The sequence below is a fragment of the Hemicordylus capensis genome, chromosome 2 (genome assembly GCF_027244095.1).
Source record: "Hemicordylus capensis ecotype Gifberg chromosome 2, rHemCap1.1.pri, whole genome shotgun sequence".
Classification (NCBI taxonomy): Eukaryota; Metazoa; Chordata; class Lepidosauria; order Squamata; family Cordylidae; genus Hemicordylus; species Hemicordylus capensis.
Genome location: NC_069658.1, coordinates 256598968 through 256743146, shown reverse-complemented (window position 1 = coordinate 256743146; position 144179 = coordinate 256598968). Strand labels below are relative to the sequence as shown.

General features: G+C 45.1%; 2 protein-coding genes and 1 long non-coding RNA gene across 6 annotated transcripts; 1 reads left to right on the top strand and 2 right to left on the bottom strand.

The window, feature by feature from the left end:
* Positions 1-22190: 22190 nt before the first annotated feature.
* On the top strand, positions 22191-25703 carry LOC128346431 (uncharacterized). The gene is made up of 3 exons (XR_008316959.1): positions 22191-22329; positions 25135-25242; positions 25398-25703. It is a non-coding gene; the product is annotated as an uncharacterized LOC128346431 (long non-coding RNA).
* A 36224-nt stretch (positions 25704-61927) lies between these two features.
* LOC128341727 (zinc finger protein RFP-like) lies at positions 61928-103843 on the bottom strand. The gene is made up of 8 exons (XM_053288172.1): positions 103424-103843; positions 97504-97599; positions 90248-90478; positions 75072-75094; positions 73471-73586; positions 69619-69651; positions 68728-68760; positions 61928-63789 (listed from the first exon to the last, which is right to left on the bottom strand). Exons 1-8 carry the CDS (start codon positions 103841-103843, stop codon positions 63122-63124), a joined length of 1620 nt encoding a protein of 539 aa, XP_053144147.1. The 3' UTR covers positions 61928-63121.
* Positions 103844-115982: 12139 nt separating this feature from the next.
* Positions 115983-136250, bottom strand: LOC128341728 (zinc finger protein RFP-like). Of its 4 annotated transcripts, XM_053288173.1 has the most exons (8): positions 135726-136250; positions 132110-132205; positions 130309-130539; positions 125175-125197; positions 123646-123761; positions 121705-121734; positions 121382-121417; positions 115983-117888 (listed from the first exon to the last, which is right to left on the bottom strand). In XM_053288173.1, exons 1-8 carry the CDS (start codon positions 136143-136145, stop codon positions 117233-117235), a joined length of 1608 nt encoding a protein of 535 aa, XP_053144148.1. In that variant the 5' UTR covers positions 136146-136250; the 3' UTR covers positions 115983-117232. The 4 variants fall into 4 exon arrangements, with proteins under 4 accessions (XP_053144148.1, XP_053144149.1, XP_053144150.1 ...); XM_053288174.1 differs by lacking the exon at positions 121382-121417; XM_053288175.1 differs by lacking the exon at positions 121382-121417 and having other exon boundaries at positions 115983-117867.
* Positions 136251-144179: the final 7929 nt, after the last annotated feature.

Sequence of the window (144179 nt, the reverse complement as noted above, 5' to 3'; positions counted from 1 at the left end):
TGCTATTACCAAATGAGATTTTCAATGAGACACCATGAATCCACTCTAATTTGCTATCATAGAACCCACACTCAGAATACCTCAGAAACAACAGAACCCTGTATGCCATGGGTTAGCAACCCATGGGGGTGGTTGGCACCCTATGTGCACTACACCACCACTCGCTCTGGGCCACCCCAGCACCCCCCAAGTGCACTTATGGGGCTGCTGAAAGCTCCATTATAACTTATGAGGAAAAACCTTAAAGACGCGTAAACTTCAACAATTCACCAAAAATCAGCCCTCTGCCCAAATCCTTTGAAAAAATTCAGGTAGCTTCCTTGCCCCCACCCAGAACTACCACCAACCCCACACCACTCTAGGCCACCTCTTTCCCCCCGACGTGAAGTGATACACCCTCCATTATACATAATGGGGGGAAACCTTAAAAATGTGTAAACTTCAGAAATTCACCAAAAATCAGCCCTCTGCCCAATCACTCTGAAATTGGGGTGGTAGCCTCCACCCATTAGGCACTACCACCCCACCCCACTATTTTGGCCCAGATCCCACGTTATGTCCCCAAACTGCCCCAAAGACACTAAAACTTCAGAAATTCACCAGAAATCAGCCATTTGCCCAATCCCCCTGAAATTTGGGTGGTAGCCTCCACCCATTGGGCACTACCACCCCACCCCAATATTTTTCCCTTGGGACCCATTTTTTAATCTGAATCGATTCAGATTCAGATTCAGATTAATTCGGATCCAAATCGAATCAGGGGTGATTTGGATGGGCCATATTCGGATACAAAACAGAACAGGGGTGTTTCGGTTCGGAACCGAATAAAAACACCAGAAATCCAAATTGCACACCCCTAGTATCTATGCTGCTTAGCTAGATAGATTCAAAGATATCATCAGCTATATAGATGTAATTAAAACTCACTCATTTTATTCTCACCTTCAGCAGTCAAGTTCGGCGCACTGCCGTCTTTCACAAGTTCAGCAGTTTGTAACATCTCTGCAAGATTAACCCATAGATAAATCACTATCATGGTCCTGGAATATTATCATGTTTTCAACTGAACTTATTAGCTGCACTCTTCAAACAATTGACTCTTGAGTAAAAGCATAATCTGAAGCTCAGCTCATGAAATAAAGAAATATTTAATGAGGCTGAATAGTTTTGAGCAGAATTACAATTAAATAACTAGCTAACTAAATTAATTAAAATGGCTCCCTGTCCTCTCAGGGTTCACAATAAAGAAAAAAAATCATAGTAACACAGAAAGCTGCCTTGTACTGAATCAAGATGAGAAGTAAAGCATACTGGGATCTGAGAAATCAAACCAACAAGAATAAATAAGATCTCCCATCAAACTATGCACAACCACATGATGAAAAGCAAGCAACAACTTAAGTAGATCTCTAATCGAAAATATATGCAATCTAAGACAAGACCAATTAGAAATGATATCAATGAATCAAATATATAGCATTAGTGTGGAGATCAATGTAATACACAAATAAATGAGTCCACACATAAGATAAACACCAGCAACAGCCACAAAGCTGTACTGGGGATGGATAGGGCCAGTTGCTTTCCCCCTGCTTAATATAAAGTTGCTTTCCCCCTGCTTAATATAAAGGCACCACTCCAAAAAGGTGCCTGTTTGCTCAGTTAGCAGGGATTGACTGAGTCCCTGAGTCATGACTGATTATGGTTTAGTTTCTTTTGTTGTATCTCAAACATTTTGAAAGAAACCATGTAAACAAAGAAAGAGAAATATGACTTACTGGATCAGATCAAGTCCAGGGTTAAGCGGGGGGGGGGGGAGCAAATGGCCCTATCCATCCCCAGCACAGCATTCCTCCAGCGGCTGTTGCTGCTATTTATCTTATGTGTGGACTTGTATGTTTCAACCCCCAATCTTCCTTAATAAGTAGGCCAGTTCGGACAAAATATCTGACTGGCTGCACCGACCACACAAACACAATGCAGGATGGGAATACACAAATCCTGCTCCCCTTCCTGGTGCACAGTTCCAGTTTTCACAGTTTCACAGTTTTGTTTTTTTAGCTATCCCGCTTTTACCCTTTAGTATATCTAATATTAATTATTTTATACTTCTTAGACATGATTATATTCATGGATAGTTGTATACATTTATGAATCTGTGCTGTAGCAACTTTCAATATGGCTCGATTATCTATTTTACTGTATTATTATTATTACCCATGCTGGTCTTTGGCTGTAATAAAGTTGATTGATTGCAAGAGCACTGTTTTTGTTACCTCATTGGTTGTGGATGCATCTTTGGCAAGTAAATGAAGCTTTATTATTTCTATTTTCATTGACTTTTTTGGTAGGGGAAGCTTAAAGCCCTCCCTCACCCTGCCTTCTTTTTCCAAGCTCTTGCCGTTGCTCTGAACCTGCGGAAGGCCGGCCAAGCCACCCACCCACCCACCCCCCACTCCAGCACCCACCCTGACCGAAGCTGCAGGAGAGCCAAAGCATGAGCTGCTGTCAAGGGCTGTCGGAGAAGAGCAGGCGGGTGCCGGTAGGCCTCCTGCTCCCACTGCAGCTGGCCTGCCTGTCCCAGTCTTCGCACCTCCGGGGCGCACCGTGGACTCATTCCCGGCCAAGAAAGGAAAGGACAATGAAGTCGCCTCACTGAGGGAGGTTTCAAAAGGGAACTCGCTTCCCCCACCCCCATCCCCACCCACATAAGTACGAGGGTTCTCCTGCTTTATGTTCTGGACAATTTATCTAACTGACGGGCCGAATCTCCAGGGAAACGGGAAAAGGCAACAATCCAGCAGCACTCACCACTGGGCAACTTCTTGGAAGCGGAGAGGACAAGCGACACTTGTGCACCTCCCTTTCTGCCTTGGAAAGTGCCAGGGAGCAACTGCCGCCGCTGCCGCAATCAGGGTGTGGGCTGCGGCACCGCGTTTGTGTAACCACTTAGGGTTTGGGGTGGGAGGGAGAAGTGGGCCATCCATGCCCATTGCCCAGCCATATGATGCGGGCAGAGAAGCAGGCCACCATGCAGTTGTAGGGCGGGGAGGGACGAAGTGGGACATGCCCAGGACAGCAACATGGCTGGAGAAGCAGGCCACCATGAGGTTGGCCAGGGAGGGGGGGAAACGTGGGACAGACATGCCCAGCAACATGTCCATGCGGGCAGGGTGGGCGGAGAAGAGGGCCACCATGAGGTCGGGCAGGGAGGGGGGGAAATGTGGGAAAGTGTCGTAAATCTGTCAGGCTTAGCCAGACGAAGCCAGAAGCAGAAGCACAATAACAAACTCCCATGGGAATAAATTATCCAAACCAGTCCATCAGTCCAAAATTCAACAAAGTCCAAAGCAAAATCCAGAGGCAAGGTCGGTCAGTCAGTCCAGGTTCTAAACACAGTCAAGGAAACACAGAAGCAGAGCCAATTAGCACGGACGAAACTGTTGTTGCTATCAGCAGGGAAGTTCTGTTACAGGGATCTTAAATAGGCTGAGCGCCCCCCACCCCGGGCTGTTAATTAAGAGTTGCTGAGTCAGCAGCGTTGCCTGTTGTTTTACTTCTTAGCTCTTGTTGTCTCTTGGATCAGCACCTCTCCACAGCTGGGATTGGTTGTGCCTCCTGCACAAGAGCTGCCTCACCTGGCTGTAATTCTTCTTCGATTCCCTGTACGGCAGACCCACTCTCCTCTGCCATTTACTAATGTAGTATCGGTCACAGTGTGATCTTCTAGCACAGTATTCAGCTGCTGGGTGCACCTTTAAGGTGAAAGGTGAGTTGATGGAACAGCCCACTCAGCATTATGTGGCCTGGGGGGTGTCTGGGAATGGGCCTCCATTGGGGCACTGCTTGACTCACACACTCAGAGCTTTAGGGCTTAGGCACTTTCACCTCAACACAGGAAACTGTGTGGCAGGGAGGAAGCTATTGCAGTCAGACAACTGCTTGCCGCTTCCATGCCAGTTGCTTCGCCCAGCATTGAGTAAGTAGTCCTCATTAAGAGGCTGCCCCCTTGTGGAGAAGGAGTTGCCCACACTCTAGATATATATATTTGTAAAGAATTTTACTGTTGCAGATTCTTGAGAGTTAGTTAATAAAAGGTGGCCCTAGTTCATCTCATCAGCTGTGATCTATCTCTCTATTCCAGAAGGTTCGAAAAAGCCATTGACCAGAAAACCTCTGCAGTAAATAAGCAGTCAAGGTAAAAATGCTTTCTGTCTTAACAGACATCCAGAAAACAGAGTAGGGCAGGGTGTGTGTGTGTGTGTGTCTAATGAAGCAGAGCAGCCTGCAGAATAAGTGTGTGAAACCATGACTCTTTCTCCGCCTGGCTGCGGGAAGACAAAATATTGTTATGCTGCCTCACTTGGCCCACTTCCTCAAGTGCTGGGAAGTTCCAGAGGTTTGGATGCTGATTTCCCTTGGAAGGAGATTTACTGCAGACTTATGGATGGAGTCTGCTAGTTGCTTTATTCACACAAATATGCAGACAAAGTATTAGATGGTGTGACAGACCAGGGATTCAGTTTATGCTCTCTGGGGATCTACCCTCAGCAGAGAGATTGCTCCAATAATAAATTAGGAGCACACACTGCCTCTTTTAGGTTGACTGCCACCAGTTGAAGGCTGATCTAAAGCCACTGACCAAGCTCAGATACGGCTTCAACAGTATAGAATTGTCTGGCTTGGGACTTAACTGGCACTGTACAGCCAGAATACACCCAACCCAGCTGTAGACAACAATTTATTATTCTAAAAACAAACCACTAATAGTGCATGACCTTAAGAGGCACCTGAGGAAGAGCTTTGCAAGTAACCCTCCAGAACCTTTCAAAACCAGACTGGAGCCATTTCTATTTATTTATTTATTTATTTATTTATTTATACATTTTTATACCGCCTTTCGTTAAAAGAAAACCCCAAGGCGGTTTACAAAAATTAAAACATACAATAAAAGCAGTAAAAACTTCAAGCTAAAAACATACATAAAAACAAGACGGCAGATAAAAAACACACAAGAACAGCAGTAAAAAACGATCATGGAAAAGCCTGGGTAAAAAGCCAAGTCTTTAAAAGCTTTCTAAAAGCTGTGATGTTGTTGTTGCTGTTATTATTATAGACTGCTTGGCAGGCAGAAACGCATCTGCTAGGGCAGGCCTGCACAACCTAAGGCCCGGCGGCCGGATTCAGCCCGCAGGGACTATTTTACTGGCCCCCAGGTATCCTGCAGCAACAGAGGAGCTGGAAACTGCCTTATAGTGCCATCCTGTGCATGTTTTCTCATAAATATGTTCCATTGTGTTCCCAGCGAGGCTTACTCCCATGTATGCATGCCTTGGATTGCAGCCTGAAAGCAGTGACAGTTTAGGGAGAGGAGAGGACTTGGCATTTGTTTGGGGCTGACATGCACTCCAGGGGCCCCACTGATTGAGCAGGGACAGGACCTGATTTCTGGCCACTATCCTTGGTTGAAACGATAGGTCCATTGACAGGGGCAATGGATCCACAAGTACCGAATAATATTTTTAATTTTAATGTAATGTGCTACAAATCAACCTCGGTCCCTGCACATCAAGTTTTGGATGGTTCTGTCCCACTAGGGCATTTGATTTGTGCAGCCCTGTGCTAGGGGAAGGATCTGTGCTTTTAGGTCTATACACAAAACATTTTATGCCATTGGTTTCAACCACACTTTTGGGCAAAGGAGGGTAAGTGGTATTCCCGGGCCAAATTTTTCCACATACAATCAGTATTGTTCTAATACACATTCATGCAGATGCATGCCTCCCACCAGAAATGGGGCAGAACTACCAGCATTCCAAGGTGTCCTTGGAACATGAGCCCTTCCCCAGACACTCCTAATGGAGTGAGGAATGGGGCTGGAAGTAGAGACCCAGAGGGATGCAATAAGGTACCTTGAGAGGTTTTCTTTTCAACCCTCCACCTCCTATGCATTTATTGTTCAGCTTTAATAGAACTTTCATATAGAACCTAACATTACTTTGCCAGCAGTGTTGGCCTCTACTGTACGTTATGTCCTGATTTAATGTGTTAGACATTAAAATGACATGTTTCAAGGTATCATGGACTACATATATAACCAATTGCTGCTTTCTAAGTGTGGGGGTGAAAACAAAATAAGAGTACAGTGCAAAGTTAACATAGAAGACATGCTTTGAAAATGGATCATTGGACTTAGGAGTATTCTTTCTCTTTGGAGACAGGAAGAAGTCAACTCCTCTCAATGGACTCTGGAGGCAGGCTTTCAAAGCAGATTTCCTGTCCCGTGGTAGAGAGAGGCAGCTTGAGACGCTGTAGCTGGAAATACTAGCTGAAGAAGACATCACATCCAACAGACTACTGAACAGGCTAAAGAGAGGAAAGGAGGCAGGCAGATGAAGACATCCGATGCTCATCAGCTTCAGCTGAACTGCCTCCTCCCAGCACAAGACCAACTTACACCAGCTTTCCTATGAGGGAGCTGGTTTGGTTAAATGTTTAATGTATTCATTGCTTTTTTAAAAATACTGAAAGTCAGTTTGAGGACTCTGCTCAAGGAGTGGGAGAGAAGTCTACAAAATAAAAATAGGACTAAACCAATGAACTATAAAAAGAGAAACACAGTGACACACAAACTTTCATGGTAAATCCAATATTCCAGTCTCTTTCAGAATAAAAGGACATCTTGTAGAGCAAGGGTACCTACACAACTCAAATGCCCTGGGGGGCCCAAACCAGGACTTGGTATGTGGAGGCCAATTTCTAGTGCATTGATAATTAAAAATGTTTAAAAATATGTTAATATTAAAATATGTATAATTTAAGAACAAAAAGAAAATTAGTGCTGCTTATGCAGGACTGTCAGAAGAGTTCTCCCAGATCAGAATAAAAGTAAATCTAGTCCAGAACTCCTGCATCAAAGACCAAACCGTGACTACACAGCAGGAAGAAAGGGCAAGCAGGGAAGCACAAGGAAGAGTTGCCAGAACAAGAAAAGAGGTGCTGGTGGGGAGCACGGGCAAGAAGGCAGGTGGGGGTTAGGGAAAGGAAGAGCTGGCTCTGCCAAGTGGGGCACAGGAGGTGCACAGAAAGGGGTGCCCAGAGCGTAGGGATGGACAGTGAGCTTGGAGTGATGGCGAGGAGGCAGCAAGAGCTCTGAGGAAGAGGAAACTGGTGGGAGGGAACTTGATTTGCCCCAAATTTAGTCCAGATGTAGAGACAGTGAAAGGAAAGTAGGCTGATTAGTTCTTATGAGAACAACCTCTTAAAAATGTGTTTCTCCTTTACAAAATGAGTGATTGCACTGCAGTTTTTGATTACCTGTTTTGTCTTACAAACTTGGCCAGCTGATAATAGTAGACTGAAATCCAAATCAAGCAAGCACTAATTACATTGGAAGTTCTATTCTTGGGTGGAATGGTAAGTGGTGGGAAACTGTGCATGCATTAATTCCAAGATTAAAGTTATGAACCTGAATTTGGGGGCAGGGGGTGGAACTCAAGCTTTTTCCGAGTTAGAAAAAGTTTGGAAAGACCAAAGCAACTACAAATTAAGATGAGTGAATTTGTCAGTCTTTATGCAAGACTAAAGTTAAACAAAGTTGTGCCATCGAGTCGGTGTCAACTCCTGGTGAGGTACTCATTTATACAAGCCAGGTCGGCTCCTTCAACTGTGATTAAAGTATGGGTGGTTTTATTCTTATTTTGGAACAACCTGGCATTACAAAGGAGCATCTTTAAGTTCAGTGGGGAATTAGAACTAGGCCTGAAAGCTAACAGGGCAGCTGGAATGAAAACAACAACAATATTTATATACCGCTTTTCAACAAAGGTTTCCAAAGCAGTTTACTTAGAAAACAAACAAACAAACAAATAAGATGGTTCCCTGTCCCCATGGGCTCACAATCTAAAAAGAAACAGAAGACAGACACCAGCAACAGTAATGGAAGTACAGTGCGGGGGCAGATAGTGTTGGAAGTAAAGGACTTTGCGCTGTCTCTTTGCCTCAGACAGTGGAGGACAGACTAGTAAGTCAGAGGGCTAGAAGGTCAAAGACATTTGGTCATCACTTCCCGCTGCTCTGATGCTATCCCTTTGAAATGTAGATTGCTAATCTTAGGGGATTCAACTTCCTTCCTCCTTCTCTCTCTTGCTACCTGGCTGTTGACCTTGCAACATGGCAAGTCTCTTGCCCTGCACCATATGTGCAGAGAAGATGGTGAATCCATCTGCATCCATTTAGATAGATAGATTAGAGATCCTAAATCCTCACTTTCCTATCTAGAATGGAGTTCCTTAATAAATACCTTTTATATTGATTTGAAACTAGCAATTGGCTCCAAGTTACTTTACTCTTAGCACACATGCATGCCTAACTAAATCCGCTGTGTTTGTGCCTCTGTGCACTCTGCTATATTGAAAAAGGGATTCTCTCACCACAGAGAATTTCCAACAGATAGGGCCGGTTACTCTCCCCCTGCTAAATAAAGAGAATCACCATGTTAAAAAGGTGCCTCTTTGCCCAGTTAGCAGGGGCCAGTATTTAAATTACTGGACTCCCTCCACCTGTAATGGCATGTTAGTCTGCAAGTGCCTGATCCTCTACTGCCCACCACTACTGAAAGAGCTGCCCCAATCTCATTGAATGCACCCCTCCTCCATCCTTAACAAGAGAGCCTGGACACATCCCTGTGAGTAGCCTGGCACAAACACAACTTCCCCTCAGACCCACACTGAAGGCCTGGCACCAAAGGCCAGCACCTAGCAGCACCCACACCAGTGACTATGCCAGTGGCTGCACCTCTGGATTGCCTCTATCCTTTTCAGCCAAACTCCCCAGGCCCTAACTCTCATGGGGACTTTGGAGCCCGGCTGGTGAAACTGGCCCTCACACCTGCAGATCTTCAGCACAATCAGGACAGCAGTTCAGGCTGGCAGAAGGAATGCCAGCAGCATGTCTTCTCTGCTTGTCAAGATCAAAGGGAGGAGGCAGGGCTGGCTCAGCAAATTTCCCAGCTCAGGCCAGAGCCCCCAGTCTCTCATTTAGGATCCCCTTATATTATGTGTTGTAATGATCAGCCACTGACCAGCCCCTCCTCTCCCTTAGAGAGTTAACCAGAAGTGAACCCTGTCCTGACTGACAGGCTGGTGAATTCCAGGGATGTCAACCAGCACACCAGGTGGGTGGGACCTAGACAGGAGTTGGGAGGAAGAGAAGGCTCTTTGTTAGAAAAGAAGCTGGGCTGAAGTTGCAGCAAGATGTGTGGCCAGCAAAATGGCTGCAGAAAAGAGGACTGCTGTTCTTGGAAGATAGGACAGCAGGGGCTTGAATTATCAGTCCAGGGGTTGATGAGTTCCAGGCAAAGTAGCATAAATTTTAAAGAACATGAATTTTTAAACTCTGTTGATAATTGGGTATTGGTGGCAGCCTATAAAGATACAGGAAAGTTTTGGGGAGAAGCCTTTGCTTAGAAAGCCTGGAGGGGATGATTCAGCATTTTTCTTCCCCTCACATGGGCTTACTCTGAGAGAAAGTCTTGGTCATCTGCTACATGTGTACATAAGAATTGACAGCAGTTGATCGGGGCATCTCTAGGAGGTGACTGGGGAATCTACACATGCTGAATTTTTGCCTGGAGGTAACCCTCCTAAGCCAATGCCCAGCTAAAAAACCAAGGCAAGAAGGGTACATGCATGGAACGCCATTTCTAAAGTCATAATAGTGGCCATCACTACATACCGTGGCGGATAATTCCACAGATTAATTATGCACTGTGTGAAAAGTACTTCCCTTTGATGGTTGTGGCCACTAGCCAGGTAGATCTCATGGTGTAAGGAGTTCCAGACTGTGGGCAGTGTTTGGGGCTGTAATTTTTTTACTCCAGATTGAGTAGCAGAGCACTAAAGAAGCTACCCATTCCAGTTATAGAGTAGTTTGCAGAGTTTAGTTGTTGCCGCTATTTAGAGAAAACACATGGAGATCCTTGTAAAACTAAATACTAAGTATTTATTGGTGAAATACACTTTGGATAAGACAGATGCAAACCTAATCTAAAGAACTACATAATGAATGGATAGGGAGAGAGAGAGATTTCCATCTGCTCTCTAAGAAGAAAGGAAGAATTCTGAGTCCCAACAGGAAATACCTGAGGAGTCATATCAGGGGTCGTAGAGCAGAGCCTATCTCCAATAGGCAGTGCAACAGAGAATGCCCCCACAGAAGTCCCTGCTTACTATGCCACCACTAGAGGCAGGATATGCAAATCATTTCTATCCCCATTCATTCCAGTAGGACATGTGGAGGAAACCTTCCCACTGGATTGTGCTCCATGTTGGATGGCAGGTGTGTCGCATGACATTTGGATCTTTTGTATCAGGCAACAAAAGAATGGTTGGGTCCGTATTAGTGGTAGGTCATGAAGAGGAGCCCAAGACGGTGCCGTAGAAGCAGCTTGTTTAAAGTGTTCCCTAGATTGATGTTCTTTTGGTGGTACTTTGGTGATCTGTTTTAAGTGTGGTATCTGGAACTGTTTTATTTTGTACTAAGGCATTGTACTGCGTTATTAGTGTCATGGAATTGTTTTCTTTTGCCTTATGGGACAGCAAAGATTGGACTGCTGGACGCTGAGACAATAGCCTTGGGTCGGTGACCCTTCGCAGGCCTTCAGAATTGTAAGTCCAAACATCTTTAAAGGTACAAATGGGGTAAAAATGTGATTGCACACACGCACCATGGCCATGCAGAAGTCACATCAGGAAAGCATTTATTATAGTAGTAGTTCACTTCTCAGGATAGTCCCACCAGTGGGACTGATCCAGCAACAGATCCACAGTTCCCAGTCCCATTATTCTCTGTATTAGAGAGTTCAGCACTTGCTTATCCTTTCACATCAAAAGCAAGAGGGTATACAAGCGTTTAGGTTTCCAGGGTCTTCAAGCCTTTCCTGGGAATGCTCATGAAATCAACAGGACTGAAAAGTGCTCAGATTGAGGCATGCTCATTAGAATTAGAACCAGTCAATTACAGATGCAGGTAATTTCTCACCAAAAATATTTCTTTTTGGTCATCTGATCTGCATACGAATGCTCTATTATAGAAGGAAGAACTAGTTTTCCCCACCCTGTTTTAATCTACCGATAGAAATGTGTACATGTTATAGAAGTAACAAAGCAAAAAGGCACCGTGTGTCTCAGGATGTAGGTTTATTTTTGGTTCACCTTGTACATTTTCCACAGATGACGGAGGTACATTCGAACCCTTAAATCACATCTTGGCTGAAAGAGGGGGTAATAAGTAATGGATAGCCATAGATTATCTGGATTTCCCTTCAAGAGAAATAGGGCAGAGGAGCTTTGAGTAGAGTGAGCCACCTCGGAATCCTCCGTTAACTCCCATCCCCAAGGAAGGCTGGGTACACCAAGGAGGAGGAAAAGATGTACGATGTCCATTACATTTGTCAGTTTTGCAACAAGTGTAGACATATATAGGGCCCTCAGGCCCGTCGAATCTTTGAACAGTTTGACAGTCGGAGTTAAATCCATATTCGTCGCATCCATATTTCACTCCAGCAAACCTTCCATCTGCTATAAGAAAGAGAATAGTGTGACTCTTGATGTTCTTAATTTAAAGGAGGGTGGGATCTCACAAATAATCAAAAAGGAAACAGAAGGGAAGAGGAAGCAACTGTAGTTTAAGGCACAATAAATTTCCAAGCAGGGATGCAGGCAGCCAGGCCCAAGTGCTGTGCATCCTGAGCCTAACATATGCCCACCAAGAACAGCCGGTCTTCCATTTATTTATTTATTTATTTATTTACATTTATATCCTGCTCCTCCTCCAAGGAGCACAGAGTACATGGTCATTTTTATCCTCACAACAACCTTGTGAGGTAGGTTAAGCTGAGAGATACATGACTGGCCCAGAGTCACCCCGTGAGTTTCATGGCTGAATGGGGATTTGAACTGGGGTCTTCCCGGTCCTAGTCCAAGGTTGGAGTAGAAGAAGACTATGATGACCTTGTACTTCTTTGGCATTCCTGCCTCCCCATCTCATAGCTTGTCATCTGCCGAAATTAATCTGCCTGCCTTACTTTAGCTCCTCTGAACCACAAGCTTTAACTAGGTGGGACGTAGGATAGGAGGGAAGATGAACTCATCCGGTTAGCAGATGACAGCAATGAGGGGACATGCCCACAAATCTCCTAGTCAGTCTGACTTGTAGATCAGGCCCACTTCAAGCTCACTGGATTTTGGATCTGGACCTTACCTTCATAGACTGATATTGAGTAACATGTTGCATCTTCACCGTGAACTTCACATTCTCTTCCGTAAAGTCGACAGTTTTCAGCACCTTCATACACACATTCATTGCACCGGAGTGCCTGGGCTAAGAGGAGAAAAGGGAGTTGCAAAGAATATGTGCATTCATTTAGAGTCCACCCCGAATCCCAGTGCTTTCATTCCATCTTCAAATTGTAGATTTCAAATCTGAAATGCATATTAGCTCAACAATTGTAATGCAAATGCTTTAGCCCTTTTTCATGCTAGATCCAGGAACACCTTCAAAGGGCAAACTTATTTAAATGGGATCGTGATGGCTGATGCTTCCATGTTCTGCAAATTCATGCACATGCACACAAGCACACACAGACACATGTTCACAAGCACATGGGCAACATGCACACAAATACCCACACAAGGAGAAAACACATACATACCCAAACACATGCACACATGCATCTATATGTGCGTGCACACGCAAAGACACAGATGAAAAATACATACCATCAATCATCTTTATTACGGTCCAAGACCAGCATTAGATAGAACAGTAGAACATGATTCAAATACATACAACACATACATACACAAACACAAATGCATGCACATGCACCAACATATAAACACAAAAGCATGCACAAAGATGCACACATGTATACAACGCAAGCACACACATGCAAAACAAAGACAAACACACAGGCACAGAAACAGAAACAGACACAGACAACACAAACCCATATGTGCAGACACAGAAACAAAAATAGGCATACACACACCCGCAACCAGAGAAAGGCAGACACATATGCACACAAGTTAAGTGTATGCACACAGAAACACAAGCACATCCGAACTTTTGTATGGTGTCTCTCAGGGCTCCATATTGTCTCCGCTGTTCTTTAACATCTACATGAAAGCACTGGGAGAGATCATCAGGAGATTTGGTGCAGTGTGTTATCAGCATGCTGATGACACCTAAATCTATTTCTCCATGTCAGCATCATCGGGAGAGGGCTTAACCTTCCTGCCTGGAGTCGGTAATGGGCTGGATGAGGGATAACAAACTTAGACTGAATCCAAGTAAGCTGGAGGTACTCATTCTGTGGGGTTGAAACTTGGGAGACAATTTTGATCTGCCTGTTCTGGATGGGGTCACACTTCCCCAGAAGGAACAGGTATGCAGTCTGGGGGTACTTCTGGATCCAAGTGTCTCCCTGGTGTCCCAGGTTAAGGTAGTGGCCAGGGGTGCCTTCTATCAGCTTCGGCTGATACACCAGATACGTCCGTTTCTTGAGATGAACGACCTCAAAACAGTGGTACATCTGCTGGTAACCTCCAGATTGGATTACTGCAATGCGCTCTATTTGGGGCTGCCCTTGTATGTAGTCCAGAAACTACAGTTGGTTCAGAATGCGGCAGCCAGGCTGGTCTCTGGGGCATCTAGGAGAGACCATATTACTCCTGTATTGAAGGAGCTACACTGGTTGCTGATATGTTTCCGGGCAAAATACAAGGTGTTAGTTATAACCTATAAAGTTCTTAAGAGCTTGGGCCCTGGGTATTTAAGTTAACATCATCTTCATTATGAACCACACCGCCCATTTGGATCATCAGGAGAGGTCTGTCTGCATCTGCCACCGGCTTGTCTGGTGGCTACTCAGGGATGGGCCTTCTCCATTGCTGCCCCGAGGCTTTGGATTGTGCTCCCTAGTGAAATAAGAGCCTCCCCATCTCTGACAATTTTTAAAAAGTTTTTGAAGATGCACCTTTTCACCCAGGCTTTTAACTGTTACTGTTTTGATTGTTTTTAATGTTGTTTTAGAATATTGTTTTAAATATTTTAAATTGTCAAATTTTAAATTTATTGTTTTTGTTTTTAACATTTTAATATTGTTTTTATTTTATTGTAAACTGCCCAGCGATGTAAGTTTTGGGCAGTATAAAAATATGTTAAATAAATAAATAAATAAAACATAGAAACCCACATATTCACACATGTGCATGCACAGAGAAACAAAAGCACATGTGCAAAGACACAGACAAATACAAACACAGAAAAGCACACTAACATGCACACAGCACATACACACACGCACACACACACGGACACACACACACCACACAGGCAAGTGCAAACATAATTAACACAGGCACCATTAAGGTGAAAGGGAACTGAGTGGAACATCTCCCCCCACCCACTACCAAGATATACATCTTGGTGTGGCTTGGAATGGAACCCCTTGGTGAGTTGCTCAGCTCACCCACACAGAGTTGTGTGGCTTGGTGGGGCGGGGTAGTGGTGGCTCATGCAACCCTCCCTCAACACAGCTTGTGGTTTAGAGGAAGCCAGAAGATGTAGGATGGCTGGAAACCTGCTGGCCTGCTTGTTTTGCCCTGCAATGTTAAAATGGGCCTCCATAGGAGGCACTTTTCACAAAGGGAGGAGTTGCCTGCACTCCGAGTTGATTTGTCATTGCTCCATTGCATTTCCTGGAAAGAGTTAACCACGTGTGGCCTTAGTTAACCCATGCATATCTGTGCCACGTCTTCCTTGGGGATTGGGTGCAATCAAACTGCTGCTCAAAACTTCATCAGAACAAGAAAGAATTGCCTTCCTAGACAAGCCTGAATAAGTTACATCAAACATTTTCATTAACATTTGAAAGAAATAGATGAGATGCCTCTCTAAAAGTTGGATCACAATGGGTCAGTGTGTCCATTTACAACTTGCTGTACCTGTAGCATTTGTATCAGATTGTTTTGACACCAGGCACATTTGTAGACTTTGTCTAGTAGATGATGCACCCTACTTATCAAGTTATTAGCTCAGGTGTCATACTTAGAAGCAATGCAATTTTGTGACATATGATGGCAGAACCCTTTTAATGCTCTTGTGCCCCTGCAATGATTCCGACAAATAACAGCTGCTAATTGTTCACAGAACTGTTCTTGTGAAACTCTCATTCATTTGAAAGGGGATTGCTCAGGAAACCTTTCTAATGCCTTGCAGCACAACTGGGAGATCTCTCTGCCTCCCATTCTGCTGGACTGCACCAGAAAAGGTTTCATCTGGGACCAAGGTGTTTCTTCAGATCATGGGAGCTCCATGTCTGCCATTATGTCCAGCCAATATTCCTTAAGTATTTGAAAAGCTTATTAGTCTGAAACCTGTTTGAAGGTTGTTCAGCCATGGAACAAATAACATTTCCCCATAAAATGGATGGTGAAGTGTGTATGTGTGTCCCCATTTGTACCCACTTACTGATAGTGAAGAAGAGCAGGGCTGAGAAGGCGAGTAGAAGATTCATTCTTGGTCAGATTCTGCAAGTGGCCGAGGACAATCAGGCTGAAAGAGACTGCAGAATGCTTCTCCACTCTGGTGCTCCCCAAGTACCTGTAAACAAGACTGCACTTGCAATATATCTTCTACAGGACCCAGGAGCAGCCAATGGAAGGGAAGAAAAAAATGTGAGGCAACACCTTCTTTTGGGAAGAGTGGTGCAGATATTGTTCTTTTAATTAGAATGTCAGTATTTTGTAATAGATGTTCTGGAAATGGGATGATCATGATGGCCATTCTGTTAATGGTCCTTCTGTCCTCTGAAGAAAAACATCGACAAAAGCTGGCAATCCTCTTAGCTGCATGATTCCTATTGTGCAAAATGACATGTTACCACAGGTGTTCAGATGCAATATTCCATTTTGCATGGAATATTGCAAATATTTCAGAATGCAGGCTCCTCTGGAAAGTTGCTCTGTTTTGTTAATGTCATGCCACTTTTGGTATTTACCCAAGGATCATAGGCAATTCTGAACCGTATGCAACACCTTGGAAGACTGAAGGCACAGAGGTCATCTGCTACTACATCAAAGCACAGAATTACATTTCTGAGGCAGAACGTACCTTTCCCCCAATGTTTATCATTTTGCAAAGCAGAAAAGCAACTGTGCCATTTTAAGAAGTCATGAGCACACCCTGGTCTGAAACATTGCGGGCCTTACTTTAGCATGGCTAGTTCAGAACCATTCATGTTTCCTTCCATATCATGTCAGCCAGTGCTAGTATCCTTGCAACACCCTAACTGGATGGGCGCAGGCTCAGCTTTTCTTAGCTTAGTTTCATGACAAGAAAACAACAATAGAATAGGTTCAGGGATATGCAGAGCATGCACAAAAGAAACAGAGAAGTCTAACACGAATTCTGATTAAACAAACATTCCCTAGACTAAACTCTCCCTAAAAGCAAAAGCCCTGGCTTCCTCCTTGAACTCACCAAAACCATGGTAGAGGAGTCAGGTTTCCTTCCCTATGGGCTTCCCTGGATTTGTCGAGAGATTCTCCTGCAGCCAGACCTCATGGCCATATCTCCTGCGCTCCAGCCAGATCCTTCTCTGGAGAGAAATCTCCCGGCTAGCTTTTGACCATGAGGGAGAAAAATCCCATTGCTCCACACTCAGCCTTTCCTCTCATGCTTCCCTCACCTCCAACCTAGCTTCTTCTAGCCAAGGAACCTTATTTTCCTCCACATGGCCCTCTAGGTCCCACCCACCTGGTATGCTGAGTGGCTGAGCCCTGGAGGTGGGCAACAAAATGGCAGATGAGTTTCAATGTCAGCAAGTGTAAAGTGATGCATATTGTGGCAAAAAACCCCAACCTCATATATATGCTGATGGGGTCTGAACTTTCGTTGACTGACCAAGAGAGACATCTTGGGGTCATCAGCTGTGAAAAAGGTCAATTGCATGCTTGATATAACTAGGAAGGGGACTGAAAATAAAACTGATAGTATCATAACGCTCTTATACAAATCTATGGTGCAGCCACATTTGGAGGACTGTGTCCACTTCTATTCACCACACCCCCAAAAGGACATTATAGAATTGGAGAAGGTGCAGAAGAGGGCAACCAAGATGATCAGGGGCCTTGTACACCTTCCTTACAAGGAAAGGCTACAACATCTGGGGCTTTTTATTTTAGAAAAAAGATGTTTGAGAGGTGACATGATCACAGATGTCTATAAAATTATGCATGGTGTGGAGAGAAAGCAATATTTTCATTCACACAATCAACAACTGTGTTCTACCCAGGTTTGGAAACTTTGTGTGCTCCCAATTTTTGGTTGTGTGGAAGCAAGGTAGGAGCAAAACCTGGGTAGAAGTGATCATGTGGGAGCAAGGAAACCCTGGGTAGCTTTCCCTCCTACCTTGCTTCCACACAATCACTTCTACCTTTTCCTCTTCTAAGTTTTCCTCCTTTTGACAGTGTGAATGACCTCATTGCCTGTTTCAGACTGTGGACTGGGTGTTAGTGCACTTATTGTTCATTTCTTAGATTGATATGCCATTCCTTTCTTAGCTTTCCCTCTGACTTCTGAACCAAAAAGTCATGATGCCAAAAAGTGCTCACCATACCCATAATCATTCAGTTAAAATATCTATTTAAATGCAGTACAGAGTGGTCCTGATGGAAATGAGTTCTCAGCTGGTCTGAGTCCTGCCTTTTCTGGCCTCCATACAAAAATAAATGTCAAGAAGACCCCATCATTGCCAATTCCCACCATGATTGCTGTGAACCTTGGAATCTGTAAAATCTAGTGTTGTTCATTAGAAAACTGTCTTGCTTTCCCCTCTTCTCAGTCCAGTCCTCTTTGGCGGTCAGCCCTTGCTTGAAAGGTCTCCTTGTTACAAATGATTCCTCCCTCTCAGCATTCCCTCCTTTTATGCTTTCCACAACTGATTGCTATTTGTCCCATGGATGTGTCAAAGGATCCTTCACTTTCCAAAGGAGGTATGAAAACTGGACTAAATCCAGAACAGAAGAAGCTGTGCACCATCATGTTCCTTGAAGACCTCTACAGTAGATGCAGCTCAGACAAGGCATGAGGCAGATCAGGCCACAGCTCGCTCACAGATAGCCTTATTCAGGAATTGATGATGGATATAGTGATGTACATCAAAGACTCAGAGGGTGCACATGCTCATTCGTGCAAAGGCAAACTTGTGCATGTGCTCCTACTCAGCCGCCATTACACTAGAAGCAGGGGCATAGCAAGGTTGGAGTGGGCTGGGAGACGAGATTTTAAAATGGGCCCCTCACTGCCTTCCTCTCCTTCTCCCGGCCCAATGTCTCTGCATGATCCAGCCAATGTTAAGCACCGTTACATCTCAATTTCAAGAGAAGTTAAAGTAAGCCTTTAACAAATAGCTGAAATAAATGGATTCTGTATGTGCTTAATTTTGAAAAGCTCATGTTTTTTGTTTCAACAATGTGCGAGCAACATATTTCCTAGACAATTTCCTAGACATTATTTCCGAACACTAAATTACATCCCATATTTGGTTTTCTAATGGCTCTACTACTTTTTAATCAGACATTAACATTCCTACAATAGGATAAAAGAAGCTGAAATCAAAACAGTCAACCATGCCTAAGGCTGATCCAGGAAAGTAGGACCTATAGCAAAACTGTTTGTCAGGCTAGTGCGGAAAGTTACTCCTTGGTGTGGGGATTCTGCTTTACACAAGCATGATCTCCACACCAAGGAGTAACCTCTGTTGTGGGGAGGTCAGGGGTGGTCTGAAAAGCCAGTAACTCTTAACACCAGCTTGACAAACCTTTTGCCAGGCTGGCTCAGTCCCAAGCATTTTGAATTAGAAGACCTCAGGTGATGAGGCTGGAAAAGCTCTCTGCCCTGAAGCCTTGACTGCTGCCAGCAGTCAGGAGACAGACTGATGCAACAGCTAGATGGATAAAATTGTTCAACTCCAAATTATGCAATTACTCTTAAGTTTACCTGCCAGAATGTGGATTTACTAGTAGGACCAGTATAGGGGCTGGCTGAAACCCTACCCCTACTCTCTTCCCAATTAGCAACGTCTGGACAGCCACAACCCCAAGTGCCCTTACGACGGGTGGGCGTGCTGTGGGAGAAAAAAATTAGGGGGTGCATGTAAAACACAGCACCGTTACTCTAGCTCAAGGGAATAGCTTCCTCCCTTCTGTTTGCAGGACACTTAGCACCAGGAGAACCATCATGAAGCCAGCAAGATCAATTATGCCCTGATGTCCCTGAATTTCCCCCTAGCCTGCTAGAAACAGCAGCTGAGCAGACTGTCAGAAAAGGCAACAGGACTGGCTAAGTGAGCCTCCTCTGCACACCTTGTAATGTTGATGAGCATTGTGACATTTTAAATGGGTGCCCAGTCGGAGGGTGGTGGTGGTGGTTCTGCTCTGGCCAAATTCCGATGCCAGAGAAAAAAGACAGGCCAAATGGCTGGGGAGAACTGGGCGCACGATCACGTACGACAGCAACTTTACCACTTCAAGCATGCCGAAGTAGGAGGCCTTTTAGCAGCAATAGGGCTGGAGCTTTGCCCTTCATCGAAATGGCCGGGGCCATCCCATCGCTTACTTCAAAGAACAGAGTCACATTTCCTTCCTAGCTATGTTTCCTTAGAAGTAGGCTCCCCTGAATCCAATGGGCCTTGCTCCCAATGAAATGAGCGTGAGGGTTTTAGTCTCCAAGACTAACACATACATTGTGTTTTTGTCGGTAGCAGCGGTGCCTACTTGGTCAAATGCATTCCCCCAGTTTTTTGTTTTGTTTGCTGTGCCATCACTGCCATCCCAGGCCTTCTCCCACCCACACTGAAACACACACACACACACACACCCCTCTTGCAGGACGTAAGAAAGAAAGAAAGACATGGCCTAGCCAAAGATGCCATCTACTTTTGGTGTCTCCATTCTGCGGAGGAGGCAACTTTTTCACCATAAGAAGCCGCCGAGCAACATCAGAGCTGTTTAAGGTGCATTTATTATCAGATGCTGAGTAGGGGTGGGAAATCTTCCCAGGGTAGGAAGGGGGGGACACTAATTAATGGGGGTGGGTGGGGGACTATTCTGGTCATCACAATGGACGTCTGCAGCAGAAGAGCAGAGCCAGGTAGCTGCCTTTGCCTGGCTGCTACGAAAGAAAGCATGCGGTTGGACATGCAGAGAAACTTCTCCATGTTAAGAGGGCAGTGCAATAAGGGAACTGGCACTGGGTGGGGGAGTCCTCTCTCTCCCTCCCCCTCCCTCCTGATCTGCAAGCAGAAGCAGCTGGGCTGCAACCTGGTGGGGAGGAGGGAGGAGGCAGCTGCTCTGCTCTGAATGGCCTGCAGGACCCCTCTGACACGAGGATTCCTCCAGAGATGCAGAAAGCAGGTGGGAGTGGGAGGACGACGACCCACGCTGCCCAGCTCTTCTTCACAGTTTGGTGCCCAAGGAACAGGGAGGAGGAGGAGAGGCCCCTCAGAGGAACAGGGCTTTCGGCAGCTGCATGGCACACATTCTGGCGGGGAGGCGGCCGAGCAGCAGCAGCAGGGGTTCCGTGTGCCCCACCTCTCCCTTGGACGGAATGAACTCTGGGATTCCTCTGCACAGGGTTGTCTCTTACCTTGGTCCCCGCCCAACACCTGCCTTTCCTCGGCTCTCCCTCCAGCAGCGGCGCAGGACTGAGGCTGGACAGAGCAGAAGTTGGCAACAACAACGGAGAAAGTTCTTCTGGGGGCGGTGGTGGCTCTGTTCGGGTGGGCGGCTCAGTTAGCAAGCAGGTGAGCAGCTGGCTAGGGGTAGGGAGAGCGCGCAGGCATCCAATGGGAATGTTCGGCCCCCGTGCAGAGCACTGCAGCAGAAGGGAGAAGAACCTACCAGCTGCCGCAACTGCCCAGGAGCTCACAAGGAAGGAAGTGCCTCAGTCAGCAGAGAAAAAGCAGCCGGTGCACCAGAACCCCCAGCAGCGAGGATGTGGGGGCGGCAGTGGCACCCAGGACTGGTGGGCAGGTGGACTGCATGGGCAGGCCACCAGCCTCGGGCGCCATCGCGATTATTCTGTGGTGCAAGGGCAGACTTAGTCCCATCCCCGCCCCAATTTAGTATTGACCCCCAGGGGAGGATGGTTGGGGAGAGGGGTGCAACAAAGAGGGTGGTTCGGGCGGCTGGTTCACATTACTTATTTATAGGGATGCTGCAAGAACAGCCTGGAGAAGAACTGAGGCTGCAGAAAGGGAGGGGAAATGAAGAGAGAGAGAGAGAGAGAGACTGATTGAGGTGAGCCGACGCCAGCCAAGCCGTTGCTGAACTCAGCATTTTGCAGTGTTTGGTGCAGCAGCAGCTGCAGCCTGAGCAAGAGCCATGGCTTCATGGTGGGAGCAACGAGCCGCCCACCATGTGTCCACCCACCAGCCAATGGGAACCTCTGTGAGCCCTGACGCCAGAGAAGGCCGACTGGATGGGGCCAGGATGGGGAAAGAGGAGCCTTCAAGGCAAAAGGGAGATGAGGAAAGGAGGGAGGGAGACAAATACTCTGGAAGGGAGGAATACCAAAGGAAGCCCAGGGCGGGCAGTGGGTTGCAATCAGGCGGGCGCTGGCTGGAGAGTCGAGAGGGATCATGTGACTTGCCTCCGGGGGGGCTCTCGAGGCTGCGGGCCAGGAGACAACTGCCTCTCCTTGCCCAATGGAAGTTATGCCCCTGGCTACAAGAACTCTTTCCATAACTACAGTGGAGGGGTTTCTTTTTGGTGGGCTCTTGGGCAGATGGACTAAGACAGAGGTCTGACTTGGCCTTTCATTGAGCATGACCTCAGTACACTCTTTTCTGCTTCTTAGCACACATCACGTTAGAGTAATGCCCATCATCAAAAGCAAACCTGTTCTGGGAAACAATTTTGGAATAACTGGTTTGGCCAAACAAGCCTTCTGTTTCTCCATATTTCAGCACATGCATCCTTCTATTACCAGAAAAAGCTTTATTCCTGGACTGAGGGATCATTATTATGGAACACAGTGTCTCTATCCCAGGACTGAGGAATCATTATTATGGAACACTGTGTCTCTCTTCAAAAAAGGGCAGTACCCAATATCTGCTTGTTTTAGATGATAAATAGCAACTCCACAGCTTCTATCTGTAGCATAGATAGGCTTTGTTCTTTTGTTCAATCACCTCTTTGACATATATCAAAATGAGCAAGCTTCTCCTCCTTGTCTTGTCTCCTCTGCTCTTCTGTGCTGTGGGTGAGTAAGTAAAGTGGAGATGGGATATACAGAGATAAGATGGTCATGTCTGGGACTGGGAGAATGTGTTGGAGGTGCATCTACTAGATACTTCTACTTGGGAGGAATGCTGACATATCCATCAAAAATAAGTTTCTCCTTGGGAAGAATCCTGGAATTTCTCTTTGCATTTAAATTCTTCCTTCAAGGATCTCTGAAATTCTCCTTTCAGTTCCACTTTGGGCAAATGTAGGTTCCATCCCCAACCTAGATACAGAGATTCTTCAGAATATGGTACTTATCAGATAGGCTTCTGGTTCCAGATAAAAGCTTTTAGGTGGACTGTGAGGCCGGGCCAGAGCCTGCTGGACTCCGGAGCTGATTCCTGGTCTCTACTTGCAGCACAGCATGGTGGCTGAATACATTGCCTGCTTCAGACTGTAGGTTGGTTGTTAAAGAGCTTATTGTTCATTTCTTAATGTCTATGTCATTTCTTTCTTAGCTTTTCCTCAACCAGAGCCCGATACCCAAAAGTGCTCACCATACTTTTTAGTAATTCAGTTACAAGATCTGTTAAAATGCAGTAGTGAGTGGTGCTGTGGGAAAAGGGTTCACCACTGGTCTGAGCATGTGAATCATTAGCCTCCATGCCCACTGGTGACTGGAAAAGGCCTGGGCTAAGATGCTCTTTTTCTCCATTCTGTTAAAAATGCTCTGGAGAAATAAATCTGGAAGAAAAGGCAAACAGCTGGCTAGAACATTTCTCCCAAATTTACTCATTCCCAGGTTACAGGGAATATTTTCTCTGGATGACCATTCAAAATGGTGCTCCTCTCCACAGAGTCCTCTTTGTAAGTGGTCTTCTGCAAAGTCTTGGCTTCCATCCTTACTCCGCCTTTTTGCCTCACAGAGGCTGGCATGATGTCCAGTGGTAGGATGCCACAGTGCACTGCTTCAGGGCTTCTTTGGACTCAGAAAGCAGCCCTGATGCTGTTATGATGGGAGGTTGTGCAAGCAGTGTTGCTGCAGTTTCTCCCATTTGAGATCCATTGATTTAACGGAATACCCTCCATTCACTCAAATGGGAGGGGAATCAAGTTGCTCCAAGGGCACAATCTGAAGTAGGGGGAGGGAAGACACTGTGGAGGACCCTTGAGGCATAAGAGTCCACCATGGTGGGTGAGCTTTAACACCACCCTCAAATTTAGCCCAAGGAGCCTTTTGCAGCAGAAGCTGGGAGTGGTACTTAAATAGCCAGCTAGCTAGCTAGCTTAATAAATAAATAAAGAAATAAATGCTAGATGAAATAAATAGGAATCCCACAGGGGCTGTGGCTAAAAAAAAGCTTTTCAGAGGGATGAGATAGAGATATTCCGGGTGGGGAAAGCCTTTGACCACCAGGGAGGATAGCACTCTTGAAGCCCTCATTTGCCTGACTCTCAAGGGCTTTGAGCAGCCAGAAGGGAGATCCCTCCTGGCCTAGCAAATCCTTGGGGCTCTGCTGGTTTGGTCACATCAGAGAGCCCCCACGCTGCATCCTAAGATGTCTCTCTGCTCTCTCCTTGGCTCTTGAATCTTCTAGGCTCTTAAAATCCATTCAGAGTCTGCCTTTGCTAGAATTCATCTGCAATTTCATTCACTGACTCTCATATTGCTCCAGAGGAGTTTGAAAGGGAGAAATGGATTAATCTTACACTTCTTCATGGATCTCTCCCATTAGGCAGTGGTAGAGATGAGGTATATATAAGAACTGGATTGCTCACTTGTTAAGTTTGTATGGGGGAACTAACCACCTGCAGTACTGACTAGATGTAAATGGAGACAGCTGTATTTGTACATAGGATCTATTGTCTTAGGTAAGTAAAGAATTATTGCTTTAATTATCTATGACATTGCTATAGCATCTCATACCAATGTCTCATGGCAGTTTACATGATAAGCAATAAAACCAGAATTAAGCCAAATTAACACAGTTCCAAAAATTTAAAACAATTTAAAACCAGAGCAGAACCTAACCCAGCAAAACCCCACATACAGCTGATCAAAGGGCTGGGCGCTTTCCAGATTAACCCTCAGCACAGTGTCACTACGGATCTGCAAAGTGTGCTTCTGTCCTTCCTGTGTTGTGACACTGCCGTCCCTGCACTCACAGCAAGGTGCCGTTCACACTTCCGATGCTCGACTTCTGATTTTATCTTTGTGATTTAGTGCTACAATGTTGCAAATCCACTGCAGAAAAATAACTGTATTTTCCCATTGTAGGCATTTGAGATTCTGGGGATCATTTTCAATATGATCCTGCCAAGCCAAGACATTTTACTGCTGTTCTAGGGTATAATCTGGAAAGCGCCTTGGTAAAATAAATGAAAAGCAAATCAATAAGCTGTTGATTTGAGCATTTGAAGAATGTTCTTCAAAACCTGCTAGAGATGGGGAAGCACATAAAACCCCAGGAAGTTCGTTCCAAGCCTCAGGGCAGTTTCAAAAAAGTCCCAACCCGGAGTCACCACCAGTCGAGCAAGAGGCAGCTGCAGGTGGGCCTCTCCCCAAGATCCTACTATGCGGTGGTGGCCCTGAAGGGCAATGCACATTTGTATGTTTCCTGGGGAACAAACATAACAGGAGGAGAAATGTTTGATTTCTCATACTGGCTGCTTTCCAAGGCCACATACGGCAGCTATACAGGAACATCCCTGACGCCATCAGGCCATGATTAACTTGAGAAAGAATTTCCATCCAGCTAGTGATTCCACCAAACTGCGTTTGAAACAAGAACCTCACTCAGATGCTTAGATTTCAACTCAGTAACGACTCTCTCTTTCTCAGCCCAGGGTCTTTGGTGCTTTAAAGGAGACAAATGGAATCCAGGTGTTCCAGGTTCTGAGTGCTTTGCCTGTGGTGAAGAACAATGTTATGAATTTTCTACATATATCTGTAAGTTCCAACAGCCCTGAATCCTTTGCCTTAAGTGGGCTCTACTCCCCTGTCCCCTTCCACTGCCTTCCTCCCTACTCATAGTCTCCCATGATGTTGCTGTTCCTCTTTGAAAGAGATGCTCCAGTTTTACACTATTCTCTTCTCTCAATCAGGGAATAAGCTTTTCTATTGGGAATCTGGTTGCACCGGTATGCCTAATGAATATGATGACTTTCGTAAGCAATGCAACACGACAGAAACTGAAAAAGAGATAACAGAAAAAACCAAATGCTGCACTACTGATCGCTGTAATAGCGGAACACCACCCACTTACATTTAGCCATTGCTTTAGAAGGGGCAGTGATGGGAAGAGAAATCTGCCATCTGTGTCTCTCCACTCTGCCCTGCTGCACGCAACATGCCTTCCAGAGATCCCTTTCATCCTGTTGCTTAACGATATCTAACTACCCTCAATAAACCCTTACTCTGGTCAATGTAAGCAAATTCTGTAGTTGGCGTATTCTTGGTCTCGTTCCTAGTTTCTTCTCAGGATATCCTACTCTGGTGAGAAGGTGATGGGCAGGAAAAGAAACATCTACCCGGAAAATAAACATGTATCCCATGAGAAGCCCTAACTCAGCTTGGGCAGCCCTACTTGGGTAAGGCTGTTCGTGTGATGTGCTGGGATTGAGCCTGATCCTAGCACTGCCTCCCTGGGTACATAAGAACAGAGGAGCAGTCCTACTGGATCAGGCCCAAGGCCTATCTAATCCCGCATCCTGCTTCCCACATTGGCCCACCAGATGCCTCTGAGAAGCCCACAGGCAAAAACTGAGGGCATGCACTCTCTCCTGCTGTTGCTGCTGTGCAGGTTGCCCAGGATTTTTGCTTGGCTTTTACCCAGGTGCAGGGCCGTGTTGCTGCTCAGGCTGCAGGAATCCCGAGCAGAAACACAGCCGGGTGCCTTGAATGCCCATCTTGAGGAGAAATCCCTCAATGCACCATGGAACATAGGAAGCTGACATATACTGAGTCAGATCATTGGTCAGTCTCACTCAGTGTTGTTTACACAGAATGGCAGCGGCTTCTCCAGGGGTGCAGGCAGGAATCTCTCTCACCCCTATCTTGGAGAAGCCAGGGAGGGAACTTGGAACCTTCTGCTCTTCCCAGAGCCGCTCCCTCTCTTGAGGGGAATATCTTGCATTGCTCACATTGTCTCCCATTCATATGCAACCAGGGCAGACCCTGCTTAGCTAAGGGGACAAGTCATGCTTGCTACCACAAGACCAGCTCTCCACAATGTATCATGCTCCTTGTGCGGTGCATTGAGGGATATCCAGAGGCTGGGATGCATTTTCCTGGACTCCAGCTGGCCACATGACTCCCAGGAGAGCGCTCCTCTGAGCACCCAAGTCACACAACCAGGAAATGGCAGGGACACAAAGAAGATTGTCTGGGGTCTGGTTAGCTCAATGTAGCCTTCGCCCCCACCCCATGCCCTCCCCACTGGGCTTCAGTGGCTATGAGAATGACCTTGGTGTCTGTTCTCAAATGACTCCAACCATTCTTCAATGCTGCCCTCATGCCTGGAATGTCCTTTCTTAACCACCGATGGGCTACGGCCACATGTGGCTCTCAAACTTAAAAGACTCATTTAGCTATTGCAAGAATTACTTTGCTGCACCGGATCAACATCCCATTTAGCCCACCATTGTGTTTCGAAGGGTAGCAAGCAGACACTCCTCAACAGGGCTGGATGGAGAATGCCTTCCCCTGCCATTTGTCCTCAGCATCTTCTCTTCAGACATACAATCGGTGTGTTCCCATGACCACCAACAGGGTAGGAAAAGCAACCTACCTGGGAGGAGAGCCAGGCATGCTCCTCATTTTCAAGTGTATGGAGAACAAGCGTATACAAGGCCACAGCTGGGCAGGACTAGGCATGTGCAAACTGGTTCAGATCCGAACCAGTTCGGATCCGAACCGGTTCCGGTTCAGTGGTTCGGATCCGAACCGAACCACCCCCGGTTCGGTTCAGATTCGAACCGAACTGGGGGTGGTTCGGTTTGGACTGGTTCGAACCAGTTCAGATTGGTTTGGACACCCGAAAATTGGTGGGATGGTAGCTGGCACCCAGGGGTATCCCAAACCCCAAAGCAATCGGACACTTGAACAATTTTTTATGAATTTTTGAAAATTATTTTTCTAACCCATGGGGTACAGGGTTCTCTTGTTTCTGAGGTATTGAGTGTGGATTCTATGATAGCATATTAGAGTGGATTCATGGTGTCTCATGGGGGTGGTTGGCACCCTATGTGCACGACACCACCACTCGCTCTGGGCCACCCCAGCACCCCCCAAGTGCACTTATGGGGCTGCTGAAAGCTCCATTATAACTTATTATGAGAAAAAACCTTAAAGACGTGTAAACTACAACAAATAACCACAAATCAGCCCTCTGCCCAAATCCTTTGAAAAAATTCAGGTAGCTTCCTTGCCCCTACCTGACACTACCACCAACCCCACACTGCTCGAGGCCACCCCTTTGCCCCCGACATGAAGCTATACATTTGCTGACACCTCCATGGTTCTTTATGGAGAAAAACCTTAAAGACGCGTAAACTTCAAAAATCACTTAAAAATCACCCCTTTGCCCAATTCCTTTCAAATAATTCAGGTAGCTTCCTTGCCCACCCTAGGAACTACCACCCACCACACTGCACTCTACGACACCCCTTTCCCCCCGACGTGAAGCTATAAATTTCCTGCAATCCTAATTATTCTCTATGAGGAATTCAAAAATACTTTAAAATTCACCAATAATCAGAGGAGTGTCCAATTGCCTTGGGATTTTTTATGTGGCAGGCACCCCTGTCTGTCTACCATCCTTACCACTTTTGTGCCCCTAGGTCCTCCACAATAGGGGATATGGACTGGTTCATGTCCCATTATATTCTATGAGAAAAATAATTAAAAATATTTCAAATATTCATTAAAAATCATAGGGGTGTCTGATTGCTTCAGGGTTTGCATGGTTGTTGGCACCCATGGGTGCTACACAATAAGCAAGAATGGCCTGGTTCGAGTCCCATTATATCCTATGAGAAAAAATAAAAATAAATTTCAAAAATGCATAAAAAATCGTACGAGTCTCCGATTGCTTTGGGGTTTGGGTGACAGGTACCCCTGGGTGCCAGCTACCATCCTACCAATTTTATTGTGTCTAAACTGGTCCTAACTGGTTTGGATCTGAACCGAACCAGGGGTGGTTCGAACAAAACCAAAACCGAACCACCCCCTCCTGGTTCGGACCCGGTTCGGATCCGAACCTAACTGGGCGAACCAGTTTTGTGCACATCCCTAGGCAGGACAAGCACACCCTCCCCAGACTCCATGCCTAGCGTTTTACGAAGATAGGAGGAGAACCTGTCCCACTCAGCTGTCACTTTGCACACGATCATTCTCCTTCCCTCCTATATTAATGTTTGCAAGCACAAGACTGGAAATCAGCAATCTCTCTGATCTCGTCCAGGCTCCTTTAAGGTGGAGATTGGCGGGGGGCGGGGGGGCGGGAGAGAAGAAAGAAAGGAGGATTAATTGTTCTTTATGTTCTACTCCTTTCAACCCAGCAGGCACTGCTTTCAGGTCATTTACATGGCTGATTTAGTGCTAAGAATCAGCAAGGATCACAGTGTGGTCTGCTCCTTGTACGTATTTCAGAGAAAACCGTCCATGGAAGGGACTGTTCCACCAGTGCTGCACTTTCCCAGTGCTGGGAGTTATTCACACATGTCTTCATGCTGCGGGGTAAATCTTGAGTGAAGCCACTTTGAATTACACTTGTGGCATTGAGGGAAGCAGCCCCTCCCCTCTGCTCTTGGGTTTCCTTTTGGTGCAGGTTAACATGGCATGCCTCCATGTTTTCTTTCTAGCCAATGGGGGGAGGTGAGATTACTAAAGAGGTATATCTACATTTCTATAAAGAGTGTCCCTCTTATCATGCTAATGATTCTACCTCAGTGCCTCTCCCTATTTGCGTTGTTGTTTTCAGAAAAAGTAGCTTAAAACCAGCATTAAAAAAACCCTGAAATACCTTGAGATAAGCTAGAATTGGCAAGACAAAGCCTGGTTTGTGTGTGGAGACAACTGTGGGGAGACATTATGACCGCGAGGAGACATGATAGAGGACTATAAAATCATGCATGGAGTGGAGAAAGTGGATAGAGAGAAATTCTTCTCCCTCTCACATAATACTAGAACCAGGGGTCATCACATGAAATTGATTGCTGGGAAACCTAGAAATTGATTGCTAGGAAATCTGGAAGTATTTTTTTCACACAACACATAATCAACTTGTGGAACTCTCTGTGTCATGCCCTCGAGCTCGAACAGTGAGGAGGAAGGGGAAGCTGTCGACTTTCTAGCTGAGTCAGGAATGTCTGAAGGGCAGAGCCTGAATGTCAGCGTTTCTGAGACAGCTGCAGTAAATCCAGCTGATGATTTAGAACAGGCTCAGCAGCCTGAGACAACAGAAAGCGTGAGGAACCAATCAGGGGGTGAACTAGACATTGGAACACCACTGACACCGCAACAACGCAGGTGTTCTAAACGCAGGAAACAATTAGAAGCAGTTAGGAGGAGCAAACAGCTATTGTTGAAGGCTGGCAAGCTGTAAATTCCTACCAGCTGGGAGCTCTCAGCTTGCTCCATAAATTACAGCTCCAAACTCCGACTAATTGCTGAGATTCAACGTTCGTCATTCAGCCGACAGTGTGCAGCCGAGCCGTGAACTTCCCTGGCCTTGGGCCAGACCTTGACACTTTGCCATAAGATGTGGTGATAGCCAACAACTTGGAAGGTTTTAAGAGGGGTTTGGACAACTTCATGTAGGAGAGGTCTGTCATCGGCTAATAGTCGGAAGGCTACAGGCCACCTCCAGCCTCAAAGGCAAGATGCCTCTGAGTACCAGTTGCAGGGGAGTAACAGCAGGAGGGAGGGCATGCCCTTAACTTCTGCCTGTTGGCTTCCAGTAGCATCTGGTGGGCGACTGTGTGAAACAGGATGCTGGACTAGATAGGTCTTTGGCCTGATCCCGTAGGGCTTTTCTTATGTTCTAATGAATTTCAAATCGATTCTGGCCCAAACTATTGAGATTCGTTTCTGTGACAGAAATGTTTCTGGAGGTGTCAAGGCCTGAATGACTCAAATCTGTCAGATTAGAAGAGAATCAATTCAGCAATGAATCGATTCGCACATCTCTATATGACTGGTCAGTATCTTCGATATATTGTATTACTTGGTTAATTGGCTGTCACCTTATTAATTGATGTGTAATTAACATAGACAAGTCAAAGGAGTTGTCAGCAGTCATGGACTGGCAGGTGGATGCTTGCCTTTCCAGGGATCCAACCCTCCACTGAGGCTTTATGGTCACCAACAATGCAGCCAGTGTAGGTAAGGCAGCCTAGTAGAGTCAATTTATGCACGTCTGTTGTACAGCACACGCTTTGAATCTGGTTGTGCATGATGGGCTTGGACTTAAGAAGGCAAAATCCAAGCACGACAGGGCATCTCCCGACACAGGTCCTGCTGCTTCCAGGACCACTTTTGCCGAAGTTACTATTATTGTTAAAAGTTAATTTAAAAAATTGCAACGAGAAGTGCAGCATGTCATGATCGCCAACCATTTCCACCAGAGTGAAAAGGCAAGGTGCATGTTCGAGGAGAGGAAGCTTGAGCTGGCCAGTCAGATGTTGAGATCCCTCAGGATGTTCCTACCCAATAGAACTTCATCTTTCTCTTGCTCCAGCACCTGCAGGGGCAAGAGGGACCCATCCACAGCCTGGCAAGGCATAGTGGCTTGGATGTGTGCGACCTGAGCAACATGGACTGAACAACATGGACTATCCAGGCACGTCTTGGTCCTCAAGCCATTCTTTGTTCCCATGAACAGTTTGCATACTGAAGCAGCCACACAGTGGCCCACCTAGATATTTTGGGAGCCCAGAGATTTGGAGCCCCCCCCACAAAGCCCCCCCTTTAGAGAAAGCAGGGGTGGGGGGTGGGGAGGAAGAACCTGCATTTTACATGGCATGCACACACTGCTCCCGACTCCCTGGGGGCCTCTCCATAAGCCTCACCACTGTATTGACCTTTCCCAGTTTTACCACCATGTGCATGGCTGGGGGGTGGGAGCCGAGCGGGCCTCCCCCATGGTGGCACTGGCAGCGGTGGCTGGTGGGCCTGTCCAGGCCTGACTGAGCATAGGCAAGATGCTCCTATGTGCCTGTGCAGTGTGAGTCTCGAGTGTCTCAAGCCTGTGACAGCATTGCCAGAGGTCCCCTCAAACTCATGCTCCCACCAGTGGGCTGTCAGGGACATGAAGGCAGTGTGCAGCCTGCTGCAACTTGTCCAGAGATCTGCAGTGAAGTGCACCGTGGTGTTGGGCCTGGCTTCACGCAGCCAAGCCAACACAGCCTCCCTGCACACATGGTACAGAAAGGGCACCACCCCCCTTCTGAAGGTGGCGCATGTGGGAATCTTGTACTCTGGGGAAAGTAGTTGGAGGAGCCGACAGAAGCCAGCATTCTTCACAATCTGAAATGGCTGATCATCCAAAGGCATCATCTCCCCAAGGGTCTAGGTAATGTGATGTTCCTTTGGGTGATCAGACTGCTTCCCCAGAGGCTGCACCCACTGCATAGTCAGTTTTTCCTGCTTAGGAGATGGAACCACTGACTTGATGCCTCTACTCAAGGGCACATCCAGCCTCTTGCTGCCAACAGGGGCAAGGACCGCAGGTGCAGCAGCATATCGAATGTGTTGAAATGCTTAAGGTCCTTGCCCCTGCTCATCTCTACCCTGCAGTGCTTACAGGTGGCATGGGCTGGATCACAAGGACAAAGCACAAAGTGATCCCACACACCATGTTGCTACTCGATTCTCTGGCACGTGGCCACTTGGGTGGTGGTTCTGCTGGATCCTTATCAGGCGCACTGCCACCGCCACCCTCAGTGTGGGCCTGAGAAGGTCCATGGTCAGGAAGCATGATTACTTCCTTCTTGCCCTCCTCAGACACAGATTGGAGGCTGCCCCCCTCCCCGCAGGGGACATTGAGGAGGATGGCAAGATGGATCTGGCTGGACTGGCAGCCAGCTCCACCTGCACTTCCTCCATGGCTGACATGGGAAGAGTTTCTACCCTGGCTGGGGAGGTCCACGCCCTAATCCTTCCCAGCCACAAGCCGCAGCACAGGCTCAGGCTCACCCCAAAAATCAAGCCTGTGCACAGCCAAGGAAGCAAAGACTGGGGTCACTCTGGGAATAAGCCACTGTTGCCATACCCCATCATGACCAGCATTGCCCCCACTCCCTGGCACTCTACTCCACCCACCACTTACCCTCCCAGACATCTGGGGGCGGGGGTTAAGCCTTAGCTAACAAGGGGGAGGTGGAGTGTTGGGTATTTAGAAGGCCAAGAGGGCCTGACTTCAGCTGTGTATGTGCCACACATGCACAGTGGACAGTGGGCACACACACAAGCTGCAGGAATTTTCCTGCCTTGGAGCTGGTGCTTCCTGCTGAAATAAGAGCCTCCTCATCCCTGACAACTTTTAAGAAGTCTTTAAAGACATATTTTTCCACCCAGGATTTTAAAATAGACTTGTGGCTTTAAACCGTCTTAAGGTTTTTTAAATGTCTGTTTTTATTTGTTGTACACTGCCCAAAGATGGAAGTTTGGGGCGGTCTACAAATAAATAAATAAGTGGGGGCATGTTTCTGGAGGATGGGAAATTAAAAGAATGTCCTTCCTCTTTTTTAAAAAAATCCCTCTGAAATGGAGGACAGAGAATTTTTAAGCTCAGGCCACACATGTTTCCAATCCTAATCTCCCCACTCCAGGACATTAAGCTAATACATTTATCTGAGACTTGACCCCTTACATCATGATCTAGTATTATCTTTGTGCTATCCTGGGGGGAAAGGCAGTTGGACTGAGCCAGCCTCTAGTGACTGAGCCAGCCTCCAATGCTGCCCCCACCCCATCCTGCACAGGTGCAACATAAAATAGGTTAAAAGCAAAAAGATTTTAAAGACAACCCTGGTAGGTGCCACTAACCAAGAGTAAAGCACACACCAAAACTGTATCAATGTTGTGTTCTTACCTCTGCCCCCCAATTACTAGCATGATTAGCCTGAACTCGGACATTCATTCTGTTCCTTCAAGGAATTTGCTGTTTTGTATTTTGTCCTTGGTGTGCGATATCAATTCACTCTGGGAGCTATGCATCAGCTGAAAACTGGGGTGCAGAAATCTTCATGTGATAGTAAGTTCTCCATTGGAAGCAGTCAGACTAAGAAGAGGACTTCCCCCTCCTATATCTCTCATTTTACATGATACCATCCATTCCACCTCTTGAACATGCTGTCATCTTACTACTTTGCAACTATTTCCAGAAATCAGAATCTTCTCATAACCACCCCCTTCTGAAGTATATTTGCATCTAGAAATTTCTCATTGACAGTCTCCCACACAAATCATGATCCCCTCTTCTCTATACATCCCTTTATTCCTAACGTGATAGTAAGTTCTCCATTGGAAGCAGTCAGACTAAGAAGAGAAATTCCACTTTCCATATCTGTCATTTTACATGATCCCATCCATTCTACCACATGAACATGCCTTAATCTTACTACTTTGCAACTATTTCCAGAAATCAGAATTTTCTCTCATAATCACCCCCTTCTGAAGTATATTTGCATCTAGAAATTTCTCATTGACAGTCTCCCACACAAATCATGATCCCCTCTTCTCTATACATCCCTTTATTCCTTTCCTTACTCACCCAGACCACAGAAAAGCAGGGTAGCAAAACCAAGGAGAAGAATCTTAGCCATCTTTTTGCTTGCACAGGTGTGACTACCAAGAAGAGTATGGCAGAACTCTGGGCTAACTAGAGGTCTCAAATACATCTAGGCAGGTGCATGAGTCCAATTTATCCTCTCTGCAGACACGTATTGGCTAAATGACACAAGCAGAGTAATAATTGGTCTGGGAAGCAACAGATTATTCTGTAATCGTGCATTCTCAGCCGTGGAAGAAGGTGTTCCACCTAGCCCACCCCACCCAGGAGCAAGCAGTATGATTGCAATGTCACCTGATTATCATCCGGGAAGCCAAAGATGTTTTGCCAAACAAAAATACGTTTCCCAACAAGGAGTTCACTCTGTTGCCTTACCAGAAGTTGCAGTGTGCTGCTGACCAATGTTGAACATTACACTTTAGCTTTGCTCAGTAGGTGGCTGCTTCATACCTCTGTTATCACTCCATATGCTTATATCAGGGGTGGGCAAACTTGGCCCTCCAGCTGTTGTTGAACTAGGACTCCCAGCATTCCCGGCCACATTAAATTGCAACTGGGAATGTTGGGAATTGAAGTTCAACAACAGCTGGAAGGTGATGTTTGCCCACCCCACCCCTGGCCTATACGCTCACCACAATGAACTTCACCCACCAGAGGCATAACTACTATTAGGCAAGAGGAGGCAGCTGCTTGGGGCCCCCCATGCCTCGAGGGGGCCCCCAGAGGCAAGTCACATGTGAGGTGTGTGTGTGTGGGGGGGGGGGCCGTTTAAAAATTTTGTCTCTGGGCCCACTGCAGCCTTGTTACACCCCTGTCCCCCACCCTATATGGCTCTGTGGTTGCCAGGAGTTGACACTGACTTGACAGCACAACCTTTCCTTTCCTTTCCTTTCCTTTCCTTTCCTTTCTTTTCCTTTCCTTTCCTTTCCTTTCTTTTCCTTTCCTTTCCTTTCCAATATTTTTAACATTGATTAAAAAATTAAACTGTTGTAGTGTTTTAACTTTTTCTGTTATTTGTATTGGTTTATTGTAAACTGCTCAGAGATGCATGTTTTCGGCGATATAAAAATATGTTAAATACATAAACAACATGGCAATGTCATGAACAGAGACTGTGGTCTGGTTCACACAATCGTTTGAATCTAGGTTTAATGTGGGTTACCAACATTGATGTGAACCCACACCACAGTAGTTTATGGTTCAATATAAATCTGAGATTCCTGCCTAGGTGTGGAATCCACAATCATGCTCACGTCGGTAACCCACCCCTTACCCTTTGGGTGTCAAAGCCGGGCTGCAAAGGGATGTCGGCAGCAACCAGAAGCCAGCGGCCATTCCAAGGACCAACAACATGGTATTCATCCTGGCAATGGGCCTCATCAGGAACCCTCCAAAAACCAAAAGGCTGACCCAGCTCTGTAGCATTCTCTGGCTTTATAGTGGCTTCCCAAAATTTTCCAAGTGAATCCACCCAGGGGAAAGCTCACAATGAGACTAGGGTTATTTTTGGAGGAAGATTGGGTTATCTGGAACATGTACATCACTGTACACCGTGACCCACTGGCTTTAGATTCTCCTCTGCTTCGGAAGGATGTGGGTGGGAGTTTTATGGATTCGGCCGCCAAAGGCCACTCACAAGGCTTTGATGAGAGGTGTGGAGATCTCACTGTACTTCTGGGAAAGGGAACATCAATGTACTTTCCAAGGAGCAGATATCAATGTATGGCACAGCTTTTCTGCTGCTAGAGGTGGTGATGCCAGGAGGAACTTGAGTGTTGTCATACATAGGCATCTAGAAGTCTAGTATTGTGGGAAGCTGCCATATACTGAGTCAGACCCTTCATCTATCTAGCTCAGGACTGTTTACACTGACGGGCAGTGACTCCTCCAAGGTTGCAGGCAGGAGTATTTCTCAGCCCTATTTGGAGGTGTCGCCAGGATTGAACCTGGGACCTTCTGCATGCGAAGCAGGGGCTCTACACCAGGGATTCTCAACGCTGGGTACTCAGATGTTATTAGACTTCAACTCCCATAATCCCCAGCCCCATGGCCTTTGGTTGGGGATTATGGGAGTTGAAGTCCAATAACATCTGGGTACCCAACGTTGAGAATCCCTGCTCTATGCTACAACCCCGTCTCCTAAGGCAAATCTCTTACAGCAGGCAGCAGCACTCACATGTAGTCACCCACCTGAATGCAAACCAAGGCAAGAAACCCTGCTTGCAAAGCAGACAATTCATGCTTGCTCCCTCAAGACAAGCTCTCTTCCCTCCAGTTTTCCTTCCTTGTTTTGCCCAGGACTGAACTTCCTGTGCCCCTTTCAACAGGCCAACCCATGGACAGAAACCTTGCAAAGAATGCAGTGCTTAACTATGTGGGAAGCTCATTGGGGATGTCCAGAACAAACCCAGGAAGCTGGCTCCTCCTGAGCCAGACGCTTGGTCCATCTAAAATCCGACACTGTCTACCCCAATGGGCTGTGGCTATCTCAGGTCCTGGGAGGCGAGAGATGTCTCTGCCTGATCTGCTTGCTCCTTGGGGTATTTGAGCCAGAGATCCCAGAGGCTAACCCTTGGACCTGATGCTCTTCACATGCCCAGGAGCTTTTTCACACCCAGCTTTTAGTTTGCATCTCCTCCAGAATGGAAGGTGTGTGTTCACATATCGGCCAGATTTACCCTGAAGTCCCTGTGAGCTATCAGAGAGCACTTCACACACAATTGCATGTTAGAGTGTAGCCTGATTTATATCCAGGAGTGGGGGAACCCCTACTTTTTGTGTCGTTTTGGGGGGACAATTTCAAACTCACAGTTAAGCCTCGCAGTTAAGCCTCATGGTAAAGTCTGCTGTGTAAAAAAGCTCCCGGCCTTTTGGATATTTTAAGCCTCTTATCCACTTGTTGTGCTGAGATCCCTGCTCGCTTTTAGGATTTTGCAATTCCATTTAGGTCTGTTCTTACATTTTGTAAGTCGCTCCGGAAACCTTTGAACTGGAGAGTCCAGGGCAGAAAGTCCTTGGAAGATGCCTTTTGTAAATATGAACCACCTTTTAATGGGCTGTTGTCATCTGCTTGAGTGTTTTATTCTGTTTTGTGAGCCACCTTGGGTGTTATTTTTTATAGGGGAAAGGAGGAATATAACTATTTGTCCTGGATAGGACCCCTTCCTGGATTTCCCTTGGGGCCCTGAGCTTTTATAGTTGGAATCTTATGGTCCCTCCCACTTCTACACACACACACACACACGGAGGAAGGGTGCAATTTCTGAATCTATTTATTGAGAGTATGCAGAGGCTTCCAGCCCAGAAATTTAGCAAAGCTCCAAAGCCTGTGGCCAAGAAAGAAGGGACACTTCCAAGCTGCAACCAACATCATCTGATCTTTGGACAAATCACCTTCAGGAACCTACAAGAGGAGGAGGAGGATTTCTGGTGAATGTATGAAGCTTTGTTAGATCTCTGGGCCAGCCAGAAGCTCCATGTTCAAAAGCAGTCTATCTCCGTTTACCCTGACTTTGATCATCAGCTATTTTTGTATGGACCTGACAGGGCCCTCAGATCATCACAAATCCCGTTGACAGGGACCAGGGGCAAGGCCTTCTGAGGAGTGGCCCCCATCTTTGGAATGCCCCCCAGGAGAGCTTCAATAATCTTCCCTTTTATTTCGTTTCAAAAAGCACTTTAAAACCTTCCTTTTCAAAGAAGCTTCTAAAGACTGCCTGTGACTGTCATTCAGTTTTACTCCTGGCTGCTCTCTTTCCCTTATATATTCTCTGTTCTGTCTTTTATTTGTTTTAGGATGATTGGTTGTATATTTTATTCTTTTGCCAGGGATTGTATGTTTTTATGCTTTTATTGGAAGCCATCCCAAGCAGCAGCGTGCTGGAGAGGGCAGAACATAAATGTTTTAAACAAATAAATAAAAATTATTCTCCTCAGCTTGTTGACCCATTTTAACTGGAATTAAAATGCTACCAGGAATTGAACCCGAGACCCTCTGCACTCACTCTGCCAATGAACTATGAGCCCTCCCATATGGAAGATCACAGCACAATGGGCTATTTCTTTAGTTTCCCCACCAAAATTAAATATTAAAAAATCACACACATCTTAAAACAATAAAATTGGAAAAGTGCTTGGGGGACTGGATTTGGGGAAATGTGTTGGTGATGGCACAGCCACTAGCCAGGGCATTTTCCAGATTACACGCTGCCACAGATTTGCAATGTGTCACATAAGTATTGCCAGTGTTTTGACATTGTGCTTGCTGCGCTGTCCGCAGGGTGCCGTTTATATTTCTCATGCCCTGTTTCGGATTTGATTGCTGCGTTGCACCCTACAACATTGTAAATGGAAAGTAGCTGTATTTTTTTGTTGTACAAGGCTTGCCCCATTTTTATGCATTGCAATGAAGTGTTGTTTGGAAGGTTCAAAACACAGTGCGACATTTTGGTCACTTACTTAAGAGGAAGCCCATTGAATTTAAGCATTTACTTCAATCCCATTTGTTTACTGATTTGTGACCATGCACAATAACACCTGTCTGACTGTGTAAACAAGAAGAAATAACAATAATAATAATAATTATTATTATTATTTCTTATTTACACAGACAGGTGTTATTGACTGGTTTGTTTTATCCAGACATCGAGTCCTTCCCAAGGACCTGGGATGGCTGAATTTTATTGTCAATTGTTATAGATATCTTCGCAGAATATAGGCTGTTCCCAGTAAAGCTGCTTTTTGTAATTGGCTGGTGGTGATTTCTGTGGCCCCTATGGTGTTGAGGTGCTCTTCAAAGTCTTTTGGAACTGCACCCAGGGCGCCAATCACCACTGGGATTATTTTGGTCTTTTTCTGCCACAGCCTTTCAATTTCAATTTGTAGATCTTCGTATTTTGTGATTTTTTTTTCTATTTCTTTTTCTTCTATTCTGCTATCCCCTTGTATTGCTATGTTGATTATTTTGACTTGTTTTTCTTTCTTCTCTACTACAGTTATATCTAATAATAATAAAGATGTCAGGGACTGAATCAGGGGCCACCTGTGTGCAAAGGATGTGTACCCCCCAGTTGTGATACTGTCTTCATCCAATTCTGCCATCTCTCCCTCCCTGCCTCCTTCCCTTCACTTTTGTCCTGCCCCTTTTCATAAGGACATCCATCATGCAGCTTCTTCTCTGAGAAAACAACAAGAAGCTTTGGGTTTCAGCTCTGTGATCTGGAGCATTTTCATGCCCACCTCATGTGCTTCTGTACAGATGCATGTGTTCTTTTACTATGAACAGCTCACCTTGAGCAATATACATGCTGCCAAAGCCAAGCACACAGTCTCTCTTATTTAGCTGTGGTGAAATGACAAAGTGTCCCCAAAGTTCCAACCTGTAAATCCATGAGCAGATGAAGAAATCTCAATTTACCAGAATAAATCTTGTTTTTCCGTGGCTTACTGGAAGGCAAGTCACAGATGTTAAGCCAGTTTCCATGCACACCAGCATATTTACACTATTTACAGAATATTTACCAGAATAGGAACTTGTAATGCATGGTAGCAGGAATGCATGGCCGCATGAAGCTGCTTTCTTCTGCGTTGGCCCATTGGCCCATCCAGTATCGTTTCCAATAGTTTACAGGTTCTGCAGGATCACACAGGCAGTGCCAGGCTTGCCTGTGCCACTACAGGGCTCTAACATGTGCAGCAATGCTGCTAGGCAAGAGGGCAGTATCTTTACTGCTGACGCTTGTGTGATCACAGGTTGTGGAATAATGGAAATAATGGGAATAATTATTATTCTGAAAGTAATGGAATTAGCATACAACACGTAAGCAGTGCATGCCAGGACCAGTAGTTCTGGACTTGCCCATTATTATTATTATTGGGACTCCTAAAGATGTTTTCTTGGACGTTCCTCTTAAAACAAAAGGTGGAATAGGTGTCTTCCTAAGAGAGGAAATCTGGAGGGGGAATGAAGACTAGTTTTCTGCATGACTCACTTGATTGAATTGCATCACTGGGTGTGTTACAGCCTTTCAGTAGCACAGGTGGGTTTGGCACTGCCCGTGTTACCATTTAAGGCATTGACTGGCAGTGGCTCTCTGAAAGAAAGAAAGAAAGAAAGAAAGAAAGAAAGAAAGAGGAAGGGAGGAAGAAAAGTGTTTTGCAAACAGGAGAGTAAGGGATTCACAACAGCTGCCAGACATGATTTCTGATGAGGAGGAAGCTGGGATTTCACCTGTCTTGAGAAAGCATCTTAAGAGGGAAGCTCAGTGGGAGTCACGCAGGTGCAGGAGATCACAGGAGAGGAAGCCGAAGTGCTGACTCAGGGAAGCCTGATTGGCTGCTGGTTCTCTTGAGCCATATATATTTAGCAGTCTGTGAATTGCTCAGATGCTGTTTGCAACTCGCTGACAGCAGTCTGTGTGCTGATTGAGTTCCAAACTTTTCTGAGTTCCAGTTTGCCTTGTTTATGCTTTACTGCTTTGTTCTGTTAATTCCTTGTTCTGGTGTTCTTCGCTCTTTTCATTCCTTGCTTTGTCTTATCTTTTCAGTTATTACTCAGTTATTGTTAGAGGGGGGTACCTAGTTCAGGGGATTTAATTCATTTACTATTTTCTTTGTGAGCCTTTTATTTGTGCAGTTTCGCTTCCGCTTTCTGTTAACTCACAGAGGGAGTGCTGAAGGGGGTTGTAAATCCTGTTGGGTGAGCCGAGCTAATAGATTTACAATATGGACACTCCTATGATTTTTTAATGAATATCTGAAATATTTTTAATTATCTTTCTCATAGGGTTTAATAGGACTCGAACCAGCCCATTATCCCCTATTGTGGAGCACCTAGAGGCACAAAAGTGAAGTGGGTGGTAGGCACCCAGGGATGCCTACCACCCACCAAACCCAAAGGCAATCAATCGTACACTCCTCCAATTACTGGTGAATTTTTGAACAATTTTTAAATTTCTCATAGGGAATAATGAGGATTCCAGCAAATGTATCTCTTCATGTCGGGGAGGAAAGGGGTGGCATAGAGCGGAGTGTGGTGGGTGGTAGTTCCCAAGGGGGGCAAGGAAGCTACTAGAATTATTTGAAAGGAATTGGGCAAAGGGCTGATTTTTGAGTGATTTTTGAAGTTTAAACGTCTTTAAGGTTTTTCTCCATAAAGAAGCATGGAGGTGTCAGCAGCCGCACAACTGCACTTGTGGGGTGCTGGGGTGGCTCAGAGCAAGTGGTGGCGTAGTGAACAGAAGGTGCCAACCACCCCCATGGGTTGCTAACCCATGCGGCACAGGGTTTTGTTGTTTCTGAGGTGTTCTGAGTGTAGATTCTCTGGTAGCAAATGAGATTTTCAGTGACAAACCATTTTGTCATTGAGTTGAGCACAGTTTCAAAGCGGGTTGGAGAGGACGATTAGGAGCAATCGTGTCCACTGTCCTGGTGAGTTGATTATTCCAATTCTCCACCAGAGTGCTGACAGGGTCACCAGCAAAACCAACACTAAATCCCTCTAAGGCTTCTTGGAATCCTATTGGATCCAGTAACCTTCTCGGGCGGACCATCCTAATGGGCCCTCTGCCCCTGCAGAGGTGGGATGCATTCGTGAGTCCAACCTTAATCAGATGATGGTCCGTCCATGACATTGGGGAAATCACCAGAGTCTCCGCCCATGGAGCACCACCCTGATCAGAGTGAAAGACCAGATCAAGCGTGTGACCAGCAATATGCGTCAGACCTGGAACAGGCCCATAGTTGTCATGGTCTCTATGACCTCCTGAGCCACCCTGGACAAATTGGTCCCAAAGTGAACACTGAAGTCCCCCAGCACCACAAGCCTGGGAGACTCCTACGCCAAGCCCGAGACCAAGTCAATCAGCTTAGTTAGGGAATCCATCAGGCAGTGGGGCAATCAGTACAGCATAGAAGGCCCAATCTATCCTTGGTCCCCAAACTTAGGTACACACATTCCATATGGTCAGACACTTCCACAGAGATCCTGGTCAGGGAGAGGTTATTCTGATAGACCACAGCCACTCCACATCCCCACCCAATAAATGCATATTTATTTGTTCTTTCATCACTTTCTCACCAGAGCAGGAGGTTCTGAGATCAAATGGTAAACCACAGCACCATCATGACAGTCACAGAATAACTTAAGTGAGCAAGAGTAAGCATTTATTAGGGAAAGTTAAGAGTTGTTAAGCATCAGGGTTTCTCTAAAGGAATGTGGGGTGCTGCAGAGCAGAATGATGTTGGACACAGCTTGTAGTATTTCTCCTCCAGTTGGTGCCCCTTCTAAAGAACTGGTTCCCTTGGGAGATACGTGGCTGGCTCTTGAGAATTACAGCCCTTGGTGTTGCAGCACGTCATGATGTATGTGTATTGCAAATCCCATGCTGTTGTGCTGCATTCATGGCGATTGCTGTCATTGGTGCAACCAGCATCTGTTGATTTTATTTTATCATCTGGTTGAGAAAGAATACCAGTATAAAATTGAAGCATCCCTTTTCGGGAGAAACAACAAAATCATGTAACATTATGGGACTGGATAGGATATTTGAGGTGAAGAAGACAGAGGAAGGGAGCCCACATTAAGTTCCAGGTCAGCCCACTTTAAGCCAAGTGACTGAGGGTTATTGGATCTTACCAAAATGAGAATAAGATGCTGTGGGGAAAAATTCTTCCTTCCCACATGCATAGCACTCAGCAACCAATTCACATGTAATTGACTTGCAGGGCATATGGCACCAAACACCCTGGGCTACGAAGAACAGAGTAATTTCAAGGGGACGAACAGAGTAATTGCAAGGAAGACTGAGGAGATATGTTGTCTGCTTGTAGCCAGCAAGAGTGAGAACTATGTTTTCCTCATTCATTTTGCAGGCTACTCTGCCTCCTGGGGGGCAAGGGGGGAGGATGACTTTATAAAGCCAGGCAGTACCAGAGCTTCTTCTGATGGATTCCTCCCTTTTCACCCTCATTTGCTCCCCCTTCCCAGAGAATCACTGGAATTACTCCCCCAACATCACAGCCAATGAATACAGCAGTGAATACAACAGAGGGGGCACGTTTATTAATTATGCATGAACTTGCATGACTCATTAAAATAGGGAGTGTGCTCTGACAGTTAAATTGTAGCCTTTTTATTTATTATTATTTATTATTATTGTTTACACAGTGACACAGGTGTTATTGACTAGTTTGTTTTATCCAGACATCAAGTCCTTCCCAAGGAACTGGGATGGCTGAATTTTATTATCAATGTTGTTGCTGTTGTTATAGATATCGTCGCAGAATATAGGCTGTTCCCAGTAAAGTTGCTTTGTGTAATTGGCTGATGGTGATTTCTGTGGCCCCTATGGTGTTGAGGTGCTCTTCAAGTTGTTTTGGAATTGCACCCAGGGCGCCAATTACCACTGGGATTATTTTGGTGGTCTTCTGCCACAGTCTTTCAATTTCAATTTGTAGATCTTTGTATTTGGTTATTTTTTCTATTTCTTTTTCTTCTATTCTGCTATCCCCTGGTATTGCTATGTTGATTATTTTGACTTGTTTTTCTTTCTTCTCGACTACAGTTATATCTGGTGTATTGTGTGGCAGATGTTTGTCTGGTTGTTGTTGTTGTTAGGCCTCCTAAAGGTGTTCTCTTGGACATTCCTCTTAAAACAAAAGGCAGAATAGGTGTCTTCCTAAGAGAGGCAATCTGATGGGGGAATGAAGACTGGTTTTCAGCATGACTCACTTGATTGAATCTAAACTTTTTATATATAGGAGGAGGGTGCCCTTGATTCCTTGAATCAGAGGAATGCACTCAGGCAGAGACTTCTCCGTTACTTGAAATGGTGATATAATCATTGCAGACAGCCAAGATGTTCCTGGGTTGCACTGCTGGGGTGTAATGGAATAGGTGGGCATGGCAACATAGCCTGGTAACAAAGCGAATCCCTATGGCCTCATACTGAGCCATTATAAATATGATCTGCTCCTTTTGGCTGCAGTATTCCAAGGTGTCAGACAATGGTCTTTATGCCAGCCCTCTGGATTGGGATGCCTTCAACTGAAGATGTCAGGGACTGAATCAGGGACCACTTCTGTGCAAAAGATGTGCACACCACAGTTTTGATACTGTCCTCATCCAATTCTGCCATCTCTCCCTCCCTTCACTTTTGTCCTGCCCCTTTTCATAAGGACATTCATCATGCAGCTTCTCTACTGAGAAAATGACAAGAATCTTTGGGTTTCAGTTCTGTGATCTGGAGCATTTTCATCATGCCCACCTCATGTGCTTCTGTACAGATGCATGTGTTCTTTTACTATGAACAGCTCACCTTGTGCAATATACATGCTGCCAAAGCGAAGCACACAGTCTCTCTTATGTAGCTGTGGAGAAAATGACAAAGTGTCCCCCAAGTTCCAAGCTGTAAATCCATGAGCAGATGAAGAAATCTCAATTTACCAGAATAAATCTTGTTTCTCCGTGGCTTGCAGGAAGGCAAGTCACAGATGTTATGCCAGTTTCCATGCACACCAGAATAGGACCTTGTAATGCATGGTAGCATGGATGCAGGAATCTGCTTTCTGCTGTGTTGGCCCATTGGCCCATCCAGTATTGTTTCCAATAGCTTACATGTTCTGCAGAATCACACGGGCAGTGCCAGGCCTGCCTGCGTCACTGCAGGGCTCTAACATGTGCAGCAATGCTGCTAGGCAAGAGACTCTATACTGCTGACTCTTGCGTGATCACAGGTGGGGAATAATGGAAATAATGGGAATAATTATTATTCTGGAAATAATGGAAGCAGCACACAACATGTAAGCATGCCCAGACCAGTAGTTCTGGCCTTGCCCATTATTATTCTTGGGACTCCTAAAGGTGTTCTCTTGGACATTCCTCTTAAAACAAAAGGCAGAATAGGTGTCCTCCTTGGAGCTGTGAGGCTTTAACTTAACCTTGGTCCCTGCTCTGGAGCAGCAGGGTAGGACCAGGACCCATGGCTCCACACAAGCCTCGCTACCCTGGTTTTCCCGCTCCCACCCTGCTTTGGTTGGTTGTGTGAATGACCTTATCATCTATTTCTTTTGAAGAACCCACCTAACTCTTTATTGTGTACTCCTTAGGCCCTGCAGCACAAAACCTTAGTTACCACAGCACCATTTTTATTTTTTTATTTGTACTGAACAAAATATGTCCAGCTGCACATCAGGCAGAATTAACAACTAACAATGAACAACAACATCTTAATAATGATATCTGAAAAAGGATCAGGAATGGACAAAGTCAAATGCACACCCTTACCAAGAATTATCGAGAAATGGTGAGGGGAGAGGGAAGCTTCTGGATTTGGTTCCATTCCTCCTTTGAGAGAAGGCAGTTTGGAACGGCAGATTCTCTAAAGAAATGTGATGAAAGGGAAATTTGACAACATCCCTGTCTGGGAGTCCCACTGCTGCCAGAACTAAAGCCTTACCTTTACCCAGCATACGTTTCTGGGTGCTTTGGGAGGAAGAGGAAGAAGGTAACATGGCAACGGCAGCTTGCAGGATTGGGGCTTGGAACAAACTGCAGCTGGTATTTCTGCTACCGGCTGCCTTGATCCCGAGGAAAACTCCTAGATTGCTTTGGGGCAGAGGAAAGTGAGGCAGCAGCAAAGGGCTCATAATTCAGGGATTTTTGAGGGATTGTATCAGTCACTGACAAGGCATTGACAATTTGTACACATCCGCTTAGAATATATGCAGACTTTCAAGACTTTCCATTCTGAGACAAGAGATGCTCATGATGAGCTGATCAGACAAAGACCTGTGAAGTCTTTTTAATTGCTCCTTATTTATCTTAATGCAAGCTATTAGTTTTTGTTTCATGTTGCTTCTGCTTATTCCTTACTCTGTGGGTGGCTTATTTGTGCTGCAAACTGCTTTGTGAAAATTCTATTTTTAAAGGTTGGTATGCAAATCAAGTATATGAAATTAAGTGACACATGGAACCAAACCTCACTCAGGCTGATAAAACATTAAAAAATGGCAGAATGCCACCCTGTGAAGAAGTCGGGGTATGCCCAAACCATTTGCTGTTTAACTGGTTCGCCTCAAAGCAGGCCAGTTCAGGGACTCAGTCACAGACCAAACTGGGGGAGGTTCAGTCAATGATCGAACGGGACCGAGCCCAGTTCAGGAGAACCAGTTTGGAAGCCAAGGGGAGGGTGGACTGGGTAGGGCAGAAATGTTCTTACTAGGCTGGCGCAGCCCCTGGCGCTGCTGTTCACCTCCCCCTGGCACGACCCCAAGCACATACGATGGTCTGTTTAGAAAGCCAGCCACACAGTGGTAGCATGCATCTAGCTTCCGTGGATGCCATGTGGGTAGCTTTCTAAACAGACCATCATGCACACTTGGGGCCGTGAGAGGTGAGGCAAGCAGTCATGCCGGCAGCTGTGCCAGCCTAGTAAGAACATTTCAACCTCTCTTGCCACCCCCGCCCACCCGCCCCTTAGAGGATTTTAGGACCCTCACCCCTTTACTTGTAAAAGGGAATCCTCACTGGATTCCCCTTTACAAGTATTAGCTGCCTGAACTGCCAAATAACTTCATGGAGGAGATGTCTATCATCAGCTACTAGTTGGAGGGCTAAAGGCCACCTGCAGCCTCAAAGGCAGGATACATCTGAGTACCAGTTTCAGGGGAGTAACAGCAGGAGAGAGGGCATGCCCTCAACTCCTGCCTGTGGCTTCCAGCAGCATCTGGTGGGTCACTGTGCAAAACAGGATGCTGGACTAGATGGGCCATGGGCCTGATCCAGCAGAGCTGTTGAGAGCTAGATAAGAAGAAGGCAACCTTTAAAGAGTTGTAATCCTTGACAGGTGAACATAAGTACATAAGAATAGCAATAGCACTTAGCAATAGCACTTACATTTATATACTGCTCTATAGCTGGAAGCTCTCTAAGCGGTTTACAATGATTTGGCATATTGCCCCCAACATTCTGGGTACTCATTTTACCGACCTCGGAAGGATGGAAGGCTGAGTCAACCTTGAGCCCCTGGTCAGGATCGAACTTGTAACCTTCTGGTTACAGGGCGGCAGTTTTTCCACTGCGCCACCAGGGGCTCCTATCAATAGCTCTGATGGATGCCGTTGGAAGCCGCAGGAAGGAGTTGAGGGCATGAAGTTATGAAGTTATCCAAACCCCTCTTAAAGCCATCCAGGTTGTTGGCTGTCACCACATCTCAGAGAATTCTCTCTCCAGATGGTTTAGATCTGCCTGTTCTGGATGGGGTTACACTCCCACTGAAAGATCAGGTACATAGCTTGGGAGTGTTCCTGGACCCCAAGCTCTCCCTGGTTTCTCAGGTTGAGGCAGTATCCAGGAGTGCTTTTTATCAGCTTCAGCTGATATGTCAGCTGCATCCATTTCTAGAGTTGAATGACTTTTAAACAGTGGTACATATGCTGGTAGCCTCCAGGCTTGACTACTGTAATGCGCTCTATGTGGGGTTGCCTTTGTACGTAGTCTGGAAACTACAATTGGTACAGAATGTGGCAGCCAGATTGGTCTCTGGACAACACGGAGGGACCACATAAAACCAGTTTTGAAAGAATAGCACTGGTTGCCGATATGTTTCCAGGTGAAATACAAAGTGCTGGTTCTTACCTATAAAGTCCTGAATGGGTTAGGTCCAGGCTATCTAAGAGAGAACCTCCTGTGTCATAAGCCCTGCCACCTGTTACAATCCTCTGGAGAGGTCTGGTTCCAGATGCCACCTGCTCATTTGTTTGCAACCCATGACTGGGCTTTCTCTGGGTTTTGGAATTTGCTTCCTACTGAAATTAGAAACCAAGGAGAAAGGGGAATCCACAAAGGAGAAAGGCAAACCCAACCCGTGAACAGAATAATCACCACACTAATTCAACAAGGTAAAATACCATAGAACTATATACTAAACATAATATGAAGTATAATCAGACAACCACAATATAATCAGAAACCAGTACATATGCAGTGAACCGTATGACTGGATGGCTTTCCAAGTTTCTCCGTGCTCTCATCCAGCAGACACAACAGAATGTATTGTTGTTTCCTCTCCGCTCCTGTGGTTTTAATTAGAACCGAATGCACTTAATCATCGTTCTTAACCAACAGACACAACAGAGTGAGCTGCTCTCCCCCTCCGTTTTTGCGGTCTTCAAGCAGAACTATATGCATACATAAATACCAGGGAGATCAAGAAGAGCTGCAGTTGAGAACTTTGAGCCATTTCGGAGCCACATATTGTTGCCAACTTCTGGCTGTTGGAGTCATCTCCTTGCCTTTACAAGACCTTGGGTTCCTTAAGGGAGTTGACAATTTAAAGGTCTTTCTATGTGCATTGTATCTCATTGTTTATACATGTTGGTTTTAGATGTCTGTCTGGCTGACTTTTTTGCATAGGATGTTTCCAGTCATACGGTTCACTGCATATGTACTGGTTTCTGATTATATTGTGGTTGTCTGATTATACTTCATATTATGTTTAGCATATAATTTGATTAAATTTCATATTATGTTTAGTATATAGTTCTATGGTATTTTACCTTGTTGAATTAGTGTGGTGATTATTCTGTTCACGGGTTGGGTTTGCCTTTCTCCTACTGAAATTAGAGCATCTCCTTCTTTGTTTGTTTTCAGGAAGAACCTCCAGACTCTCCTGTTTCCCAGGCTTTTAATTAGAATTAATTCTAACAATTTTAAAACTTGCTTTGATATCTATTTTATTCTATTGTTTTTATTATTTATTTTGTAACTTTCAAATATATTAAATTTTGTACACCGCCTAGAGATGTACATATCATGCGGTACAGAAATATGATAGATTAAATAAATACATAAACTATTATAAATTGCTGCTCCATATATCTTTTCCTTTCTTTACCACATAATTTTGTTCAGTGTATACTCATGGTTTCTGATGTATATCAGTTCATTCCATAATCCATTGTAATGCAGTTGCATCATAATACAATTTAATGTTAGGTAGTCTCAAACAGTGTGCCCTCTAACAGGGATTCCCAGATGTTGTTGACTACAACTCCCAGAATCCTCAGCTGCAATGGCTTTTGCTTGGAGTTTATGCGAGTTTAGTCAACAACATTTGGGAATCCCTGTTAGAGGGAACACATAGCAGATCTCAAACCCCCTCTGTTTTTGTTACCATGCATAACTTTCTTCTTTCTTCTTGGTTTTTTAAATTCTGCAAAACTTTGATATTAGCTGTTGCTAATTTTTTCAAATTGACTGAATCAAAATTGAATTGGCAACATTTGGAATAAGTATTTAGACTGGAGGAATAACATCATTTTTAACTGCAGCCAATCTGGCAGAAAAGGAGATGTTTAATTTTCCCCATTTTGCAGTATTTTGCTTCATTTTCTGAACAACTATCAATGCATTATTTTATATAAACTTTCCTCATTCTTAGAAACCTAGTCCAAGATATCTAACTGGTTTATCAATATGCCTATATCCAACTTTTCATTTATCAAGTTTTTAACTTGTTTTTTTAATATGTATATTATAATAAAACATCACAATTTTCACTTTTTAAATTTACAGTCCTGCCACATATCCATACTTCTCTATCTCCAGTTCCACTTGTGCAATTAATCTACATAGATGGCTTAAGGATTAAGGTCATACTTGCTTGTGAGTAGACCTTCCATGAAGAATGTGAAGGTTTGTGAAATTAACCTCTGTGAAAAAGACTAATTCAATGCTAGGAATCATTGGAAAGGGGATAGAAAATACAAATGCTAATATTATAATGCCCTTATACAAATCTATGGTGCGGCCACATCTGGAGTACTGCATACAGCTTTGGTCACTGTATTTTAAGAAAGATGTAGAACTGAAAAAGGTGCAGAAGAGGACAGTCAAAATGATCTGGGGCCTGGAGCACCTTCCTTATGAGGCTAGGCTACAGCAACTGGGGCTTTTTACCTTGGAAAAGAGGCGACTAAGGGGAGACATGATCAAGGTGTATAAAATTATGCATGGAGTGGAGAGGGTGGACAGAGAGAAATCTTTCTCTCTCACACACAACACTAGAACCAGGGGTCACCCCACGAAACTGAAGGTCGGGAAATTTAGGACCAACAAGAGGAAGTATTTTTTCACACAGTGCATAATTAATCTATGGAATTCTTTGCCATGGGATGTGGTGATGACCACCAGCTTGGAGAGCTTCAAAAGGAGCTTAGACAGAGTCATGGTGGACAGGCCTATCAATGCCTACTAAACTGGTAGCTGTGGGCCATCTCCAGTCTCAGAGGCATGATGCCTCTGAATACCAGTTGCAGGGGAGCAACAGCAGGAGAAAGGGCATGCACATATCTCTTTCCTGTGGGCTCCCCAGAGGAACCTGGTGGGCTACTATGTGAAACAGGATTCTGGACTAGATGGGCCTTGTGCCTGATCCAGCAGGGCTGTTCTTATGTTCCTATGGTCTAATGTGCATGAGCTGTCCGTGAACTTCCTGGCAGGGTGGGGAGGGGTACCTTTAAAATTTAAGAAAGGAGCTCCTTACCTGCTCGCCCCCACCCCGCCACCTTCCCCACCACAGGCACTCGTTTTATCAACAGCTACACAGGGTTGCAGTGCTTCTTCCTGCAGCCCCACACGGCTGTTTGTAAAATGAGCACTGGCAGGGGGAGTAAAGTTGTGAGTCTACTTATGAGTAAGCTTGACTACTGTGATGCGCTCTACGTGGGGCTACCTTTGTACGTAGTTCAGAAACTTCAGTTAGTTCAAAATGCAGCAGCCAGATTGGTCTCTGGGGCAACCCAGAGAGAACATATTATGCCTCTCCTGAAACAGTTACACTGGCTGCCAATATGTTTCCTGGCAAAATACAAAGTGCTGGCTATTAACGTTAAAGCCCTGAACGGCTTAGGTTCGAATTATCTTAGAGAGCGCCTTCTTCTGCATGATCCCCACCGCATGTTAAGATCATCTGAGGAGGTCAATCTCCAGTTACCACCAGTTCGTCTGGTGGCGACTCAGAGGCGGGCCTTCTCTGTAGCTGCTCCTGGGCTGTGGAATGCACTCCCGGCAGAAATCTGTAATTTGAGTTCATTACTGTCTTTCAGGAGAGCCCTTAAGACCTATCTGTTTGGCCTGGCCTTTCAGGGTTTTTAAACTACAGTAAACTTTTTAAAATTGCTGCCCTGGTTTACCGGGGTTTTTAGCTGTTTGCATGTTTATTTTATTTATTTATTCAATTTCTATACCGCCCTTCCAAAAATGGCTCAGGGCAGTTTACACAGAGAAATAATAAATAAATAAGATGGATCCATGTCCCCAAAGGGCTCACAATCTAAAAAGAATAATAAGATATACACCAGCAACAGTCACTGTAGGTACTGTGCTGGGGGTGGTGGTGGTGGTTTAATTGGTTTTACTCTGTTTTTATAGTTCTGATTTTAATTGTTAACTGGTTTTAATTGTTTATATCCTGTTGTACACCACCCTGAGCCATTTTGGAAGGATGATATATTAAATAAATAAATAAATAAATAAATAAATAAATAAATAAGGGATGTGTGGGTGCATGTAAAGCAGCATGATGAACAGTTTCTATAGCTCATAGGGCACAGAAATTAAGATGGCTACCTTAGCATGCAGTTTCCATGCTTTTTAGAGCATGAGTAAAAATTGAAAGCATCTTAAATCTCATCTTAATCAGAAGGTGTTAGGTTGACTGAATAAGATGTATAACAGATGAATTTGGAATAGAACAGCTAATAGTTTTTGGAAAATTCTGAATATCTGTAAACTTTTTTTGGTGCTATGTTTTTCTCTTATCCTACAGACTCTTGTGCAACTCCTGCCCATTTCTAGATCTTGAGACTTGTCGTCAAGAAGGAACCACATGCGAGACTGAATCTGGGAAATGTATGACAACCTCTGTCTATGAAGGTAAGTCCAGGTGCACCAAAGCAAAAAGATCAAAGCAGGCTTGATTTGCAATATAAAAAGACACAGATTTCCATGAATGCCCCCTCACTGCTGTTATGCCATTGCCATCAGCAGCCTAGGTTCTTTCCGAATCCATATCTACAGTGTCAGAGCTGGTTGTCTGGAGACAATGAAGTAAGGGAGACATTTTATGTTGACACAGAAGAGATGGCAAGTAGCCGAGATATTAAGTAGGTGAGCTGATTATTTGGGCAGGAAGTAAGAGTAAAGGCAGAGATAGAAGAGGAGGCGGCAGGGTAGAGCGTTAGAACTGCCTAACAGAAGCTTGGACTTGACCCAAGAGACATTTTTCTCACAGCGGGTGTGGTGTAGTGGTTAGAGTGCTGGACTAGGACTGGGGAGACCCGAGTTCAAATCCCCATTCAGCCATAAAACTAGCTGGGTGACTCTGGGCCAGTCACTTCTCTCTCAGCCTAACCTACTTCACAGGGTTGTTGTGAAAGAGAAACTCAAGTATGTAGTACACCGCTCTGGGCTCCTTGGAGGAAGAGCGGGATATAAGTGTATAATAATAATAATAATAATAACAACAATTTTTCTCAAGACGAGCCAGGCCAGACTGAGAGAATTTGGAGGGCCATATAAAACTTCATTATCTTTTTGTCTCCCATGATACACTGGCATAGCCCCCTCCCCCTGGTGGTGCACCCCCGGGAACCACTTCTCTGCCCACCACAGATGGCAGCAGTGGCAGCAACAGCAGCCTCCTTGAAAGAGCAGCCCACGGTAGGCTGCCCTGCTCCCCACCACTCAGCTGGCTGCCACGCAGGCGTGACGGCCACCCGGGTGGTAGCCACAGCACTCGGCTGCCCCGCCATTGCACATGCACAGCAGCCAGCTGAGCGGTGGTGACTGGGCTGCTCCTTCAGGGAGGTGGCTGCTGCTGCTGCCGCCACACACACAATGGGGAGAAAGGGGGCACTCCACATGTGGCAGGGAGGGCAGAGGCACTGGGGGGGCCACTGTCACATGCCCATTGTTGTCTGCACTGTGGCCCTGGCAACAGCCGTGCACAGGTTCTTCAGACCTGTGTGCACAATTACAGCGCCACCCCTGACATGATGCCAGCAATGCTGGTTGTTGTGGTGTCTCTGCCCCCTTAAATGATGTTTGGTTGGTGATGGGCAGAAAGGTCTGACTTGCGCACTTCTGGAAGAATTTGCTGGTGCTACAGGGAGAAATCTGCTCAAGTCTTGAGTCTTCCACTGCCGTGATGGTGATAGCAGTGCTTCTCTTGGCTATACAGAACTTCATTTATTTATTCATTTATTGAATACATTTCTATGCCGCCCAAAAAGCAAGGTGGTTTACAAAACAATAAAAACAGCCAATAAAAGATTAAAACATTTCAATAATTAAAATTAAAAAGTTAAATATATTAAAACACAATTAATTCAGTATCTAATTAAAAGCCTGGGTGAACAAATGCGTCTTGACTGCCCTTTTAAAAGTTGTAAGAGATGGGGAGGCTTTTATTTCAGCAAGAAGTACGTTCCAAAGCCTCGGGGCAGCAACGGAGAATGCCCGTCCCTGAGTAGCCACCAGACGAGCTGATGGCAACTTCATCTTTCTTCTTGCTTAGGAGAATTATTTCAGTAAGCACTTTGAGGATATCTGTGAAGCGGCACTGAAGGGCTACTAGTGCCTCATGACGTGAAGACCATCTGGTCAGACAAAGTTTCTTCAGTGTGGTTTTTGATCCAGATGTTAAGTGACCTAGTGTATGCCAGCGTTTGATGCTATGTGCAAAGAAGATGTATATTCTTTCCACAACTCCAAATAAGTTCCTTACCTCTGGAACACTGGACATTGCATCATTTAAGACTAGGTTCAAGTTGTGGGCAGCACTATGAACATAAGTTGCCTTTGGCTGTAGAGCCTGAATTCTAGCTTGCACGCCACTGTAGACACCACTCATGGTTGCAGCTCCATCGTAACCTTGGCCTTGCAATTTTAGGAGGTCCGGTTTATTGCTTTCTAAAGCATTCAAAATACTCTGCGTGAAGCCAGATGCAGACTGATCTTCCATCACCAGAAAGCCCAAGAATGTTTTACGTATTTTTATTTCAACTGGCTGATCTTTTTCGTAGGTCTCAACAGAAACTAAGTAGACTACCTGGCTGAGCTGATCTGTTTTGCCAGCATCCTGCGTTGTGTCTATGATGACAGAGAAAAATGCAGCTGTGTTGGCATCTTTTATTATTTCTTCCTTGATGTTTTCTGAGAGTATATCAATCAGTTCATTTTGAATAGCAGGGCTAAGGTACTTTGTTTGTCGCTCTGGAATATTTAGCAACTGTTGCAATACAGGATCATATTTTGCAGTTAAGGTGATGATGGAGAGAAAGTTCCCACGATTTCCACCTGAGCTCACATCTTCCCTGTGACCTCTAAATGCCAGGTTGGACGTAGCCAGGGTCAGTGTGACACTGATGATTCTATCAAGCACTTGCCTCCAGAAGTTTGTCTCTTTCCTAATCACAGCTTCTGCTTCTGCTGACACTGTTTTTTTCAGCCACCAGTGATCCAGAACAGTGCTACACTCCTGATGGTCAACAGCACCTTCATGGACTTCTATCTTCCTTTTCAGATTATGCCAGTCACGAACTCCTCTCACCCATCTTCCCTCTCTGTCCTGAGAAAAAAGCCAGCATGGTTGACAGTAGGCTTGGTCTGAAGTTGGCGAGTAGCACAGCCATTTCCGCTGCAGTTTTAGATCACTTTTACTCAATCTTGAATAGTAAGTTTTTGAGAAACATCTGTTTGACTGGCTGTGCTGTGGAAATGGACCTGGTGGTTGGCATGGCCCATTTGAAATAATGAAGATCTTTTCATTGGTACCTAGAGGCTCACTGTAGACTTCTCTGTCAGTAGGAATTTTTTTGGAGATCAAATACACATTAAATTCCTTGCCAACACGTTCTCTTGTCTCTCCTTCATGTCCTCTCATTTGAATGTCTTCACCTTGCTCAGTAGGTATTGACTGCTGTGCTGTCATATCTGCTGCATGTTCACCTTGTTCCTTCTCTACAGGACTTGAGCCATGGCAGATTGCACTCACTGTTGCCGTTTCTGCAGTCTGAGTCACCTTATCTTCCTTCAATGAAGTGCCTTGCCTGGTCTTCATGAAAAATGATGTGATCTTTGGTAGCTTGGCCTCCTTCTCTAACCTTGCTTTCTTCAACCCACGTTTTTGAGCATCACTCTCTTTTTTTGTGTAAGACTGGAATGGCTGGCACTTGGAGCTTCCATTTCTAGTGTAAGTGAAATAGGAAGAATCACTAGTCCACTCCATTACTAGTGCAAGTGAAATAGGAAGAGTGCAGAGTCTCCCTTTCCCCTGGACTTCTGGCCAAAGTCCTCCGCACCCCAGGCCCCCAAGGAGTTAATTCTAATATTGCAAAATAAGTATGCTGCCTGCCTGGAAATACATTTTCCACTGAATACACACATGCATACTTCACAGTATATAGTCACTGACATACATTGAATATTATGTCTTTGTGCTACTTTTAATGCCTAAAACACGCTAGAAACATTAGAGGTGAGAGTATCTATGCTGCTTAGCTAGATAGATTCAAAGATATCATGAGCTATATAGATGTAATTAAAACTCACTCATTTTATTCTCACCTTCAGCAGTCAAGTTCGGCGCACTGCCGTCTTTCACAAGTTCAGCAGTTTGCAACATCTCTGCAAGATTAACCCATAGATAAACCACTGTCATGGTCCTGGAATATTATCATGTTTTCAAGTGAACTTATTAGCTGCACTCTTCAAACAATTGACTCTTGAGTAAAAGCATAATCTGAAGCTCAGCTCATGAAATAAAGAAATCTTTATGAATAGTTTGAACAGAATTACAATTAAATAACTAACTAACTAAATTAATTTAAATGGCTCCCTGTCCTCTCAGGGTTCACAATAAAGAAAATATTCATAGTAACACAGAAAGCTGCCTTGTACTGAATCAAGATGAGAAGTAAAGCATACTGGGATCTGAGAAATCAAACCAACAAGATCCCCCATCAAACTATGCACAACCACATGATGAAAAGCAAGAAACAACTTAAGTAAATCTGTAATCGAAAATATATACAATCTAAGTCAAGACCAATTGGAAATGATATCAATGAATCAAATATATAGCATGATAGTGTGGAGATCAATGTAATACACAAATAAATGAGTCCACACATAAGTCCACACCAGCCACAGCCACAGTGCTGTACTGGGGATGGATAGGGCCAGTTGCTCTCCCCCTGCTCAATATAAAGAGACTCACCACTCTAAAAAGGTGCCGCTTTGCTCAATTAGCAGGGATTGACTGACTCCCTGAGTCATGACTGATTATGGTTTAGTTTCTTTTGTTGTATCTCAAACATTTTGAAAGAAACCATGAAAACAAAGAAAGAGAAATATGACTTACTGGATCAGATCAAGTCCAGGGTTAAGCGGAGGGGAGCAACTGGCCCTATCCATCCCCAGCACAGCATTCCTCCAGTGGCTGTTGCTGCTATTTATCTTATGTGTGGACTTATATGTTTCAACCCCCAATCTTCCTTAATAAGTAGGCCAATTTGGACAAAATATCTGACTGGCTGCACCGACCACACAAACACAATGCAGGATGGGAACACACAAACCCTGCTCCCGTTCCTGGTGCACAGTTCCAGTTTTCACAGTTTCACAGTTTTGTTTTTTTAACTATCCTGCTTTTACCCTTTAGTATATCTTATATTAAATATTTTATACTTCTTAGACATGGTTATATTCATTGATAGTTGTATGCATTTATGAATCTGTGCTATAGCAACTTTCAATATGGCTCTATTATCTATTTTACTGTATTATTATTACCTATGCTGGTCTTTGGCTGTAATAAAGTTGATTGATTGCAAGAGCACTGTTTTTGTTATCTCATTGGTTGTGGATGCATCTTTGGCAAGAAAATGAAGCTTTATTATTTCTGTTTTCATTGACTTTTTTTTTTTTTTAAAGCTTAAAGCCCTCCCTCACCCTGCCTTCTTTTCCCAAGCTGTTGCCATTGCTCTGAACCTGCGGAAGGACTCATTCCCGGCCGAGAAAGGAAAAGACAATGAAGTCGCCTCACTGGGGGAGGTTTCAAAAGTTAACTCTCTTCCCCCGCTCCCCCACCCCCCACCCACATAAGTACAAGGGTTCTCCTGCTTTATGTTCTGGACAATTTATCTAACTGACCGGCCGAATCTCCAGGGAAACGGGAAAAGGCAAAAATCCAGCAGCACTCACCACTGGGCAACTTCTTGGAAGCAGAGAGGACAAGCGGCGCTTGTGTACCTCCCTTTCTGCCTTGGAAGGTGCAGGGGAGCAACTGCAGCAGCCGCCATCGAGGTGCGTGCTGCGGAGCCGCTTTTGTGTAACCACTTAGGGGGTTTTGGGGGGGGGGGAGAAGTGGGCCATCCATGCCCATTGCCCAGCCATATGATGCGGGCAGAGAAGCAGGCCACCATGCGGTCGCCGGGCAGGGAGGGGAGAAGTGGGACATGCCCAGGCCAGCGACGGGTCAGCAGCTTTGCCTGTTGTTTTACTTCTTAGCTCTTGTTGTCTCTTGGACCGGCACCTCTCCACAGCTGGGATTGGTTGTGCCTCCTCCACAAGAGCTGCCTCACCCGGCTGTAATTCTTCTTCGATTCCCTGTACGGCAGACCCACTCTCCTCTGCTGTTTGCTCTGTCTCTATCTCCAACTCCTCCTTGGAGTCTTCCAGCATGCCCATGACAGAAAGCATGCCCAGTGACACCATGCCCATGTGGGCAGGTGGAGAAGTGGAGAGGGCGGGGAGGGGGCAGGGAAGGGGCAGGGGGAAGCTGGGAGAAGCAGGCCATGCCCATGCAGGAGGGGAAAAGAGTCAGGTCAGGTGACAGTCACCTAGTATGGGGAAACGAAGCGAACAGAACACAGTGTCACTCAGTATTGAGCGAACCTGAAGTATTGCTTTTACAGATTGTAACTTTCAAAGTTTGACCCTATGCATGTTTTACTTGTAAGTGATTCCCACTGAGTTCAGTAGGACTTATATGCACCACAATTCTATCCACATTTCCTCAAAATCCCACTGAGTTCAACAGCACTTCCTCCTAGTTAAGTGCATGTACAGGAAGTGTTGGGAGAAGTTTGCAATTTGCTGGAGCAGCAAAAAATAAAAGGAATGATTATTTTGAATAGTATCAAGCTAGCGGAGGTAGATGGCATCTTTCAGTGTCCATTACATCCCGTGCCTTGCGAAGGCGTTTGATTACACTACTTGAGAGAATGTCCGTGTGGAGAGCGTAGAAATTGCGGCCCACAAGCCCATCTCCTGAGAAGTGTAGGTGAGAGAAGTCACACTTAAAAGCATCTGGGACCTTCTGAGTTAAAAGGGGATGTATTGGCTTGTATGTAATGTGCAAGTGTGGAATGTACTGTTCTCTCAATATAAAAGAGACATAGAAACTGCTAGAGTGCGCGGCTGCACACAAGAGCTTTGTTGCTAGCCAATAAAATAAAGCTTTTGTTTGAAACTCTGATACTGTTGTTAAATTACCTAACCAAGAAAACAAGCTACAGGGGAATCCCTGGCTATAACAGATGGAATTAAAGAATTGTAGACTTGAATGGGACTTTGGAGGTTTTCTGGTTCAACTCTGTGCTAGGTGCAGCACTGCACTGCAGCTTCACTGCATGTTTGAGTGAGAAAAAAGGAGAAGAGGAAAAAAAAATCTCTTTTCATTGAGGGGGAGGGAAAATGTTGTCTTTTTCTTTTCCCACAGTGCTGTCTAGAGGATAGCATTGCTATATGCTTTAGGACATGTTTTTATTGCCCGCCCACCCATTTCCCCCCCATTCCAGGCGGGGATGTTTCTTAGTGCCTCTTGCTTTTTTGTTTGCAGGGTTGAAGTGGTTAAACTGGTTTAAGGCTTCAGTCATATAATACTTACTGGGACTAAGTCTCATTGAACTCAAAAGGTCCTGATTCTTAGTGGTCATGCGTAGGCTTGAATGTAATAAGGACATCTCAGAGCTAGGTGGGCTGCCTGAACCCCTCCCATGAAAAGTCAAGAAAACTCTCTGTGGCACCATTGATGCTGCCAAAAAAGGTGGGGGCGGGGTTGACTATGTTCAGTTCTTGCAGACAAACCTCTTCTGTGCTTGCTACGACCCTGAGAATAGAACATCATCCTAAATTATTTTTTAAAAGGTTTTGTAAATTGTGGACGATGCAAGTCATTCCATGGTACTAGAGAAAGACATGCTGTTCTGGTAACTCCAGGTCTTAACACTCACATCAGTTTCGGAGGATGAATACAACTGAAGGAAGCCTGGGCGGGTATGCGGCTGGGGGAGTCAGTCATGTGCCTTGCCTCTGGGGGGGGCCCCCAGACAACTGTCTCCTCTTGCCCTATTATAGTTATGCCCCTGCAAGGAGGAGTTAATTATTTCTTGTGGTGCCATCTTCCTGCAAAACCCCCACCTCCCTCCAATAGCAATTTGCCCCAGAAGTGGCAATTTTATTGCAGGGGGGCAACTTGTGTGTCACGTGTGTGTGTGTGTGTGTGTGTGTGTTGGATTTTCAACCAGAAGGTTTGACAGGAAAGGGTTGACCTCAATCAGAAATTGCAGCTTGTCCTTTGGCCGTAGAATCAGAGGCTAGAATTTATTAGTCAAAGAGATCCTGCCAGGAAAACATGAGTCCGAGTACTCAAGGGGAGGGTGGAAATAAAAATTGGAGGCTGCCAGCTGGCATGGAGGGAACAGGTGCTGTGGATTGACAGTGGAGCTTAATTTGTGGCAGGATTTACCTGTGGAACCCCTTTCAATGCAGGGGCTCAATCCTGCAACCTCTGAAGTCAAAATAGAAGAGGATGCCATTGATTGGGTACTTTTTCATTATTAACTACAGAGAGTCTTGCAATGATATCAAACAAAAAGGTTTGTTATAAGACTGTGAAGCGATCCTCACGATCGCTGCAGGAGGCTTCCGCCTTCTGTGGAGAGAAAGCCTGAAAGTGCTTACTTCCCCACAGACTATCACTTCCTCCTCTCTGGGCGGCCGGATCAGCTGCCCACACGACTGCCAGCTCCGTCACAGAGCCCGTGGGGATTGAGGGCCGCGCAGCCCCCGTAAGTTCCAGGATGCCCCGCTCGAGCGCGTGGGGCATCCTGAGGAGACCCCCGAGCCCAGGAGGTTGCTTGCAGCCTCCCAGTTGGGGGTCTACTTGTGTGTCGCCATGAGTGAAGCATTTAAACCTCCATTTAAAGAGGAAAAGAAAATGCTAAAACTAGCAAAGAATCAAATAGAAAAATAGATTTGCATACATTGTAAAACCATATAAACCCTCCTTTAAACTACAAACAAGGGACCAATTTTAAATTAATACTTTCCAGATTGTTTTTTCAACTAAAAATGGGAGTGGGGGTGCTATTCATACCTCGGTGTTCTTTTTCTGCTGATGTTGCTCCTGCTGCAGTTTTCAGAATGAAAGAGAGGGATTTCCTGCCTCACAGTAATTTTATCAGTTTGACTCATGAACTGCAGAGACTCCTTCAGGATCCCAGGAGTGGTCTCAGACTTGGCAACACCACATTCACCACAGTCTACTTCGGTACCGACAGCTCTGGTACTGTGTGGGATCCGATGCCCAAAGTTGAGCGCACCAATCCCAACAGCTCCAACTCCATTGCCAATACTGAGGGGCTGCAAACCCCCTTGCCTGTGAGATAGCACCTTCCTTGCATCCTGAAGTGCAAAAGGCCACCTGAGAAGGACTCAGCTACTCTCAAGTCAAAAAAGAAGAAGAAACCATTATGCCCAGATTTAGATCCTGCAAGCTTGATGGACCCTACACCAAGGCCCAGAAACATGCGCCAGGCACCAATGCAGCCTCCCCCCGAGACTGTACTTTGAGGCATGCTCGAGGGTGGAGGACCTTCCGTTTGAGGGCCAGGCTTCCTTTGGGGACAAGATGGATGAGACCCTCCAGAAATTAAAAAGTATGACTCGCTCCATGAGCTACTAGCCAACCACATCTCGATCCAATAAACCAAAAAAATGGCCTTACTATTAATCCTCATGTTCTTCCTCTCAGCAAAACTCTTCTAAGCAGTTCTTTCACCTGCAGTGCTACGTCCCTCCTAAGAAGGTATCCTAACATCAAACCAAACCTCAACAATGACACACCCCCACACCAAGAAGCAATCACTTTGCCACCCTCGCCATAGAAAAACTAACCCCATACCTAACTGCTTGGGAACATATAACTTCCAACAGTTGGGTCCTCACAATAATTTGGATACGCCCTATGAAACCACCCTTTTCTCTTAAAAGTTGTCACATGCCCTACAACACTCATGGAAGAGATCACAGCACTTTTGAGAAAATACTTGATAGAAAAGGTTCCCAAAACTGTATCACAGGGTTTCTATTCCCCATATTTCACAGTTCTGAAAGCTAATGGTGGCCTTCACCCCACCCTACATATAAGGTAACTAAACAAGTTCATTGAGTACAAGCACTTTCCATATGTTTACTATTCCCACAATTTTATCTCTCCTCTAGATGGTGTCCCTAGATCTGAGATGCCTACTAACTCATGCGTATCTCTGACCCTAACATAAAAAGTTTCTATTTTTTCAAACAGGACCTACTGCCTACCAGTTCAAAGCCCTTTGCTTTGGCTTGGCTTCAGCTCCCAGGGTCTTTACCAAGTGTATGGCCCCCGTGATAGATCTAGAAAACCATATTAAAATGATGCTAATCCACTTTCAGTTCAATTAATGTTTGGATTTCATTTAGAAATGCAGGTTTTCACAAAAGGACAAAACTGGAACATTGCCAAGATTGCCATTTATCCATAACAAGAGTCATATGTTCACAGCTATTCTTGCTTGCTTGCTTGTTTGTTTATTTAACACATTTGTATACCACCCAAAACCTATGTCTCTAGGTGGTTTACAATAAAACAATACAAACTGAAACAAAATAAAAATGTGTAAACATAACAATAATTAAAAATTTGACACAATGTTAAAAACTATTAAAAGCTGCTTAATCAGGACAATGCATATCAGGGGAGGGGGGTTGCTGCTGGGAGTTATTTGCACTTGGCCTCAGGCTTCAGGGTAAATGTTGATCAAAGCCACTTCAAACTACACTTGTGGCATTGAGGGAAGCAGTCCCTCACCTCTGCTCTCGGTTTTCTTTTGAAGCAAGGTCACATGGCATGGGTCCGTGTTTTCCTTCTAGCCAATGGGAGTGGGGAGAGGAAGAGCTCCCTACAGAGCTAGATCTGCATTTCTGAAGAGAGCATGCTTCTTATCATCCTAATGATTCTATGTCAGTGCCTCTCCCATTTGCTCCAGCATTTTCAGAAAAAGTAGCTTAAAACCAGCATTTTAAAAACCGGGAAATATGTCGAGATAAGCTAAAATTCATATCACAAAGCCCAGTTTGTGTGCGGCGTGGGTCCAAGAATCTCGAAGGGACTTCGAGGTAGGTTTGGCTGGTGTTTGAACACACACACACTCTTCTGAAGGACATTTGGGGTAGAAACCCTGTGTGTAAAAACTCCTGGTGATTTTCTTCTGCTTTCCCCCATGCAGGATACCAAGATCATTTAGTGCGGTGGGTTGTCTTGACACTGACAGTCAAACCAGATGTGATGGCAGCAGACTTGTACTGTATATCAGAATCTTCCAATTCCCTATAAAGAGTGTGGGTGGTCCATAAAGAGTAGCATGGCTAAGAAAGGCCTTCTTCCCAAACATACACTTATGAATTTGCTTCTTCACAGTTATTGTTTTCCTGCTTGGGCTCGCAACTTGAAATAGCCAATCATGGAAAAATGGCTGGGAAGAAGCAGTTTTAGGAAGAAAATATGGATGGGGTGCTTGCTGCTCCTGCTATGCACTCCTGCTGTGCTTTTAATTTCCCCACCGCCCACCCCATGTAAGGGTTTGACATGAACAAAATGAGGCTTCACTGCTATCACCTGTAGTTGTGCTGGGAATGGCATCTTTATCTCACTTTCCCACACTGAGCCAGAAGCAGATTTTCTGCCCAGAGAATGAGACATCGCTGAAAGTAAATATGGTGACCTTGTTGGCAGCATCAAAAAAGGTCACAGATCCCTCCTCATAGTTCAGGGACACACGGATCTTTCTTGGCTTCATACTCTCATCATCTCTACCATACCTCCCTGTGAGCTTCTTGCACTTGCTGAGATCAGGGTTTTCGCCTAGATATGTTCCATGAGAAGTGAATGCATAGTATGTCTCAGTAATGGTTAGGGTATTCCAATCTGTTTCCTGTATTTTCCCCACAGCCCAGATCCCATTCTGAGGGCTCAAATGTATGTTGGCCTTTCCCCTTAAATGTTCTGTGGCCACCCCCACAGCCCAGAATTTTTCACCCCCCACCTCCACCATCCAGGAATGGCACCCTGAGGTTATTCTCTCTACTCCCAAGATGCAAGATGAGCAACATAATTGGATGCGTTCTCCATTAGAATAACTCTTTTGTGCTTGGTGAAGTTGTGTCTTCTTAGGAAAATAATATTGTACTTGGTCAAATTCGTAGGAGTCTATATCATAATAACTCTGTTGTACTTGGTGACTCTGTTGGTTGAATTTGTTATAATTTGATAGGAGTAGTGTGGGAGCTGTCACATCTTCAGTGTTGGAACGATTTGCTGCAAGAGAAAGGAAAGAAGCAGAAGACTATTCACATGTTATGTTCAACACTTGTACTTGTTTGCAGCATACACGGGTACAGATCTGTACAGAAGCACAGTAATTCAGGCTATGCTGAACAGAGGTACAGCAGCACACTTCCTATCTGTACCCTGCATTTGAGGGAGCCCCTATGCAGATTCGCTTACAGTCATTCACAGAAAATCATGTATGCAAGTACAGACACCTGAACGCAGTTACAACAACATGACTGAATAGGGCTAGAGTGCTAAAAGCAAACTCGGAACGGCAGAATCTCTTAATGTTCCACTCATTAGGCCATCTTCTACTGGTAACATGTTTGGCAGGCACTAGAAACAGGGAGTCATATACTGGCTAAGGTAATCATAGCTAAGCACTATTGAAATGAAAAAAGTTTGGGTTTTTTTCCCTTTACAAGTTAGTAAAAAAAAACAACCCACTTGTCAGGGGTTCCTGACAGGGGTTACTAGGATGCCTTGGGGTACTTGAAGGGCTCCCAGGGGTTATTTATTTATTTATTTATTTATTTAATTTATTAAATCTATATACCGCCCTTCCAAAAATGGCTCAGGGCGCCATTTTTGATGGCGCCCTGAACTCAGAACTCAGGGTTCACAACATGATAAAAACAATTAAAACAAATTAACAATTAAAATCAAACTATTAAAACACAATAAAACCAACAAAACAGCTAAAAGCCCTAAAACAGTATAAAATTAAAACTACACATTTAAAATGCTGAAAAAGCTTGAGTGAAGAGGTGGGTCTTCAGATCTTTTTAAAAAATAGTCAGGGATGGGGAGGATCGCATCTCAGCAGGGAGTGCCTTCCACAATCTCAGAGCCATCCTTCTTCTTCACACTGCAGCCCCAGTATCTGAGGATTACCAGCTTCAAACCGATGCATCCTCAGCAATGTGGTCAGTGAAGAAAACAGTGGCTCGTGCCACAGTAGACAGAACTGATGAGAAGTGACAAAGGAGTGATATAATTATCAAAGTGTAGGTAGGCTCAGATCCCATCAGTGTATACTTGAAGTTGGGGTTCTTCGTCCCAGTGTGCACCACTTTACTCTTGCCAACACTGAAGTGCATTTGCCATTTTGTCGCCCACTTCCCCAGTTTGGAGAGATCCTTTTTGAGATCCTCACAATCCGTTTTGGATTTCACTACCCGGAAGCGTTTGGTATAATCTGCAAATTTGGCCACCTCGCTGCTTACCCCTACTTCTAGATCATTTATGAATAAATTAAAAAGCACTGGTCCCAGTACCCAGTAGTGATTGTGAGGAGCTCAAAAAGGATCTCTCCAAACTGGGGAAGTGGGCGACAAAATGGCAAATGCACTTCAGTGTTGGCAAGAGTAAAGTGGTGCACACTGGGACGAAGAACTCCAACTTCAAGTATACGCTGATGGGATCTGAGCTGCCGGTGACTAATCAGGAGAGAGATTTTGGGGTTGTGGTGGACAGCTCATTGAAAGTGTCGACTCAATGTGCGGCAGCTGTGAAAAAGGCCAATTCCATGCTAGAGATCATTAGGAAGGATATTGAAAATAAAACTGCTAATATTATAATGCCCTTATACAAATCTATGGTGCAGACACACTTGGAGTACTGCATACAATTCTGGTCACCACATCTAAAAAAGGACATTGTAGAACTGGAAAAGGTTCAGAAGAGGGCAACCAAGATGATCAGGGGCCTAGAGCACCTTTCTTATGAGGCAAGGCTACAACACCTGGGGCTATTTAGTTTAGAAAAAAGATGACTGAGGGGAGACATTATAGAGGTGTATAAAATCATGCTTGGAGTGGAGAAAGTGGATATAGCTAAATTCTTCTCCTTCTCACATAACACTAGAACCAGGGGTTATCCCATGAAATTGATTGCCAGGAGATTTAGGACCAACAAACGGAAGTATTTTTTCACTTTTCAACTTGTGGGATTCTCTGCCACAAGATGTGGTGACAGTCAACAACCTGGATGGCTTTAAGAGGGGTTTGGATAACTTCATGGAGGCGAGGTCTATCAATGGCTACTAGTCAGAGGGTTATAGGCAACCACCAGCCTCAAAGGCAGGAGGCCTCTGAGTACCAGTTGCATGCGACTAACAGCAAGAGAAAGGGCATGCCCTCAACTCCTGCCTGTAGGCTTCCAGCAGCATCTGGTGGGCCACTGTGTGAAACAAGATGCTGGACTAGATGGGCCTATGGCCTGATCCAGCAGGGCTGTTCTTATTCATCAAGGTATGGCAAAAACTGAAGACCAGTCTGTTAAATATCATCTATCACGGGGGCCATACACTTGGTAAAGACCCTGGTCACTGAAGCCAAGCCAAAGCGAATGGTTTTGAACTGGTAGGCAGTAGGTCCTGTTTGAAAAAATAGAAACTTTTTATGTTAGGGTCTGATACGCATGAGATAGTAGGCATCTCAGATCTAGGGACACCATCTAGAGGAGAGAGAAAACTGTGGGAATAGTAAACATGGGAAGTGCTTGTACTCAATGAACTTGTTTAGTTCCCTTATATGTAGGGTGGGGTGAAGGCCACCATTAGCTTTCAGAACTGTGAAATATGGGGAATAGAAACCCTGTGATACAGTTTTGGGAACCTTTTCTATCAAGTATTTTCTCAAAAGTGCTGTGATCTCTTCCATGAGTGTTGTAGGGCATGTGACAACTTTTAAGAGAAAAGGGTGGTTTCATAGGGCGTATCCAAATTATTGTGAGGACCCAACTGTTGGAAGTTATATGTTCCCAAGCAGTTAGGTATGGGGTTAGTTTTTCTATGGCGAGGGTGGCAAAGTGATTGCTTCTTGGTGTGGGGGTGTGTCATTGTTGAGGTTTGGTTTGATGTTAGGATACCTTCTTAGGAGGGACGTAGCACTGCAGGTGAAAGAACTGCTTAGAAGAGTTTTGCTGAGAGGAAGAACATGAGGATTAATAGTAAGGCCATTTTTTTGGTTTATTGGATCGAGATGTGGTTGGCTAGTAGCTCATGGAGCGAGTCATACTTTTTAATTTCTGGAGGGTCTCATCCATCTTGTCCCCAAAGGAAGCCTGGCCCTCAAACGGAAGGTCCTCCACCCTCGAGCATGCCTCAAAGTACAGTCTGAGGGGGAGGCTGCATTGGTGCCTGGCGCATGTTTCTGGGCCTTGGTGTAGGGTCCATCAAGCTTGCAGGATCTGAATCTGGGCATACTGGTTTCTTCTTCTTTTTTGACTTGAGAGTAGCTGAGTCCTTCTCAGGTGGCCTTTTGCACTTCAGGATGCAAGGAAGGTGCTATCTCACAGGCAAGGGGGTTTGCAGCCCCTCAGTACTGGCAATGGAGTTGGAGCTGTTGGGATTGGTGCGCTCAACTTTGGGCATCGGATCTCATACAGTACCAGAGCTGTCGGTACCGAAGTAGACTGTGGTGAATGTAGTGTTGCCAAGTCTGAGACCACTCCTAGGGAGCCCGAAGGAGTCTCTGCAGTCCAGGCAGACATAATTATAGCAAAATAAGTCCTTGGAAACTTATAGTATGCTTTACTCTAAAGGTCTGTAGAAGGGAATGTTGCCTCCATGAAGATTTGCTTGTATAGAGTTACAGCTTGTTGGTCTCATGCAGAAGGAATAATCAGAATACTGGGGAGCTATAGGAGGGAATGCTGCCTCCATGAAGATCTGTATGCATAAAGCTACAGTTTTGGGGCTCATTCAGAAGGAATAATCTGGACATTGGTTTCCTCTGAAGAAGGAAGGCTTCCGAAATGGGCTCAGTAAAATCCCGGGTCAGCCTATCAGGACTGGAATTGCAATAAGTTTCCAAGGACTTATTTTTTGCAATTTTTAGTTTTCTTTTGTATCACTCAGGCTGTTACATGTTAATGTGGTTATCATGCTTTACATGGGTTTCAATATAGCTACTCCATTTAGTCGACAGATGGGTTGTGTATTTTGTTCATGGGAAGAACTTCAATTTTCCGCGATACATTGACCATACAGGTTTTCAGGCTGCAGTTTAACCAAGGGTTTTTCAGTCTCACATCAGTTCCCTTTTTCTCATCATTACCAGTGTGCACGTCATTTTTTGGTTGTTTTGCTTGGTTTGTGTGCACCCCATTTGTTTTTCTGCTACATAGAGTGGTAGGGGCAGGGTTGCCACCAGAAACAGTAAGGGCAGGAGAAGAATGGGGAAAGCCAGTTAGAGAAACCCGAATCTACACCTGTCGCCAGCATTGCCCCCACCACATGCAGAACAGGGCTTCTCTGGCTGCCTACTCTTGCTGCTTCTGGCTCTTCCAGCAGGAAGAGGGGGCAACCAGAGTGCCTGCTGCCACTACCACACTCCCCGCTGCCCCTGCCAAGCTCCCCATCACCACTGCCAGTTGCTACACCCCTGCCACATTGGCAGGAGCAGGCACTGGGACAGAGATTGTGGGGTGGGAAGAACGGCGATGGGGCAATGGACACGGTGCCCAACTGTCTCCCCCTTTGCTGCTGCTGCCTCCTTTTCTTCTCTGGCAACCTGCCTGCTCTTCTGGGAGCAAGAAATGGGAAGGGCAGGTGGCCAGAGAAGCTGAGTGGGCAGGAGAAACGGGGGGCAGCCAGTCAGAGAAGCCTACTCCACACCTGTCACTGCTGCTGCCACCACCACCACCACCACCACCACATGCAGAACAGGGCTACTCAGGCTGCCTACTCTTCCTGCTTCCGGCTTCCAGTTGAAAGCAGGAAGAGAAGGCAGCCAGAGAAGCTGGCCAGGTGGGAGAAGCCAGGTGGGCATCCAGAAAAGCTCCATTCTGCACCCACTGCCACCCTGCCCAGAAATGTAAAAACCAGAGACCACATCAAATAACAGATTAATCCTGACACATGTGGTTTCTAAGGACAGTATCTGCTGTTACTGAGCCTACCCAAGGCTCTTAATTTACCTGTCATTTTTGGTAGTACAGGAAGCACAATGTCTGGAAAAGACAAAAGTAAGAGGAGCAGATTAATGCTAATACACATGGACTCTAAGGGACAATCTCTGTGTTTCAGAATGCTTTAAAATATGCAAATTTTATGTTCAAGTCAGCATCAGCAGCATGTACTGACTTCACATATATTAGGACCAAAATAGACATAGGTACTTTGATATAAATTCTGTTGATTTTAACATAACCAGTGGAATATATCACTGACTATATTAAGTCACATAAAGACAAAATGTTTGTCAACGTCCTGACTAAACCTGCACAAACAGGCCAGATTTCTTGATGGAGGTGGTGGCAGCAGCTGAGGAGGAGAACCTAAAAATGTTCACAGTGTCTAATGGTGTCACAAAAAACTATGAGGAGGTTCTGGGCGCTTTCCAGACTAGCTGCTGGAACAGCAGCAAAAAGCTTCCGTTCGGGCAAGTCGCATTCGGAATGTAAACAGCAAGAGTCTCGTAGCAACAAACAACCCGAAAGAACAGCAGTTTTTTCATGCCAGATGTACGATGTCCTTGCTCTATATTGCAGCGATTAAATCCAAAACAAGGCATTGGAAATGTGAACGGCATCCTGCTGTCTGCGTAGGGACTGCGGTGTCACGGCGCAGGAAGTGTGGAAGCACACTTCCGAGATACGTCCTGACCCCGTTGTAGGGTCTAGTCTGGAAAGCGCCTTGGGGCCAGTGGGGGCCAGGGGGCCATAAGTCCTTGGGCTGATCCTGGGCATGCATAAGGCCCAGAAGTGTAAAAGCCAGAGATCACATCAAATAACAGATTAATGTTGACACATGTGGTTTCTAAGGGCAGTATCTGCTGTTACTGAGCCTACCCAAGGCTCTTAATTTACCTTTCTTTTTTGGTGGTCCGGCAAGCACAATGTCTGGAAAAGACAAAAGTAACAGGAGCAGATTAATGCTAATACACAGGGACGCCAAGGGACAATCTCTGCTGTTTCAGAATGCTTTAAAATAAACCTGCACAAACAGGCCAGATTTTTTCTCTGTGCAAGGAGGTTTGGGAAGTGTTTGGCAATCTCCCCATCCTTCTGCAGCTGCCTGTACCTTCTGAAACTGTCTCCTTAAGGGTCCCCCCCACTCTCAGGGAAATAATTCCCTGAGGAGAGAGCAGCTACAGAAAGTAGGGGGGATCCCTGAAAATTGCATTGCTCCCAGTCCTTTGTGCAGGAGAAATGGGGGGCAGCCAGTCAGAGAAGCCATACTCTGCACCTGTCGCTGGCACCACCATAGGGCTTCTCTGACCACCTACTCAGGGGCGTAACTATAATAGGGCAAGGGGAGACAGTTGTCCAGGGGCCCACTGCCTGGGGGGGGCAGAGGCAAGTCACATGACTGACTCCCCCAGCCGTGCACCAGCCCGGGCTCCCTTCAGTTGTATTCATCCTCCGAAATTGATGTGAGTGTTAAGACCTGGAGCTACCAGAACAGCATGTCTTTCTCTAGTACCATTAAATGACTTGCATCATCCCTCATTTAATATTTCTTTACTTCATGAGCTGAGCTTCAGTGAGGGGGGCCTTTTTAATCTTGTCTCTGGGCCCACTCCAACCTTGCTACGCCCCTGCACCTACTCCTCCTGCTTCTGCTGGCCAGGTGGGAGAATCCAAGTGGGCATCCAGAGAAGCCCCATTCTGCAGCCTCTGCCGCCATACCTCCTCTTCTCCTCTGACCCGCTTGCCAGCCAGCTGCTTTGATGGGCTGGCAGCAGAGGAGGAGGTGGCGGCAGCAGAAGATTAGGCGAAGGAGTTAAAAATGGCCACAGTGACTAATGGCGGTGAGAGGGTTCTGGGGTCAGGGGCCATAAGTCCTTGGGCTGGCCCTGGGTGTCTGGGTGTGTTCTCTCTCTCTCTCTCTCTCTCTCTCTCTCTCTCTCTCTCTCTCTCTCTCACACACACACACACACACACACACACACACACACACACTCTCACACACAGACTCACACACACACCTCTCTACCTCTTCTGAGGTTAGTTAATGCAACACTGTCAGCAAAAACAGCAGGTTTGTCTCTCTTCCAATCTTCCGCTTTACTTGTAGTAAGAGAAAACATACGATGCAACATGGCTACATTCCAAGTTTCTTTGCCTCCACTTCATTTCCATTTGTGGGGTCAGGGAATCATGATTATGATGGTGATTTATTAATTTTTGTATCAATGTTATCAGAGGAGAGAAGAAATGGTGGCATAGGTCTACTATTCTCCTGTTTCAACTTGCTTCTTTAGTTGGGAGGAAATGTTGGCTGGAGAGACAGAAAATGTCCTAGCTATATCTAAAACAGGGATGCACAACTTCACCCCACCCCCAGCTTCTGTTGGACTAAACAGAAGCTGTTCAGTCCCTCATTCCCAGCCACAATAATCAATAGTCACAGATTATGGGATCTGTAGTCCAACATCTGCAGGAGTGCTGAAGTTGTTGCCTGGGCTAAAATGGTATTTCAAAGGCCCGAGAGTGCCTGTATACCAGGTGGACAGATAAAACAGCATTCTTCCATGTTATTTCACTTGAAATAACTTCAGTGGTTGAAACCTTCCATGGTTTATCAAAGCTTTCCCTTTGCAATATTCATGCCATAACAGGCATTCATTAAAAAAAAAACAATGAGCACCCTTGTTCAGTAGGCGATTCTGAGCTTTAAATGTATGTCAGTTTTTTAATGAATCTATGGAAAATTGGCTAAGTTATGAGGAGCAGAAGTTGAAAAGCATACATGAAATCCCAACACAACGATGGGGTTTGTCTTCTCTCTGTACTGTATTCACAATGGGATATGTTGCATCCAAATAGTCAAGCCAAGATTGGCTCAGTTTCTTCAGGAAAGGTCTCTTTCGATAGTCTGTCTTCTGTATGACAGCATTTCATGTTGAAGGCTTAGTTGAAACGAATAGGTTTTAAATTTCTACAAATTAATAAAATAAAATAAAGACTATCCTTAGGTTCTGTGGTGACATCAGATTTGCATGTGCCCACTAGCAGTTAAGAGCACAGAATGTCTGTGAAGAGAGAGGAAGTGGAGGTGGGTGGGGAGAGCAACTCTGCAGAGAAGGAAGGGGGAGCCAACAGTGGCTGCTCAGCGTACTCTCTGTTGTCATCATTAGCCCTGGTAACAGCTGAGAAGAGACTCTGTCAGGGGGGGTGAAATCTTTTTCCTCTCCTAGAGAAGGAGAGACAGCTTACACTTGAATGCTTTAACTCATTTTTTATTTTTTTTTGCCGGTAGATAGGGGAACAGCCTCCATCACAAGATTTTGGCCCTTTGGCTGTTGCTGCTTCTATATGACGGTGGCCTCCTTCATTTTGCTTCATTTTACCTCAGAACGGCTAGGACTTAATGCTTGTGTTTGGCTGCTACGATCCTTCAACCATGTACCTCATAAAGAGGAAGGGCTGCTGAGTCCGTTCTAAGGGCCAAAATGCCCAGGCCTTTTAACACTTTTATGACATGCAGCCATTCAACAAGTGCAACCTTGCCTAGCATATAAGGGTGCAAGCAGCACCTGCTGATATTCTTCAGTTGCTTGACAGCCAGAACTTCAACAGGGGCAGTTCCCACTCTAAATGATGGGGGGCATTCCACTGGTTGAGTTTCTGCCTGTCATTCAGCTATTAAACACAAGACCATTGTTATAGATAATTTTTATACAGGTAATACAGGAAGCAATACTTGCTTCAATCACACCGGGAACTCTGTGTGTGACAGAATGGCAGGCAGAAACTCAGCTGGTGGAGTCCCCCCCTGCACCCATTAAAGTTCTGATGTCATGCAGCTGAAGGACAGGCAGAATATCAGCAGGTTCTGCTTGCACCCTTATATGCTTGGCAAAGTTACATCTGTTGAATGTCTGCCTGTCATACAAGTGTTAAAGGTTTTGGGTCCTCTATCCCCATTCTACCACCAACCAGTTTCGAAAAGCATTCTCCATTTCAAAAAGTGAGGAGATTCAATTAAAAACAGAAAACCTTTGGCTTACTTACAGAGATAGTTATAGGCGTGGCAGCTCCAACTGAGCTCAAAAAATGGAGGGAATTTGATGACCCCTTCTATAGGGGCATGAGACCTGAGGTCCAGTCTGAGATATTGCACTGTCTTACAAAATTATAACCATGGAAACACAATTTGGCTAGGTCCTCCTTGCTCCAGCCCACTATCTGTGTAGGCTGGCGGCAACAGCAAAAGCTGGGGATCAGTGTTACCGGTTATGACGACCAGAAGCTTCTGACTACAAGATTTTCTTTCTCCCAATTGGCCTGAGTGTAGTTGTCGCTTGCAATGAGGTACCTGTGAACATGAGGTAACAGCCATAACGTTTAAATGGAACCTTGACATTCAGAGACAGTGTGGCACTGAATACCATTTGCTGAGGAGCAACAGTGGGAGGGGGGCTATGGGCTTCATGCCCTATTTGTGGGATTCCAGGAAGCATCCATTGGAATACTATTAAAAACTGAATGCTTGACCAGTTGGACCTTTAGTCTGATCTAGGAAGGTTCTTCTTATGGCCAAGGAGGGAATGGGCCTTAGCAGCCAGGGCTACTGAATCACCTGTTTGACCAGTGCAGTTAAAGGTAAATGCTTGCTTTTCTGAGTTACAACTTGGCAATCATAATCATAATGATTGGTTGGGATGCCATTCATAAACCCATATTTTAAAATGCATACATTTGACTCTTTGTTACCTTTAAAATTCTTCATAGCAGTGTCCAGAAAGGGATGCATTTCAGAGAATGTCTTAATTTGTTGCTTTAATTCATTAGGAAATGCTGTTGGATTCACAAATTTCTTTTGGTTACATCTAGGGAGAAGCAACTGAGAATTATTTGAGGTATTTCTGTCCATTCCATAGAAGAGTTGAAGAAGAAGGGTGTGGAGTACCTAGGGCCAAACAAGGCATGGCAGAGAAGGCAATACATGAATCAATCAGTGAGTTATTGTGTAGTCAGCAGTTCTCAACCTTGAGTCCCTAGATGTTGTTCAACTACAACTCCCATAATCCCCAAACATAATGGCAGAAGGATGGATGATGGGAGCTGTACTCCCAACAACATCTGGGGATGCAAAGTAGGGAACCTCTGCTCCAGCCAATGGCCATTACAAAGGTCAGTACTGAAATATTGCAAGAAACAGGAAAAAATAAAAGAGACTGTGTTTGATCCATAATATTTTTTAACCATCTAATCACTTTGGCAGCCAACTTGTTTCCTCCAAATAATCTGCCAGATTTAAGATGCAGACTTTGCACAGTGCATTATGTTTAAAATGATAGGTGGGTCAGAATTAAAGTGTGCCGTTGAGTCGGTGTCAACTCCCGGCAACCACAGAGCCCTGTGGTTGTCTTTGGTAGACTACAGGAGGAGTTTACCATTGCCATCTCCTGCACAGTGTGAGATGATGCCTTTCAGCAGCTTCCTATATCGCTGCTGCCCGATACAGGAGTTTCCCATAGTCTGGGAAACATACCAGTGGGGATTCGAACCTGCAACCTCTGGCTTGCTAGTCAGAAGTACCTAATATATAATAAGTGATTAAATATTATAGGCCAAAATTATTGTAAGAGGAATTCCCTTAATTCAATAAATGTGGTGTGCATGATCAGAGGACAAGAAAACAGATGATAGAGAACATCTTCCACCATGTTTAGTCCAACTGATTTACAATGTATTCTCCTATGGGATTTCACAAAATCTTCTGTATAAAAACCCAGAATTCAATGTCCAGAATCTAATAAACTGAAAAAATCCTAAAGGAAGAATTCCTTTGTATTGTTTTAAAACATTCAAAAGTAGCCTTGATATGCCTCAAAAAAGCAGAGTAGGAAGACCCACGGATAATTGGCAGATTCAGGGTCACACTTCATGCTGTTAAACATATCAACTGTATGTGTGTGAACTCTCCTGATGAATGAAGGGGGAAACTGCACATGGAATCTGTTAATCTGCTAATCATTGTATGTGCGCACAAACAGTCACACAAGCTAACAACATTCACCATTAGATATAACCTAAGCACCTATGTCACCTCCACAAAAAACCCAGAAAATGGGGGGGGGGGGGGAATGCACATAAGACAGACCTAAAATAGAGCAGGGAATCCTGTCTTTATTGCTAACTTTTATTTTCCCCACCATGGTCAGCTACAGGCTTATGTAACACACATACATCAGGGATATTCTACAGCATTTTTCATCCATACTTATGCCTTTAACATTCCCTGGCATGTCCTTGGAAAGCCAAGAGATTTGAATGCATTCCAACTTTTCCAGCATAATGAAGCCACATACCTTTGCAAGGTACTCCCAATATCCTAGAGGGAAGACAAAGAAAGAAGGAAGTTCAGTCCCTTGCACCGGAAATCCCTTAGGCCAGGGGTTCCCAGAGGGGAGTACTAGTAGGCCTGTGAACCCCAGAGAATATCAGATCTGATCCAATAATTATTGGAATCACATTCAGGGACCTTTAATTGTATCAGATATTGTATTGTTATTGGATTTTATTAGAAATCCTATAAAAATAAAAAATATTTACCATAGAAGTTAATGGGAAAATAGGGGGGGGGAATCATAAATGAGGAATGGCTTTGCAGAGAGCTCTGAAATTTGGTACACATGGGCGTTGTCCAGATTATGAGATTTGCAATGGTTAAAGCGTTGTAAAGTGCGTTGGTATTAGGCAAGAGTTTTTCTACATAAGCAGTTAGAGAAACATGACCATAAAGATGGAAAAATTAGAACACTCATAGACAAGAATGAAGAGCTCCTTGCACAAGTTAAGAGCATAACTCTAGACTTGGAGGCACGTATTGCTACTTTGTAAAGGGAGTGAGATGCTGCCCTGGAAAAAGTGCACGTATGTGAAACCAAGGAAGCCATGGCTCTGAGACAATTAGAGGAGAACACAATCAGACTGGAGGACCATATTAGGAGTTTAGATTTCTCCAATCAGAGACTGGTTGAGGAAGTAGCACAGTTAGAAAAACAGAACATGGCCATTCCAGGATTAAAAGAGCTAGTAAAGGAACTCTCCCTGCCAAAACCCCAGCCAGTCAGGAAGGACAATCCTTGTGATTGTCACTCTCAAGTCCAGCAGCTAAAAAGACAGCTAGAGCAGAAGACCCTACAGATCTCTAGCATCACGGGAGCAGAGTCCGACCCCAGCTGGGAGCCTGTGGCAGCGATTGAGGGACCAGCCCGAGAACGCACTGCCTCCCAGGGAGTGAATCCCATAGCAGCTATTACTTCCTCAGTCACCACTAGGCTTAACCCTCGGGGCAGGAGGAGGGAACCTGTGTCATGGTCAAGAACATGGACCTAGTTGAGGCTAGGGAGCTAGCCAAAATGATGGTTCTATTAGGCCCAGACACCATTGTTGAATGGATGGTGAGGCTAGTTAGGCTTCAACACGATTTAAGATTAACCATAGAGGAAACATGGACTTTGATCCATGCGGCTGCACCAGCTGGTTTACAGGCCCAACTCATTTCTAAGTTCTCCTAAAACATAGCTATTGTTCAAGGCGTAGAGACCCTTGATACATGGGGAGCATGCGGGGACATGTGTGCCGTGGTACTTCCAGCTGGGGCTATGCAGGAACACACAGCCACTGCCAAGCAGAGGAGGGGGGAATGCCCAACACAGTTCCTTTACTGAGCAGCAATGGGAAGATATCTGGCTGGTCTAGTGGCCATGCCAGCAGGGGCAGGCACCCTTGCCCAAGCTGTCTGGACTGTGAGGGACCTAAAAGCCATGATCCGGGGACTCCTCCCATGGTACAAGGACAAGGTGGGCTTGCTAGGGGAACATAAGCCCAGCAAATTTCTATGATCTCCTAGAGCTAGTTCAGTGTATTGTCAGCCAGCATGGCTTTGAGCCAGCTCCTGAGGAAACAGAAAAGCCCAGTAAACACAAGGTAGCGGCAGTCACCACAGAAATAGCCCCCTCTAGTAATAAGAGTGGGGTGTTTCCAAAGCAGAGATTTAAACAGCAAGAGCAGAAAAAGTGGTCAGAGACAGACAAGCTCAGGTGCTGGGTTGAGGAACTGGTTGCATGCCCAGCCCAACACCAAGCACAGCAATTCCCTAGGAATGACTAGGAGAGACAGAGAGCAATGCAGGCTGTTAGAGATGCCACAGAGACAGGAAGCATGGGCTTCCAAAAGAACTTTGAGGAGTTCATGGCGGAACTCTGAGCCAGACTAGAAGGACCGGAGAAAACTCAACAGGGAGGCCAGTGGGCTCCCTGGCAGGTTGCAGCGGTGGCCTCTGCTCCCAGCAGGCAGTAGGAATTCCCACTGCCACCACCTCCAGTCACCCAGCCAGTCCAGACTGTGCAATATGGAATTCAGGCCAGCCCAGTTCCTGGGACCATTTTTGTACCAGTTCCCACTCCAACCCCAGTAGCCAGCATTGCCTACAGTCAGCCAGGAGGTAGTCCAGTCCAAACTGCGTCCACCCTTGTGCCGCCGCCACCCATCATTCAGCAACAATGAGGGGGCCCCGACACCAGGACTGCAGCTATGGAACAGAACAATAGCCAGAACAAGGATACCTGGTGTCTCTTGGGGGAAAATTTAACCTGGGATTTCCATGGAAGGGGGATTTTAAAAAACGAAGTAGGGGGAGAAATAAAGAAGGACTCATTAGTGGAGATAGTGCATCCCGCTGTGCCAGCACAGTGGCAGTATCCGGTTTCGAGCCAAGCAGAGGCAGGAATTGCAGTTGTAATAGAAGAGCGTTTAAAACAGGATGTGGCCAAGACTGATGGCAGTTCCGCCACACCAACACAGAAAGAGAAATGTATAGGAGCTTGGCAGGCCAGCCAAGTTGTCTCTGCCTTGACAGCAGAGGGGGAGGAATCCTGGAAGAGCCAGGTTCCCAAGTTGGTTTCTGCAGAAGCAGGGGCAGGAGTAAGTAGCCCCTGTTACTGAGGAATTGGTGCAGCAGAAAATTGTCTCTGCTTTGCCAGCAGAAGAAGAGGAATCCTGCAAGAGTCAGGCTTCTGAGGCCAGTTCAGAGTTGAACTGTAAGCTGGCTTCTGCAGAGGCAGAGGCAGCCCTTGCCCCCGAGGAATTTTTGCAACAAAGAGTGTTGCCAGTATTGGACTCAGTTGGATTAGCTGAGTCTTGTGAGTGCAGACAACAGTTTGGTGACAGCCCCAACAGGGTACAGGGGTGGGAGTCCCCATCTGACATACTGGCAGAAACCCAGAAGTTTGGAAAAATCCAGATCCAAGTCCAATCACAACAGGAAGTTGATGGATTGGTAGTGGTTCAATTGAATACCCCTGAAAACAGCTGTTTGAGAACTACAAAAGTGAAGGCAAAACCTCTCAGACACAGCACTAGCCAGATCATGCTTTGCCCAAGAGAACTGTGTCAGAGAAATGAAGTCACTAAATTAGAAGAGGAGGGAACCAAACCAGGAGGATCCATTCAAGAGATCTTTGGAGGAAGCAACTGTAGTGAAAACAAAAGACCCATTGTTCCAGGAGGGGCTGACTAAGGCACACACTCCCCCCACCCGCAGGGCATTTGGGCACATTTTGCAAAGCCAGAGATCACGGGATCCAAGCTAGTCCAGCAGACACTAGTAGCACAAAAACCATGATCCCCTGGAGCAAGAGGGGAAAACCTGGCATAGTAGATTCCCAAGCCAATATCTCAGCTCCAGCTGTTCTGAAGCAAGAGGGGGGAAACTTGGCGCAGCTCCAGCTGTTCCAGCTCAGGATGCATTTGGTCAAGGCCATCTAGACACTGGCATCCAGAGGTCAGATAGATAGCCCCACAGTGATGGGCAACCACCCCCACTGCTTTCTCTTTAGATCTCTGCACATTTCTTTTCTCTTAAGAGTTACTCCTCCTGATCATCTCTTCTATCCCTAACCCCTCTATTCCTCTGCACCCTACTCCGCTTTTACCTGCTTGCTAGAGCTCCCCTACTTCCCTCTTTGTTCAGTCTGGTGAGAGGCCATGGCAGGTGGACAGAGAGAGTGGACTGAGAAAAGACTGAGACTGAAGGAAGATTTTTTTTTAACTACCCTATGCCCTGTTCCTGATGAGACTTGCTCATTTCCTCCTGATGGATGCAAGGCACGCCAACCCTGAAGAGTAGGCCACCCATTCTGCCTGGACTGCACAGCTTGGAAGATCCTCCTGATTTTCAGAGACCCTGCCCGCTCTGCCACTCCTATGCCACAGACTGAACCCCAAGCCAGACTGTGCACCCCAATTGCAATGATCCCGAGCTCCTGAAACCTGACCCCCTCCACAACCTACACTGAACAATAGATGTCAGCAGGAACTATTGCTTGCCAATGCTTGCCAATACAGAAGAAACTAAGAGGGGGAGAGGCAGACAGAAATAGATTGTGTCTGACCAAGAACATGTTTTCTTCTGCATTGTGCCTGGTTTGGGCACTCATTCTGTGTCACTGTATATTTTGCCTCATTCTCCCTTTATTGAACTCCCTCCCCAACCTGAACACTGAACACTGAACACCTTTGCAAAACGTATTGGTGCATATGCATTCATGTTGTATAATCAGTCCTTTGCAAAATCTATTTGTCTGCACATATGTACTTACGTTGTACTTATGAGTTTAGTGTATGTGCTAGAGTTCCTAGATGTTGGGGTTATAGGAATGTATAATTGATTGAGTGTATATTTGATGGAGGGTAAATTTGAATTGTTTGTTGGGTGGTGCCACAATTATTTAAATGTACTAAAGCACTCAGCCACTTGGACTGCAGGATTCCACTCTGCGTGGATCCCTGTGAGCTGGGATAGCCAAGGACAAAGGGCTATTGATAGACCTCTGTTGCTGTGGGGACCTGTGAGGTAGTAAACTCTGCCACATTTGAAGGCAAATGCTTGGCAAACTATTTGGCCATGAATACAATGCTCTCTCAGACATGTGCTTGTGTGACTACAGCAAATGTGACTGTAAAATGTACTCAAAAGTAATTGGACAAGAGGGGGTACAAGCGGGGGTGCTCCCTTCTGATCCACACTATAGATCACAACAGCAATACTGAGGATATGTTTATCTTTAAACTATTACCCCAGCTGCACAAAATGTGCAGCAGTGGAGGACTCTGTATTGGAGCTCCAGCTTAACACAATCTGGTTTAAAAAGATGCAACAGCATCTGCTGGTGAATTTTGAAAGGCCCTATTGGGTCAGCTACTGACAGAAGCAGGGACAGCTATTGAGACTGTCCACTGCTGTCTTGTGAACATGGGAATCAGGGAAAACAATCATTAAGTTTGCTTAATATTTCTTTAATAGATCTATGCAAAATATATAGATCTTATACATTTGGCCTAAGGCAAAATGTATAAGAGAGGGAGAATATGTTAGGGGCACCTGTACCCCAACATAAGACCCAGAGGTACCAACCCAGAAGTATATGGAATTCGGGCCTGTGTCTGATTCCATTTTATTAAGAGATCAATTAATGCCTGAACTCAAGGTGAACTGACACCCAGGTCTCATTACTGCCTCGGCTAACTGCTCTGTGAAGGAAGAGGCAATCCAGCATTGTACTGTGAAATGGGTACTCAAAGAAACACAAGGGCTAGGCCTGAGCTATCAATATGCTAAAATGTAACTCACTGTCAGATAATGTCTGTGGAAGAGGCCAGAGGCTGAGTTCCCCTTTCCTGATGCAAGAAGTCTATGTTAATCCTTGTCAATGATGGCTCTGCTCTGCCCAAAGGGGATACTCAATTGCTGTCTATAGAAATTCCACTCGAGGAAAACACCTGTAGATTTAGTCCTTTTATTAACACCTTTTTAACACCTTCTGGGACCAGGCCAGGAATCTGGGGACAAGAGAAGATGCCCATTTGCAGCTCAGAGATGCAGATTTGCTTTGGGCAAAATAGAATGTCCCCTCCCCATGATAGCAGCTAACAGAAGATGGGATTGAGATCTCCCTGGACTGAGCTAATATCCTGAATAATTAAAAGACAATATCCGGCAGGTAACAGCAAAGTGTCACCTTTTTGGGACCCAGGAAGGATGAGGATATTTTGAATAGACTCTATGGAGATCAAAGGAAGATACAACTATAAAAATGAGGCTTACTGGACAGAGTCAGCAATCTTGCCTAACAAGCATACTTGCTCAAGAGCCATCCCAGAGTTTGCTGCTAAGCTGCGGGGCAACAAGCAGGAACTCTGTCCATGGACAGGAACTGTCTGTGACTTCTGCTGCGCAGTGAGAAGTCAAGACTTCCCCAGCCATGTTACTCTCACCCTCTGCGTCGCTCTGAGAAAACTGCCTGCTTGACCAGCCTGCTTGACCACCAGAAGCTTGACCATCACTCCCAAGCTGCTGTTCCCAGCTAGAGCATCTCTCTTTCCGCTGAAATCCCCACCACTCTCAAACCTCTGACCCTGGTAATCTGCTGCTCCACAAGCCTTGGATCCCTCTTCCCACCTCCCTACTAATTACTGCCACCCCCTTCCTAAGCTCTTCCTTCTTCCTCTACTTCTCTCTAAATGTTTTATTAGGATTTGTTAGATTGTTAGATAACTGTAATTACTGATTGCAAACACATATGTTTGGCACATTACACTACACTTTGAATTGGAAACACATTTTAAATGTGGATTATTTTATCCTGATGAGCAACTTTCTATAATAAAACCCATTGAACTTTCTGAGTGTCTCTCTCTCTCTTTCTCTCTGTTTGCATGCCCAGATCTTACATGGTCACCATCTCCAAGAACCAATTCAGTTTGTGTATGATGTGACTTTGCCTCTTTCCCTCTGAGCATATACAGAATGTGAAACCAGGTGTAGTTCACAACAAGGGGCTTGAAACCGTGAGCACAGTGGTTCTCAATGCATTTTTCTTTTCTTTTAAAATTATTTTTATTGTTTTAACAGAAATATAAACAGAGAAACATAAGAAACAGGAAAAGGAAAAAGGAAAACAAGATAATCAAACCCAGCAAATACAGTGATTCTCATTACAGTCTGTATATATCAACCTGAATTCCTTCAACCAACATGTCTCCCGCTCATTCCCCTACTCTGTAAAATATTGACTGCAGAACTAAAAGATAACAAAAGTAATATTCTTACTAATTGCATTGATTCCCTCTACAAGGAAAAGCCAAATCTCGGATGAGGTACCAAACCCTGCAATATACTAGATTGAATAAATGGTTCCCATGTTCGGCCGGGGGTGGGGGGGTATCCTCAGATTTATTTTTAATATATGCAGTTATTTTAGCCATTGATGCATATTCCCAAAGTTTGAGTCACTAATCATCTAAAGTCGGAATCAGATTTGTTTTCCAACAGCAAGCATAAAGGATTCTTGCCACCGTTATCATATATAAAGAAAGTTCAATGTGTTTTGCAGGAGTATGTGGTTTAGTAAAATTTAACATAAAAATTTCCGGAAGAAAAGGAAAATCTATATGCAAGATTTGCTGCATCTTGGAATGTATTGTTTTCCAACATTTGAGGGCTTTTTTACATGCCCACCACACATGACAGAAGGTACCTGTCTGCTCCATACATTTCCAGCAATCTCCAGGGTAATTATTGTCCATCTTTGAAATCATTGCTGGAGTAATATACCAACGCACGTACATTTTATACCAGGGGTCCTCAAACTGCGGCCCTCCAGATGTTGCTGAACTACAATTCCCATCATCCCAGCCACAATAAGTTGTAGTCGGGGGTGATGGGAATTGTAGTTCAGCAACATCTGGAGGGCCGCAGTTTGAGGACCCCTGTTTTATACCAATTTTCCCTTAGAGTACTATTTACTGTAAATTTTATATTCACCTTCCATTGAAATTCCCACTGTTGCATATCTATTGTTCTATTAAAGTTCTGCATCCATTTTACCATACAGTCTTTCACCTGTTCAGATTCTGAGTCATACTTAAACAAAAGTTTATATATAAGACCTAAGATATGCTCTGAGTTATTTGTTATTAAAATTTCAAATTCTGTCAAATCTCTTAATTTCCCACCTTGCTTCTGTACTTCTTCCTGAATTATGCTGTTGATCTGTAAATATAATAGCCAGGAAGGAGTTTATTTCCACTCTTGACTTAAGCATTGAAAGGATTCCATTTTTCATCTTCCCACCATAAGACTCTGCAAGTCATAAGCTCTCTATTGATCAAATTGTTTTATATGTTCTTCTCTGTGGAAGTATATATCCAGTATTGAAGCTACAGGCAACAGTGTTGGATTTATTCTTTTTTTATACTTATCCCAAACCTTCATTAAGCTATTCCTAATGGAGTGGTTTTTAATTTCTATGTCTGCTTTCTTTATATCTGCCCACAAATATCTATGTAGGCCATTGGTCATATCTGACCCTTTCATGTTTGTGAACCATCTATATGGAGCTTTGATCCACTCTGCAATCCATGTTAAACAGCTGGCATGAAAATATAATTTCAATTTTGGGATTGCTAATCCTCCACATTCTTTTGCATCTTGCATGATTTTAAATTTCACTCTAGGTCTTATATTCGGCCAGATTTGCGAATAAATCTTTGCCACTCATTTAATGTCTTCTCTTCAATCCTTACTGGTAACATTTGGAATAAGAAGCTAATCCCAGACAAAACTTTCATTTTAACCACTGATATTCTTGCCAGCCATGATAGATTTAATTTTTCCCATTTGTTCAAATCACCCAATATATTCTTCCATGTCGGTAAGTAGTTGTTTTTGAATAAATCTTTATTAGCTACCTTTACATTAATCCCCAAATATTGTACTGGTTTAACACTTAACTGAAATCCTGTTCTTTCTTCCAGTTCTTTCCACTCTTCATCTTTAATATTCCATGTTATCATCTGTGTCTTGCTGTTATTCAATATATATACAGAAACCTTCCCATACTGCCTGTACCCCTGGTGCAATATTGAAAGAACCCAACGATCGAAAAAGGATTCTTTCCAGACAGGCCAGAAGTCCAACAGGCAACCCACCACCACCACTACCTTGTTGCTTTGACTGTCAGGACTGCTGCTTATGGCCCCTAGCCTGGGAACCAAAGGACTGTCAGTTCTGAGAACTGAACCCCTGTCTGTCCTGGCCTCTGGGCCTCCTCCAATGTGGCTGAAATGATTTCAGTGGTTCCTTCTATTGGAAAGGGGGTTTAAAGGCCCTGAATGGCTGCACGGGCTTGCAGGAAAAGCCCTTGTCCTCTTGCCTATATGTTGAAGGTAAGACCTTGCGCTTGTCCTTTGTCTCTACTAAGTCATCTTTCAGAGCCTCATCACCAAAAAGCCCCCCACCATATGACACAGAGGCCAGGCTGGCTTTAGATGTGTTGTCCACCTTCTGGTATTTTAGCCAAATGTTATGCCTAGCCATTACACTGGTGCTGACTGCATGGGCTGAGAAGCGAACACTGTCTAGGGTAGCGTTTGCTAAGAATGCTGCTGCCCTTTGCAGATGCAGCAACTTGTGCCTCATCCTAGCTGGGTTGGATGGGTGATCGTTAAGAAGTTCTTCTATCCACAGCACTGGAGCTCTGGAAACCAGGCAAGCTGTAGTATCAGCCCTAATTGCCATTGCCGTGGACTCATGGGCCCTATGCAGGGCTGCTTCTGCCTTTTTGTCCGCTGGATCCTTGAGTGTAGAATCCCCATCCTTGTGGACCACCACTCTACTGAGGAGTGCTCCATTTGGGGCGTCTGTAAGTGGCACTTTAAATAAATCTAAGGTCTTGTTCTCAAAATTATATAACCTACTAGCCAGTGTAGAAGCCTGTTTGGACGTGGATATGGAGGCCCACTCCTCCTTAATCTTGTTAGTGAACCCCTCCAGCATCACTGATTTGGTCTGTGGAGCCTTGGGTTTAGGCAGAACCAAGGATCCCTTAGACACGGAGGTACCCTGATCTTTTGGTACATGTTTTAGACCCAGAGCAGCTATAGACTGATTGATAAGAGGCTGGAAGTCCTCCATCAATTAGAGGATTTGGTTATAATTAGTTATAGAAACATCTGGTAACTCCCTTTCCTCTGACAAAGATGACACTGGGTTCGAGTCACCTTGTTTTGAATAATCTCTGTGCCCACGTGGGTTATACAGATCTAGGGAGTCCTCTCCCGAATCCTCAGAGGATCTGACCTCTCTACTCTTTACAGGGTTATGCTTTGACCCCTGTCCTTTTATGTTTTTTTGGAGGGGGGGATGCCTGTGAATCTGAGGAAGAAGAGGCATTCCTTGATCTCCTGTGAGATCGAAAAGTTTTCTGCGCCTTTAAGGCAGCAGCCAGCCAACACTCTCTGCCACCAGTTGAAGCTGGTGCTCCTGTGCCTCCATGCTGTCCCCCATGGGTGAAACGTTGAGGTTATAAACCCCTTTCTCATGTGGTTCCTCACCCTCCGAGTCCATCTGTCATTGAGGGAACCAGCCAGCTTGTTGCCTCATGATCATCAGCCTACGCGTTGGGGACATTGGTTCTGCCACAGTGCGTTGCAAGGCTGGAGAGAGTAGAAGTGGGAGGGGAGAAGATGCCTCCTGGGTGCTTTCCTGCCAGCCCTGTCTGGCGATTTTCCAGCAGCCTCTGGAGAGGCTAATAGGTGTTCAGGGCACTTATAGTGTTCAGGGCACTAATAAGTGTTCAAGCATACAGGCAAGAGGACAAGGGCTTTTCTTGCAAGTCTGCGCAGCCATTCAGGGCCTTTCAACCCCCTTTCCAACAAAAGGAACCTCTGAAATCATTTCGGCATGCCGGTGCTTTGGGATGCCAGTGCTTCTTTTGCTTCTTTTACTCCTGCTAACTGGGCAAGGAGGCATCTTTTTAATGTGGTGATTCTCTTTATTTAGCAGGGGAAGAGTAACTGGCCCTATCCACCCCCAACACAGTACTTCCATTACTGTTGTTGGTATATCTAATGTTTCTTTTAAGATTGTGAGCCCTTGGTGATAGAAAGCCATCTTAATTATTATTTCTCTATGTAAACTGACGGAGGGTTCTAAGAGGGGTGACAGAGCCCCAGGAAGAGAGGGAAACAGAACGGAAACTGAACCAGGGTCATCACATAAGAGGAGCTGCTGAACACATAGGCATCAGACTCTGTAACTATTGTGGAGTTTGAATCTAAGTCGGCCTGAATATGAGAGATTTTGTCCTCAAAGAACTCATTAAAAACATCACAGCGAGTGATTGTTGGTTCTAAGTACTGATTCAAGGGGGAATGAGTGCACATTAGCCCCTTCACAACCCTGGACAACACAGCCGGATGTGAACTTGCAGATGTGATACGGGAGGAAAAGAATCGCTTCTTTGCTGCACATATCGCCCGAGCATAGATCTTCAAATGTGCTCTATGTAATAATCTGTCGGATTCAAGTCGAGTCTTCCTCCACTTGCACTGTAGTTGTCTACCTCACCGCTTCAGCCCCCAAAGTTCTTCCATATACCAAGGGGTCAGTTTCGAAGTGGGTCAGAGAGGATGCTTAGGAGCGATCATGTCCACTGCCCTGGTGAGCTGATTATTCCAATTCTCCACCAGAGTGTCGACAGGGTCACCAGCAGAGCCAACACAATCCCTCCAAGGCTTCTTGGAATCCTATTGGAACCAGTAACCTTCTTGGGCGGACCATCCTAATGGGTCCTCCGCCCCTGCGGAGGTGAGACATGGTCATGAGTCCAACCTTAACCAGATGGTGGTCCGTCCATGACAATGGGGAAATAACTGGAATCCCCACCCATGGAACACCACCCTGTTCAGTGAAAGACCAGATTAAGCGTGTGACCAGCAATATGTGTCGGTCCCGAGACCACCTGGGATAGTCCCATTGTTGTCATGGCCGCAATGAACTCCTGAGCTGCCCCAGACAAATTGGTCCCAAAGTGGACATTGAAGTCCCCCAGTACCACAAGCCTGGGAGACTCCAACGCCAAGCCCAAGACCAAGTCCGTCAGCTCAGTTAGGGACTCCGTTGGGCAGTGGGGCGATGGGTACACCAACAGAAGTCCCAGTCTATATCTGGTCCCCAAACTTAGGTACACACATTCAATATAGTCAGAACCTTCAACAGGGATCCTGGCAAGGGAGATATTGTTCTTGTAGACCACAGCCACTCCACCTCCCCTCCTCTGCTCCTCAACAGAGTACCCTGGAGGGAGAAACTGGGATCAGACTGGGCCATCAGCCTCCCCCAACCAAGTCTCCGTAATACATACCAGATTGCCCCTTCATCCAGAATCAAATCACGGATGATTTCAGGTTTATTCTGGACTGACCTGGCATTTCAAAGGAGCAAGACGAGACTCTGTGGGTGACTTTGAAGGTAATATCTGCCCTTTCCTGACCCACAGATATGTGAGTCTTAACCCTATTTGCCTAATCTTATCACATATACCGTGGTCAGGTGGAAATTACCCAACCACAGATACACAGAACCGTGGATGCAGGATCCACAATTAATGAGGTTCTCCTGCACATGCTTCCCCAATCCATTAATATACTTGCTGTAGCGGCAATTACACTGTCTCAGGCACCCAACATTTTTCCCCTCTCTAGAGGCAGCTAGCTGAACCAGTTGTTCAGCAACGTTATTTTGGCCTGTTTTTGAACTGTGCCGGACTATGGAAGCTCATACTGAAAAGCAACAATGGACCAGAATCTGAAGAGAAAAGAAAGGGGAAAAATGTTTTGCAATGCACTATGAAAGACACTATCAGGGAGGCCATACTTAGGCTACCTTTGTTTGAAGAAAAGGTCCTTCAAGCAAGAGAGAGGCACAGCTTGGAATCATTCAGCCAAAGAGTGCTTGAAGATGAGGCAGCTAATTAATCTTGGGGTTACAGTTCTTGGAATGTAAGTGAGAAGGAGACTGGAAGACCTATTCCACTTGCACCTTGTCAAATTGGTATATGGTACCTGGTACCATATCGAGTAATGGAGGAGTAGAATTACAAGGCCTGATTGTAGCATTCAATTGAGGGATTAAATATTAACAAGCCCTGTAAAAGTGGGGGATTGGATTTTTGATGGGATGAGGTTGCCATGATCAGCACAGAATATTAGATTTCTACCAACTATGGAAATGAGGAACCCAAAGAGCCAGTGAGAATCCTGGGCACAACAGGTGGAAACCAATAAGGGCCTAAGAAGACAAGAGGGAAAAGTTTGGCTTTTCGAGTATAAAATGTAAAGTCAGCAGGAAAACAGTTTTTTTCCCTTTCTTTTAATACCTACTGAGGTCTTAAAGGAACTGCTTTTCCAGCAACACAGGTGGATACTGAATGTGTGTGACATCAGGCCTAATGAGCCCCATTGGGTAAAATGGGTTGATTAATCCGATTTTTAATGAAAAACAACACTCTGACACTACTACTAGAACACAGCACATACTGGAAATTCCCCTTTACCCAACACAAAACACTATGTCCCAAATAACATAGTAAACATAAACAAATTGCCGAATACATTCTAACCCCAGATAAGTTTAAGAGGGAAGTCATAAGTTAAGCTGGAGTCACATACCAAACTTTAAACTCCAGAAATAAGCCATGTCTTATCCTTTTTACAACAAAGTTGACATGGATCATCCTCAAACCCACCTTTCCTACAATGCCCAGTCTCAAAACCAGTCTTAGCTGTTTTCTAACTACAATTTGTAGCTCCTATTGTCCCCACCCCCAGACAATTTCTGAATGAAATTTGACTGCCTCACCCTTAATGTAGGGTTGCAACTGTGGCCATATAATCAAGGTCTTGTCATATTGCTTGACAATACCCAAGCAAAACAATATGACAAATACAAAGTACAAAGCAAAAATTAAAACAGCAGCAGGCACATGCCTGCTGAAATTTTTTTTAAAAAATACATTGCTTGCTGGAAGTGAATAGCAATGGAAGATATTTACTTTAATCTACTGCCATTGGAGTGCAGGACTAGGACTGGGGAGACCAGAGTTAAAATCCCCATTCAGCCATGAAACTCACTGGGTGACTCTGGACGAGTCACTTATCTCTCAGCCTAACCTACCACACAGGGTTGTTGTGAGGATAAACAGAACCATGTATGTTAAGTGGGCTCTTTCCTCCAAAGAGCCCACATAACTCTGGGCTCCTTGGAGGAAGAGCAAGGTATACATGCAAAAATAAACAAACAGACAGGAGACAGAGAAGCACCTCTGAAGTAGAGCATGGTGTTTGAGCAATTTCATACGGCAGGATGAGATTTATAAGTTTCTCTGGCTCCGGGATATTCAGAGCTTCTGACACAAAATGCAGATCTCCATCTTTGTGCAAGAATGCCTAATACTTCCACTCCACTCTGAGTGCTCTGAATGGGCAACATTCCTCCCTTTTGTCATTGATTGAGTCATTCTCTTGCCTCTTGTTATTTTATTTATTTTATTTTATTTATATGCTGCCTGACTCTAAAAGCTCTAGGTCAGTGGTTCCCAATCTGGGAGCCTCCAGATGTTGCTGAACTACAACTCCCATCAGCCTGAACCACAATGAATTATAGCTGGGGCTGATGGGAATTGTAGTTCAGCAACATCTGGAGGCTCCCAGATTAGGAACCACTGTCCTAGGTGGTTCTTAAAGGGGCAGAGCCATTTAAAAAAAGTCCTAATCCCTTTTCCACAATAGGTAACCAACTAAAACTATATATACCTTTAGACATGCAAGTTCAGACCAATTAAGGAGGATGGACATTGAGTCTGGAGGGAAAATTTCAACCCTAGTTTGGCCTGACCAGCATTACATCAGATATGCTGGATCTTCTTGTTGGATCCAAGAGCTGTCCATCTCTGGCAAAGCCTTCTCATTCTTTAATCACTATAAATATTGGGGTCAAGTCCCTAGTCACCATTTTCCATATTATACCAGCTGCTAGTCACCAAGTCATTACCTTCCATCTGCTATTGGAGTCCAGAAGGGAAACACTGTAGAGATTAACCCTCTCTCAGCCAGGAACCCACCTAACTTATGTTCATGGTAAAACTCAGTGGTTGTTCATATTTTCTATGTTCTTTTAAATTCCGGTGTGCCTTTCTTTGTTCCCAATTCCTTTACTCCCCAATTCCTTATTCTATGTGTAACCCTTATTTCTTAATACATTCCATATACTTAGAAGTGGGCTTCAGTCTGGTTTTAAAAAGTTCTGGAGAGTTACTTTAGAACTCTTCCGCATATGCCTCATACTACTAAATTATTTATTTTTAGAATAATATACTATTTGTCTAGAACTGGGTTCTGTGGACTCTGGCTGTACAGTGCCAATTAAATCCCAAGCCAGACAATTCCAAGGTTGTTGAGGCCATGTCTGAGCCTCATCAGTGGCTTTAGATCAACTGCTGGCAGCCTAACTCGAAGAAGTGGCATGCTCCTAAACTGGGATCAGAGCAATCACTCTACTGAGGGTAGTTCCCAACAAAACAGAGTAACCCCCAGTCCATCGTAGAGCTATACAAGTGAAAACTTTGAATTGCTTCTTTACCTGCAAGAATTCATCTGTTGGCTGTTGCTGTTTCTCCTCCATTTCCTTGATGAGGTTGTCCACAGAGGCAATTTCCTCAGAGAGTTTGGCAATATGCTTATTCCCATTGCCTTTAACCTTGTCATCCAGATCTTTCAGCTTAGCCAGCAGGAGGCACTCTTGTTCTTCCAGAAACTGGTGCAGTTGCTTAAACGCAGCCACAATTTTCTGCCTCTCTGTTTCTGTCTGCTTCTGTAACCAGAAAGTGGAAGCAAAGAGAAGGGTCAGTCTAATTGACTTAACTTCTTTTTTTTGGAAAGAGTTAATATGAGCACTATCATGCCTGAATGAGGGAACACACCCTGTCCTTACATACAAATGTAAATGCCTTAGAGAATTAAACATAAGAACATAAGAACAGCCCTGCTGGATCAGGCCCAAGGCCCATCTAGTCCAGCATCCTGTTTCACACAGTGGCCCACCAGATGCCATTGGGAGCCTACAGTCAGGAGTTGAGGGCATGCCCTCTCACCTGCCATTACTCCCCTGTAAAGTAAATGAGTATGAGCACATTCCACACAACACAAGAAGAACAGACCTTGCTGAAGGAGAACCAGCATGGCTTCTGCATGTTTTTCCTCACTAACCTTTTGGAGTTCTTTGATAATGTCAACAGGCATGTGGATAAAGGTGATCTGATTGACACAGTATACTTGAACTTCCAACAAAAGATCTTGTTGAACTTTCAACAAAAGATCCTCACCAAAGGCTCTTAAGTCAACTTAGCAGTCATGGGATAAGGGGACAGGTTCATGTGTGGACTTGTAACTGGTTGAAGGACAGGAAACCTGTTGGAAGTGAAGGACTTTGCGTTGTCTCATGTCTCAATGATAAAGGGGGACAGACTAGTGAGTCAGAAGGCTAGACAGGTCAAGACATTGGTCATCCCTTCTCTACTGCTCTGACACTTTTCCTTTGGTATGTAGATTGCTACTCTCAGGGACTTCCTTCCTTCCTGCCTCTCTTTCTCTCTCTCCCTTCTTCTTCTCCCTTGCAACACCCACGCTCCTCTCTCCCTGCACCATGTGTGCAGAGTTGCAGAATCCCTCTGCATCCAGCTAGCTAGCTAGATTAGAGATCCTTTCTCTCCACTTTACTATCTAGAATGGAGTTCACTAATAAAGACTCCTTATATTGATTTGAAACTATGAACTGGCTCCAAGTTTATTTTACTCTCAGCATACATGCTTGCCTAAGCAGACTCCACTGTGTTGTCCTTCTGTGCACAATGCTATATTAGAAAGGTATCTCTTACCAGAGAGAATTCCCAAAAAACACGAGGGTAGGAATAAATTGACAATTTTCACAATGCAGGAAAGTAAGTAAGGTCCCCCACGGATCAGTACTGGGACCAGTGTTCCCTCTAAGGTGTGCATACGCTCACAATTTTTAAATGTCTGCTCAGTTAATTTTAGATCCCACTTTAGATCCCACTCCAGGAAGGCCCACACACTGCCATGATACTGCTGTCCAGAACCAAAGTCATTCTGCACAGAAATGAAAAAAATTAGAGGGACCACTGATTTGGAGCAGTGCTCTTTAACTAATTCATAAATGATCTAGAAGGTAGGATAAGAAGAATTATTTTGTTTTGTTTTGTTTTGTTTTATTGGAAGAGAAAATTTTCTCACACTAAAACCAGGGGTCATCCCATGAAATGGAAGGCCGGGAAATTTATGACCAAAAAGAGGAAGTACTTTTTCACACTGCACATAATTAATCTATGGAACTCTCTGCCATGGGATACGGTGATGGACACTAGACTGAATGGCTTTAAAAGGGGCTTAGACAAATTCATGGAGAGGTTATAGGCCACTTCCAGACTCAGAGGCAAGATACCTCAAATGCCTATTGCAGAGGAGCAGCAACAAGAGAGAGGGCACACCCTCACCTCTTGCCTGTGGGCTTCCAAGATGCATCTGGTGGGCCACTGTGTGAAACAGGGTGATGGACTAGATAGGCCTTGGGCCTCATCCAGCAGGACTGTTCTTATGTTCTTAATGCTCATTAATTCAATATATTTATGTGAGGTGAGAGAGTGAGCGAGAGACTCCCACAGCAACAAGGTTCTTTGTTTCAATGATGGGAAAATGCAACTCCCCCTTCAAACAATGCGCTAATTTATTAAAAGATGTTTGGATCAATTCTGCATTTCTAGAAAGACCCTTAGCTCCTACCTGGCTCCCTCCTTTATTCTTTGAAGGCAAAGTGCCCCGAACTATACAATCTGCTCTTTCTCTGAAAAATGAGATGGCACCACAGCTATCTGCCACAAGAGGCCCAATGGACAGATTACTTGCAAATACTTGTAATGGTGGCTATGTTAGAGTTCATTGGGGTGAATGGAAACTGAAACATGGTGCTTATCTCTTTCACCACCTATGTATTTTCCACTCAGAAATGCCCTATCCAAAGCCAATAATAAAGCTGGAGCCACATAAGGCAAGGACCAAAGCACCCACTTATGATCCAGCTTGACTCCTTCACGATGGTGGAGCTGCCCTGTACATTGCATATTATTTCTTGTTTACACAGTCAGACAGGTGTTATTGACTGGTTTGTTTTATCCAGACATCGAGTCCTTCCCAAGGACCTGGGATGGCTGAATTTTATCATCAGTACTGTTGGTTATTACAGATATCGTCGCAAAATATAGGCTGTTCCCAGTAAAGCTGCTTTTTGTAATTGACTGATGGTGGTTTCTGTGGCCCCTATGGTGTTGAGGTGCTCTTCAAGGTCTTTTGGAATTGCACCTAGGGCGCCAATTACCACTGGGATTACTTTGGTCTTCTTCTGCCACAGCCTTTCAATTTCAATTTGTAGATCTTTGTATTTTGTGATTTTTTTTCTATTTCTTTGTCTTCTATTCTGCTATCCCCTCGTATTGCTATGTCGATTTTGACTTGTTTTTCTTTCTTCTCGACTACAGTTATATCTGGTGTATTGTGTGGCAGATGTTTGTCTGTTTGTAGTCGGAAGTCCCATAATATTTTTGCATCTTCATTTTCTACAACTTTTTCAATTTTACGGTCCCACCAATCTTTGACTACAGGTAGCTTGTATTTTTTGCACTTGTTCCAGTGCATCATCCCTGCTACCTTGTCATGCCTTTGTTTGTAGTCAGTCTGTGCGATCTTTTTACAACAGCTGATTAGGTGGTCCACTGTTTCATCTGCTTCTTTACAAAGGCAGCACTTGCTGTTTGTGGTTGATTTTTCGACTTTTGCTCTTATTGCATCTGTTCTTAGTGCCTGTTCTTGTGCAGCCAGTATTAAACCCTCTGTTTCTTTCTTCAAGTTGCCATTCTTAAGCCATTGCCAGGTCTTGGTGATGTCTGATTTTCCACTTATATAGTGCAAATATTGACCATGAAGTGGCTTCTTTTCCCATTTTTCTGCTCGGTTCTTGACTTGTTCTTTCTTGTAGGCCAACTTTCTTTCATTGGTGTTGAATAGTTTCTCGTTCTTGACCATTTGAAGTGCATCTTCTTCATTGCTCTTGATATATTCTGCAAGGCCTCTTTTCTCCTCCTCTACTGTTTGATGGACTTGCAGCATTCCTCTTCCACCTGAGCTGCGAGGGAGGTATAGCCTATCTACATCACTGCAGGGATGCAGAGCATGATTGATGGTCATTATTTCCTGGTCTTATGATCTAGCGTCCTAGCTCTGCCTGGGTCCAGTCTATTATTCCTGCAGTGTATCTGATAACAGGTATAGCCCAGGTGTTTATGGCTTGTATGTTGTTCCCACCATTGAGTTTGGACTTGAGGATTTTTCTAACTCTCCTGATGGAGTCACTTCCCATTTTTCTTTTAACTTCAGTGTGTGCGATGTTATCAGCCTGGAGAATGCCCAAGTATTTGTAATGTTCTTTCTCTTCCAGGTTCTTGATGTTGCTTCCATTGGGCAGCTCTATTATTATTATTATTATTATTATTATTATTATTATTATTATTATTATTATTATTACAACTTTTATACTGCCCTTCCAAAAAGCTCAGGGCTCTTTACATTAAAACACCATTAAAATCAGTTAATAAGTAAAACAAAAATTATAAAGCATAAAAACAATAATTAACAATTAAAACCATCATAAAACAACAATTAAATAATCAGAAGAATTTAAAAACAAGTTTTTAAAAGCTGAGAAAGCCTGGTTGAAGAGATGTGTTTTCAGGTGTTTTTTGAAAATTGCCAGAGATGGGGAGGATCAGCAGGGAGCGCATTCCACAATCTTGGGGCAGCAGCCGAGAAGGCCCGTCTCTGTGTAGCCACCAAACGAGTTGGCGGCAACTGGAGATGGACCTCCTCAAGTGACCTCAATGGGCGGTGGGGCTCATAGTGAAGAAGATGCTCTCTTAAATACCCAGGGCCTAAGCCGTTTACAACTAGCACTTTGTATTTTGCCCGGAAAACTATTGGCAGCCAGTATAACTCCATCAACAAAGGAGTAATGTGGTCTCTTCGAGATGACCCAGAGACCAACCTGGCTGCCGCATTCTGAACCAAATGAAGTTTCCAGACTACGTACAAAGGCAGCTCCACGTAGAGCCCATTACAGAAGTCAAGTCTGGAGGTTACCAACAAATGTACCACTGTTTTGGGGTAATTGATCTCGAGAAACAGGTGCAGCTGGCGTATCAGCCGGAGCTGATAAAAAGCACCCCTGGCCACCGCCTCAACCTGAGAAACCAAGGAGAGACGTTGATCCAGAAGTACTCCCAGACTGCGAACCTGTTGCTTTTGGGGAAGTATGACCCCATCTAGAACAGGCAGATCAAAATCATCTCTAGAGTTCCGACCCCGCACAATAAGTACCTCCGATTTATCTGGATTCAGCTTCAGTTTATTCTCCCTCATCCAGCCCATTACTGCTTCCAGGCAGGCATTTAGGGAGGATATGCCAACTCCTGAAGAAGTTGACATGGAGAAGTAGATCTGGGTGTCATCAGCATACTGGTAACACCCAGCTCAAAATCCCCTGATGATCTCTCCCAGCGGTTTCATGTAGATGTTAAAGAGCATTGGAGAAAGTATGGAGCCTTGAGGGACACCATACTTAAGCTCAGATTTTAAAGAGCAACAATCTCCATTCGACACCATCTGGAATCTGTCTGACAGGTAGGAGCGGAACCACTGTAAAACAGTGCCTCCCACCCCCAACACCCGCAGACGTTCCAGAAGGATACTATGGTCGATAATATCGAAAGCCACCGAGAGATCCAAGAGGACCAACAGAGTCACACTTCCTCTGTCAATTGCCAATTGGAGATCATCCATCAGGCCGACCAAGGCAGTCTCCACCCCATAGCCCGCCTGAAAACCAGTTTGAAATGGGTCTCGATAATCAGTTTCCTCCAAGACCGCCTGGAGCTGAGAGACCACCACCCTCTCAGTTACCTTGCCCAGCCATGGGAGATTGGAAACAGGCCTATAATTGCTCAACTCTGAGGGATCTACGTAATGCAGGCTTCTTTAGAAGAGGTCTAATAATTGCCTCCTTAAGACAAGGAGGCATCCTGCCCTCCCTCAGAGAAGCATTTATGATTTCTACCAGGCCGCCTACAACAGCCTCCCTGCTAGATAGAACAAGCCATGTTGGACAAGGGTCAAGAGGACAAGTGGTAGGCCTCACTTCTCCAAGCAGCTTGTCCATATCTTCAGGAGTCACAAACTGAAATTGATCCAGCTGAATCGTATAAGAGGAGTTGCTGGACACCTCCAGTTCAGACATCAAATTAATTGTGGAGTCTTCATCTAAGTCGGCCCGAATCCTAGAGATTTTGTCTGCGAAAAATTCATTAAACACACTGCAGCAGGTAACTGATGCTTCCAAATTCTGGTTCAAGGGAGAAGGGGCAGATACTAGTCCCCTCACAACCCTGAACAACTCCGCTGGACGTGAACTTGCAGAGGCAATACAAACAGAAAAGAGCCACTTCTTTGCCGCACAGATCGCCTGAGCATAGATCTTTAAATGTGCTCCATGTTGTAATCTGTCGGATTTGATTCGGGTTTTTCTTTACTTGCGCTCCAGTCACCTACCTTGCCACTTCAGCCCCTGTAGATCTTCCATGTACCAAGGGGCCAATTTTGAAGCAGGTCGGAGGGGATGCTTAGGAGCAATTGTGTCTACTGCCCTGGTGAGCAAGTTGTTCCAGTTCTCAACCAGGGCATCAACAGGACATAAGAATATATATATATATGGACATAAGAATATATAGAACCAATGTATGACACTATATTTTATTATCAATATGTGACTCACACAGCAGCTCCTCCTTGTCCCACCCTCACCAACCAATGGGCTTTCTCATATTCTGAGGGTTCGGGGTGGGGATGAGGAGGAGAACTGTTGCTGCCACTCACCCAGTGTCTAACGGGGGTATCCACATTCCACGGGTGGTGGGGTGTGTGTGCATGCAGCCTTGCGCCAGAGCAACTTGGTACCATCTCTGACCCCATCCACCTCAGTGGGTTTCCCCCATTAGCCTTTAATTGTAGAGAAACATGTACTGGTTTATACATTGCCTGGGGAAGAGTAAGGGAAGTATTACGACTTGTGGAGAGATACTTGTAGCTAAGAAACAGAGGGTGGGTAACAGGTTTAATACCACTCACCCATATTAACCTTCTGCTACTAGAAGAAGATTTTCCTCACCAAGACAGGCTCCAAAAGGAACTGCCTTATACCAAGTCAGACTAGGGGATCGATCCCAATGTTGCCTATTCTGACTGGCAGCAACTCTTCAGTGTTTCAGGAAGTGATCTTTCCCAGCACCTCCTACCTGAGTTCCGCCACAGATGAAACTTGTGACCTTCTGCATACAAAACATGTGCTCTGCCACTGATCTATGGCCTCTCCCTGGCAGTAAGGCAGCATAGGAACATAGGAAGCTGCCTCATACTGAGTCAGACCATTGGTCCATCTAGTTCAGTATTGTCTACCCAGACTGGCAGCGGCTTCTCCAAGGTTGCAGGCAGGAATCTCACTCAGCCCTATCTTGGAGATGCCAGGGAGGCATCTTGGAACTTGGAACCTTCTGCATGTAAGCATGCAGGTGGTCTTCCCACAGCAGCCCCATCCCCTGAGGGGGATATCTTACAGTACTCACACATGTCTCCCATTCAGATGAAAATCAGGGCTGACCCTTAGCAAAGGGGACAATTCATGCTTGCTACCACAAGGCCTGCTCTTTCTTAAAATGTACTTACCAGAAGATCCTGGCCTTCAGTCTCCCCTTGCTGTTTAAAAGACAGAATTGCTTCTCTCTCTTTCTTCAGAAATTCCAAGTGGCTTTGGATGTTACCCTGTAAAAAGAACACTTGTGTCATCTCTTCCTGCAGAAATATGCTCATAAATGTGAAAACAGTGTCTGCTCAAGGCTCTGAGAACAGAGGGTGTCCAAGAAGAGTTTCCTTGGGGCAGGAGGGACCTTTTCTATTCTTCATAGCTCTACATCCTAACACCATTGCCCACAAGAACTCCACAATGCCTACTCCTCCTTTTCCTTGACTATTGTGCTATTTTCTGATTGAACCTTTTGGAATTTGCAGCATGATATAAAAGTTGCACTGAATATTGATGTATCATGTTCTCTCACAGCTAATGTTTAAGGGCTTGGCAGTGCTTTTGTTGTTTACAGATATATGGTGAGAGATTAAGGAGCCTATGCATGTGTTTCACTCTAAATATTTCAAGATTTAAAATTTGGATACCGGACTGTGCCAGACTCCAACCAGCACGAGGCAATATTATTGTCATGACTGCTGAAGAAGTCTTCTGTAAAAATGTATTCAGTAGTCCTATTTGTAACTGAAATTTGAGACCTCGTGGGCAGGCTTGAACTGGCCCACAGGGCAACAGGGCATATTCCCAGTGCGCCCCATTCATGGGGTGCCCCTGCACTCTGCTGCACTCGACAGCAGTGAACACTCCCACCCTTAATTACTCATTCTGCTCAAAATCCGGTGCCCTCCCCACATACATTCCACCGCCCTCTCAGGGCCCCCAGTCCGGCCCTGCTTGTGGGTCTATCTCTAGACCAGGAGTTGACAACCTTTTAGAAGTGGCATGTCAAGTCTTCATTTATTCACTTTAAGCATTTCAACATTTAGATTCTGACCCTGTGGGCCCCCCATGAGGGCCCCCCTCGCTCTCCTTTCCCCCAAGTTCCAGCATTCAACCCCTGAAAACCAGAGCCAAGTCGGAGAGAAATTCTCTCTGACACAGCTCTGGGGGGTGGTTTTCCAAGGGGTCCATGTTAGAACCCAGGGAAAAGGGGACCAAGGGACCCAGAACTGAAGGTTAAAGGATCCCCCTGGAGAGCTGCCCTTCTTCCTTCTGCCCAATTTCTAGCAGGCAGCCTCTGAAAACCACCTCTGGAATAGAGCCAGAGAGAAATAGCTTTGAGCTAAATGACTTAAGAAATTTCCATGCTGTTAATTGGACTAGTGTGAGTGCCACCCAAAATCATTTTTGTGTGTGCCATGTGTGGCATTGGGTGCTGACTCCAGATCTAGTTAGTAATGTAATCTAGCACATTGATTTAACACAGACTCAGACAGGAGATTTTAAGGGGTGCCTACCTGTATATGTAGTCTATTTACGAGTATGTCACTCTTACACACTTTTAAACATTTAATTGTTTATTTTTTTAAAAACCCAAATACAAGCTGTGCGTACCAGGATCTTGTACATAACAACCAACTGCAGTAAAGATCCACCCCCAAACCTAACTGCTGTAAATATTGAATGTAATATAGTGATATAAAAACAGGCACAATTACTATATAAAATCATCAAATTTATAAACTTTCCAAACAGAACTACTGAATAACATAAACCAACAAGATACACCATACATAAACAAAGATCCACAACAGTGTCCGGATGTATTTCCATTTTGAAAGATAATAAGATTGTTTTCACGACTGAAATGGAGAAGGTTGGTGGGGAGCAGTGTTCCCTCTAAGGCATGCACATGTGCATGCGCTCACACATTTTTTGATGTCCACTCAGTTAATTTTAGATCCTGCTCAGGTTGAATCAGGAAGGCCCCACCCTGAATGCATGTGTGCACACACTGCCTTGATACTGCCACCCAAAACAAAACTCATTCTGTACATTGATGAAAGAAAATTAGAAAAAACACTGATGGGGAGGCAGGCTCCTGTCTGCCTCCCTGCACATGACCCATTAGGCTCTGCTGTTTGCTGCGGCACATAATTGGAGGTGCAGCAAATAACAGAGCTGGAAGCCAGAGGAAGTCCTCCGTTATCACACAATGCACTGCACCAGGAGCACATGCCCTTCTAAATTGGTAATAGCCTGGGGAAAATATTCGGTTTCCTCTTTGCAGCTGAGAAATAGAAATGGCCTCTTTAATTAGTATTCAGTGGGTGATTAGGACGAATGCCCTTGCAATCTTAGCTAGCCTTCCCCTCTGCTACCTTGAGAAACCCCATGGAGGCTTATTCTATGCTCTGCTCCATCTGCCCCCCAGCACACACAAATCTCTTAGGGCTGACCAATGCACATAGGCAACCTAGGCTCAAAGTCTGGTGGGTGCTGCCACCTGTGCCAAAGTAAAAGCCACCAGGTTTTGCCACCCACTCACCAAGCTGAGCTGCGGCCTGACATAAACAGCTGCCTTCTGCCAAGTTTCGGGGGACATGGGTGCTGCTACCCACCCACTGTGATGAAGAAAAGAGCTGCCAGGAGCCCTTCTGCCAGTGCCAAGTGATGCTGTGTGTGCCTGGCTGTGAGACATCAGGGAAGTGTTGAACCCTCCCTCCAAGTTCTGGAGAGAGTGAGTGACTTGTGGCTTCTGGGAACCGCCCACACAAGAGACCCTTCCTCAACTTGGAGAAAAATGCACAGCAATGTGTGGGAATTGGATTTGTTTTTCCTTCCCATCCCCACCATTAAGCTGGCCATTAACCCTAAGTATACTTGGCTGTCCTACAGAGGAAATGGCAGTGGCTGAGGAAATTTGAGCCTGAAGGGTTTGCTGCTGCCACCTCAGGCAAGTGCATCTTATTCCCACCTTGCCCACAAACTACCAATGAGAGTCCTGAGTCCACTCTGCTTAGGTCAAATTCAGCAGAAGCGGGCAAGGCTGAGTGATGCAATCAACAAACCCATTGAGGCTCATGCGGACTTCTCTTTCAAGTCACAATGGGCTCCTTTTAATGCTGCATTGGCACTTCCTCCCTTTCCTTCTGCATCACTCTCTGAGAGGAAGAGGGGGAGGAGCAACAGCAAGCAGCAGCTCTGCCTCTCCAGAACTTGTCTCTTTTCCTCAACCCCATGGTCTCCCAATCAGGGACGACTTGATAGGAAAAGGTATGGGGTAGGGCTCCACAACTTTGGACCACCAGCAGTTTTTGAACCACAGCTCCCATCATTCCCAGCTACAGTGGCCAATAGGGATGATGGGAGCTGTAATCCAACATCTCCAAGAGGGCCAGAGTTGTGCAACCCTGGTGTAGATTTGCTATACCATCCAAATGGTTCTTTTACTGGGTCAGCGAGCCAAAGAACATCACCAGTGGAGAAGTTTAAAAGGCTTTATTATTTGCTCTGCAGAAGCAAAGGTTCTGGTCGGCTATTGCCTAAATTCCAGAACCCCGAGCATCATTTACAACAGACTTTTATACTTTACAGATCACGTAGGCAAGTAATTACATAATGATTACATTATCTCACTTGTAGGTAAATAATAACAATAGAAATTGCTGAGGAGATTCCGATGATAACGGTTGAGCTACAGAGGAAGTCTCAGAGATAACAGTTGGGGCTAGAGAGGAAATGCCAGAGATAACCTTTAATTAAGTTCTTATCATATAGTGTGTTTTAAACCTCTCAGTATGAAATTGGTTTTCTGAGTATATCAGAGTGAAGCTTCTCAATCACTTGCTAGGCTCTTTGTGTAGGGGAAGATGATGCAGAAGTCCCCACTTGATGGTGTGTTAATGGAGAGTTTTGGTGTGGAGGCATTATACGAATATTGATAACGTAGCTGCAAGAAAGAGTCTCATACAATTATTATGAACCAACAAAAGACAAATAGAATGTTATGGATTTACAGTAGGGGATATTCAAGAAATGATGATTATAGCCTGTTTACAATGTACTGTGTTTAAGTTTAATGGTAAATTCTATTTTCAGGAGAGAGGACTGGCTATGGGTAATTGACTGGCCCCTCTGCTAGCTTTTAGTTGCATGCATAATTTCGAAGCAAATGCATTACTGGATGTAATATTATATAAAAGATACATTGATGACATAATTATCATATCCAGAAATAAACAATAAGCAGGCAATGTATTTGACAATATGAACAGGGGAGGAAGTATAAGTCTAACAAGGGAAGCACCGGATAGTCAAGGGTGGTTACCTTTCCTAGAAACAGAAATTAGTCTGAGGAAGGATAACCTACAGACTAAATGGCACAGAAAACCAGCCATAAAGAATTTAATTATAAATAGTAACTCAGCACATATTTAGTAACAACTAAATTACAAATGGTGAAAAATATAGTTAAAAGAGCAGCTGTAGTTTCATCTCAGGAATGTAAGGGGCAGGCTATAGAAAAAGCTAAGAATCTTCTTAAAAGAACAGGGGGTTCCAAATATGAGGTAGGCTTACCTGTGTTAAAGATTCCCTTTATTTCTAACAGTTTTATTAGGCAATGCGAGAAAGGTTTAAGGAAATATGGGATCAAGGCTAATGTAGTGTGTTCAACCACTAAAACCTTGAAGCATCAGTTAGTAAGATCCAGAACATAAGACAAAAAGTGTGAAACTAAATCCTGCTCAGTCTGTGAAAATGGGGAAGGCAATTGCAAGCAGAAAGGGGTCTATAAATCACTTGTGGAGAATATGGTGAAATTTACATAAGGGAAACAGGAAGACATCTGGTCACCAGATTCAAAGAACACCTAGCAGATTCTAAATACATAAGCAGGGGAAAACCATGGTCAATACATATGAAAAATAAACATAATGGAATAACAATACCTCTCAAAGTAAGCATTTTAGAATCTGAACATTGCACACTTAAAAGGAAGATAAGGGAAGCATTATATTTGGATAAACCAGAGACCTCCCCACCCAAGTCCCACTCCTGCTCCTCCCCTCAGGTGGAGCAGCAGCAGCAGCAGTTGACTGGACCCTTCCTTGCTGCTGCCACCTCCATGGCTGCTAGTTCCCCTCAGGCCGCTGACAGGCTTGGCCCAGTCCCTCCTCACACTTCCTTCTTTCTCTCTTCCCTTCCCTTCATGTTCGTTCTCTCCCTCCCTCCCTCCCGGAGTTAACAGATCCTGCTCATCTTGTTTCCTCATCTAATTCACACAATGGCACCCTCCTTCTCCTGAAGGGGCTCTTTCCTCCCTCACGACTGCTCTCTTCACAGACCCCTGCCTGTGCGCGCTCTCTCTCTCTCTCTCTCTCTCTCTCACACACACACACACACACATTCGTGTGTGGGTGTGTGGGTGTGTTGCTGTTCAGGGAAAGGTGTGAAAGACCCTAATACCAAACAATGATAAAAGCAATGATTTAGGGTGGCAGGAGGGAGAGAGAGAACAGTCAAGCACAATGATGGGAAGTAAAGTGGCATGGTGGCAAAGATGCACTCAGGTGCAGAAGAGGAGAGGCTTGGGAGCCAGTCATTCCATACATCACCACCACCAATACAGAACACCTCTCTTCCTCAAGCTGCACAACCATTTGCCTACATCTTTTTCTCATCACACATGTTTCCCCCCACCACCTTCAAGTTGGAAAAAGTATGTTGTTCTGAAAGGGCATGGGTGTATTACAGGAGTAGGGTTTCTTCCTCATGAACTGAGAAGGTCGCCTAGTCAGGGGTGTAGCTATAATTAAGTGGATGGGTTCGGCCCCCCCCCCTCCAGCTCCACTCATCCGTATTTTTTTCATTATGTGTCTCACTCCAAGGGGCCATGGGGAGAGGGGTGAACATGGCTCCTCTCCCCTAGCACCTAGTCACTGCTGGGGGGTGGGAATTAGCATTCATGTGGAGTAAACCTCTATCTGAAGTACCACACGTGAATCTAGAAAGAGCCCACCAAGAAGGTATTCCCTGTCACCTCCTACTGAAGTTACCTACCTTATACTCTTGGGCAGCCTCATCCACAGGAATCACATTGTGTTTTCGATGCTCCACCGATCTGTCACACACCACACAGATGGGGGCTTGGTCATCCTTGCAGAAGAGTTTTCGGGGCTCTTGATGTCTCTCACAAACTCTTCCTGTTACTTCTCTCCCTTTTGCCACCTGAAGACTGAGTTTCTTGGCTATTTCTACAATACTTACAAGTGGTCGGTTTGGCTTTAAGTTCTTTGTCTGGAATGTTTCTCTGCACTGAGGGCAGGAAGCGTCTGTGTCAGACTCCCCCCAGCACTGAGTGATACAGGCTTGGCAGAAATTGTGCCCACAGTCTATGATCACTGGATCTTTGAAATACTCCAGGCAAACGGGACAAGTAGCTTCATCACAGAGATTCTGGATTGGACTTTCATCAGCCATTATGCCTGAAGTGAAATTCTCAGTTGCCTTTCAATAACTGGCCAGATGTTCCTCTGAGTTTTGTTTCTCTTTCAAGCACTTAGTTTCATTTCTCTTTCAAGCACAGGCTGGGTGTGTCCCTTCCGCCCATTGACTCAGAATCTGAGCATCCTCATACAAAAGCTCCGTTGAGAATTGGAACAGCCTTTTAAAATGAATATTTTTCATATTATTATGCTGGGATTACAAAGAGAAGCATTATCACACAGATCAGTTGTGCAACAGGATTGTACAAATGTAAAGTTTTTGTGGGAAATAACATAGCATTGCTCAATATTGAAAGACACCACCATGTAAATCTGTTCTATGGATAAAAAAAGAAAACGGTGTCACTCAGAGGTTCTTTTCACTGGAAAAGGCATAATGTAGAGGTGCTGAGTGTGGTCAGTTTCTGACATCCTGACCAAAGCAGCACCCATGCAAGTAAAGAAAGTGCCCTGAGCCCTAAATGGTACCATAATGTTTGTTGTGATCTATCCTGATCCATCCTCTGTTCCCAGTTTAGCTTCTGCCTTTCCACCCACTGGTGAACACCAGACTAAAGCTGCCCCCATGCAAACAAGGCATGGTGTTTCCCCAAATTGCCACCTATTTAGTAAGAGTCCAGCAAGCTACAACTTCAGCTTTCACTCCACCAGTAAAACCTTTCCTCCTCCTCCCAGTGTTCCCTCTAGCAAGAATTCCCAGACGTTGTTGACTACAACTCCCATAATCCCCAAGCAAAAGCCATTGCAGCTGAGGATTCTGGGAGTTGTGGTCAACATTGTCTGGGAATCCTTGTTAGAGGAAACACTGCCTCCTTCTATTATACAGGCAACACAAGGACATCATGGCCCTCAGCCTGAATGGAGGAGAAAGGAGATATTGCCAGGTCTAACTCATCCTGATGACTGTGTCTTGTGTTTCATTGCATTTTCTTGTCTGCCAATGAAAAAGAATCTGTGGGGTGTTTTTTTTAATCCCCCCCCCCAAAGACTGACACATTTCCTCCTCCAAAACAGCAAAAGTTCAGGGCGCTTTTGTGATGGACTTGAAAATGTTTGCTCTTTTCCTTAATTGTCTGAGATGTGGTTGGGGCAGGTGATGGCTTGTACTGCTCCTCTTTTTCGGGGCTCCCCTTTTGTCCCTCAACTTTCAGTCTGAGGTATCACTTCAGTCTGCTTTGCAGTCAAAAGAATCCCTGGCTAACATATCACACAGCCAGTCATGAGAATGAACGAAGCTTCCACCTGCTGTGGGGCTGCATGGATGTGTTTGGTCAGTGGCATGCTGCATGCAGCCAGTGAGTTTGCATCCCTTCTGGCTGTGAGTTATATCAGCCACTGTCTCCATTATAGCAGAATTCCATAGATCATAGAATTCCATAGATCAATAGGCAAAATTAAAGATCATGGTTAGAACATTTTCCAATTGCACACACATTATTTTGGTTTGAATGAAGTTCCTTTTAAAGCTTGATTGGCTTTCAGCAATTCCTCTAACCTGCTAGGATATTCCTGGGCAGGCTCTAGTTCTGTGGCCCTGGCTCTCTGGGCTCAAAGTTCCTCTTGACCTTCCTTATGACCTATTCTGCTTGAATCAGTAACATATGGAGATGGGCTGGTTTTGAACTTATAGTGAATTCTTAAAGCAAGGACACTTGTTATTGTTGAGAGAGATGAAAGACATCAGCTGCAAAGGCAAAACATGGCCAGGTGCCGGGCGGGGGGGGGGAGATCAAAAGGTAAAGAATAAAGTGAACTTACAATCTCTCATGGCAGACTCTTTGGAGTCTTAAAAAGTTGCTAAATTCTTCAGGTGACAGATGTACATAAATCTCCCCAGATGGGACAGAGCTAATTTAGAAAGCCATATATACATACATGGAAAAGGGTAGTTCTGATCTGGTACACTAATTTGGATGGGACTCTGTACCCAATGGGAATCTGGAATCAACCAGTAATAAGTTTCTGAGTGAAATTTAGAGGGGAGGGGGAGGGGAGGGGGGGAGAAAGAGAGAGAAATATATTTCCAAGCTGTGTTTCGCTTCTGCAACCCAGTTTGTTTTGTAAACTATCTTCCTAGACTTCCCTTCTGGGTGGCCAGATTGCTGACAGTCATCAACAGGAGAAAGGGTAGGAAAGTCTGTGGTGTGTCAGTGCTTGTATGGCAACCAAGGAATCAGGTGGGATCAGTCTGTGTGGTCTCCACTAATCCTCTACCTTCCCTGTTCTCCTCCTCAGCCACACTTGTAGAGGGCTTAAAAGACAAGCAACCTTTTTCTCATTTGCACTGGGCTATGGAGATGGCAGGAAATGATGGGAGCGTCTCCTGCTGCTCAGAAGGGACTGACTGTTTTTTGTCTTGTTGAAAATGGCAATGGACACAAGACCTCTCGGGAGGAGATCGGTGTGGCATTGCATCTCTCGCTTGCCTGGGAGTTTTTTTGCACATGGCTTCATGCTGCGGGGTAAATGTTGAGCGAAGCCACTTTGAATTACACTCGCGGCATTGAAGGAAGCAGCCCCTCCTCTCTGCTCTCTGGTTTTCTTATGGTGCAAGTTCACATCACACGCCTCCATGTTTTCCTTCTAGCCAATGGGTGGCGGGGGTGGGGGAGAGATATTTCTAAAGAGCTATATCTGCATTTCTAAAGAAAGCATCCCTCTTATCATGCTAATGATTCTATGTTAGTGCCTCTTCCTATTTGCTCTGCCGTTTTCAGAAGAAAGTTGCTTAAAACTAGCTTTTTAAAAACCCAGAAATGCACCGAGATAAGCTAGAGTTCGCAAGACAAAGCCTGATTTGTGTGTGGAGTGGGTCCAAGGATATTGAAGGGACTTCAGGGTTATGTATGGTATGTGATCACACAGACTGTCTTCTGAAGGAGATTTGGGGTAGAAGCCCTGTCTGTTATGCCTCCTGGGGGCACTAATTACAGGCAAGCTGGCAAGTGGACTTGAATCCCTGCATGGGATTCCCAGATGACTTCTTGAATCAAAAAGTATCCAGAAAAGCTCGCCAGAATTGAAGATGCCCCCCACCAACTTTTTTTTTTTTGATGGTGCCATATAAAGAAAGAGAAAGAAGGTTAGAGGGAAAAGAAGCTTTAGCCTCCTCCTGCTATAGTGGCAAGAGGCAGCAAGCATCTGTCTGACAGGTAATATGGCTATCCAGGCAGCAGCCAAGAACTTTAAGAACACACTAAAAGGCAAACACAACTTTAATTATAATAAATAACAACATTTCAATATTTTTATTCTGTAATTTTTCATAGTTTTATATTTTAAATGTCTGGTAAACCGCCTTGGGACTGTTGTAATGCAAGGTGGTTAAAAATGTAATAAATAAATAAAATAAGGAAAAACCTTCAAAGAGCTGCTATTGGGAACATGGATTAGAAGTTTTGGGAGGAGGAAACTTTCCTCCTCCCCAAACACACACACAGCTAAAAGCCACCTTTGGGAGTGCAGAACACAAAGACAAGAGACTGACTTTGGGAGGGACTCCTTCCCCCATTCAACAATCAATATAGATATAATAGCCAGTATGTAGAGCACAGGACTGATATTAAGCTAGCTGGTAGTGGGTACCATAGCTTACTTTTTTAAAAAAAAATTAAAGAACGAAAATATCTTCTTCTCCCTCTGCTTCCAGGCTGGCTAAGTTGTCTTCCTCCAGGCCAGGCCACTGTTGATTTGATTCCAGGCACTTATACTAGTGCAAAAGTCAAGTGCTTGATTCCAGGCACTCATATTGAACTAGTTTGCGATTTTCTGAATCAATGTCTAATAAATACAATAACATTCCACATATTCACAATGAAATCTCACTCCCCCCACCTCTGTCTCTCAAGAGTCCAAATGCACACTTTTGCCCTTAATAAATATTTAGTTCTAAAAATACAACTTTGGTAAATGAAATTTTTCTTAATATAATAGTGCAGTGTTGAACTTGAGCACATTGGCACTTATTAAGGGTAGCTAATTAAGTGTCACAGCCCTTCCTTGAAAGAGCCCGAAGAGCTACTGGAAATAAGGCATGGGTTTTAATGGTTGGATGGACAGCCAAAAACAGCTGTAGGGCACCAGGTGATATTCTAACCATGCCTTGTTGTTGCTCCAGAGTCTATGGTGCTGGCACTGTGCAGTGAAGGCGCATGACCCTTTGCCTTGCTCCCTGCATCATTCATGGTGAAGTCTGCACTCTGCACGCTCCCAGGAGCCTGAGCAATGCAGCAGCCCGCACTAGCAGTGGTTTCAGCGAACAAAACTGCTGCTGAACTTAAAACAGGTTCTCCAACTCCACAATTTAAGATGCTGATAAAAACGCCTCAGGCAAGTTAGCAGCTGAGCTGACACAGTCAGACTCTTACATGATTTATTACCTAACAAAGTGCTTCCTGAGTGGAAGGCTGGGCTGCTTTGTGCTGTAACATGATCTACTACTACTGCAGCCAGGGTCGTCAGAGAGCATTTCTTCCAAGCTAAAAACTAAAAAGCACTGAAAAGTGAAAATGTCAGCCAAGCCTGGGGAGGACAGCGAGGAGCAAGCAATTCACTGAGCGGCCTGCCAGGTATAAGGGAAACTCAGATTCAGAAGGGCTGCCCCAGTGGGGAAAGGAAACTTGGAATTATTGGAAAGCTGAACTGAACTGTGAGCTGAGCCTCTTCCTCCTTCCCTCCCGCCATCCCATGGCACAGTCCCCCTGCCACCCCAACCCCCACCTCACTTCTGCTGTGGCCAGGCTCCTCCAGCCAGCTCAGTCTCGGACACAATGTGAGTCACCGAGAGTTAAGGCGGCGGCAGCAGCAGCAGGCGGGAGGAGTCTTTCTGACTCTCACTCTGGCGTCAGTGTGTGTGAGCTGCAGCTGCTGATTGGAGACAGCGCCTCCAGTGCTCCCCTGCTCCCCGCTCCGTTTGCTCCTTTGGCTGACCAGCGGAGGGTCCCTGCCTTTGGCTTGCTTGCTGCCTAAGTAATGGCAGAGACAGAGTTGCTCAGGTCTCTCTCTCATACTCTTTCAGCCTGCCGCTTACTCGTGTCTCGCTGTGCTGCGCAGTTCAGGAAGTGGTGGGCAGGCTCAGGCTGCCAGTCTCCTCTCCTGCCAGGACTGCGGTGGGCGGAGGCGGCCCCGTCCAGCTGGAGAGTGGAGACTGGGGGTGCCTTCTTAGTACTGATGAAGTACTTTTGAAGTGGGGGGGGGCAGTGGCAGCGGCCCCTTGGGGTGGCAGCCGGAGTTCTTTGAACCCATTTGCGCAATAGTAGCTCCGCCCCGGTTGGATTGTTTAGTGAGTCTGCAGTTAGGTTTCATTCTGTACTGAAGTACATTTATTTTTATTTATTTATTTATTAAAACATTTCTATATCGCCCCAAACTTGCGTCTCTGGGTGGTTTACAGCAGAATAAAAACAAAGTAAAACATTCGTTAAGACAAAAATGGGGGGCACACATTATAACAATTTAAAAATTTCAAAACAATACTTTAAAATAGCATTAAAACAGCATTAAAATCATTAAAACATTAATTAAAAGCCTGGGTGAAGAAATGTGTTTTTAAAGATTTTTTAAAAGCAGTCAGAGATGCAGAGGCTCTTATTTCACTAGGAAGCGCATTCCAAAGTCTCGGGGCAGCAGCGGAGAAGGCCCGTCCCTGAGTGGCCACTAGACGAGCCGGTGGCAGCTGCAGACGGACCTCTCCAGCAGATCTCAGTGGGCAGTGGAGTTCATGCAGAAGAAGGCATTCCCTTAAATACCCAGGGCCCAAACTGTTTAGGGCTTTATAGGTTATAACCAGCACCTTGTATTTTGCCTGGAAACATATTGGCAGCCAGTGTAGCTCTTTCAATACAAGAGTTATATGGTCTCTCTGAGATGACCCAGAGACCAGCCTGCATGCCGCATTCTGGACGAGCTGTAGTTTCCAGACTACATACAAGGGCAGCCCCACATAGAGCGCATTACAGTAATCCAGTCTGGAGGTTACCAGCAGATGTACCACTGTTTTGAGGTCATTCACCTCAAGAAACGGACGCAGCTGGCGTATCAGCCGAAGGTGATAAAAGGCACTTCTGGCCACTGCCTCAACCTGGGACACCAGGGAGAGGCTCGGATCCAGAAGCACCCCTAGACTGCATACCTGTTCCTTCTGGGGAAGTGTGACCCCCCCATCCAGAACAGGCAGATCAAAATCATTTCTCAAGTTCTGACCCTGGACAATGAGTACCTCCGTCTTAGCCGAATTCAGTCTCAGTTTGTTATCCCTCATCCAGCCCATCACCAACTCCAGGAAGGCATTTAGGGAGGTTATGCCCTCTCCCGATGATGCTGACATGGAGTAATAGATTTGGGTGTCATCAGCATACTGGTAGCACCCTGCACCAAATCTCCTGATGTATGTTGAATCTGCCAAGTTGTTGTAGCTGTAAGCTTTACTTAGTCTGTTTGATACTCACTAAAAATGCTTTGTCAGGGAATAGGAAAAACGGGATTACAAGTTGCCAGACATAAAACAAGTTTATCTTGAGGACCAAAACTACAAAATACTGGTGTTGGGCAGTTATCTCCTAAGAAGGGATAAATAGTTTATCCATCACAGTTAATGGGCAATCCAGTGGGGAAACTATGAGGGTCAGGTATGGGCAAAAAGGGCTTCCAGAAGGTCCCAGAAAACCCAGACAGGAGATGGAGGTTGACAAAAGAGCCAATCTCCTTGGGGCAATAGAATGGATCCAACCAAGAGGAAGACGGGCCATTTAGATACTCGAATGCAGGAATGCCAGGAATGTTGCAAACTTGCTGTGGAGGGGTCTGAGCAATGGAGACTACATTTGAGAAAACTCTCGGGCTGTTGAGAATGAACCATGCAGTCAACCTGATTTTAATGGCTCAGCCTCAGAGAGTCTGTACTGGACTCTCCTGGGAGTAAAACCCATTTGGTATGCTTCTCCCTCTTTAGGGCTTCCTAGGTGATTCAAAACTCCAGTGCTAAAACACTTCTTATTCCTGGACTGTTTCCTCATAGTCACATGTCTGCCATGCCAAACACACTCCAATAGGGGTGTAATCCAAACCGGGGTGGGGTGTGTGTGTGTGTTCACTGTCAGATCTGGGATCCAGATCCTGTAACATGACTGGAGGCTGAAGGTGTTGAATAAAGTTCCATTGTGTACATTGTCTGTGCTCTATACAGTATTTATGTCTGTGTGTGTTTGTCTGGTTTGGCCTAGGGGAGAAGTCTAGTTCACTGATTGGTTGATTTGACCTTTGCATTCAGTCCTGTGAATGCATCCTCACAACTGTTTCAGCCCTTGAGCTGTAAAGAAGTTTTTCTCCTAGGCAGGAGATTGTTCTTTGGTTGTTTTTCTTTCTGCAAGTAAATACAAGCCTAGTTGTTTTCTCCTCAACTCTGCCGTGTATTCTTAAATTACTCTGCAACAAAGGGCACACAACTCGAACCCTCCTATCTCAGTAAAAGCCCAGGGGAAAAACTTGGGCTACCCAGCGAGGCAGAGCCGCTCCATACGAGCAACCCTACCGTGTAGGGCTGCTTGTGAGAACAGCCCCAATACCTTACCGTACTGGATTTCTAGATGGTCCTGATAAAAAATGTTGACTGGAAACAAGCAAACCTGCAGTATTGCTTTTACAGATTGTAACTTGCACAGCTTGATCCTATGCATGTTTTACTTGTAAGTGATTTCCACTGAGTTCAGTAGGACTTACATGCACCACAATTCTATCCATATCTCCTCAAAGTCCCACTGAGTTCAACAGCACTTCCTCCTAGTTAAGTGCATGTATAAGATGTGTTGGGAGAAATTTGCAATTTGCTTGAGCAGCGAAAAAGAAAAAGCATGATTAGTTTGAATAGTATCCAGCTAGCGGAGGTAGATGGCGTCTTTCAGTGTCCAGTACATCCCGTGCCTTGCCTTGAAGGCATTTGATTACACTATTTGAGAGAATGTCCATGTGGGGAGGGTAGAAATTGAGGCCCACAAGCCCATCTCTTGAGAAGTGTAGGTGAGAGAAGTCACACTTAAAAGCATCTGGGACCTTCTGAGTTAAAAGGGTATGTATTGGCTTGTATGCAATGCACAAGTGTGAATGTACTGTTATCTCTGTATAAAAGAGACGTAGAAACTGCTAGAGCGTGCGGCTGCACACAAGAGCTTTGTTGCAGGGGCGTATCTAGGGCAGGGCAGGCAGGGCACGTGCCCCGGGCGCCACTTGAAGGGGCGCGCCATTTTGTAAAATTATTTTTTTTTAAAAAAATGGCTGCCAAAAAAAAATGGCCACCGCGCATGGTCAAATGGCCTCTATGAGGCCCTCATCCATGCCAAGACTTGCAGAGGCCATCTGAGCATGCATAGTGGCCTTTTTGTTTTCAGCGGCCATTTTTTAAATAAAAGATTATTTTTTTAAATGGCCACCACACATGCTCACATGGTCCCTGTGAGGCCCTAGAGGCCAGCGGGGGGAGGGGAAACCTTTGCAGACCCCCCCCCACAGCCTTTAGGAAGGCCCCCAAAGGGGCTACAGGTAATTTTTTTAAAAAATAAAATAATATAAGACATGTACACATATTCAGATTGGCACTATGTACAGAGAATCAGGGCTTGTGAATACTGAGCTGAAGCTTATGAGCTAGGATTGTTTTCATTTGCTCTTACTTTGCTTCCTGTGATAAGTGAGTTAAATGTGATTCTTAATAATATGGCTATTAATTGTGAGTTTGTCTTTGAATCAGTGTGAAAGCCTTAGTATTAATGCCCACTGGGAGTGTCTTGCTCTCTTTCTCTCATTTTAACTGTCTTTCTGAAAGACTAGAATATATTCCAAGCAGTGACAGTTTACTCTGCATATCCTTTAATTATTTTCCAGAGTATCTGGGGAAAGTCTAATTCTCAATTTACTTTTAAAACTTATGTAATAGTGATGCTACAATGCATAGTAGAGAATTAGACAGGGACTTCTGTTTAGTTTTCCAAGTACACCTCCACATAGTATTTAGGTATTTCATGAGCCCCAGCATACTGAAATTTGTAGTTTTCCAGCCTTTCTTGGTCTGCCTACGTCCACTGCTAAATAGTTTTTGAAATATTAAAAGATTAATGAGCTTGACTTGTATTTTTCAGCTGATATTATGGTAAAGTTATCTGAAAGATGGGTGTCAGATGTTTGGACAGGAGGCGCAATTTCAGTGTTTGCCCTAGGCACTATTTTCCCTAGATATGCCTCTGCTTTGTTGCTAGCCAATAAAATAAAGCTTTTGTTTGAAACTCTGATACTGTTGTCCAGAGTTAAATTACCTAACCAAGAGAACAAACTACAGGAGAATCCCTGGCTATAACAGATGGAATTAAAGACTTGTAGATTTGAATGGGACTTTGGAGGTTTTCTGGGCCAACTCTGTGCTAGGTGCAGCACTGCAGCTTCACTGCATGTTTGAGAGAGAGAAACTGAGAAGAGGAAAAAAAATCTCTTTTCGTTGGGTGGGGGGCAAATGTTCCCTTTTTCTTTTCCCACAGTGCTGTCTAGAGGATAGCATTGCTACAAGCTTTAGGACATGTTTTTATCGCCCGCCCACTCATCCCCCCCCCTTTCTGGTGCGGCTGTTTCTTAGTGCCTCTTGCTTTGTTGTTAGGGGGTTTGAGGTGGTTAAACTGGTTTAAGGCTTCAGTCATATAATACTTAATGGGAGTAAGTCTCATTGAACTCAAAAGGTCTTACTTCTGAGTGGATATGCGTAGGCTTGAATGTAATAAGGACATCTCAGAGCTAGGTGGGCTACCTGAACCCCATGAAAAGTCAAGAAAACTCTCTATGGCACCATTGATGCTGTCAAAAAAGTGGGGGGCAGGGTTGACTATGTTCAGTTCTTGCACATAAGCCTCTTCTGAGCTTGCCAGGACCCTGAGAAACTCCTCTTTTTCATTCAAAACGTGTCTTTGTATGGGTTTTTTTTCCCCCAGGGGCGGGGAAGATCTGTTCAGGCTGGTTGTTAGCATGCAAGGAGGAGTTAATTATTTCTTGTGGTGTCATCTTCCTGCAAAACCCCCACCTCCCTCCAATAGCAATTCCCCCCAGAACTAAAGTGGCAATTTTGTTGCAGGGGGCAACTGGTCACTTGTGGTGTGTGTGTGTTGTGTGTGTGTGTGTGTGTGTGTGTATTTTCAACCAGAAGGTTTGACAGGAAAGGGTTGACCTCAATCAGAAATTGCAGCTTGTCCTTTGGCCATAGAATCAGAGGCTAGAATTTATTAGTCAAAGAGATCCTGCCAGGAAAACATGAGTCCGAGTACTCAAGGGGAGGGTGGAAGTAAAAATTGGAGGCTGCCAGCTGGCATGGAGGGAACAGGTGCTGTGGATTGACAGTGGAGCTTAATTTGTGGCAGGATTTACCTGTGGAACCCCTTTCAATGCCGGGGCTCAATCCTGCAACCTCTGAAGTCAAAATAGAAGAGGATGCCATTGATTGGGTACTTTTTCATTATTAACTACAGAGAGTCTTGCAACACTTGATATCAAACAAAAAGGTTTGTTATAAGACTGTGGGTTTCAGCTGCGTGCTGGAAGCCAGACAAATGCTAGGGCTGTGCAAGAATTTCCCACATTTCTTTTAATCTTAAAATGTTTTTTTCATTTAAATTTGTTTTGTTTGCAATTTGTTTAACCTTTATTTCCTTGTCACTTTTAATTCATTTCCCCTACTCACTGTGGGTTTTCTTTTAAATAGAAAAAGAAGGCTTTTACTTGTTACTGTGGTGCCCAACAATTGCTCTTATATAAAGCTGCTTCCTGGAAGCAGCCATTTTATTAACTTGTATGGCTTAGGGCAAGGTTGCTTAACCTTTGCCCCCAGATGTTGTTGGACTACAACTCCCATCATCCTCAGCCACAAAGGCTATGTATGGGGATGATGGGAGTTGTAGTCCAACAACATTTGGGGGCCCAAGGTTAAGCAACTCTGGCTTAGGGTATAGCATCATTAGGGACCAACGTGGGTACAAAAATAGCTACCAACCTGGAAGAGTGAGCCTGGTCTGGATCTCCATAAGCCATATTAACTCAAACTAGCCAACCCCGCACAGAGCATCTGTGCGCTCTTTGGGGCCGGCGGTTACCTCTCCCCGCCCTTCTGCCCCAGTCTCCACTTCCTGACCACGGCCAGCCCGTGCCAGGCCCAGCCGCCTCTCCTCCCCACTGCCACTTCTGCTCCTCCTTTCTTCCCCCCCTCCGGGGCCTTGCCTCCAGGGCTGGGCCGAGCCCTCCGCAGCCGGGCCCATGGCGGCGGCGACCAATCCTCCTGGTTGTGCCTCAGCCAATCATGCACCTCCGCCACCCAGCCAATCTGCTGGGCGCCGGGACGCACATTCTAAGGCGCACCCAGGAGAATTAAATAAATAGAAGCTGGCAGAAGAGGCTAGCCCATACAGAAGTCAATTGTTCCTTTTAGAAATCGGGCGGCAGGATAACTCCCTGCCGCCCCTTTGCCTACTCAAAAGCCAAGCCAAGCTTCTCAAGCCAAGCCAAGCTTCTTTTGAGCCAAGCCTGCTCAAAAGCCAAGCCAAAGCCAAGCTTCTTAAAAGCCATTTGCAGCCAAACCGGCAAAGGGGCGGCAGGGAGTTATCCTGCCGCCCATTTTCAATGAAGAACGGGAAAGAAGGGGGCGGCAGGGGGATTGGGGGCGGCAGGGGGATTGAAGGGGGTGGCCGCCAGCCAAGTGGGGTTTGAAGGGGGCGGCAGGGAGGTATCCTACCGCCTGATTCTTAGTTCTTAAGGAGCCAAGCGGGGATTGAAGCAGGCGGCAGGGAGGTATCCTGCCGCCCGATTGCTCAACGAAATACGGCGCCGTTGTTGGGAGGGGTAAGTAAAGCCCCCCAACCCTTAATGGAACCCCCCCACCCCAGTGCCGGACCGCAGCTCCGCGGTTCCGTGCATACCCCTAACGCACATTCTAAGGCGCACCCAGGAGAATTAAATAAATAGAAGCTGGCAGAAGAGGCTAGCCCATACAGAAGTCAACCTTCTCTACCACACATATCCAGGGCATCTCATGGATGGTAGAAACAAAACAACATCTAGAAAACCACATTAAAATGATGCCAATCCACTTTCAGTTCAATTAATGTTTGGATCTTATTTAGAAATGCAGGTTTTTACAAAAGGACAAAACTGGAACCTTGCCAAGGTTGCCATTTATCCATAACAAGAGTCATATGTTCACAGCTATTCTTGCTTGCTTGTTTATTTAACACATTTGTATACCACCCAAAACCTACGTCTCTGGGTGGTTTACAATAAAACAATACAAATTGAAACAAAATAAAAATGTGTCAACATAAAAATAATTAAAAATTTGACACAATGTTAAAAACTATTAAAAGCTGCTTAATCAGGACAATGCATATCGGGGAGGGGGGGTTGCTGCTGGGAGTTATTTGCACTTGGCCTCAGGCTTCAGGGTAAATGTTGATCGAAGCCACTTCAAACTACACTTGTGGCATTGAGGGAAGCAGTCCCTCACCTCTGCTCTCGGTTTTCTTTTGAAACAAGGTCACATGGCATGGGTCCGTGTTTTCCTTCTAGCCAATGGGCGGGGTGGGGAGGAAGAGCTCCCTACAGAGCTAGATCTGCATTTATGAACAGAGCATGCCTCTTATCATGCTAATGATTCTATGTCAGTGCCTCTCCCATTTGCTCCAGCATTTTCAGAAAAAGTAGCTTTAAACCAGCATTTTAAAAACCCAGAAATACGTTGAGATAAGCTAGAATTCGCATCACAAAGCCTGGTTTGTGTGTGGAGTGGGTCCAAGAATCTCAAAGGGACTTCGAGGTAAGTTTGGCTGGTGTGTGAACACACACACACTCTTCTGTAGCTCATTCGGGGTAGAAACCCTGAGTGTAAAACCTCTTGGTGATTTTCTTCTGCTTTTCCCCATGCAGGATACCAAGATCATTCAGTGGGGTAGGTTGTCTTGACACTGACAGTCAAACCAGATGTGATGGCAGCAGGATTGTACTGTATGTCAGAATCTGCCAATATCCTATAAAGATTGGGGGGGGGGGGTCCATAAAGCTTAGCATGGCTAGGAAAGGCCTTCTTCCCAAACATACACTTCCGAACTTGCTTCTTCACAGTTATTGTTTTCCTGCTGGGGCTCGCAACTTGAAGTAACCAATCATGGAAAAATAGTTGGGAAGAAGCAATTTTAGGAAGAAAATATGGATGGGGTGCTTGCTGCTCCTGCTATGCACTCCAGCTGTGTTTTTAATCTCCCCACCGCCCACCTCATATAAGGGTTTGACATGACCAAAGCGAGGTTTCACTGCTATCACCTGTAGTTGTGCTGGGAATGGCATCTTTATCTCACTTTCCCACACTGAGCCAGAAGCAGATTTTCTGCCCAGAGAATGAGACATTGCTGAAAGTAAACATGGTGGCCTTGTTGACAGCATCAAAAAAGGTCACAGATCCCTCCTCATAGTTCAGGGACACACAGATCTTTCTTGGCTTCATACTCTCATCATATATACCACACCAATCTATGAGCTTCCTGCACTTGCTTAGATCAGGGTTTTGGCCTAGATATGTTCCATGAGAAGTGAATGCATAATATGTCTCAGTAATGGATAGGGTATTCCAATCTGTTCCCCGTATTTTCCCCACAGCCCAGATCCCATTCTCAGGGCTCAAATGTATGTCGGCCTTTCCCCTTAAATGTTCTGTGGCCACCCCCACAGCCCAGAATTTTTCACCCCCCACCTCCACCATCCAGGAATGGCACCCTGAGGTTATTCTCTCTACTCCCAGAATGCAAGATGAGCAACATAATTGGATGGGTTCTCCATTCGAATAACTCTGTTGTGCTTGGTGAAGTTGTGTCTTATTATAATAATGATGTTGTGCTTGGCCAAATCCGTAATAATAACTCTGTTGTACTTGGTGACTCTGTTGGTTGAATTCGTTATAATTCAATAGGACTAGTGTGGGAATTGTCACATCTTCAGTGTTGGAAAGATTTGCTACAAGAGAAAGGAAAGAAGCAGAAGACTATTCACATGTTATGTTCAATACTTGTACTTGTTTGCAGCATACACGGGTACAGATCTGTACAGAAGCACAGTAATTCATGCTATATTAAACAGAGGTACAGCAGTAAACTTCCTATCCGTACCCTGCATTTGAGAGAGCCCATATCCAGATTCACTTTTCAAATGAACACAGGTACAGTCATTCACAGAATATCATGTATGCAAGTACAGACACCTGAACGCAGGTACAACAAAATGACTGAATAGGGCTAGAGTGCTAAAAGCAAATCCAGAATGGCAGAATCTCTTAATGTACCACTCATTAGGCCATCTTCTACCACCTTCTACTGGTAACATGTTTGGCAGGCACTAGAAACAGGGAGTCATATACTGACTAAGGTAATCATAGCTAAGCACCATTGAAATGAAAAAGGTTTTGGGTGTTTTTCTTACAAGTTAGTAAAAAAACACACCCCACTTGTCAGGGGTTCCTGAAAGGGGTTACTAGTATGCCTTCGGGTACTTGAAGGGCTCCCAGGGGTTACTCAGAGCCATCCTTCCTCTCCACACTCAGCCCCACTATCTGAGGATTACCAGCTTCAAACTGATGCGTCCTCAGCAATGTGGTCAGTGAAGGAGGAGAGGAAGCAGGGTGAAGACCCTCCTAATCTGCTCCTTACAGACTGGCTATGTGCTGAAGCTCAGTATTCCCCTCCCCACAGTCTTCAGAAAATTAGCACTGAGTACTCGCACTGAAGTTAATCCTATGAATTTCAATAAAACTTCTTATAAGTGAGTGAGGATGTGGGTCATTAACTGGAGTAGCCTGTCTCTCAAACACTTCAATTTTTATTTTTATGTATATATGTATACAGACACTAAAATGTTACACGTATACTATGGGTGCCTGAGCTGAAGGTGTGCAACAGCTGGGGCACACTTGTTAAAAAACGGTTGAGAACTCCTTTAAGTATGATGTTGTCATGACTAAGTCAGTACATGAGCCAGGGTCTTTTTGGTGGTGATACCACATATGTGGAATTCCCTCCTCCAGGATGTACATTGAGTAGCCTTTTAAGCGGCAACTGCAGTCTTATTTTTGCTAGGCTTTCAGAGGAAAGGTTATCCACTATTTTTTGCAAAGTGTTTACATATTATTTCTTTTTTATTACCCTAATTTGTTATGTATGCCCCCTTGTACCTGTTTTTATGGAGAAAGATAGTGCATAACATGTTGCTGAATGAAATATATTTTCATGAGGTGTGTTTATACCCTAAAGTTCCTGTAGAGCCCCAGACAACATAACTTTCCTCTTCTCAGGCATCCAATATCCACATGTATTTCATGTTCTAGTGTAACAACTTGAATACTTCACAAGTTTCCTCCAATTAATTGAGGAACATTTTATGAACAACTGCTATCAATTTTAAATGGGCATGAAAGGTACACATAAATAGTCACAGAAAAAGAGATGCACACATTTATTCTATGATAGTGTAGCAAAAGCTGAAATCTGTTGTTTCTTTAAGTAATCTAAATCAGTTGATAAATTGTTTTAAAATACGTCTGAATAACAAAACCCTCAATAATAGGTATTATCCAGAAATGCTGAAGACGTCCTTCGCTGGGGGCTTCATTTCCCTTTCCAAGTGCATCAGCAGGGCACTATCTGGAGTAAAGATGTGGCCCCCATTTATTTCACCCCCCATCTTTAAAAAACAACTATCTACATTCTACAGTATGAACAGACCAGTTTAATGTATGCAACTTCCTTTAGGACCTCAAGGAACTGTGGTTGAATAAAGGAGCTAAGGATCTCTAAAAGAGAATTCTCAATACTAGCTGAACCCGCACAGAGCATCTGTGCGGTAGTTCACTTCCTTTTTGGGGTTAGTTGGGAGAATTTGTTTGGCTGGTCCTCCCACAGCTCTCTCACTCGCTCTGCCCCCCCACCGCCTCTCTCACTCGCTCTGTCTCTTTCCCCTCCACGCCTCGCTCGCTCTGTCTCTCCGCCGCGCCTCTCTCGCTCGCTCTGTCTCTCCGCCGCGCCTCTCTCGCTCGCTCTGTCTCTCCCCCTGCCTCTCTCGCTCGCTCTGTCTCTCCCCCGCGCGCCTCTCTCGCTCGCTCTGTCTCTCCCCCGCGCGCCTCTCTCGCTCGCTCTGTCTCTCCCCCGCGCGCCTCTCTCGCTCGCTCTGTCTCTCCCCGGCGCGCCTCTCTCGCTCGCTCTGTCTCTCCCCACGCGCCTCTCTCGCTCGCGCTGTCTCTCCCATGCACGCCTCTCTCGCTCGCGCTGTCTCTCCCATGCACGCATCTCTCGCTCGCGCTGTCTCTCCCCCACGCCTCGCTTGCGCTGTCTCTCCCCCACGCCTCGCTTGCGCTGTCTCTCCCCGGCGCGCCTCTCTCGCTCGGGCTGTCTCTCCCCGGCGCGCCTCTCTCGCTCGGGCTGTCTCTCCCCCGCGCGCCTCTCTCGCTCGGGCTGTCTCTGTCCTGCCCTCCCTCCTCCCCTCCCCCACTCTCTCTTGCCCTCCCCCTCCCCGCACTGATTTCTTTACCTCTGCTGCCACAGGCCTTACCGGGTGGCGGGTGGCCGTAAAGGGCCCCTCCACCGCTGCTCCTCCTCCCAGGCGGCGAACAGGGAAGTTTCACCGCCTGGTTCCCTCCCGCCCTGGCCTCCCATGGGTGCCTTGCCTCCATGGGCAAGCTGGTCTCCGTATCCCGCCGCCTGGCCTCCGTGGCCTGCCGCCTGGCTTCCACGGGCAAGCCGGGCCCACCGCCGCCTGGCCTCCGTGGGTGGGCCGGGCCCGCCGCCTGGCAGGGGCTCCGCGGCCCACCGCTTGCCTCCACAGCACACTCCCCCCAGCCTTCTGCCCCAGTCTGCTCTCCCCCTTGCCTTCAGCCCCAGTCTGCTCTCCCCCCTGCCTTCAGTCCCAGTCCGTTCTCCCCCCAAGCCTTCTGCCCCAGTCCACTCTCCCCACAAGCCTTCTGCCTCAGTCCACTCCCCCCCAAGCCTTCTGCCCCAGTCCACTCCCCCACAAACCTTCTGCCCCAGTCCACTCCCCCCCAAGCCTTCTGCCCCAGTCCACTCCCCCCCCAAACCTTCTGCCCTAGTCCACTTCCCCCCCAAGCCTCCCGCCCCGGTTCCCTCCCCCAAGCCTTCTGCCCCAGTCCCCTCCCCCCCAGCCTTCTGCCCCAGCTTGCTCCCTCCTCCGTTTTTCCCTCTTTCTCTCTCATTTTCTCTCTCATTCGTGCTTCCGCCCCACCCTGCAGCTTTCTAGGCTGCTTGTGTTTTCCCCGCTGGCCATTGCTGCCACCTCCTTGGGCAGCCAAGCGTTCAGCCAGCTCCTTCCTGCATGGCCCTCCCTCTAGTGAGCATCTTCCGAAGCAGCCCAGCCAATCCGTCGCATCCGCTGCCCAGCCAATCCGGTGGGTTGCCGGGACACATCCCCACAGAGGCACGTCTACGAGAATTAATATAATAGATACCTTGAGGTTTAAGACTGGCAGATTCTTGCAAAATAACTGAGGGAAGCAAGAGAGAGAAGCAATCATCAAAGTATAACTAAAGTTTTTGCTTAGCTACAGCACCACAAAAGCAGTGGTGGCAGCAGAAAAGCGGGGGGGCACAAAAGGGGCAAAGCACATTTTTGAGTGGACAACTTCTGCATATTAGATTTCTGAAACAGAAATGTCGGTGTAGGTGGAGGGACACACTACTTGTCTGAGGGGATGTTTGGCCACCTTTGTACAAAAGACTCTCTCCTCTGAATCATGTATTAATATATTTTCCACCAACTCAGGAAATTTACCTTCTTTCTGAGGTCCAGAGAGCACAGTACCTGCGGGTAGAAAGAGTTAAGAAGAATTAGTGCTGACATTTACAGGCTACAAGGGTAACTTCTGATGTTTCAGAATGCTTAGACTTGTGCTAATTTTGGGTCCCAGTCAAATGTCTGTGGCCCTCACACCGTGTAGTGTTTATTATTTATTTATTCATTCAATTTCTATACCACCTTTCCAAAATGGCTCAGGGCGGTTTACAGATAAAACAAAAATAGTTAAAATCAATCAACAATTAAAACAAAGATTTTAAAATACCATAAAACAACAGTTAAACAATAAAAACAGTTTAAAAACCCTGAAGAACAAGGTACATTAAAACCCTTTATAACAATTTAAAAACCCTGGAAGGCTAGGCCAAACAGATAGGTTTTGAGGGCACTCCTAAAAGCCAATAAAGAGTTCAAATTACGGATTTTAGCAGGGAGTGCATTCCACAGTCCAGGAGCGGCTACAGAGAAGGCCCGCCTCTGAGTTGCCACCAGACGTACCGGTGGTAACTGAAGGCAGACCCCCTCAGATGACCTTAATGTGCAGTGGGGATCATACAGAAGAAGGCGCTCTCTTCTGTATGATCCAGTATAACATGGATATACTATATATATTAGGCACACCATCTGCATGCCTAAAAACAATGTCCATGCAGGTGCATTTGAGCAACTGCTATAAATTGTATGCTAACACAGTTGCATGTCACCATGGCCATTTCCAATGGCCATAGTGTTGCACAACTGCATTTGCACAATTTACAGCAGCTGCTTAAGTGCAACTGTGCGGACATTGTTTTTAGGCATGTGTAGCAGTATGGGTGGTGTGCCACTGTCTCAGTGTTGCATGTACTATGTGTTATGTTGCTGGTCTTTAACTGTAATAAAATTACCTATCTAGCTATCTCTGCTCTTTCAAAGAAGAAAAATAACTAAAAAGGCCTCCACATATTTGGAACCAGAAAAACTCGAAGACAAATGCTCCACAACAAGGAAAGCTTTCTTCCAGATAGTTATACACTCATCTTGCCTTTTGTTTAGTACACATGACAAATGTTTAATAGCGGTTAGAGTGTTAGACTAGGACCAAGGAGACCCAAGTTCCAATCCCCGTTCAGCCATAAAATTCGCTAGGTGACTCTGGGCCAGTCACTTATCAGCCTAACCTACTTCAAAGGGTTGTTGTGGGAATAAAAATAAACATGTACACTGCTCTGGACTCCCTGAAAGAACAGGATATAAATGTAAAGATAAATAAATAAAACATACCTTTAAAAACCCCTAATAAATAAAATATACCCTAATGTAAACCGCCCTGAGGCATTTTTGGAAGGGCAGTATAAAAATCAAATCAAATCAAATCAATCAATCAATAATAAAACTAACTGTTATAGCAGCATACCTAACAGTCCTAGATACTCTCACAAGTTTCTTTCTTAGCTCTCCTCCCCAGCCTGCAGCACTGATGAGGATTTCCATAGTCGCCCTTCTATGGGAAGGGGTAGAGCCAGCGTGGTGTAGTGGTTAGAGTGCCGGACTAGGACCAGGGAGACCCGAGTTCAAATCCCCATTCAGCCATGAGACTTGCTGGGTGACTCTGGGCCACTCACTTCTCTCTCAGCCTAGCCTACTTCACAGGGTTGTTGTGAGGAGAAACTCAAGTATGTAGTACACCGCTCTGGGCTCCTTGGAGGAAGAGTGGGATATAAATGTAAAGAAAGAAAGAAAGAAAGGACCCGAGTGGGGACAAAATGCAGCTAGTCCAGCTTCTGTTTTAAATGATGCATTTAAAGGTAAATGTTTATTTTCTTGGCAGTCTCAACTATAGCAAACAATTGGATAGCAGCAACAAGTCACAGCTGGATCATATAAGCCATCTTTTAAAATCAATTTTTAAAAGTGTGTTTAACAACTCGTCACTACCTTGAAATTCCTTCATAACTGTCTCCAGAAAGGGATGCATTTCAGAGAATTCCTCAATTTGTTGCTTTAATTCTGGAGAAAAAGCGATGGGATTCACAAATTTCTCATCATTACACCTAGGAAAAAGCCACAGAGTTATTGTCTGTCTGTCCATTATCAGTTCTCCTCTGGTCAAAATAGGGACTGGTTCAGATGACTATTTGGAGCCAGGCCTACCCACATGCAATTAGACATGTGAGCATGCAAGCTCCTTCCCCCTTCCCAGCACACCATTCTGCTTTTCATAGCCATGTAGGGAAGCAGTCAGGATATTAAAGTAATATTTAAATAGCACATGAGGGTCAATAGATTATAAAATAAAGTTATAAGGGTGGAACACATGAACTGCGCATGGGCAGGGCTCATTCGTATGTAAGTATAGTCGGAATCAGCCATAGAAATGACATCTCAAGGAACATAGGAAGTTGCCTTACACTGAGTCAGATTGAACCTGGGACCTTCTGCATGCAAAGCACGCAGATATTCTGCCTCTGAGTTACGGCCTTTGCCTTACTTCCTGTTTAAAAAATAGCAGCTGGGTGAGAGGCAATCTGGATTTGGAACTACAGCAGTAGTGGGAGGGGTTCTTGCTAGATTGTACAGGATTCTCTGAGCTTAGCAATGCCTCCACTTTATGAAAGAAACAAGTGAAAAAAGGAGAAAGAGGAGTCTAACCCTGTATGAGAGGAAAGGAGAGCTGGTCTGGTGGTAGCAAGCATGACTTGTCCCCATAGCTAAGCAGGGTCTGCCCTGGTTGCATATGAATGGGAGACTTGATGTGTGAGCACTGCAAGATATTCCCGTCAAGGGATGAAGCCACTCTGGGAAGAGCAGAAGGTTTCAAGTTCCCTCCCTGGCTTCTCCAAGATAGGGCTGAGAGAGATTCCTGCCTGCAACCTTGGAGAAGTCGCTGCCAGTCTGTGAAGACAAAACTGAGCTAGATAGACCAATGGTCTGACTCAGTATATGGCAGTTTCCTATGTTCCTATGAGAAAGCCCATAGTTCCCAATGATGGGAGGTGTAATAGGAAATGTATTAAATTCTTCCTAAAGCGTTACCTGCTAGAGATGCCAGTGATATTTCACTAGGTTCTTCCTTGGAAATGAGTTCTGTGGGCTTGTAATGCTAGCCTCAAAGGACCAGCAAGAATTGTGGACCCCTAAGTTCTTATCTTACTGGGAATAAAATCAGAACACTAAAAACAGGCTTTCCAATGGCTACTGGCATTGCAATAGCCCTTCAGAAGGCTACATTTATCCAGGTCTATCAGGGTTTTTTGTCCTGATGCACTATGCTATGTTAGCAGTGCACCAGAGAGGGAAGGAAATATCCTTCTCCTTCTCATGGACAAAGTGCTGCTGCTGCCCTGAAGTAGACAGAGGAAGAACATCTCTACACTGAAACTGTTTTATAATTTCTCTGCAACATCTTCGAGAAGTAACTCATTCTCATACAGTTCATTTCCCCCAGCATAACAAAAATCACATACCTTTGCAAGATGTTTTTTATGTCCTAGAAGGAAGAGAAAGAAAAAAGTTGCCTTATAGAGTTGGTTAATCTAGTTCAGCTGGCAACATTGACTGGCAGCAATTATGTAGTTAGGAAAGATCCTTCAGACAAAGGTCTTGTCCAGATCTACCTGAAAATGCCAGAGATGGAAACCATAGCCTTCTGGATGCAAAGCAGACATTTGAATCATGGACGGGACATACTATGGCTATATTGTACAACGACTGTAAACTCGATGAGTTCTACTGGCCTTAGTAGAACCTAATGGAGAATGGTTCATACCTTTCAGGAATTCTGTAAGCTCCCCTACATGAACTTTATTTTCTAAATAAAATGAAGTATATGTTATGCTGCCACCAAACCCCAAGACTCTACATGAAAATCTAGCCAGGACACAAACCAGAGTCACTTCCAGGATAGTACTGCTCCAGAAATTTTGTAAACCAAGGATATATCTATGCAGTCTGAACAGAATGCCACCATAAGGTGATAAACCTATAGCCTGTTGCCAGATGTTTAAGATGCACATCCATGTGAAAAAGAAGATACAACCATGAAAGAGCATTGTTGAATGGAATAATAAAATGCCTGGAGCAGTATTGCACTGGAGGGACAGGGTATAAATATTTTAAAATAAAGAAAATAATATAGCTCACCAAACATAATGGCTAGATGCAGTAAATTCTGTAAGCAAACCAGCATGCAAAGATCTCAACACACACTTGAACTTATTCTCATACTGGGGCAGAAAGGTCCCGGCAAAGGGCTGGGGAAGACCTGCTTTGACAGGTTCCCAGAAGGATAGGAGCTCATCCCCTTCCCACATTCAGTCCTAGCCTTTGGGAGATGATGTTATGGAGAGTTAATTCATGAGCAAGCAAGACAGGACCAAAATCCCCAGCAAGATCTCGAATCCTGACTCTTCTTCATTCACACACAAACCAAACCAGCAGGTTTTCAATAGGAAGCATGGTCAGTTTTATACTTATCATATATATCCGGATAGCCTTGATACCCCAAAGGAATCCTGAGGCACTTAGGAATACAGAATGGCAGGGCTTGTTCATTCCCCATATCTCCTTTTTAGCCACTGCCAAAAGAAGTTTCTTTTCTTACTGTGCTGCTGTGCTGGTTTTATAATTGCTCTTTTAATTACAATCAATTGCTTTACCTTTGTAATATGCGGTACACTACTTTAAGGTTCACTGTGACATGTTGGGTGGGCCCTTTTTAAAAAAAAAGATGCCACCCTGCTTACCCTGAACACTGGCTTTGAGTAACAACCAGGAACAGCCTTTTGCAGCCTGGAAAAGCTGAGAAAGGATGGGAAATCACCCTTATTCCTACATACTGTCCCCCATGTAATCTCCACTCTGTAAGCCAAGGCTCTGCATTCCCCTGGAGTTATTCACACATGCCTTCATGCCTCGGGGTATCTGAAGAGCGAATCTGCTTCGCAGCAGGGTTAGGGTTAAATTGACAGATCACATAGCTGTCATTCATAGGCTCCTCCCCACACTCCCTGGCAGATCTTTTTCCTCTGCATTCACACCTACTTGCTCCAGGTTTTTTCTCCAACCAGTCACGAATCAAACCACAGAGGAAGACATGAGGGAGCTATTTTTAAATAGTCTGACAGCTAAGAGCAGAAGACCAGGATGACAAGTTGCCAAACAGCTGGATCAAACAGCAGGCTGCTTAACCCTTGCCTTTGTGACTGCCTTCATTACATCATGTTTCACACACAGCTAATGGAAACAGCTCAGAATAAAAAAAGGCTCAGGTTACATCCATTCTGCATATCTAAAGCCTATGTAAAACATAGGAAGACACACATTTTGCAGTCTGTGCTTGTGTTTAACTCAGGAATTTCTCCCCTGCCCCAGCAATTTCCCCCTCCCTCTCCCTCAACAGTGTATCACCAATCTGCAACAACACCCCACCCCAGCTCTTGCAATTGCAAATCACTTAGAGCAGACCATTCCACACACAGCTGTCAAACTCCCCTTCATTGAGTTTTGAAAAATCCTGATCTACTGGCATGACCACTCCACACATAACAGAGAAAACTGCAGGGCATAACAGAAGCCCTGGGTTTTCCCCCCAAAAGCCTCTGAAACTAGAGGATTTTTTAAAGCCGGACATACTTCGGGCTAAGCCAGAATTCGCAGCCTCCATTTGGGGGAAAACAAAGTCCTGTCTGTCCTGGTCCCTGATAGCCCACAGGGATGTCAAGGTAAATCCAGCTAATATGTGGACAGGCACACTCCAATCAGGAGAGGATTCGAAATAAAAGCCCTGTGTGTAAAGCCTCCCTGATAATGAGGGGGATCTTAGCTTTCACAAAGAGATGGTGAAGAGTCAAAACAAGAGCCCAAGCCTTTAACTGATATATTGGCTGAACGAAGTGAAGGAACATGGACTCAGTTTTGAAAAACATGAACTGACTGTTCTGGAATGGGGAGAGTAGTTAGAAGTATGAGCTATTTAACTGTCAGGCCCAGAGTATTTGCTGAGAACCAGAATAACTGATGAATTGTCTTAGGTGTGTAAGCTAGAACAATTTTTTAGGCTAGTCCCTCCGTTTTCACTGCTTTCTAGCCTACTTTTGTGTAGGCTTATGAGATCACCTGGCATTCAGAGGCGGAGAGAGAGATAGAGAGAGAGAGAGAGAGAGAGTCCTCCATCTCCTTCACAATGCCTGGACCAATATGAACCAAATTTGCTACAGCTGTAGGAACACATAGGGATGGCCCAATGGCATAGTTTGTGATGATGTCACCACCTTGGTTCAAGTTGGCAGACACGTAAATGTTTGAAGTGCAAAAGGCTAACTTGTGGACCGCCCAACTGATTAGAAATTTGGTACATTTGTAGTGAGTGACCCACAAGGACACCTCAATGGTGTGGTTTGTGATTAGGTCATCCACTCTAATTCAAGATGGTGGACATGTGAACATTTGTGGCACAATCGGTCTAACTTGTGAACCACCTAACTGATATAAACCAAATTTACTATGGTGTAGGGACACATAGGGACAGTTCAAGGACATAGTTTGTAATGATGTCATCCACCTGTGAATGTTGGAGGTGCAAGTAGGAACTGATTTAGAGCAAATTTGGTATAGTTGTAGGGACATGTCTGGGCACCTCAAACACATAGTTTGTGATGATGTCATCCACCCCAATTCACCCCAATGCATGAACATTTGAGGAACAAGTGGGCTAATGTGAACTGCCTAACCGATTTGGACCAATCTTAGTCCAGTTGTAGGGATAGTGAAAGGAAAGTAGGCAGATTAGTTCTTACTAGAATAACTTGTTCACATCTGGAATAGAGAGAGAAGGATTTCTTAGACTTTCATATTTACCCAATTTAAATGGGGCTCACATAAGCTTATTTGTTGATTCAGAAGCAAACTTTTTTATTTTATGCTTTTTCAATGTAAGTCTTTGTATCAAGCCTTTTTTATAATACATTTTGCTAGGCAATAAAGAAGAGGGGGGAAAGGAAAGGTATGCCTACAACACTGAAATTTTGTGCAGACAAAACTCTCCCAAAAGGGAGAGGTTTCTTCTGCCTTGGAGAGTGTAAGCCTCCCAAGCTGGGTAATATAGGTCCCTGTCAGGAGTTCACTTTCCAGCAGAAGGAACTTAATTCCTGACCCTGCCTTAAGGTCAATTGCTCGATGAAAAGACAGCATAACACTGCAAATCTAAATACATACATAAATAACAATTCTCTCTAAACAAACTAGTGTGAATTCAGAAGTCTCATGTCTGGTGTGCATGGAACTGGTTTGGCCAGTTCAGTTTGAATCTGAACCAACCTGGCTCAGTTCTCTGTTCAGCTGAGTCTTGTCCAGTTTGACCACTGAACTGGGCCGAACCTGTTCAGGGAATATACTTGTAAAGGGGCATCTGGCAAGGATTCCCCTCTACAAGTAAAGGGGCATTCCCAAGGCACTGGCGAGAGGGAGGGAAATCTGCTTACCTCGGGCACTTGCTGCTGCTTGCCCTCCTGCCTTGGCAAGTGTGCTCCACCCACCTTTACCAAGCTGCTGGCTTGGTGGTGGATCAGTAAGGGTGGTGCACTCACCATGCTGGGAGGGTGAGCAGTGGCAAGGTAAGCAGCTCCCCCCCTCACTGCCGTCGCCTCAGGAATGCTGTCATGGGCATGCTGGAAGACTCTGAGGAGGAGCTGGAGGAGGGGACGGAGGTTGCAGCAGAGGAGGCAGGGCAAGGACCAGAAGTTGCAAAGGAGAGTGGGTCCAATGCACGGGGAGTTGAAAATGAGTTAGAGCCGGGTGAGGCAGTTCTTGTGGAGGAGGCGCAACTGGTCTCAGCTGTGGAGAGGCGTTGATCCAAGAGACAGCAAGAGTTAAGGAACTGCAGGCTGTAGAACAACAGGCAAAGCTGCTGACTCAGGAACTCTTGATTAACAGCACCAGGGGTCAGCCTATTTAAGACGACTGCACCATAGCTACTCTGCTGATAGCAATGTCAATTTCCTGTGAGCTAATCGGCTGTGTTTTGTATTGCCTTGACCGTGTTTGGACCGTGGACTGTTTGGACCCTGGACTGACCTTGCCCTTGGACTTCAATTCAAACTCTGATGGATTGATTGGATTTGACTTTGACTGAACCTGGTTTGGAGTATTTCTTCCTGTAAGACTTTGCTATTATACTTCTGCCTCTGCCTGTTTTACGCTCCGTCTGGCTAGCCTGACAGATTTACGACAAATGCACCTTACCTGCCCAAATTGAGCCTGGCTTGATCACGGACCAAACCTTCGAACAAGCCCTGGTTCAAGGAGATCTGGTTCAAGGTGAACCATCCATGCACACCCCTACTTGGGACTATATTCCTTAAAAATCTAGATTCCCCCTCTGCATTTTCCCCCAAGACTCCAGTTACCTTAAAGCAAGGCTGTTCAACTTCAGCTCTCTACAGATGTTAGACTACAACTCTTCCTGACAACTGGCCACTGTGGATGGAATGATGGGAGTTGTAGTCCAACAACAACTGGAGGGCCAATGCTGTGCAGCCCAGCATTAAAAAATGCACAGGAGAATCACAACAATCTGAACTGCTTCTTTCCACCAGCTCTCACCTGCAAGAATTCTGTTGCCGGCTGCTTCTGTTTCTCCTCCATCTCCTTAATAAGGTTGTCGACAGAGGAAATTGCTTCAGAGAGTTTGGCAATATACCTATTCCCATTCTCTTTAATCTCTTTTTCTAGAGCATCCAGTTGATCCAACAGGAGGCATTCCTGTTCTTCCAGAAACTGGTGCAGTTGCTTAAATTCAGCCACAATTTTCTGCCTCTCGGTTTCTGTCTGCTCCTGTAACAAAAACGGGGAAATCAGTAGAAGGACTAGCCTAGGTGGTTTCACTTCCTTTTTCTGTTTTAAAGGATTAAATGTGAGCAGTGGCATGCTTAAGCAGTACAGTGCTCTGTCATTACAAAAAGAAACCTTAGGCACAAAATTGTGAGCATACAAGCACATTCTGTGTCATGCCCACTACTGTACATATTAGGGCTATGAAGCTTCAGAGGCCTATCCAGCTTCCACCTGAAGCACTGCCTGTTTGGAGCTGAAACAAAGCATTACTGGACCAACTGCTTCATTCCCCCAAAGCTTTGCTTTGGCCCCTTCAAAAAGTACTTAGTGGCAGAGGCGCTCTAACCCCCGGTTCGTGGCCTCCAAGGTCCGGGGGGCTCCAAATGGGGGGGGCCCTCTGGCAGCCACCCCATGCCCACCCCACCAAACCTCCATATAGATATATATTTTATTATAGCCGCCGCATGGCCAAGGGGTGACTGCCATGGAGTGAGCAGAGCAGTCCTTCTCCACTCTCCCCCCTCTGGCGGTGGCGGCTGGAGTGATGCTGGGCCCATCCATTTGGGTCAGCATCTTCTGCCAACTGCGAGGCACACCCGCCAGTTAACATCACAGGCTTGCAATGATCTCTCAACTGCACAGGTGTGCCTCACAGCTGGTAGAAGATGCTGGCCCGAACAGATGGACCCAGCATTGCTCCGGCTGCCACTGGCAGATGGGGAGAGTGGAGAAGGACTGCTCCTCTCACCCCACCCCCCCGGCAGCCACCCCTCGGCCGCACGGAGGCTGTAGTAAAAGGAAAAAATGGAGATTCGGTGAGGCCCCCCAAAAGTAGGTTTTGGGGGGCCTCACATGCGGGGGGGCTCATGGCTGGGCGGTCTGGGCACCAAATTACATAGGTGCGCCCTTGCTTAGAGGACTGGCATCAATCTCAGACGTTATCTCACACAGATATTTTCCCTTTTACCAGATATCTTTTCAGTTGAGATTCCAGGGTCTGAATCTGGACTATGCCTGTAAAACATGTGCTGAGCTTTGTCATTGAGTCAAAGGCACTGCCTTGGTAGTTCATGAAAGTAGCTGTCAAAAACCTTAGATCTACCCATCCCTGATCTGCTCTATCAGCAGCTCCCAGAGCCTGAGGCACCAATTTTTCCCCAGCTCTACTGCCTAAGATTCTTGTAACTGGAAATATCAAGGGTTTAACCTGGAACTCTCTGCATACTAAGCATAATGTTTGCCACTGAGCTGTTATCCCTCTATGGAAGCGGCATCCTAAACTGCAGAGGTATTGTAGAAAAAGGCATAAAGTTAAGTTGTGCCGCCGAGTCGGTGTCAACTTCTGGCGACCACAGAACTCTGTGGTTTTCTTTTGGTAGAATACAGGAGAGGTTTACCATTGCCTCCTCCCACGCAGTGTGAGACGATCCCTTTCAGCATCTTCCTGTATCGCTGCTGCCCGATACAGGTGTTTCCCATAGTCTGGGAAACATACCAGCGGGGATTCAAAGCAGCAACCTCTTGCTCCCTAGGCAGGTTACTTCTGCACTGTGCCATTAGGTGTACCCACCAGGAAATTCTGGCCTTCACTCTCCCCACTGAGTTTAAAAGACAGAATAGCTTCTCTCTCTTGTTTCAGAAACTCCAAGTGGCTCAAAATTTTACCCTGCAAAAAAAGACATTTGGGTTAGCTGTGGCTGATGAGTTGTGCATGCACATCAGGACTCCAAGCATTCCTCCCCTTTATTTCAGCTTAAACAAATAATAATGATCTTTATGAATAATCACATAAATGATTTTTTAAAAAAACCCCAAACCATTTACATAGTATTTAATTAATGCTAACTTTAATACTGGGTTGTGTGTGTGTGTGTGTGTGTGTGTGGCTTCCAAGGTTTTTCTCATTAAGCTGCAAACAGTTCATTTCAATTAGACCAGATTGTGAAACACTTCTTTGCCATTCAATTAGAATCCCCCCCCCCCACCTGCAAATGCAAACAGGGAGCACATATCAGCTATCCAAAGTTGAGGATCAGGAGTACAGTAGCTCTGTCCTTCCAACACTGTATAATAATCCTTTCTGCAACTCTCCATGGCTGAAGGATCCATATTAATACTTGAAGTGATAGATTCCATATGCTAGGAATATATCCCAAAAGCACATGAGCATCCTTAACAAAGGGATCACTGCAAAGTCATATTAATAATCTTATGAATTTCAGACCAAAATGGATTAGTAAGAAAAGACCAAATCATTTGTGTAATTGCCCCATTTCTACATTACATCTCCATCAAATAGGATACTGTAACCAGTCCTTATCAAACATTCTCTGTGGTGTCCAATAGATACGAAATAAATGTTTCTGCTGGACCAACCTCATTCAAAATGAGGAAGTCAAAATGAGGAACATTTCACTGCTTTCAAAGCCATTCTCCATTGATTTGTTTTTAAAAGGGTATTCAAGTTCATCATTCCAAAGGTCTCAAATATAGTTAATATCAAATCTTATCTATTTCTCTGAAAACTTTTGATAAGAAAAAATGTTGGTTTGGGTAGATCTGATAGTTCTAACTCCAGTAATAAGGGAGGGACTTCAGAGGCCACAAGTGTGTCAGGGCTAAACAGTCTAGTGAATAAGTGCTTCAGCTGAATAAACTGCTGACCTGCATTATGTGCCAAGCTGAACTTGGCTTTCAGGGACTCAAATGGTTTAAAGGCTGCTTTTGAAGAAATAAGCTACATAATAACACTACAAGAGGCCCAATTTGCCCCCCAAAAGGATTTATAAGCAATTTTAAAATGAGAAAACCAATAAGACCAGTGGAGAGGCAAAAGGATCAGCAATTAAAACCAGCTAATTGGCACGTTGAAAGGCCTGACCAAAGGGCTTCAGCTATGTTGAACTTGGTCCCAGGTGTGGCTCTCTGGGAAGAACATTCCAGAAACAGGGCATAATCAAGGCCACCCTGCCTTCAGATATCAGCCACATAACTGCTGGAGATGGGGCTACTTTTAGAAGAACTTCAGACTTATAAAAACAATTAGGCTATTCTCCTGAGCAAGCAAAACCGGGCTAAGGGAGGGGAGCCCAGCCCGGTTTTGCTCGCTTGTGAGAACCACCAGGTTCGAGGGCAAGCCTGGTGGCTCCATGGCAGCAAACCCACCTAACGAGCCACCCTGTTAAATGAGGTTAACAGAGTGAGTGCTCCGTTAACCTCGTTTAATGGATCATGTGTCTGCTGTGGCTGCTTGCAGCTGCGATGGACACAGGGGGAGAGGGAGGGGGGAGGGGAATTCCAGAAATGCACCGTGCACTCATGTGGTGCATTACTGGGGCTCTGGGAGGCAGGGAGCCGCTGCCCTGAGCCCAACCCCCGGAACCAAACCACTGCTCATCTGGGTTGGTGATCTACCTGGCCAGAGTCTGAAGGAGGAGCGTCTGTGGGGAGGTAAGCACTTTCGGGCTTCCTCCCCACAAAAGAGGGTAGCCCTTCCCACTTGTTCATGGGGAGAGCTTCCATAGTTGAGCAGGCACTGGCAGACAGCACTTCTGAGCTATGGGCACACATAGCTAGATCTTTGGGAGCAGCAGTAGCAGTAGTAGTAGTAGTTATTGTTTTCAAGTAGATACTGTATATATTGATGAGGTTAAGGAAATTGCACATGTATTATTTTGCCCTGGGTAGTGCCACTAAGTTTAGCTTTGGATGGTGGAAGTTTTTGTTATAGCTGCTGAACATGACATGTTTGGCTATTCCCTGCCACTCCACCCCACACCCGGTTGGACATTGGTAATGTTATGGAATAAGTCTGAGTTCTAAAATTTTAGACACAGCACTGAGAGAACTGTTGCTATCTTATTTATTTATTTATTTGTTTGTTTGTTTGTTTAACATATTTATATACCACCCAAAGCCTACGTCACTGGGCGGTGTACAAATACAAAACAATTACAAACAATACAAATTAAACAAAACCAAAACTGATTAAAACATTAAAAATCATTTAAAATCCCAACATTAAAACTATTAATCTAATTAAAAGCCTGGGTGAACAAATGTGTCTTCGGTGCCTTTTTAAAGTTGCCAGAGATGGGGAGGCTCTTATTTCCACAGGGAGTGCATTGCATTCCAAAGCCCTTATTATCTGATGAACACATTTTAATGAGATTTTTGTCAGAAAATAAATTTGTATTATATAGCACTGTTAAGCTGACCATTTTTCCTCTCTCAGTTATATTAAAAGACATGCAACAGAAACTTACTGAAGGATGAGCAGATTTTAGGGTTACAGGATCTTTAGTTAGACTCCTATGGCCCACCAACAACAAAATAGTGGTTCAGGGCAGTGGATGTATACTTTGAGTTAAAGACCAAGGCGAATAGCATTTTAGAATGTTAGACTACAACTGGGAAGACTGGAGTTCAAATCCCCATTCAGCCATGAAACTCACTGGATGACTCTGGGTCAATCACTTCCCTCTCTGTCTAACCTACCTCACAAGGTTGTTGTGAGGATAAATATAACCATGTACACAACTCTGGGCTCCTTGGAGGAAGAGCAGGAAATAAATAAAATGAAATAAATGCTCAGACCAAGAAACTATTTTCAGTACCAAAAACCAAGCCTACAGTCTTTTGTGTGCTGAAATGATCAGAGTATGGGGGAATCCAAGAATGAAGGTTTCTGTGTAATATCAACTCCTTAATTCCCCCATACTTTTATTATTTCAGCAGTTTTTATTTTCTGTGTTTTAACTTAGAAATTGAATAACAGAGATTGAATTATTATTATTATTATTATTATTATTATTATTATTATTAATAGGACTAGATGTCTGGATAAAACAAACCAGTCAATAAAACCTGTTTGACTGGGCAAACAAGAAATAATAGCAACTCGTTTTATGTCGCTTTAAACCATCCAGAGACGAAAGTTTGGGGTGGTGTACAAATTAGATAGATAGATAGATAGATGGGGGGGAAAGTGAGAGCATTTTTATTTCTACTGTTGTTAAATTATTGCTAGTCAGAAACATTTCTTGATCATATTTTTCTGCAGCAAATCATACGGAGATCTCCCAGTCTAACTTCTGCCCACCGCATCGTACAATAATGAATATTAAACGAGTCTGCCTAGAAGGAACTAGAGTCATCATGTATTTATATCCACTGCAGCTTCCTACCTTATACTCTTCGAAAGCCTCCTCTTTAGGAATCACCTTGTGTTCTCTGTGCTCTTTGGATTTGTCACACACCACACAGATGGGGGCTTGATCGTCTTCACAGAAGAGTTTCAGGGGCTCCTGGTGCTTCTCACAAACCTTTCCCAGTGCTTCTGCACCTTTGGCCATTTGGAGGCTGAATTTCTTGGCTATTTCAACAATACTTGCCAACGGACGATTCAGCTTGAAGTTCTTTGAAGTAACAATTTCTCTGCACTGAGGGCAGGAAGCATCTGTGCCAGATTCACCCCAGCACTGAGTGATACAAGCTCGGCAGAAATTGTGCCCACAGTCTATGATCACTGGATCTTTAAAGTACTCCAGGCAAATAGAACAAGTCGTTTCATCACAAAGATTCTGGACTGGACCCTCAGCTGCCATTGTGTCTGCCTGACTGAAGTGTACTGAAAGCCTTACTTTCGTTTCTCCTTCAAAAGCTGGCTGGATCTTTCTTTCTTTCCTTCTCCCCTCCCTCCCTCTGACACACTCAGCAGTAATAGAGTTATGATGAGGAAAATACAACACCCAGCCACAATAATGTACGTCATTCATTTAAAGCAATTGGGTATAAGCAAGTTATTAACCCATTCCTGCCCCATTTAATTAGAAAGACAGTAAGAAAGACCCCCTGTGCCCCCACAAACTGGTATGATGAACAAGCCCCAGACACCCAGATAGGGTGCATGTCTAAAGTTGTGGTAACTTGGTACCCCTACATTTGGATTGCAAGGCTTGGTTAAGCAGTCCTCCGGAGAAAAGGTAGCCACAGATTTAATGGTCCAAATATAGATATATTTTATTGATTATAATGAAGAGGCATGGCATTTAAGAACACTCATGAGTACAGTATTCTCACATTACATTGGACACATTAGATGATCATGGTGTCTAGGCACTAAAACAAACTTCATTGTATAACTAGAGTGGATTCTCTAATATGTATGTAATTATCTAGGTAATGAATGACTGAACAGCTAACTAAGCATTCAGCTAACAAATTAGGTAAATGTATCTAAATCACTAACCAAGACTAAGTCCTAGGGATGTGAAAGCTGTCTCAAGGGCAAGCTGGCTCGCACTTGAAATGGCCCGGCTTGGCTCCAAGTTGAGCCGAACCCACCTGGCCAGTCCAGTGCGAGTTCAGAATATTTGTTTGGATTTTTAAAATAAATAAATAAATAAATGGTGGACTTACTGTCTTTGCATTGGGGACTCCTGAGATTTCCCCATTGTCATGGACGGACCACCATCTGGTTAAGGTTGGACTCACAATCACGTCCCATCTTTGCAGGGCTGAAGGGCCTATTAGGATGGTCTGCCCAAGAAGGTTATTGGATCCAGTAGGATTCCAGGAAACTTTGGAGGGATTTAGTGTTGGCTCTGCCGGCGATTCTGTTGATGCTCTGGTGAAGAACTGGAATAACAAACTCACCGGGGCAGTAGACACGATTGCTCCTAAGCATCCTCTCTGACTCGCTGCAAAGTTGGCCCCTTGGTATATGGAAGAACTACAGGGGCTGAAGTGGCAAGATAGACGACTGCAGCGCAAGTGGAAAAAGACTTGACTCAAATCCGCCAGATTGCACCATAGAGCTCATTTGAAGACCTATGCTCAGGCAATATGTATGGCAAAGAAGCTGTTCTTTTCTGCCCATATTGCTTCTGCAAGTTCATGTCCAGTGGAGTTGTTAAGGGTTGTGAGAGAGCTAGTACGTGCCCCTCCTCCTTTGAATCAGAATCTGGAACCATCGATTACCCGCTGTGACATATGTAATGAATTCTTTGTGGTGAAAATCTCTTGTATTCGGGCTGACTTAGACTCCGTCTCCACAATTACCTCGGTGTCTGATGTGGAGGTGTCCAGCAACTCCTCTTGTGCAGTTAGGTTGGATCAGTTCCAGTTTGTGACTCCTGAGGACATAGACAAGCTGCTTGGAGTGGTGCTGCCTACCACCTGTTCTCTTGACCCTTTCCCGACATGGCTTATAATATCTAGCAGGGGGATTGTTGTAGGAGGCCTGGTAGAGATTATAAATGCTTCTCTGAGGGAGGGCAGGATGCCTCCTTGTCTTAAGGAGGCAATTATTAGACTACTTCTAAAGAAGCCTGCCTTGGATCCCTCAGAGTTGGGTAACTACAGGTCTGTCTCCAACCTTCCGTGGTTGGGCAAGGTAATTGAGAGGGTCATGGCTTCCCAGCTCCAGACGGTCTTGGAGGAAACCAATTATCTAGACCCATTTCAGACTGGCTTACTGGTGGGCTATGGGGTGGAGGCTGCCTTGGTTGACCTGATGCATGATCTCCATTTGGGAATTGACAGAGTAAGTGTGACTCTGTTGGTCCTTTTGGACCTGTCGGCGGCTTTCGATACTGTCGACCATAGTATCCTTCTGGAGCTTCTTAGGGGCTTGGGAGGGGGGGGGCACTGCTCTGCAGTGCTTCTGCTCTTACCTTTCGGGCAGATTCCAGATGGTGTCCCTCGAGGACTGTTGTTCTTCAAAACCTGAACTTTCATACGGTGTCCCTCAGGGCTCCATCTTATCTCTGATGTTGTTTAATATCTATATGAAACCGAAGTCTTTCTGAAGTGTCTGTTGGGCGAAATAGGCCAGAATTGCCTCGCCATCTGCCCCTCCCTCTAGAGCAGTCGTTCCCACAAATGTGGAAAAGGGGGGCCACGGTTGTTGCCCCGCAACCAGTCTCAGAAACTCATCAAGAGCTCTAAGAGTCAGTCTAATGCCAGCCACCTTCAAATATGCAGCTGCTGCTTGTCCATCTGGCTACGAGCTCATCTTTCCCTAAAAAAGAAAATCTCTGGGTCTCTCTCTCAAAGTGAGACATTTCACTCATGCTGTTTCAGTGGGAAAGTGCTCTTGCCCCTCCCTTCAGAAAAGTCCAGTTGCCCAGCCAAGCTTTGCCATTCTTATCTTTACGATTGGACACCAGTCCAGATCGAAAGAAAAAACTTGATCTAATGTTGTTAAACCCCCAGGAACTCTGGCAGGCAGTCTGGTCAGTGGTGAGAGCACCAGAACAGAGCAAGGAGGCTAAGGCAAAGTTCTGTCCCCAGGCTAAACAGCCATTAGCTCAAAACATTGCCACTATTGTGACCAGCCAGTTTATTGGGGAAACAAAGAGGAGAAGGAAAAGGAGTGTCCATGATGTCCACTAGTCCCAGGGCCTTTGCACAGTGGCCAGCCATGACTGAAAATCATAGGGCCCCAACGTTGTAACTCAGCTGAACATTTTTGCCTGTTTTGTTCCTTTGGGTTTGTTCTTTGTTTGTCTGTCATATTGTTGTCTATTGAACAGTTTGGTTTTATGTGTGGATCCTTTAGTAAATATTGGCACAGCATGTTTTACTGAATGTTACTGATAATGCAGTGAGGAAGGGGAGGAGCCATAGTGCATCACTAGTCTCACAACCCGCCTCTGTGCACGTTGGGCTTTTGTTGTGTGTGAATATGTCTTCTGTGACATGACACCACTTCTGTAAACCTTTTGGGGAGGGGCTTGCTCTTTACTTGGACATCATCATTTACTGTACCCCAGACAGGGGAGGCTATGTGGATAAACCACATAATTTGGCTACTAATTTAGTTATGGCTGTAGCAACAGTAGGGGCTTTTCAACAGTGCCTTGGATGGCCAACTGAAGTACTGAATGACAGCCCTCCTTCCTGTGGGCCTCTCCTGAAAGAGGAGTGTGATGCTTATGGATGTACTGCCCATAAGAATGGCAATTGACTAATTGCCCCAGTCGCCCCACCCTAAGGATGGCCCTGGGTAGACCAGTCCTTTCCAGGTCCTGTTGGTGAACCAAACAGTGGTCAAGTGCGAAGAAAAGAGTATCTGGATTCACACATTCCTCTGCCAGAAGGTGACCCTTAGATAACCCCCAAAGGATGACCACCCAGACCCAGAAGAAGGACTGTCTGTTTAGCAGGCTGGGCTAGCCACCACCAATAACAGCAGCAGCGTAGGAGGTCCCCGTCTGAGTGTCCAGAGTGTCCTGCCCAGCCATATGGTGACAGAGTGTCCATCTGCTTTCCTGCCCTGTGTGCTCCCTGTTCCTGAGGAGGAAGATCCAACATAAGGAGAACGGCTGGTCGAGGCTTTTCTGCAGAGGGGTGCGGGTTCTTGTTATCTTTGTGGGCATGGCCTTGTTGGCCCTGAGCCCTGCATCGGCAGTCTGGGAGACAAACCTCTGGGTGGCTGCTGTGAACATGACTGCTGAGGCCAACCTTTCTAACTGTGGGGTATGCAACCACTTCCCTGGAGATTTGGGACAGAAACCCATTCCATTGGGAGTGGTGGCGCAGGATGGACCGTGGACTTAGGGAAGTGCTACTACCCTACTGAGGTTCAGTGTGGAACATCTTATTGTACCTCACCCTTTTATGGCCATGGCTGTCAGGGTGCAAGGGAAGCCCTTCCTCTGCGTTCAGAGTGAACGGGTCCTTTGGGGACGATATTTCCAAGTGGGCCACTTTCAGCATGGCCTGAATGTGGCCACACTTTGTATAAACAGGACTATAGCTCTTAGTGGGGCATATATTTTTAACTCTGTGTTCTGTCCTAGAGAGGAGATGGAGGCTTGGCAGATGAACTCCGCAGCCAGCCCTGTTTTGGGTGATGGACAAAGTTGAGATTGTCAACTCAGTCAATGGCACTGAGCCTTGTGGGTCAAATATTGAGGCCTTTGTTGACTCCCCATTCTTGAGCACTTTGGTGTCAGCCTATATGTGTTCTAAACTACTCCCTGAGAGACCTGCCTGAGTGAGAAGAGGAGTGCGGTGAGGATTGACTCCAGTATTCCAATTTTTTCATCTGTGTACGAAGTGAGTTTTGTTCTGTGCGGCAGTATCAAGGCAGTGTGTATCAAGCACATGCATTCAGAGTGGGACCTTCTTGGTTAAACCTGAGCGGGATCTAAAATTGACTGAACGGACATTTAAAAAACTGTGTGAGCGCACACACATGCACACACCTTAGCGGGTACACTGATTGAGATCCCACGTGGAGGTTTCAGGCATAGGCAGACCTCCTGGGATAGTATTGGATTTGTGGTGATGCAGCCCTGAGGTCCCTGCTGGGGAACTTTTGGGGAACCTGTACCATGGGGGTGAGAGTTCATCCTATCACAGTGTACCCTACCTAGAAGGGAATCAGCACTTATAATGCTCATACTTGGGGGGAAAGGGGAGTTAATACCTTTGCTATCTCTGGATAGCAAGGGTATTAACTCCCCCTTACATCCTAGAGTATGAGCAGTATAAGTGTTGATTCCCTTCTAGGGTAGGGCACACTGTGATAGGATGAACTCTAGGATAGGGCAAACCTCCCATGCTGTGACCAGGGCCATGCTGCCTTGGTTGGGAGTACCTGAATATCTCAGCAGACCTGGTAGCAGGGGCGTATCTAGGGTGGAGCAGGCAGGGCACGTGCCCCGGGCGCCACTTGAAGGGGGGGGCGCCATTTCATAAAATTAAAAAAAAATTAAAAATGGCTGCTGAAAACACAATGGCCACTGCACATGCTCAAATGGCCTCTGTGAGGCCCTAGGCCAGGCCAAGCCTCACAGAGGCCATTTGAGCATGCATGGTGGCCATTTTGTTTTTAGCGGTCATTTAAAAAAAAATTTAAAAATGGCCATGACACATGCTAAAATGGTCCCTGCGAGGCCCTAGAAGCCAGCAGGGGGAGGGGAAACCTTTACAGACCCCCCACAGCCTTTAGGAAGCCCCCTGAAGGAACTACAGGTATTATTTTTAATTCAATATAATATAAATCACTGTACACCTATTCAGTTTGGCACTATGTACAGAGAATCAGGGCTTGTGAATAACGAGCTGAAGCTTATGAGCTAGGATTGTATTCATTTGCTCTTACTTTGCTTCTTGTGATAAGTGAGTTAAATGTGATGTCTTAATAATATTAATGGTGAGTTTGTCTCTGAATCAGTGTGAAATCCTTAGTATTAAGGCCCACTGGGAGTTTCTTGCTCTCTTTCTCTCATTTTAACTGTCTTTCTGAAAGACTAGAATATATTCCAAGCAGTGACACAGTTTACTCTGCATATCCTTTAATTATTTCCAGAGTAACTGGGGAAAGTCAAATTCTCCATTTATTTTTAAAACTCATGTAATAGTGATGTTACAATTCATAATAGAGAATAAGACAGGCACGTCTGTTTAGTTTTCCAAGTATACCTCCACATAGTATTTGGGTATTTCATGAGCCCCAGCATACAGAAATTTGTAGTTTCCCAGCATTTTTTGGTCTGGCTACGTCCACTGCTAAATAATTTTTGAAAGATTAAATGATTAACGAGCTTGACTTGTATTTTTCAGCTATATCAATCAATCAATTTATTTATTTCAGTCACAGACCAGTTCAATAAGATAAAAACAGATAAAAAATTAGACAAAAACAGCAATAAAAGTTCATTACACCATGTGAGTCCGCATTTGACATATTATATAGCAAAATTTAGCCACCAGAATTTGGATTGGTAAGCAAGTAATTTAAATAAAATTCATCTTGATGACCAGGGAAATTATTCAAAAGCGGGGCTATTAATTTACATCTTACTTCTCTATAATAATCGCAATACAACAGGACATGAGCGGTTGTTTCAATATGGCTAGATCCACATGGACACACTCTAGATACACGACGCACCTGCGAATCTTCCGAATAGGACCGCTGTAGGTAGATTTCAGCTGATATTATGGTAAAGTTATCTGAAAGATGGGTGTCAGATGTTTGGACAGGGGGCGCAATTTCAGTGCTTGCCCTAGGCACTATTTTCCCTAGATACGCCACTGCCTGGAGGCTGCTTTCAAGGCCACTATTGACCCCCTGTAAGATCTTCAAACTAAGGTTGAACAGATGGGAGCCATGGCCCTAGACAACAGACTGGCCCTCAATATGGTGTTGGATAAGCAGGGTGGAGTTTGTGCGCTGGTGAGTTCTTCCTGTTGTATGTATGTTAACAAGCATCATAAGATGGAAAAGAGCTTGGCAATTATACAGGAACAGATACAGAGTTCCCATCAGATAGCCACGGACCAGGCCTTTGGCCCAGGAATATGGGGTTGGTCCTGGATGACATCATGGCTCCCAGACTTAGGAGCTTGGGGAAGGAAGATACTTCAGTTCATAATCTTGTTTCCTATCATTGTAGTTGTTTATGTAGTAGTAACCATTACTAAACAATGTGTGTCTAACCTGATGAGGGAGAAAACAACCCATGGTGCTCTCACGAGAGCATCAAGAGATGTATGACAAGATGCAGGAGTACAGCATCAAGGCTGGGGAGCAGAAGGAGTATTCGGAGATGTAATGCAGCAAGGCTTGTGTATGTTGGTATGAGGAACCCAGGTATGAATGATGCTATGGTGAAGAGGCTCACCTAGCCTCAGAGGAGGGAACTGTTTGAGGGGGAAATTAAGATGAAGGTCTGAGGCAAAGTGTTGAGACAAGATTTGAAAGCCAATACATGATTAGATTTAGGGAAAGTATCTGGGATATAAGAGTGTGGATTTTACAGAGTGAGATACGGAACACTGAAGTTGAAGTCCGTACATCGAAACGTCTGTTCTTTATCTGTAGTTTTTCATTTTCTTTTAATCTGTGCATTAAAAAGGTCTTGGAGAGAAGCCAATACATAATTTAAAAAGTAACTTCCAGGCCTCTAAAGAGGGTACACAATGCATCTACCATCTGCTCCCTCTGTACATGTGAATGCTACTCTCCAGAATTATCCATTTCCTCTTTGTAGACTTCCTAGATCCTATTATGACAAAACACTGTGAATTAAAGAAGATCAAATGTGACCTTCTGAAAGAGACCCAAGAATCAAAGTCACACACACCCCCCCCATATGTTCCCTCCACTCACAAAAGAGTGCCTTAAGGAAACAGTCACCTGTACCAACCAGCCCCCAAACTACCTATCCCAAGCAGGACTTTGTTACCAATGCAGGTCACTAGTGAGATGTAATCCAGTAGTTGGTTTTACTGTTATTACATGATTTGGAGGCTGTATTTCTTGAGGGAAGGGTAGGCATAGTTAAAATAACTGAGTAAAAAAGCGGGGGGTGGTGGTGGTGGTGTGTGCTGTGATGCCTGCCTGGGAGTTGCATCCATCAACCCAGGCTGAGGTAAGAGCCAATCTACATATTATTATCATACTAGTAATTTTAAGCTCGTTATAATAACGGGCGCTAGGTTTTGTTTTTTTTTCTTTATTCCTTCTTCCTTTCTCTTGCCCTTTTTTTTGTTTCTTTTTTCTTTCTGTTTGTCTTCCTTTCTCTCCTTTTCTTCCTTTTCTCGCTCTTCTTTTCCCTCTCTCTCTATTCCTCCTTCTTCTTTTTTTTAATTATTCTTTTCTTTCTCTAATGGGCGTGCTC

Coding starts and splice junctions, on each gene's coding strand:
- LOC128341727 (XM_053288172.1), bottom strand. CDS start 103,843: ATGGCTGATGAAAGTCCAATCCAGAATCTCTGTGATGAAGCTACTTGT. Junction 73,587..75,071: donor ATTGGGAGTACCTTGCAAAG/GTATGTGGCTTC, acceptor GCTTCTCCCTAG/ATGTAACCAAAAGAAATTTG. Junction 68,761..69,618: donor CGGACCACCAAAAAAGAAAG/GTAAATTAAGAG, acceptor TGTCTTTTCCAG/ACATTGTGCTTCCTGTACTA.
- LOC128341728 (XM_053288173.1), bottom strand. CDS start 136,145: ATGGCAGCTGAGGGTCCAGTCCAGAATCTTTGTGATGAAACGACTTGT. Junction 132,206..135,725: donor AGGCTTTCGAAGAGTATAAG/GTAGGAAGCTGC, acceptor CTTTTTTTGCAG/GGTAAAATTTTGAGCCACTT. Junction 125,198..130,308: donor CGGCAACAGAATTCTTGCAG/GTGAGAGCTGGT, acceptor TCTTCCTTCTAG/GACATAAAAAACATCTTGCA.